The sequence below is a fragment of the Saccopteryx bilineata genome, chromosome 4 (genome assembly GCF_036850765.1).
Source record: "Saccopteryx bilineata isolate mSacBil1 chromosome 4, mSacBil1_pri_phased_curated, whole genome shotgun sequence".
Classification (NCBI taxonomy): Eukaryota; Metazoa; Chordata; class Mammalia; order Chiroptera; family Emballonuridae; genus Saccopteryx; species Saccopteryx bilineata.
The window spans coordinates 248,942,875-249,087,053 of record NC_089493.1 but is presented as its reverse complement, the minus strand read 5'-3'; the positions used below and the strand labels follow the sequence as shown (position 1 = coordinate 249,087,053).

The window sequence follows — 144,179 nt, the reverse complement described above, 5'->3', positions numbered from 1 at the left end:
AAATGGATTGAATGGAACTGGCCATCTTAAAAACAGTTTTCCATGACCAGTTAAGACAATGGCTTAACGAAAAGCAACTGAAAAAACAAACAAATGACATGTGAATTTGGAAAACGGGTAACATGAGCGTATAGAAAGAATGGCAGAAAATGGCAAACAGGCACAGAATCACATTGGGATTTCTATGTGCACAATGGCTGCTGCCTTGAAAGGAGCTAATGTTCTCAAAGAAGCCCTCGGTACAGATGTTTGGGACATAGGCAGCTGGTCTCCATAGTGAGGAGTGCCTTCAGCTAGGAGACATACAAGACAGATACACATATGTGAAAAAGAAAAACTGTCACAGCTTTTGTTTCTATATAATTTTATCCTTCCAAAATATATTATTTGAGTATATGAGTTGTAGCCTATAAATTAGTACATGATATAATAAGTTAATATGCGTAGGAAGAAGCCTACGGGCTCTAAATGTACGTAGGCCTCTTGAAGACATTTCTTGATGCTGACTGAGATCTAGCAAACAGTGAAATCAATAAAAACATTGGGTTATTGAAATTATTGAAACGCATGTAACTGGGAGAATTATGGTTGTAAACAAAAAGTATTATTTATAACCTTGAGAAAGAAAATCTTTACCATACAGTCAGCATAATTGGAATGTGGGAAGAATCATAGTTACCATATTGCACAGCTCCAAGGAGAGTCATTCCTAGACAATGGAATGCGAGTGGTGTTCCCTCTGGTTAGACCCAGTGGGAGTGTGAGGAAGGGCTGGGGGAGGAGAGCAGAAGAGCGGAGTCCTGGCGAGGTTTCTTGTCAGGTAGTCAGCAGAGACTGTTTATAATTGAAACATGAAGTTGAAAGTGCATAATGAATTTACACTCAATAATTTTTGTGTTTTTGTCTCAAAAATGAATTTTTATGTATTACTATCACTTTGGTAGAAAAAATTGAAATTTACTTATATTTTTTTATTTTAATTTCATTTCCTTTCTTCTATTGAATTTGAGCAAAAAGAAACTAATATACTTAATAACATGTATTATAAAATTCCACATTTAGATAGTTGATCGGTGAGTAATTTCTTGTGTTTTTTCTAATTTGACTGGAAGTTTTAATAATAATCATTTACAAAAAAAGTAATTATTTTTAAAAATTCAAAGACTATGCTCTTTAGTATTGTGACCTGTCACTCACATGGCCCCGTGTCTTCACTTTCAGAGTAAAGACAATTTAGTTTTATTTTACCAGTCGATGAATACTTTGTTATAAAGCCGTGAAGTTATTCTTGTGCTTGGTTATAAACATTAACTCTTTTTCTCAACACTTCACTCCATTTTAAGCTTACAGAACTTCACATAATAAAAATCAAATGAGAAGTTAAAACACTCCTTGGAGCCCTCTTTCTAATGGGCCTCATTGAAGGAAGAGGTTTTATGTTACGCCGTCACGTTAATACTTCTCTGTCAGACCAGTGAAGAAGTAACAGCCCCCTACACACACACATTTTTGACTGCTAATATATTTGGAAAACATTTTATAATAGAAATATATGAGTAAAAGTAGTTTGAATATTTATGGGGGGAAGTGAATATTAGCTTTTAATTTCTCAATTCTTAGTAAATGCCATGCTCCCTTGAGAAAAAAAGACTCTAACTGTCTTCATGTATACATAGTATATAAACAAGCTTGATTAAAGGTATGCGCACTGATGTGATGACAGACAGGCCACACTGGAATGGTTTTCTAGGGGAAAAAGGCCACCTCAGAGCATCAAAGAACACGGGAACTTTCCTTGTGCAGTCTGGTGTGCCAGGCCAGCACTTTTATTAGAATTTTGTAACAAAGTATATTTTTCACCAATTCAGAAAGTAATAAAATATTTATTGTGGAAATTTATAGGGAGAAAGCCCACTAAAAGAAGAAAGAAAATAATTGATATGATTATTTTATCTTTTGCATTAAGGAAATTATGTATCGATTATGTATAAGGTGACCCAAGAAGTAGAGACATGAGGGAATTGAAAGGTATTAAACACTTAATATGAGACATAATGATTAGTTACTTAATCTATTTTAATCTTTACATAACTGTATATATCCTATCTTCTTTTTTAAGATGAATAAACTGAGGCTCAGAGACAGATGACATGACTTGTCTAGGATCTCAGGGCTAGTCAGGCGTAGAGTTGGGAATAAAACTCTGACTTGGCATTTTCTAAAGCCCACCTTGAAATCTCCATAATGGTGGTCCTCAACCCAAGCTGTACATTATATTCTCATGAGAAACTTTTTAAAAGTCTTGCTGCTCATGGCATGCACACAAAGATTACAATGTGATTGTTCTGGAGTGTGGCTTAGGTGTTACTCATTTTTAACAAATCTTCCAGGATATCTAATATATAGTTAGATAAGAAGTAGTCCTGCTTGGCCAGGTGGTGGTGCACTGGGTGGAACATCACCCTGGGACACAAAGGAACCAAGTTCAAAACTGCGAGGTCACTTGCTAGAGCGCGGCTTCATCCGGCTTGAACGCAGACTCTCCAGCCTGAGTGCGGGAGCTCTGGCTTGAGTGTGGGATTGTGGACATGAACCCCTGGTCGATGGCTTGAGCCCAGAGGTTGCTGGCTTGAAGTCCAAGGTCTCTGACTTGAGCCCAAGGTCACTGTCTTGAGCAAGGGGTCACTCGCTCTGCTGTACCCCTCCCTCCCCTGTCAAGGCACATGTGAGAAAGCAATCAATGAACATCAAAGATGCCACAACAAAGAATTGATGCTTCTTGTCTCTCTCCCTTCCAATCTCTCTGTCCCTTTCTTTGTCTCTGTCTCTCACTAAAATAAAATAAATAAAATAAAATAAAATAAAATAAGAAAGCAGTCCTTGTGCCCAGCTCCCTTGCCCTTTGATGAAAAGTCTAGTAGCTCACCAGACCCCAGCTCTTTGCCGGGGGTCCAGATTATAAGTAGTGTGCCCTTGGTTAGTATTTTCAGTTACCAATAAAGATACTGGATGTTTTCATCCCTCATGTCAAACATTAATTTCCCTGACAAATTTTAGTACAAATAATAAGGTCAAAAGAAAACCTATTAATCTCTAGCTGTTGGATTTCCTGACAGTACTGCTCTAAAGATGACCCATAGTCAGAACAGACCGTTGACCTCGGCACTACAAGACATAGTTTGAGGTAGAAAGAGGGTGCTGAGACAACAGTTTTTTATTTGCATTTTACTGAGATTTTTATGAAGTTCCAGGTTTAAGCAGTCATATGAAAAAAGACTACTAGATCAATTCAGCTGGAAAGGTTTTCACTGAAATGAGAGTCAGAGGGAATAAAGTGAAGGGAAGCATCTGCTGGGGCACGGAACAGCTGGTGGGTTGAGTTTTGCTAGAAGAGCAGAACCTGTGGTTAATAAGCTCTGCCCTCACCAACAGATGTCACTGCAGGCAAGAACTAAGTGATGAGGCTATCATGCTGTGGGCAATGGAACGAGATCAAGGAGCCAAAATTTAGTAATGCAAAAACATCAATGTTAATGTGGTTTTTTTCCCTTATGCACACACTCATGTGTGTGTGTATATAAGTATGCATGTAATTATACCAAGTTTTACTGGTTATCTTTTATTTGCCACTTCTCCCAACATTCTACTGTTTTCCCTTGAGGTATTGCGGAAGAGCAAACTTTGGTATAAAAGAGTGCTAGCAGGTAAAGGATGCTAGGGTTCTAGCTAACTTGGACTTACTATGGGATCCATGTTTTGGGTTTTTATCTTCTATATTGATAATTATCAGTGATGTGAATTTTTATAGGTGAAAAAATTTATACTATCTCAAAAACATTAGCACTGTAACATGTTTTCACCCATGATGTTGTAATTTCATGACTTTTGACCTTTCTGTTACATACTGAACAATACAACATTGTACAATACTATACTGAGGGTCTGACATTTGAGAAATGCATGCATGTTTATCATAACATTCATACAACCCCATCCCTTATGGATGCTTACTATATACATTCATATATGTTTTATTGAATAAGACCTATTTGAGGGAAAGAGCAGAGCCTTAGCCATCTTTCAATTGGCCACAGAGTCTTGTAGGGTGTTGCAAATTTAAGATTTAGTGTTTGGGAGGTTTTCTCAACCACATATAGCAGTATAGTCTAGAGAAAACCAAATTTAATTGACTTCAAAGCAAAAGGAAGCAAATTCACATGACTCAGCAGAGCAGAAGAGGTGTTACTCTGTGGCTATCACTTCATGCACTCCTGAATTGAATTTCTTCTGGGAATAGGTAACCCACAATATATTCAACCAGTTCTCTCTTTGGAAATGATAGCACATGACAGGTGAGGATGAAATAGATCATTTCAGGACATTTAGAAAAATATATTTGCATTGCATGTAAAAGTTTCCTTAGAGAGGAAGCTCATACCACGTGAAAGCCTACTTTTAAAACTTTCAGAAATCTGAGTTCGTGTGGTGAAAACACAATATAATATACAGATGATGTATTATAGAATTGTGCACCTGAAACCTTCCCAATTTTATTAACCCATGTCACATCAATAAATTCAATAAAAAATTGAAATAACAAAAATGACAAAAATAAGTAATATAAAACTTCTAGAAAGTCAAAGTCCTGAATGCACGATTTGGGCAAAGAGAGGCTGAGAAAACAAGAGAGGGAAGAGGGAAAAGTGCCAGCTTGACATGAAAATTCACCCCTAAATTGGGAGAGGTCTGCTTTCGAGACTTGTAAGCAGTGAGGCGTCTTTCACTAGATCTGGGAACCCTGTGTGGAAAAGGGACTGAAACAGAAAAGAGAGTGAGCCAAGAATGAGACTTAAAGAAAATGAAAGTAAGAAAAGGAAATGAAGATGAGACTGGTCTGACAGCACGGAACAGAACCTTGTGCACCAATATCTGTACTAGTTGGACCTGACAACCGTGAGAGAACAGGAAGTATCCCAGGCTGAGGAGTGGGAGGGCTGCTGCTGCAGAGGCACATGTGGCAGGGAGGTGTCAGCCCAGAGGAGGGCCATTGTCCTGCTTCCTGACAGTCCCCAACCTATTCCAGGAGGACTTACGCCTGGTAAAACCACAAAGGTCTGTGGATATGAATCATATCTAGAAAAGGTTTTATTTCTTCATCTCTCAAGATATGAACTAATTATTTCTGAAAGAATGAATTTCTTGAAATTCAAACCCTTTGGTTTCATAGCAGCAATAAAATGTTGAAAAGTTCTTCTCAAAGACTCCAGATCTGATTGGAAACCAGTTACAAACAAACAAATCTTTGGTCTGTCTCTCCCTTATTACTATTTTTCAGCAAAAGCAACAATATAAACTATCTGTGGCAAGTTGTGAAGTGCCTAAAGAAATAGTCCCACATTAGAGTTATCAAACACTTGAAACATTTACTAAAACGTAATATTTGTTTCTTTTGGTAAGCAGAAGACAAATGACCTCGTATCAAAGTAATCTGTTTAAGGGCTGAGTGGTACAGGCTAGAGTGCCCTTGCCACTTAGGAGACTTTTGTCCATCACAACAGGGATATCCATCTTTGTTTTTACAAATTTTCTAAGAAAAAAACAAACAAATAATGTTCATTGGCCTCAGAATGCCTATTTTGACAGAAAACATTCTACAGATGATTCTGAAATAATGCTACTCTGACAATTATTGGGAGTGACATTAAAGGGACATTACTAGGCTAATTCAATCTCTACTTGTAACTGGTATTCAGTGAAGATAACTCATCATTGTTATAAAGTCGGGTGTTTTAGCCTGAACTGTGGTGGTGCAGTGGGATAAAGCATCGACCTGGAAGTGCTGAGGTCGCCGGTTCGAAACCCTTGGCTTGCCAGGTCAAGGCACATATGGGAGTTGATGCCTCCAGCTCCTCCCCCTTCTCTCTTTCTGTCTCTCCTCTCTGTCTCTCCCTCTCCTCTCTAAAAAAATGAATGAATGAATAAATAAATAAAGTCAGATGAGGTGTTTTAATAGTACTCACAGGGCATTGGGGCATAGTGGCGTTTTCTTACCACATACAGCACACATTTTTAACTTCAGAGATATGCTGAAAAATACTTTCCAGAGCTTTAGAAGCTTCAGTATCTGAATGTGCAAACATGCAAGGGTACACACAGACAGTTGACTAAAGTAATGATAATCCAAAAGTCACAGATAAAATTCCATTCATCTATTATTGCTGTTTAGTGCGGTCAAATTATTTTCAAGCTGTCACACTATTTTTGAGAAAGAAGAACAGTAGGGAATTCACACAGAAATAGGAGACGGTGGTGATGGTCAAAATACTGGAGATGAGAAAGTGAATAAACTAAAAAGGAGTAATTGATTTACAATACATTTATTTGTGTAAAACTGGGAGGAATAACATCATATTTCAATGGATGAGTTAAGAGATTACTGAACTGTATAAATCTCATATATGGATTTCGGGAAGCTCACTATAAGCAAGAAGAGGTCAAAGGCCTTAACGAAATGAACTAATAACTGAAATGCCATAGCATCATGTAATTAAACAATGACTATCAGTCATGCAATAAACACAAATATACCCTTAAGCAAGTTATGCAGTTGTATCCTGCCCCTTTTCTTTTAATTCCTTCTGAATTAGGGCCTGGTAGTACTGATGCACATAATAGACCACTATATAATTTTGCCGGCTTTAGAGAGAGAACCATAAGTGACATAGATATTAAAGTGTAAGTAGAAAAGAACAAGCAAACCAAACAAAAACTATAAATGTTGGAGTTTCTAGACCTGGGTTTGAGTCGCTGCTTTACTCCTTCCTGACTGTGTAAGCGAGGTGAGTCACTTGTGTTCTCTCTATTGTGGAGATGAGAATATTTAACTCTGAATAGTTACAAGAAATGAATAAAACTATACATATGTATGAATGTATGTGTTTGCTATATAAGCTCTTTATAAATTTTTCATAATATTAACTAAAGTATCTGTTGGTCAAATAATTTTGTAAATATATATGTTTGCTCACTTACAATTTGCATTGGGTGTGGTAGAAAGGTTGTAAGCAGGCAGGGTCATTATAGCCTAAGGCAGGGGAACTTTTTGGCTGAGAGAGCCATGAATGCCACATATTTTAAAATGTAATTCCGTGAGAGCCATACAATGACCTGTGTACCTTACACATTATCCAATAAAAATTTGGTGTTGTCCCGGAAGACAGCTGTGATTGGTTCCAGCCACCCACAACCATGAACATGAGCGATAGGAAATGAATGGATTGTAATACATAACGTTATATTTTTAACGTTATTATTTTTTTTATTAAAGATTTATCTGCAAGCCAGATGCAGCCATCAAAAGAGCCACATCTGGCTCGCGAGCCATAGGTTCCTGACCCCTGACCTAAGGCTTAGTTTTAAGCCTCAGATAAGTGATTTGTATCAGAGATTTCCTTGTTTGTATATTGGATTAAAGGTTTTGATTTCTACACTATAAAAGGAGGCAGAGGAGCCCATGCTGGAGGAAAGCAGAGAAAGGCCACATGGAGGAGAGGAGAAGCTGCCAAGATGGTGGAGTGCTGAAGGAGATGCCAGTTTGTGCAGAGAGAAGGAGATAGGGAACAGAGAGAGGTGAATAAGGCTGGTGACATAGAAATCTTTGATTCTAAGAAACTTGGATAAGTCAGTAGCTTTGTGAGCACTGAATGAGTGGGTTTTGGAGCCCAGTGTGTGTTTTTACTTGCCTGCCAGGTGCAAGCTAGGATTAGAAGTAATGGCCCACCAGTTCTTGGCTTCATATTTTCATTACCGTCTGTCCGAATCAAATGCGAACCTGCATGGGCCAGGCGGTTGTGATGGTGGCCGTGGCTACTGGCTTTACAGTATCCTTTATTTACTTTTAAAATGAGTTATTAGAATATAACCAAGTAAATGACTTGGAGATTTGGCTGCCTGCCGTGACAGGAAAAGCCAACATTCTGATACAGGTGCTGGTGAAAAGGAAAGAAGTTTTTTCAATTCCTGGCCACCTGAGAAGATGGGGCAACTCCCATCCTCAAAAACCCATCTCAACAGCTCAGACACCTTAGCCAAGGGATTGAAGGAATTGGGAGGGGGCCAACTCCTAGAGGGAGGGTGGATGTGCAGTTTCTTTAAAGAAAGGGACTTTATTTTTTCTTTTAAGAAAGGGACTTTATTTTTATGGCTGGCTAGACTTCCCTGGTCTTCTTGGCCTTGTAACCAGAACTGAAGTTAACAAGTAATTCATAAACTAGAGTTATTGTTCTATCCACATTCCTGTAGTCAAGTTGTCCTCTTGGTCTTGTCCAGTAATTAAAACTGCAACCCTCAGCATGCTGGGAGTGAGGGGAGGGGACTGAGGTGGAGTCATGTAGTTTATGCTTACATCCATTTTTCTCACATTGATGTCATTCCTTAATGTGCATCAGCCGGAGGGCAACAAGCCATTTAACTGTCATGAGAAAGAACATAGCCAGAGGGGAAAACATAGCGATAATTAGATATATACTTCTGTTTTGTTACAGAACACATAAATTTGATTCTTAAATTGATTTGATTATTAAGTTCATTATTACTAATATTTATTAAGATTAACATGGGTGGCCTTAATAAATGATTTTATATAAATTATTTTATAAGCTTATTTTTTTAGTATATTTTTATTTTAATTCTATTCTATGGTCAGTCAGACTAATATAAGTAGTATAGTATTTCCTTTCTGTATTATACGGAGCAAATTTAAATTCTCAACATAGAGTATTGATCTGTTTTAGTTTTGTTTTTATTTCAGAGATCTTGTAAGAATTCAGCTCTTCTCTTGTCTGCATTGTATTGAATGACTTCTATAGCTGATTTTTAATGAGAGTCAGTGATACAAAGACAGGTTTGAACACCACTGACTTATTGTATACCTAGAATGTGTTGGTTATGAAAAGTTGTAGGAGACACAAATATGTTTAAAACTCAGTTCATTTATCCAGGATGCATAATAGAAAGAAAGACATAATAAACAAAATAATAATAATAATAATAATAATAATAGTAGCACTTCTATATTAAGATAGATGCATAAAATTTTGTGAAAACTCAGAACAAAATCTAACTAATTTTTGTGTTGTAGAAGAGGAAACATTAAATACACTGTAAATATTAAATAATAGGTAAGGAAGAATTTTTTTAAGCAGGTTTTGGGAAAGGGAATATCTTCCAATCATAAAATGTATCCGGGAGGTATGGAGCCAGGCAAACTGATAACCGATTCAAGTAGTATGAAATAGTAAAGCATACTAGAGAGGGGTGTCTGTGTGTGTATAACAGCATAACGCACGTTAATCATTTATGATGAATGACACAGTCATAGAGAAAACTGTCTACAGGATGGATAATGAATTCAACTGGGGAAAGAGTAGAGCAGAAAGTCATTTAAGAAGCTGTTAAAATAGCCTAGGTAATATCTGATTAAGTACTAACCTGAAATACAGCAATGAAAACAATGATGAGAAAGCAGATTTAAGGGATATTAGAAATGGTGTGGCCTGATGACAGTGAGGGTGTAATGTTGAAACAGAAAGGAAAATTGAGTAGTTTTATTAAGAAAGAGGATACATGATATGCCAAATTCTGACAATATTTTTAAAAGGTCATCAGTTTTAGAAATATGTTTGGATTTATCTCAAGTGTGAAGAGCCTATTATCAGAACAAACTTCATCAACCAGACGATAGCTTCATCACCTTAGGTCCAGGTAATTTGGGGGGAGGCAGCGATAGGTTGTCCAAAAGAGCTATTTAGAAACTTTATAGACCACGATCCCATATAGGTCTGGCAAAGCTCTGATACACACCTGGTCAAAGAGAAGGAATCTTTCAGAAATAATATATTAGACTGCATATTATAATAAATGTATTTAAATTCTGCAGATTCTACCTAAGACTTACTCATAATACCCTAATACCAATGCTGAAGTTTTAAAGATCTACAGTACATTCAGAGATAGAAGATTAATGAAAGAATCAACATGCATAATTTTGGAGAGAAAAATATATATGGTATTATTATATATTGAATAATTTACAGTCCTATAGTTATCTGGAGCTTACAGTTAAAAAGTTCCTGTTCAGGCCCAATTCACCTTAATTTTATTTGCAAATCAGGAAAGTCGAAGTTTCTCTAAGAAGGCCATGAAACAAAGTACAAAAAAAATATGAGGTTAAAAATAAAACCATTCTAAGTCAATTAGCTGGTTCAAAATAAGGGAAAGCAAGAAATGTCATTAGAGAACGATTGAATCATGCAGCCTCTTTCATCACAGGTAGAATACCAGCTTTGGAAAGTGTTTCTGCCTTCCTATAAATTTTAAGGCAGTTCTATTTGAATATAGTCTTCTTATGATTGAAATGAGAACTTTGAGACATCTACTACTTTAACCTAATTCATTAATAATCTCTAAGTACAGTAAATTTGAAATATTTAGAGGCATAATTTTGGTCTTTGAGGTCATATGAATAGATGAGACTGTCCAGGAAGATGGTATTGAAAGAATTGATGGCTTAAAACCCTGAAGAAAAGCAGTTATTTGCTAGTGATACAAAAATACACTGCAAATGACCATTCCAAAATGAAGAAAGAAAGCAGAGAGGCTAAGATCTTAGGTAATAGTAGTAAAAAGTGCTTGGAATTAATGCTTTTACTGGAGAGATCAAAATTAAATCAAAGGGTGGTACTCTGCATATGAGAAGCTGTTATCAAATTAAAGAATTTCAGAAGTTTTGAAGTACTAGCTTCGCATTACCCTATTAAATATTCCCCCTTCCCCACATTCTGCACATTCTAGGATTAAGAGGCCTCCAAAGGATTACTTTTATATTTATTTATGAATTTTCAATTATAATTTACATTAAATATTATTTTATATTAGTTTCAGGTGTATAGCATGGTAGTTAGCCAACCATGTAATATATAAAGTGTCCCCACGATATTTTCAGTTCCACCAGGTGCCATGAATATTATTGCAATGTTACTGACTGTATGCCCCATGCCGTACTTTACTACCCTGTGAGTATTTGTAACGACCAATTTGTACTCTTTATTCCTTCACCTTTTTTACCTATCTCCCAACCCCCCACCCCTCTGGCAACCATCGGTTTGTTCCTTATATCGATGAGTCCATTTTGGTTTTGTTTATTCATTTATTTTGTTCTTTAGATTTCACACGTAAGTAAAACCATATGATATTTGTCTTTCTTTGTTTGACTTACTTCCCTTACCATTATGCTCTCTAGGTTCATACATGTTGTCACAAATGACAAGATTTTATTCCTTTGTTATGGCTGAATAATATTCCATTGTATATATGTACCACACATTTTTTCTTTTCTTTTTTTTTAAAGATAAGAAGATGTTGTTTTTTATTTATTTTTTTAATTTATTCATTTTTTAGAAAGGAGAGAGAGAGGGAGAGAGAAAGAGCAGAGAGACAGAGAGAGAATGGGGGGAGGAGCAGGAAGCATAAACTCCCATATGTGCCTTGACCAGGCAAGTCCAGGGTTTCAAACTGGTGACCTCAGCATTTCCAGGTCGACGCTTTATCCACTACGCTACCACAGGTCAGCCACCCATTTTTTCCCACATGTCTATTGATGGACACTTGGGTTGCTTCCATACCTTGATTATTATAAATAATGCAGCATTGAACATAGGGGTGCATATAGTCTTTTCAAACTAGTGTTTTGGGTTACTTTGCATAGAAGTTGAATTGTTGGTTCCTAAGGAAGTTCCATTTTTAATTTTTTGAGAAGTCCCCGTACCAGTTTCTACAGTGGCTGTACCAATCTGCATTCCCACCAACAGTGCATGAGGATTCTCTTTTCTTAACATTGTCATCAGCATAATCTTTCTATACCATTTCCAACAATAATTTCATCCTTTTGCCCTAACCTCCTTCCCTTTCTTTAAGGAAGGAAGAGATGGCTTGGTCTAAGGGAAAATACTAGCTATAGTGAGTAGACTGGATTTAGGACCTCCACTCTAACAGAACAAAAAGTGGGACAGGTAGAACATGAGGGCTATTGCAGCTGTAAGGGTAAGAGGGAACAAGATTGCTCAAATACTAGCTGGACATCCAAGGAAACATTCTGGCCCAACATGAACTGTGTCCATTAATGATCATGTTAAATTCTAATCTCTGGTGATAATTGCAATATGGCTGCTGAACACTCTTGCCCTGCCAGACTGGTTCCAGAGTTTGGTGGAGACTGAGTCATAATTGGGTGGGGTAGTTCAGGGACTTTTGCTGTGAGTGATAAGTAAAGCAAACACCAACAGAGTCATGGAAATATGTATAGAATTAAAATCACAGAGTAGAAAAGAAGTCCATTTCAGTGAAGTATCTGGTCTAGCTCTTTCCTCCAAGTAAATTTCTCTGCCATCCAGGAGCAGTGAAAAGTATTTACCCAAACACAAAGGCAGGACTTGACACTCTCTTACCTCCCCTCCCTCAAGTTTAATAAGAAAAAAATATATAAGTAGATTTTTCTCTATTCTAATATAAGCACTTAACTCTATCAATTCCCAACAAACACTGCTTTAAATGCATCTCACAACTTGTGATATGATTTTTTAATTATCATTCAGTTTTAAATATTTTCTAATTTCCCTTGGGCTTTTTCTTTGATCCATTTGTTATTTAGACGTGTGATGCTCAATATTCAAGTATTGCAGGTTTTTTAATATATCTTATTGGTATTGAACTCTAGTTTAATTTTCTTGATTTCAGAGACTGTATTCTATAAGATTTGTCATTTGTATTTTGTAATTATTGGACAGTCTATTTTTAATGAAAATTCAATGAATACTTGAAAAGACTATATCCAGCAGTTCTATGTAGTGATATGTAAATTTAATTAGGTAAGGTCAAAATAGATTTTAATGTTTTTCCCAAATTTATATCCTTTTTTATTTTTTTTGTAGGGGTTTGACTCTTTGTTTACAATATCAGATGTGTTTCTTGTCAATCATTTTTCTTCCTGTTTCCTTACAACTCTATTTTGGGCACCCAAATTTCAAGAGAAGTATTCTTAGGAGAAGTAATCTTTAGAGAAATAACTGGAACCATTATAAAGTTGGAACTGAGGATACAAGCATTATCTGTCCAACTTTGTTACATTAACTTGCAGGATATTTCTGATCAAGTCACATTGCTTTGTTTAACCTCAGTAGCATGAATAAAACAATTGGAATTTGAGCTGATGAAAAATAGTCCTCATGTATTTTTGGCCTAATGAATGTCATATACATTATATAGTTTATATTTAATCTCTGCAATAAAATTCTAAGAGGTATTTTTTTAGCAGGTGAAAAAAACTGAGGTTGAAACAGCCTGAGATGTATGCTTAAGTTCACTCAACACTAAATAGTGAAGCAAGATTTTGAAGCTAGTGCACTCTGGCTCTGCAAACTAAGGCACTTTTACTAGACTGCAGTTATTAGCCCTTAGATGGTAGAGGAGATAGCTATACAGCCCTAAGATTCTATCGCTATATTCAGGTAAAGTTTCTTGTCTCTGAAAAGAACAGTCCCTAAACTTACAAAATGAGCATTTATTGAATGCCTCTTTTATGCCAATTAAAGGAACTGAATAAATGATAATCTATTTGTAAAGGCCCTGAATAGGAACATAGAACAGGGACAAGTTCAGAGCCCTGAGGCAAAGACCACAGTAGCTTTACTGACAAAAATACTGAACTCAGTACTGTGCTAAACACAGCACAATAGGAATAGAATTAGCAATTCTGATTAATCAATAAGTGAGGACATTTGAGCTACTCCCTTGCCCTTTTGTCTTCTCTAAAGAAGTTCCCCTTCCTGACTTCTTTACTCTTGTCCCTGCTTCTATTTGTGCTTATCAATAAATACCTGTAGGATTAGGGGTTGGGGCTGGCTCCTGAAACCTGTATAGGGGATTGTAGTCTCCCCTAGGTCCCTCACTGCACACCATGTGGTCTCCAAAGAGTTATTGTCTCTGTGACAAGTGGTGCCCCGTGTGAGGAATGGGAACCAAAAGACATCTATGCGTTTTTAAAGAGGAAGAAAAGGTAACATTTCATTGTATTTGAGGGACATAGTGCATCTAATGAAAAAGGTAAAAATAAATGTAAAGATAATTATAATGCAACATGTTGAATAATTGGGTATTGGAAGGACACGTCACTCTGTCTTCGTAGTAATTAGCATCAAAAGCAACTTGAGCACAGAGAATCTCTTCTGCTCAAATGTTGTATTTCTCATAGAGCCTAGTATTTCTATGAACATTTCTCATGTTGTTAAAAAAAGTCATATTGTTATGCAATTGACATCATCATCCATATTGCAAAGATATAAAAATATTTATTCTTAAAAACATTTACACTAGATAGTATAAGTGATACAAAGCAAGAATCTCTGTGGAAAAACATATCTGGTACACCAACTTTGTAGAGAATCAAGGAGTGAGTATTCAAAGCCATGGTGGATGGTCTGTTTATTTTAGAATTAGCAAAGAACCAGAGAAATTTGGAAGAAGTAGAAAGTGGCCTGTAGAATACTCAAATAAGGTATACAGGTGCTAGATAAAATGTAATTTAGGCAAAGGTCAAAAAGGAAGATATTTTTATTATAATTAACAAGGATCAATAGAATATTAGAAGCTAGAATTGGCCATTGTAAATTAAGGTAAAAATTCAAAACCTAAGAGATACTTGGGAATAATTTTTTATTGATACACCAAAATATTGTCTGCAAGAGAATATTCATGTTAAGCTAAGTTGTTTAGAACAATTCATTCCTTAAATGGAAGAGGATGAAGCTGTCAGGTCTCATTGAGATGGTCCTCATGTAGATTGCTTAGGGAGAAGCAGGAGTCTGAGAGGACAAATGAAAGAGAAGTCTATTTCTGGAAAGGACAAGAGTGATCTTTTTATAAAGTGCTACACACACCATCTATATTAAAGGACTATTTTTTTAAATTTTCTAATATATTATTGATCAATATTTTGTAAAAATAAAAATTTAAAAATACAAAAGACATAGGAGATATAAGCATATGTTTAAAAAATAATATTCAATAGACATAAAAAGTACTTTAACCAGATATTATACATTTCCTAAATTTTTACTCTCAATTCCTATTCATAAATTTTCATGACCCAGTAAGAGTTTGCAGACTCTACTAGACCATTCTTTGAATAATTCTGGTTTAGTCCATCAACATTGCATTAGTCAGGAAAATGTTAACTTTTTTAACAAATAAATTCCTAAAGCTCAAACATGAAAGGAGTTTATTTCTTGTTCACAACAGTCCTGGGTGGTGAACCTCCATGCAATAATGCCAGGAATAAGATTCTTCCATCTTGCCACTTTACCATGCCTAATGTGCCCAACATGATGTCTTATATCAGGCATGGAAAAAGAAAGAAAGCATGTAGAGGCACCGGCCTCTTAAAAAGCCTCAGCTCAAAAGAAGCACACATTGTTTCTCCACTCATATTGGTGAGAATTAGACATGTGATCACATAGAGACAACTCAAGGGAGTCTCTGGACAATATATGGACTGAACAGCCACTTCCCAACCGCATTATATTATATATTCTGGGAGAGATTTGATGGGCAGCCAGCTCCCTCTGTCTTGCTTGCTTCACCAAAAACCAATCTTTCTTTTGGCTTTAATCTATCTTTTGATATAAGAGTAATGATAACAGAAATAAATATAATAATGACAGAATAGTTACATATTGAGAACATCCTGTATTACCAAACATAAAGCTAAGAACTTTTAGTCATGATTTTATTTTAAATAAATTAATTTGCATTTTGTAATTAGTAAGGATTTGTCAAATGTCTCAGGATCTGATTGCTTCTAGGTGAGCTTAAAAATTAGGAATTTCTAGACTTTTAGAGCCAAAGGCTTGATTTTAATGGAAGTGTGTGTGTGTGTGTGTGTAAGTCTTTCCCTTGTTTATTGTTTCCTACTGTGAATATATCAGTAGAGATACAGGGTTTTAAACATACCTCAGAGGCTATAGGAGGAGATTATTTCTGACTTGTATAGTATTGGGATTTATTTTAAAAAAAGAGTTAAAACTGTACTATTTTTCTTCCCACTTTGGCTGGGAAATTTATAAGACAATGAGAAATCCCTTCATAGGTTTAGGCATACTTTTGTTATGATTATTTATCAAAATTCCAGACCAGAAGGGGCACAAGGAAAATTTCCTTGGCTAACAGGTCAAAAACTCATTTGATCTGACCTGGAAAATATTATAACATAGTTTCCAAGGAGAATTTTAAAACGTCTTTCCAGGCCCTGGCCTGTTGGCTCAGTGGTAGAGTGTCGGCCTGGCGTGCAGAAGTCCCGGGTTCGATTCCCGGCCAAGGCAAACAGGAGAAGTGCCCATCTGCTTCTCCACCCCTTTCCCTCTCCTTCCTCTCTGCCTCTCTCTTCCCCTCCTGCAGCCCAGGCTCCATTGGAGCAAAGATGGCCCGGGTGCTGGGGATGGCTCCTTGGCCTCGGCCTTCAGCGCTAGAGTGGCTATGGTCGCAACAGAGCGACGCCCTGAGGGGCAGAGCATCGCCCCCTGGTGGGCATGCTGGGTGGATCCCGGTAGGGCACATGCGGGAGTCTGTCTGTCTCTCCCCATTTCCAGCTTCAGAAAAATACAAAAAAATTAAAAAAAAATCTTTTCAAATATTGTGATTTTCCTTTTCCTTCTTAAAAATTTGGTTTAACTTGCAGTATTCTTGATTTGACATCAGAAAAAGAAAACAAACGTGTCTGAGATGAAATAGGAGATGAAAAAGAAAAAATAAAATGAGTGAACTTACTTTTTACTACACTATCTTATTATTCTATCCCTGCATGGAGTCAAAGCCTACAGCTATATTTTTAGCAGCATTGAAGTGTCAACAAAATTATTTGAGGAGGTATTCTGCTGCTATGTTGTTTGTTACATCGGCAAAAAATAAATAAATAAATTCAAATAATCTACAAAATTGTAACTTTTCCTGCGACTACCAGAGAGTGGAGGTTATATAGGAACAGGATGAACTGAATGTTAAAGAGTATGAAACCCTCCTGGAGAAACAGAAAACGTGAGCTGTTTCACCTTAGACAGAGCATAGGATGTTAGACCTCTATGAAACAGAAAAAGGTGAATACCACCAAACCTGTTTAAAGGCTTAGTGATGACTAATGTGACTAATTTAATCCCTGATAGCCCCAGATTTAAGGGAGTCTGCACATGCTCCCCAGCTCTTCTCTACAGGCCTCTATATGGGTTCCCAGTGAAGATTGGGGGCAGCAGAGGATATAACAGACTCCGTGGTGGCACACAGGCAGAAAATCCTGTTGTCTTTCCAAAACCATTCCCTATGCAGAGCAAAATGTTTAAACTGCTGAGAAAGGACTAGAAAAGATTTTCACACCATGGGCTGTGGCATCCAGGGCCTCCTGAAAGCTGAAGGTAAAATAAGAATTCTGAGACAGCTTGACCTGGCGGTGGCGCAGTGGATAGACAGAGCGTCAAACTGGGATGCAGAGGACCCAAGTTCGAGATCCCGAGGTCGCCAGCTTGAGTGCGGGCTCATCTAGTTTGAGCAAAAGCTCACCAGCTTGGACCCAAGGCTCAAGCAATGGGTTACTTGGTCTGCTGAAGGCCTGTGGTCAAGACACATATGAAAAAGCAATCAATGAACAACTAAGGTGTTGCAACGTGCAACGAAAAACTAATGATTGATGCTTCTCATCTCTCCATTCCTGTCTGTCTGTCCCTGTCTATCCCCTGTCTATACCTCTCTCTGACTCTCTCTCTCTGTCTCTGTAAAAAAAAAAGGAATTCTGAGACAGATGTAGGGACAATCCAGAAAGCAAACTTAATGAGGTACCATCAGGGCACTGCTGAAGTGTGATGCACGGGGGGTAAAAAGAGCAGCCAAAGACACAAACTCAGTTGAGCTACTAACCAGATTGATTGATTCATTTAATCCCCAAACACTTTCTAAGAACGTGACAGAAGAGGCAAGCCCATTTTTAGGTTTAAATCTTATTAATTTAAGTCTCTGCTGTCCTTTTATATACAATGGAGAAAGTTTAAATTTTTAAAAAATTGAGAGCCACAAGAAAAGTAGGGGGAAATACCCACTATTCAATGATCAAGAAGTTAACAAAAACAGACCCAAAGAAAACCACTTTGTTGGAATTATTCAAAAGGGACTTTAAAGCAACCAGTGGGTAAGATATACAAAATAGTGAAAAACCTAAAAAAAAATGCATGAACAAATGGAGAATTTCAGCATTGATATGAAAATTATAAAAATTAGTCAAATAGAAATATCAGAAGTGGAGAGAAAGAGAAGAGACAGAGAGACAGAGGATTCTTTCAATGAGCTTATCAGGAGACTGAGTACGAAAGGGGAAGGAATCAGTGACCTTGAAGATCAGTCAATTAAAATTATCCAGACGAAAAAGAATGAGGCATCAAAGAGTGAAAATATAAAACAAAATGGGAGTAACTAATACTTGTAGGCAATATCAAATATTCCAACATAAGAATAATTTGAGTCCTAAAGGGAGAACAAAGATAGAACTAGGCAGAATAAATGTTTAAAGAAATAATGACAGAGAATTTTTATATTTTCTTATAAATTTAAATAACACTCTCTACAGATTCAGCTTTCTCACACTTAGATATACCTAAGGCAGATCAAAAAGTATGTCCACCCACAAATACTTTAATACTTATGATAGTTTATTCACAACATCTACAAAGTAGAAACAGCCAAAATGTAAATTAGCTAGTAAATTGGTACACAGATTGTGTTATATTCATAGAATAGTTGTTAGCAATTAAAAAGGAACAAACTACTGAGGCATATAACAAACTGTTTGAATTTCAAAAGCATCATGCTGAGTGAAAAAAGCTAGATACAAAAGCCTGCATGATTCCGTTCACAGGATATTCTGGAAGAGGCAATTCTATACTGTCAGAAATCAGATTACTGATTGCCAGATGATGAGTGGGAGGAGCAAAAATTGTCCATAAAGTGTTATAAGGGAACATTCTGGGTTGATTGAAATATTTTAAAACTCCTGTAGGGTGGAAGATACGTGACTAATAGTCAAATTTCATTTTACTATACACTAAAAAAAGGATGAATTTTATTATCAACAAATGATAGCTCAGTAAACCTGAGTTAAATAATTTTGTAGAAATCATGGAAAATGTGGAAGTCCTAGATGGAAATATTTTGATAGAATAACGTCTCCCCAGCACAAGTCTTCTCCTAGAATTATGAGGAAATTATTCTCTGTTTGTTAATAAATGGAATTTCCTAGAATATCAGGAAGTTCCTTATATCTTTGAAAATAGTCAAAGCAGAATTCTAGCTACAACTAACTCCAGGAAGAGCTGTCACCAAAGCAGAAATCATAAAGTGACAGACTTGTAGGAAGAACACACACACACAAAAGTGTGGTAACACTTTTTACTGGCAATGCTATGTCTTTAAAATGGTTCTGAGACCTTTAACAATTTTTTAAACGGTCCCCTAGGAATCTTTTGAAACACATGATCTTTTAAGTTACATTGAGTTGCTCAACTAAGAAGAAAAAAGGAAGTTAAAGTTAAAGGGGACGTGGGTTACTTTACCTCTTAAGACCATGTTTTTGGGTAAAAGTTATTAAAAGAAAATTTGTACCTTTTGACCTAGATTTTCACTTTATAAATATAAAATAAACAAGAAATAAAGGGAACAAAAAAGGCATCAGGAAGTTAATAACTATTACTAATTTTAATAGTAAAGTGCTTGAAATATCTGAAATTTTTTATAACATCAGAAGAGAAATTATTATGAAAATTGTAACAGCAATACATTGTGTTGTTCTCTGTGACATCGGGTGAAAAAGGAGAAGGGCGTTGAGAAGTACTGATTGGTAGTTACAAAATAGTCATGTCATGGGGATGTCAAGTACAGTGTAGGAAATAAGTCAGTGACATTGCAATAGCAATGTACGGTGCCAGGTGGGTATTTGAAATATTGGGGGCGGGAACTTTGTAAAGCATGTGATTGTCTAAATGCTGCCTACCAGAAACCAATACAAAATATTGAACGTAAACTCTAATTGGAAAAAGTTTTTTAAAAATTTAAAGAGTGAGAAAAACTATTCTCTTTAAAAATCATTTAAGAGACTGTATTTTAAAATGGAAAGACTTAAGACTATCATGTTAAATAGTCAGCAAAACCCAAACTTAGATGTGAAGTGTGATTATCATTATGTCAAAACAAAACATGCAGATATATTCAATAATATGAAAGAATTATTTTTAATTTTAATTTATTGTTGACATGGTTTCAAGTGTCTCACTCAATATATAATGCCCTCTACACATTGCATTGTGCCCCCATGCCCCGTGCAAAGTCTCTTTACACGCCTATTTTTTCCTCCTCCCCCTACCTCCACCCCCCTTTTCTTCTAGCTATTGCCACCCTGTTGTCTGTATATATGTGTTATGTATAAATGATTTTGGCTAATTCCTTCACCTTCTTTGATTCTGTCTCCTCTCCCCCTTCCCTCTGACAGCTGTCTAGCTGTTCCCTGTGACCCTGCCTCTGTCAGCTTATTTGTGTTCATTAGATTCTACATATAACTGAAATCATGTGGTATTTGTCTTTCTCTGTCTGGCTTATTTCACTTAGCATAATGCTCTACAAGTCCATTTATGCTGTCACAAAAGGTAATATTACCTTCCTTTTTATGGCCACACAGTATTCCATAGCTTTTTTATCCACTCGTCCACTGACGGACACTTGAGCTGTTTCCAGAATTTCACTATTGTGAACAATGCTGCTATAAACATGTGAGTGCATTTCTCCTTTTGAAACAGTGTATGGTGTTCTTGGGGTATATTCCTAAAAGTGGGAGAGCTGGGTCAAAAGGCAGTTCAATTTTTAATTTTTTGAAGAATCTCCATACTGTTTTCAATAGTGGCTGCACCAGTCTGCATTAACACCAGCAGTGCAGGAACGTTCCCTTTTCTCCACATCCTCACCAGCACTTGCTCTGTGTTGTTTTGTTGATGAGCGTCATTCTGACTGGTGTGAGGTGATATCTCATTATGGTTTTAATTTGAATTTCTCTGATGATTAGTGATGTTGAGCATTTTTTCATACACCTATTGGCCATTAGTATGTCTTTTTTGGAAGTGTCTATTCAGGTCCTTTGCCCATTTTTTAATTGGATTGTTTGTCTTCCTGGTTTGAGTTTTATAAGTACTTCATAAATTTTGGTTATTAACCTCTTATCAGATGTATCAACAAATATGTTCTCCCATAGAGTAAGCTGTCTTTTTATTTTGTTAATGTCTTGTTGTGCAAAAGCGTTTTTAGTTTGATATAGTCCCATTTGTTTATTTTTTCTTTTATTTCACTTGCCTGAGCAGATATATTGGCAAAAATATTGTACCTAGAGATGCCTGAGAGTCTACTGCCTATGTTCTCTAAGATTCTTATGGTTTTGTGACTTATGTTTAAGTCTTTTATACATTTTGAGTTTGTGAATGGTGTAAATTGGTAGTTTCCTTTTTGGCAAGTACCTGTCCAATTTTCCCAACATCATTTATTAAAGAAACTGTCTTTACTCCATTGTATACTCTTGCCTCCTCTGTCAAATATTAATTGACTATAAAGGCATGGGTTTATTTCTGGGTTCTCCGTTCTGTTCCATTAATCCTTATGCTTTCTTATGCCGCTACCAGGCTGTTTTGAATACAGTGGCCTTGTAGTGTAAATTGATATTAGGAATTGTGATACCTCCCATTTTATAATTTATTTTGAAGATTGCTGAGGCTATTGGGGTTATTTTTGGTTCCATATACATTTTTGAAATATTTGTTTTAGATCTGTGAAGTACGCCATTGGTGTTTTAATAGAAATTGCATTCAATCTATAAATTACTTTGGGTAGTATGGACATTTTTTTTTTATATAATTTTATTTTTTTAATGGGGTGACATCAATAAATCAGGATACATATATTCAAAGATAACAAGTCCAGGTTATCTTGTCGTTCAATTATGTTGCATACCCACCACCCAAAGTCAGATTGTCCTCTGTCACCTTCTATCTTGTTTTCTTTGTGCCCCTCCCACCCCCTATCCCTCTCCCATTCCCCCCTCCCCCCCGTAACCACCACACTCTTATCAATGTCTCTTAGTTTCACTATTATGTCCCACCTACGTATGGAATAATACAGTTCCTGTTTTTTTCTGATTTACTTATTTCGCTTCGTATCATGTTATCAAGATCCCACCATTTTGCTGTAAATGTTCCGATGTCATCATTTCTTATGGCTGAGTAGTATTCCATAGTGTATATGTGCCACATCTTCTTTATCCAGTCATCTATTGATGGGCTTTTTGGTTGTTTCCATGTCCTGGCCACTGTGAACAATGCTGCAATAAACATGGGGCTGCATGTGTCTTTACGTATCAATGTTTCTGAGTTTTGGGGATATATACCCAGTAGAGGGATTGCTGGGTCATAAGGTAGTTCTATTTGCAGTTTTTTGAGGAACCACCATACTTTCTTCCATAATGGTTGTACTACTTTACATTCCCACCAACAGTGGATGAGGGTTCCTTTTTCTCCACAGCCTCTCCAACATTTGCTATTACCTGACTTGCTAATAACAGCTAATCGAACAGGTGTGAGGTGGTATCTCATTGCCGTTTTGATTTGCATTTCTCTAATAGCTAAAGAAGATGAGCATCTTTTCATATATCTGTTGGCCATTTGTATTTCTTCCTGTGAGAAGTGTCTATTCATATCCTCTTCCCATTTTTTTATTGGATTGTTTGTTTGTTTGTTGTTGAGTTTTATGAGTTCTTTGTATATTTTGGATATTAGGCCCTTATCTGAGCTGTTGTTTGAAAATATCATTTCCCATTTAGTTGGCTTTCTGTTTATTTTGTTATTAGTTTCCCTTGCTGAGCAAAAACTTCTTAGTCTGATGTAGTCCCATTCATTAATTTTTGCCTTCACTTCTCTTGCCATTGGAGTCAAATTCATAAAATGCTCTTTAAAACCCAGGTCCAGTATGGACATTTTAATGATGTGAATTCTTCCTATCCATGAACACAGTATATTCTTCCACTTGTTTGTATATACCTTGATTTCTTTTTTAAATGTCTTATAATATTTCCAAGTACTAGTCTTTTACCTTCTTGGTTAAATTTATTTCTATGTACTATTATTTTTTGTTGCAACAGTTAATGAAATTTTTCTTTCTTTCTTTCTTTCTTTCTTTCTTTCTTTCTTTCTTTCTTTCTTTCTTCCTTCCTTCCTTCCTTCCTTCCTTCCTTCCTTCCTTCCTTCCTTCTTCCTTCCTTCCTTCCTTTTTCCTTCCATTTTCTTTTCTTTTCTTTTTTAAGTGAGTGGAGGGGCAATAGAGAGACAGACTCCCACATGCGCCCAACAGGATCCACCCAGCAGCCCCCATCTGGGGGTGACAGTTGAAGTAGTTGAGCTATCCTCAGTGCCCAAGGCCAATGATCAAACCAGTCGACACTGGCTGCAAGAGGGGAAAAGAGAGAGAAGCAGAAGAAGGAGGGGGAGAGAAGCAGATGGTTGCTTTTCATGGTGCCCTTACTAGGGATCAAACCTGGGTCATCCGCAGGCCTGGCCAATGCTCTATCTACTGAGCAAATGAGTCAAGGCCTTTAATTTCTCTTTCTGACAGTTCCTTTTTGGTGTATAAAAATGGCACTGATTTCTAAATATTAATTTTATGTCCAGTCACATTATTGAATCCATTTATCAGATCTAGTGTTTTTTTGGTGGAGACTTGAGGGTTTTCTATAAACAATCTAACGTCTTCAGTAAATAATGACAGTTTTATTTCTTCCTTTCCAATTTGGATGCCTTTTATTTCTTCTTGTCTGATTGCTGTGGCTATGACTCCAGAACTATGTTGAATAAGAGTGGTGAAAGGGGACACCCCTGTCTTGTTCCTGATCTTAAGGGGATTGCTTTTAATTTTTGTCCATTGTGTATGATGCTGGCTGTTGGTTTGTCATATATAGCCATTATTATGTTGAGGTATGTTCCCTCTACTCCCACTTTACTGAGAGTTTTGATCATAAAATGGGTGCTGGAGTTTTATCAAATGCTTTTACTGCATCTATTGATATGATCATGTGATTTTTATCCTCCATTTTGTTTATATAATGAATCATGTTTATTGATTCATGAATATTTTACCTACCTTGCTCCCTGGAATAAATCCCAATTGATCACGATGTATGATTTTTTTGTGGGGTGGGGGGTTGTGACAGAGACAGAAAGAGACAGAGAGGGACAGATTGGGACAGACAGACAGGAAGAGAGAGAGAAGGGAAGCATCCACTCTTCATTGCAGCATCTTAGTTGTTCATTGATTGCTTTCTCATATGTGGCTTGACCAAGGGCTATGGTAGACTGAGTGACCCCTTGCTCAAGCCAGTGACCTTGGGCTCAAGCTGATTAGCCTTGGTCAAACCAGATGAGCCAGTGCTCCAGCTGGTGACCTCAGGGTTTCAAACCTGGGTCCTTCACATCCCAGTCTGACACTCTATCCACTGCGCCACTGCCTGGTCAGGTACAATGTATGATCTTTTTAATGTATTGCTGGATCTGGTTGCTAATATTTTGTTGAGAATTTTAGCATCTATCTTCATTAGTGATATTGGCTTATATTTTTCTTTTTTCATAGTGACTTTACCTGGTTTTAGAATTAGGATAAGGCATACCTTATAACATGAGCCTGTGAAGCCATCTGTTCTAGGACTTTTGTTTGCTGGGAGTTTTTTGATAATTCTTTTATTTCATTTGTCATAATTGGTCTGCTCAGCTTTTCTGATTTTTTCAGATTCAGTTTTGGAAGATTCTATGTTTCAAAGAATTCATCATTTTACACAGGTTGTCCAATTTTTTGGCATATAGTTCTTTGTAGTATATTCTTACAATCCTTTGTATTTCTGTGATGTCAGTTGTTATTTCTTCTCTCTTCTTTCTAATTTTATTTCTTTGGGTCCTCTTTTTTTCTTGATGAGTCTTGTTAAAGGTTCATCAATATTGTATATCTTTTGAAAGAACTAGCTCTTAGTTTTATTGATTTTATTTTTTTAGCCTCTGTCATTTATTTCCTCTCTGATCTTTATTATTTCCTTCCTTCTACTTCCTCTGGGCTTTGCTTGTTGTTCTTTTTCTAGTTCTTTTAGGTACATGGGTTAGATTGTTTCTCTGAGATGTTTCTTGAGGTATGCTTGTAATGCCATGACATTCCCTGTCTGGACTGCTTTCATTGTGTATCATAGATTTTGGATTGTTGTATGTTCACTAACATTTCTGTCAAGAAAAATTTTTATTTCTTCCTTAATTTCATTGTTAACCCATTTGTTATTTAATTACATGCTATTTTGGCACTAAGTATTTGAATACTTTTTCATTTTCCTGTTGTACTTGATTTCTAGTTTCATGTCATTTTGATCAGAGAAGATGCTTGATATTATTTCAGTCCTCTTAAATATATTGAGATATGTTTTGTGTGCTAACATGTGGCCTATCTTGGAAAATGTACCAGGAGCACTTGAAAAGAATGTATATTCTGTTGCTTTGGGATGAAATGTTCTGAAGATACCACTTGATCTAGTATGTCATTTAAGGCCCTGTTTCTTTTTGGTTTTCTGTCTGGAGGATCTATCCATTGATGTCAGTGGGGTGTTAAAATATCCTACTATTACTGTATTGCTGTCAATCTCTCCCTTTATGTCCATCAAAATCTGCTTTATATATTAAGGTGCTCCTATATTCGCTGCATAAATATTTACAATGGTTATATCCTCCTATTGGATTGCTTCCTTTATCATTATGTGGTGACATTTATCCCCAGCCTTTGTTTTGAAGGCTATTTTTTCAGATATAAGGAGGTTATATCCTCCTATTGGATTGCTTCCCTTATCATAATGTGGTGACCTTTATCCCCAGCCTTTGTTTTGAAGGCTATTTTTTCAGATATAAGTATAGTTACTCCAGTTGTGTTCTTCATTTCCATTTCCATTGATTTTTTTTTATCTCTTTACTTTCATCCTATGTGTATCTTTTGTTCTAAAGTGGGTCTCTTATAGACAATATATAAATGGGTCATGTTTTCTCATCCATTCTGGTTCAGGTACAGGTTGATGTCAGACATTGTTTGTAACTTACTATGACCAACCTGTCTGGAACTACCACCCTGTTTATTGTTTGTGTCTGTGTTTTCTGTGCCTGAGTGTGTATGGGAGGGGCCAGTCTGTGTATAAAGATCAACTTCCTCCTGCTTAGAGCTGACAGCAGCTCCATAAAAGGGCCCATGTTCCTTAAGATTTGCCTCCACCTTTCAGCTGCTCCTCCTCCTCTTGCAGCTGCCTGGTGTTCCCACAGAGTCTTCTGTAGAATGACTGTGCTGTGAGCTCAGACTGACTTCACCCCACCAACCCCTCCACAGGTTGCATGATTGGTGGGTACAACATTAGTATGACTCCTACTTGAGGGTGGTCTCTTGGTTAGAAGCTCAGTATGGGGAAAGTGGCCCCCACTCCAGAGCACAATCCCTTAGCTACTGCTGGATCCTCCAATTCTGTTTCTCTTTACAGAGTTGAGCATCAGGTTGAGGTGGTGTGGGGCCAACAGCTTCCTTTGCAGAAGTTCTTTCAGCTGAGGAGCCCCTCATCTCAGGGAGGAAGATTGAGAGAGTCTTCCCACTGTTGCCGTTTGGGACCCTTTCTGCAGATGGTGGCGGTAGGGAAAACAGCTGTGGTTAGGCTTTCCAGGGGAAAGCAATTTGCATAGTCTGTGTGTGAGCTCGTGGCAGAGGGTCATGTGTATGTAGCCTTATATAGCATTTTCCTCTGTTTGTTTGCTCCTGCCATTTGCAAAAGTCCAATAAACGAGAATGCCTCAATGCTTTCAGCTCCGTGGTTCTTCTGTGGTCTGCCCGAATCCAGTGTGAACCTGCTTGTCCTCCATCACTGGCATTACAGTGGCTAAGCCCCTCGACCAGTCCTAACAATAGGCTCCAAGGAACTCACTCTTTGAATGCGGTGCTCTAAGATGATCTCCCTTCCTCCTGTGGAGCTTAGCCCAGAGGGGAAGGGTTTCTAGGACTTGGGACGAATGACTGTGAAGCTCTACCTCATCCAATGTGTGTGAGCTGCTGTGCAGGTACTGACCACAGAAAGCAGAATTAGCCTCAGCTGGGTGTGGTGCCTGGCAAGCTCTCCTTTTTGATATGCTGCTAGTGATGTGAGTTGGATCCTTCTCTGATGTCTGTAGCTAGCCATTGGATGTACCTGCCTCTTATGAGGGAACTTGTGCAGAACCTGTGATGGCCCTCTGCAACATTTTTGGAGCTATAAACAAGTCAGAGTTTCTTGCTGCATCTGCTGGGCTCAGGTGCACATGGAAGGACCAAGCTGCACACCTAGGCTGGCTTTTACCATTACTGGACCTGGGCGCAACTCAGCAAAAGACCTAAGGTTCCCTGACAGCTGCCTCCTGCTGCATCTATCTGCTGGCTGCTCATTAGGTTTGGTCCCTGAAACCTCTGGTAGAGTCTAAGAGCCTGGGGATAATAAGACATCAGGAGAGAAGGTGGGTGTAGCTCCCACCCCACAGCCTAGGTCCTTACTTTTTTCACAGACCTCACTAGGGAATGGCACCAGGAGTCCAGTATGTGTAACCTCTGTGACCCAGAGATGTGGTATTCTCACAATCTGGACAGTTTTTCGTGAAGCTGAAGTACCAGTCACAGTCTTGAGAGCCTGTGGGGATCGGGGGGTAGGGGTGATCAGTGGGAAGCTCAGCCTCAATGTCAGACAACTATGTCTTTTCAGCTCCCTGCTTTCTGGCCAAGGCCACTTCTCAGCAGGGTACCATCTCCATAGGGTGGGGCAGGAGAGAGCCCTGAGGGTGGGGTAGTTGCTTTTCCCCAGGCTGATGCTGCTCAGAGGGGATGCTCCACCCAAGAAAGATGGTGACTGTAGTACTGGAGAATGACTCAGCACAGGGGTTCCAGTGCCCATTTCCCAAAGTGCCTCTCCCTGGGCCTCCAACTTCACACTCTCCTCATGCAACTCTAGTCCTCTCAGCTCTCCCTGCTAGAGCCCTGAATAAGTGGCTGTGAACAAGATTTTCTGCACTGGTCCTTTAAGATAGAACCTGCATCTCCAAGAGCTCCTGTCTCTTTCTTGCAGACAGAAACCTGGCTCTTTTCACCTCTAAATGCTGTGTGGGTGCCTCTTCTAGGCTCTGGGGATCTAGGCTGAGGCACCTGGTCTACGGATGAGGACCTTCACCTCTCAAGGTGAACCTCCCCCAATGAGAGTCCTTCCAGACCCTCAGCCGCCACTCGCTTCTGGAAGCAGGACATCCCTGTCTGCATCTCCGCCCTTCCTACCAGTCTCGGTGTGGCTTCTTCTGTGATCTTTGGTTATAAATTCATCTTTGTTTAGTCCAAAGTTGGTTTTTCAGGATGATTGTTCTTAAACTTAGTTATAACTCCAGTTTGGTACTGGGAGGAGGTGAGGAGAACATCTTTCTATCTACTCCATCACCATCTTGGATCTAATCTCAAAATGTATAAAAGAAAATATTAAACAGGCCCTGGCCAGTTGGCTCAGCAGTAGAACGTCAGCCAGACATGTGGAAATCCCAGCTTTGATTCCTGGTCAGGGCACACAGAAGAGGCGACCATCTACTTCTCCACCCCTCCCTCCCATCTCTCTTTCTCTCTCTTACCCTCCACAGCTATGGGTCAAATATTTTAAGTAAAGTTGGCCCTAGGCGCTGAGGATGACTTCGTGGCCTCACCCTAAGGTGCTAAAATAGCTCAGTTGCTGGGCAATGGAGCAATGGCCCAGATGGGCAGAGCATTGCCCCCTAGTGGGCTTGCTGGGTGGATCCCAATTGGGGCACATGCAGGAGTCTGTCTCTGCTTCCCCGCCTCTCAATTAAAAAAAAGAAAAGAAACTTTTTTTTTCATTTTTCTGAAGCTGGAAACAGGGAGAGACAGTCAGACAGACTCCCGCATGTGCCTGACCGGGATCCACCCGGCACGCCCACCAGGGGCGAAGCTCTGCCCACCAGGGGGTGATGCTCTGCCCCTCCAGGGCATTGCCATGTTGCACCCAGAGCCACTCTAGCGCCTGAGGCAGAGGCCACAGAACCATCCCCAGTGCCCGGGCCATCTTTGCTCCAATGGAGCCTTGGCTGCGGGAGGGGAAGAAAGAGACAAAGAGGAAAGTGTGGCGGAGGGGTGGAGAAGCAAATGTGCGTTTCTCCTGTGTGCCCTAGCCGGGAATCGAACCTGGGTCCTCTGCATGATAGGCCGACGCTCTACCACTGAACCAACCAGCCAGGGCCAAGAAAAGAAACTTTTAAACAAAATAATGGTTGTTCTAAGACTGATTGTATTTTTTTATTTCACTTATTTTTTTTTATATTTTTCTGAAGCTGGAAACAGGGAGAGACATTCAGACAGACTCCCGCATGCGCCTGACCGGGATCCACCCAGCACGGCCACCAGGGGTGATGCCCTGCCCACCAGGGGGCGATGCTCTGCCCCTCTGGGGCGTCACTCTGCCACAACCAGAGCCACTCCAGCACCTGGGGCAGAAGCCAAGGAGCTATCCCCAGCACCCGGGCCATCTCTGCCCCAATGGAGCCTTGGCTGTGGGAGGGGAAGAGAGAGACAGAGAGGAAGGAAGGGATGGGGATGGAGAAGCAAATGGGCGCCTCTCCTATGTGCCCTGGCCAGGAACCAAACCCGGGTCCCCCTCACGCCAGGCCGATGCTCTATCGCTGAGCCAACCGGCCAGGGCCTCACTTAATTTTTTATGGTGTGAATTAATATTAATTTTGCATGAAAAATGTTTTTTAAAATTTTATACTTTTAGCATTTTGTTGCCAAAGTAGTCAAAGGAACTATGATTACATGTTAAGTCATAGCTGTAGCCTAACGGCTTTATTCTTGTCTGAGCAACAAGGATGGTTCTCAATGAGAAGAGATAACTGTGGTAGAAAGGGCAGTTCAAAGAGAAAGATCCCTAACTTTGCTTTAATCAGTAAGCCTTTGTTATTGTGATTTTTCCTCTGTGGCAGGCTGTAGTCAAGACATATTAGACAATCAGAATTTCCACTGCTGTTATTATATTGGTTATCTTTTGCTGCATACAAAGTATCTCAAAACTTACCAGTTTAAAACAACAAATAGCTATTGTGATTCAAGAATCTTGAGTGTGATTAGCTGAAAGCCTCTGGCTCAAGCCCTATCATGAAGCTACAGTCAAGCTGTTGGCAGGAGAAGCAGCCACATTTGAAGGTTCAAATGACTGGGAGATCTGTTTTCAAACATGTGGTTGCTTCTAGGCCTTGGTTTCTAACATGAGGGTCCCATCATAGGCTGCTTGAAGATCATGGAAGCTTGTGAGGATAGATGAGCAAGACCAAGAAACAGAGACAGAGAGACCAAGACAGAGAGACAGAGAGAAGTAATCCGCACTGGAAGTCAGTTTTTTTATAACCTAATTTAAGAAGTGGCATCATATATTTTCTGCCAAATTCTATTATTGAGAAGTGAACCAAATCAGTAATCTTGCTCAGTCAGAGGAGGAATTACACATAGGCATCAATACCAGAAGTCCAGGATGACTAGAGGCAGTGGTGGGATTTAGCTGGTTCTCACCAGTTAGGCAGAACAAATACCTAATTTTTTGTTGGGTTTCATGAACCAGGTATTAAAATGGCACTTGTAATCAGAGTTCTCTCTAAGGTGGGCATCTGGGCAGCTGCCCAATGTGGAAATCACAAATTTACATTCCTTACTCTTTTTTATCAGTCATCTGTGCAACAGCATATTATAAGCACCTGTAAGAATATTCATTCTATCCACAGGTGAAAAAACTTGCAAGTGAGGATGCCAATCAAGAAGCAACATGGAAATATTTAAATAACAGTTTTATTGTTTTTTTATCAGATTCTATTTAATATTTTTTCACTAATATTTTAAAACTCTTTCTTATAACAATCTAGTTTGTGTACCTCTTTTATTGTTCTTATTTAAGTATTAAACCCATGAAATAATAAACTACCTTCCGGTATTTCTTTTTTTATACTTAAAACGGTCATCAGGGAAGAGAACCAGTTGTTAAATTATTTGAATCCCACCACTGACTAGGGGCCATATTTGGGGCTGCCTACCACTGGTCTCTTCAGTATTTGCATTACCAAGCTTCACTTCTCCAAACTCTTGGCCCTTCCATCTGGCTTATAATATACAGTGTGTCCATAAAGTCATGGTGCACTTTTGACCGGTCACAGGAAAGCAACAAAAGATGATAGAAATGTGAAATCTGCACCAAATAAAAGAAAAAGCCTCCCAGTTTCTGTAGGATGATGTGGCAGTATGTGCACATGTGCATATGATGACGTAACACCATGTATACAGTGGAGCAGCCCTCGGCCATGCCAGTCAAGTTGTGGACAGTACAGAGGAAAGTTCAGTGTGTTCTGTGGCTCACTAAATTCCAATCCATGACCAAAGTACAACATGAATATCAGCGTGTTTATAATGAAGCACCACCACATAGGAATAACATTACTCGGTGGGATAAGCAGTTGAAGGAAACCGGCAGTTTGGTGGAGAAACCCCATTCTGGTAGGCCATCAGTCAGTGACCAGTCTATAGCAGGGGTCCCCAAACTTTTTACACAGGGGACAAGTTCACTGTCCCACAGACCGTTGGAGGGCCGCCACATACAGTGCTCCTCTCACTGACCACCAATGACAGAGGTGCCCCTTCCGGAAGTGCGGTGGGGGCACGGATAAATGGCCTCAGGGGGCTGCATGTGGCCCGCGGGCCATAGATTGGGGATGCCTGCAGGCTATACGGGATAGCTACCTAAGGAGCCCTAAAAAATCTGTGCGTGAGCCCACATCGAACTGCACTGAATAGGTATGAAACTGGGAGAGTTTTCCTTGTATTTGGTGCAGATTTCACATCTCTGTCATCTTTTGTTGCTTTCCTGTGACCGGTCAAAAGTGCAGCATGACTTTACGGACACACTGTATATATTGGCTGACACATATCTAAACTTTTTAATCTTAATTAATGGCATTAACACATTGATAATTAAAGTCTGATTTCTTCTTAAATGTGTTAAATAGCCCTCTTTTTAACCACAATTTTTTTCCTAGTGATGAATAATAAATGTCACTTGCTTGAACACCTCTAAGAAAATCTTAATTCTAACTGTATTAGGTAATTGATCTAAAATGAGAAGAATACTTAGCTGATTTGTGTTAAAAGTAGGATAAAAGCAATCATTTTATAATAGATTGACATCATACATCTTGTGACTAAATGCCTAGAAATGTAAAGCATATTCATAAATATAATTTACTTTGTAAGCAGTAGATGCTATAGGTGATCTTACCATTTCTAGATATGTATTGTTACTGAAATAGAAATAAAGCAACATGATCTAGAACCCAAGCTTTGAACTCTTTGGGACTAAAAAATGACCTACAGTCCAATTACTTAGGTTAATTATAGAATGAGAGTGACATAAACTTATTACTCAAATTAGACTCTCCTGTATTATCTGTGTGCTCTAACAAACTTGAGTTCTGCAAATCTGCTCTGATTGATGTGGTTTAGATTATAATTGACTCATGGATATTCACTGTTTTGCTTTTTCCCCTTTAATCTCCCACAACTTATTCTGAAACTGTATATTCTTTATTCTCTAAAATTTGTTCTCTCCTTCTTCCACTATAATACATACTTCCCAAGAAAATTGCCATCTTCTTAGATAACCTCTTTTCCCAGCCTAATCGAGTCATGGCATCTGACTACATTGAGATATTCATTGGGGTCCATTACATGGGTCAATAATCTCTCTCTCTCTTTTTTGAAAGAACATTTAAATTAGGTTAATTATACCAAATATTATCATACATTAGCTCATGCAGAAATATTTATACTTGCACCTGATCAGGCGGTGGAGCAGTGGATACAGCATCGGATTGGAATGCAGAGAATTCAGGTTCAAAACCCTAAGGTCACCGGCTTGAGCATGGGCTCACCAGCTTGAGTGCGGGGTTGCTGGCTTGAGCGTGGGATCATAGACATGACCCCAAAGTCACTGGCTTGAGTCCAAGGTTGCTGGCTTGAGCATGGAGTCACATCCTATGCTAATTCTAATATAAAAAAATTTATAAAATAACAAAATATGTGAATAACCTTTAAAGAAGCATAAGTCTAGCACAGATAAAATTCTTGTAAACTAAATAATTATGTATCAAAATAGTGATGAAAAATTTCGTGGAAAGAATAACTCTTAAGATTCTAACTAGATCCTGGCTGGTTGGCCCAGTGGTAGAGCGTGGGCTTGGCATATGGAAGTCCCAGGTTCAATACCCAGTTATGGCACACAGGAGAATCAACCATCTGCTTCTCTACACCTGCCCTGTCCCCTTTCCCTCCTTTAGTTATAGTTAGATTGGTTCATGTGAACTAGCCTCAGGTGCTGAGGATGGCTCCATGGTGTCTACCTCAGGTGCTAAAAAAATGGCTTGGTTGCTGAGTAACGGAGCAAAGATCCCAGATGGGTAAAGCATCACCCCCTAGTGGGTTTTCCAGGTAGATCCTGGTGGGGGCAAATGTGTGAGTCTGTCTCTCTGCCTCCACTTCTCTCACTAAGAAAAGTAAAAAAGATTCTAAATAGAATTTGAAGAAGGACAAAAAAGTAAATTGGAGACAAGAAGTTGTACCAAACTGGAGGTGAATTTTGGGAAATGGTATGGATGGAATTTCAAGAGTATGCTAAAATACCCAACATATATGAGAAAGATATGAAATGTAATCACCATTTCTATTTTCAGCAGTATACAAATATTTGAAGTGTGTGATTGGCAAACAGATTTAGACAAATCTAAGCTTCATAGGTTTCTGGATAAAGATGATAGTGCTTTTCAGGAAAAGTGTTCATGGATCTGCTGAACTCTGTTGGAGCACTATAGTAACTTCCCTGAGAAGGCCAAGCACAGTGAGATTAGCTAAGTGCAATTTTACTTCTATGCCAGAGATTTCACTGAGCTCTAACTAGAAGACTTATTCAAAGGTGCTGCTTTTATGTATCTGAAAACAAGACATTTTATAATAACTCAAAACAATTTTTTCCCTTTGGTAATCACTATATTTTATATTACTTTCTTCATCAATAAATGAATTCATGGAATATTTTCTTTCTTTGTATGGCAGAGTTTGTCTGACGTATTTCTTCTGTCTGACAATGAGAAATTGGTGGTGCCTCTTAAACTTGGATTTGCATCCTGCTGATAAGCAATTGGCCTTGTACATTTCAACTGTGTAAACTTCTTCCCATTAATTACAGTTTAACTATCAATTTTCTCAGAACGAGGAAGGCAGAGCATAGGGAAAGAAGTACTGGGCTGACATATATACCTTTTAACAAGTTTCTCTTTTAAAAGTCCAAACTTTGTAACAGTTGTGACTTAGAATAAGATAAAGTGACAGCAATCCCTTTCATCAAGAAAATAATGAGGATCTGCTAATTTTTGAACAAGTCTTATAATATATGAAAGGATTCCATTCCAGCAAGTAGTCACATCTGACTTCCAGTTGATTATAAGACAGGGAGAGCTCATCCTGGATAGAGACAATCTTGGCAACCACTGCAGCCAAATCCTTAAAATGACCGCCAAGCTTCCATCTCTTAGTGACTTAATTCTTGCACAGATTTCTGCTTAAATATAGCATCATGAATGCACAAATGCAGAGGATGTGCAAACAGCCAAACTTGTACATATTACATTCTGTGAGTGATTCTTTATTTTTATGTCTGGGGTGTTGTTTCAAATAATCATGTGGATGCATCTTTGGCAACCTGCCATTTCTAGAGCACATTCATAAAACAATTGGAATGGCAGTACCTGGATGCTGTTCACAGAGAGGCATATAATGTGAAACAGCTGCTCTTCCATTGAAATCATTATTGAGTGTCAGTCTGAGAGATGAGCGGGCATTGGTTTAAGGATCATCAATTAATAATGGCAATGTGGGTTTTAAACATGTGATTTGAGGTTCCTTTTGCATTTTTGCACAGAAGCTGCCTGTGGAAAAGCTCAAGAACTTTTAAGTGTCAATTGGAAATGGCATCCCATTGACTTTTGCACAGAATATAAGAACCACGTCCTTGTTAAGCAGAATATTCTACAGTGAGTTTGGAGAAATCCTAAGACACAGTAAAGGTTATAAATTGTGTATGACTGAAAAAGAGAAACCAAGGATTTCCAAAGATCAATGGCCATGGGAAGTAATTGCTTACTTTTGTGAAGATAAAAATCATTAACCACACAACTTGGTGACTGTGTGTGTGTATGTGTGTATGTGTGGTGGGACATACCATTCTGTGGCATATTTAGCAAATATTTTCAGGAACATTAATGACATGCTATATATATTAAACTGTGAAGAAGTAAAGGAGCTATGAAAAAAATGAAGCATGGGCATGCCTGCCCATATGGAGTTTATTTTTAATGAGGGAAACCGTGTCACATAACATTGTGATAAAGTTATGAGTGGTATGACACAGTTTATGCTTCCTCTTACACTCCCCAAGTACCCACATTGCTCAGGAGATAGAAGAATGAATGAGTTTCAGAGAAAATAACATTAAAGCTGTTTCTTAAAGAATCAGTAGGTCACTAAATCGAGTAGATTGAGTAGAAGGAGAAGTACAGTAGAAGATTTGGAGAGAGGCCAATGCTATTACCTGCAGTGGAGGGACTCAACTATAAAGGATGTTAACTGAGGACAGTAGGCTTGGGACACAGAGTGAGTATGAAGCAAAGAGGGGCTGAGGTTGAAGAAAGGATTGCCAACAGGTATTTTTGTATTTGTGCTGAGCAGTTTGGACTGAACACTGTAGACTAGCCCTGCCTGTGTGGTCTTGTATAATAATTTCCTAAAAATGTTCTGTTAAAAGTTTTTGGTGGGAAAATGCTTTAGTAAAACTGTGAAATCTGTTCTCATCTTTGGGATTCATGATTCATGTTAGGAAATAAGAGGCGTGGAGAAGACTTACAATAAGTAAAGCAGTTTAACTAAGCAATAGGGAGCCAATCAAAAGATTTCATGCAAGAAAGTATGCTAACAGGGCTTACATTTAGGAGCAAATTCTGCCGGCACTGTAGAAAATGAACTAAAGGAAGGGAAGCCTGGGAGAAGGAACCGGTATTACATGAGTCCATGGGACAGTGATGAGACTCAGAGAAAGAAGTGCCGATAGAAGTGGCAAGACTCAGAATGTTTCTCAGGAAGAGGTAGGATCTGCTCAATGAAAATAATGAATACCATAGCTTGTTTTCCATTGGATTAGCAGTAGCTTTGTGGGAGCAGTAGATTGCCATGGATGGTGGTAAAACTACCTTTCAAAGATTGAATATCTACTCTCCGTTTCAAAGAGAGTTAGACACTGGAGGCATGTCATTTTCTCTTCACAACGGTTTATCTAACTTGGAGTTTCTAAGGGTAGTGATCCTCATAAAGCTTAGGTAAACTAACCCATAGTCATTACTTAGCAGCTACAGAGATGTAACATGGTACAGATTTTCCAGCTCCAGAGACTCTAATTACAGTGTAGGGACCAAGAGCACGCTCTGGACAAGAATGTGTATTGGGAAGGGTCATCTCAGTGCTGCTGCAGATGGTGGTAAATTGATGTTCCCAAGACCAGCACTCTGTTTGGGAAAGAGGGTCTTTGAACCTCTACATGGTCCTGCTTTACACATGAGAAAGTTTTCTGTAGCAATGAGGGAAAGGTGGATGTTATAAAATGCCATTGTGGCCAAATTTGTACAATGCTGCCCTATTTTCAAAGAGGCCATTCAGCCAGTAAACTCACTCTTCACAAGTTTAGTTTTATAAGAAAACTGCCAAACTGTCTTCCACTGTGACTGTATCATTCTGCATTTTCACTAGCAATGAATAAGATTTCCTGTTGCTCCACATCCTTGTCAGAATTCAGTGTTCCAGATTTTGGCCATTCTGATAGATGTGTAGTAGTATCTCATTGTCGTTTTAATTTGCATTTCTTGGATAATATATCATGTGAGCATTTCCTCATATACTATTTTCCACCTGTATATCTTCTTTAGTAAGGTATCCATTAATGTCTTTGGCCCATTTCTGAACCAGATAGTTGTTTTATAGTTCTTTGTATACTTTAGATAAGTCCTTTACCAGATGTGTCTTTTGCAAATACTTTCTCCCAGTCTATGGTTGTCTTCTCATTCCCTGACATTGTCTTTCACAGAGCAGAAGTTTTTTACTTAAATGAAGTCCAGCTCATCCACTGTTTCTTTAGTGAATCATGCCTTTGCTGTTGTATCTGTCACCTTCAAACCCAAGGTCATCTAGTTTCTCCTATGTTATCCTCTAGGAGTTTTATAGTTTTGTATTTTATATTCAGGTCTATGATCCATTTTGAGTTAGTTTTGTGAAGGAGGTAAGGTCTGTGTCTAGTTTTTTTAACATGTGGCTGCCCGATTTTTCCAGCTCTATTTCTTGAAAAGACTATCTCTGCGCCACCATTGCTATTTTGCCACAGATCAGTTGACTATATTTATGTGGGTCTATTTCTAGGCTATTCTGTCCCATTGTCTAGCCTTTTACCAACACTGCACTGTCTTGATGACAGTAGCTTTAAAATAAGTCTTGAAATTGGGTAGTGTCAGTTCTCCAACTTCGTTCCTTTCTTTCAATATTGTGTCGGCTATTTGGGGGGTTTTGCCTTCTTCATAAAACACTAGAATAAATTTGTCAATATGCATAAAATAATTCTCTGAGGTTTTGATTGGGATAGTCTCTGTTCTTCATTCCTGCCCCAGAGTCCACTGCCCAGAAGTTGCTCCTGACTAAACAAAATTCCTTGCTGTTGTCTTTCCTATGGCCTCTCCTTTCCCTTTCAAAATTACTTTATTTTTTAAAACAAAAGTTCTCATATTTATTATTGAACCAACCTACTTGTGAAGAAGCAAAGAAACAAAGAGAAAAATCAGTTTCCCAATAAAACAAGTTCAACTGTCCAGACAGTAAGGTGTAGGTGACCTTGAAATAGTCTAAATTTGTGCGCCATCTCACGTGTGATTCCTTATTGACACAGGTTGGTTCTTCCCCGATGTCTCTGTTTGGAGTTGTATCTTATTTTATTAGCAGATTTCATCTGAATCTATTGGAGAATGGGACAATTCTGCTATTGTTTCCTGGCCAGTAATTACTCTTTTCCCCTTACCTGATTTCAATAAGATGACATAAAAATCCTAAACTTGACATACTGTCATGAAAAACACATACATGAATATTGTCTTCTTTTAAAAATATAAAATAGCCTGACCTGTGGTGGCGCAGTGGATAAAGCGTCGACCTGGAAATGCTGAGGTCGCCGGTTCAAAACCCTGGGCTTGCCTGGTCAAGGCACATATGGGAGTTGATGCTTCCAGCTCCTCCCCCTTCTCTCTCTCTGTTTCTCTCTCCTCTCTCTTCCTCTCTGTCTCTCTCTCTCCTCTCTAAAAATGAATAAAATAAAATAAAATAAAAACCTGTCCCTAAAAAAAAAAGAAATTTAAAAAAACTGTGTATTATATAAAAATATAAAATAAATAAGCAAAATGTGCAAATAGGCAAGTGTCCATTAAATAAATAAAAAAGATTTTTAAGTTTTGCTTTTCATATCATTTGAAGGGAAATGATCATTTAAACAATATTAAAATGTATTAAAAATTTTTTAAAGTAGTATTAAAAAATGCTTAACTTTCATCAGCTTCAAGGTTTGTGTTACTCCCAAATTTTACAAATAATTGAACTTTCAAATCTGCTAACACCTGAATTGACTCCACTCTGGATTCTAAGGCATCAATTTCTTCTTGTAAATATTTCTTTGCTTCTTCTAATATTTCTTGTGTTTCCTCTTGAGAATGGCTAATGGAAACATCACCAATTTGATAAGGTACCATTAGGCAGTCGTCATCTGCAAGCATATCCTCACGGGATCTTCTAAAATTTGGGCTTGTTTCTTTCTTACATTTTTCTTTATTCAGGTCTATGATTCTACTTGTATTCCTAGTCAATCTGTTTATTTTTTTGTTGATCTTCAAAAGTGACATTGACTTCTGCAGCCACTTTCTTCATCATGGCCCCCATCTTCACGGCCAGTAATTATTTGATCCTGAAAGTTTTTGTGACAAGACATGGAAAGGAACAAAGTCAACTGTACATACCACAATGGTGGAGAAAGAGAGGGAAAGCAAAATAACATCTCTTGACTTCTGCTTCCTCCTAATGAAAACTCCAGTAGGCACAAGAGAGCCACACCTGGTAAAGACAAACTAATGTGTGTGATTTATTGGTGGTTCAAAAACTTCCCCAGAAGTATTTGCCTTTAACCACGTGAATATTTACCTGATTGGCTGAGTGTCAGGGAGTTTTTTGGAGTTGTTTATTTTACCTTATAACAAAGGCTGGCCTTTATAGTTTAGAACTGGGTCAAGGTAAGGAAATGAGCTTCCCTTCATTGTGAAAAAGGAGAAAACTTTTAAAAGATTTTATTTTTTCACCAGAGAATCCTGAAGACCCACTTTAAATAAATCAACTCACCTTTCCTGTCTCTTCTTCCCTTTCCAGGTAGAGGATAAGAGGTAGACTCTGATTGTATTCACCTTGGGGTTCAGAGGTCTTTAAAGAACACTTAGCATTTGCAGCCCAAGAGATCCCAGTTGAAATCCTTGGATGGTGATTTGATACAAATTTAATGTGACTTTGCCAAGTTATTTAATCTCTTTGAGTTTAGGTTTTTTCATTTGTAAAACAGAGATATTACCCTTACACAGTGGTAGGATTCAGCCAGTTCACACATGTTTGGCAAAACCAATACCTAATTTTTTGTTGAGTTCAGCAAACGAGTTGTTAAAATGGCACTTGTAATCAGGGTTCTCTCTAAGGTGGATGCCTGGGCAGCTGACCAATGTGAAAATCACAAATTTACATCCCTTACTCTTTCTTAATGTTCATCTGTGCAACAGCGTATTCTAAGCTGTTCATAGGTAAAGAGATGGGATCCAACTCCTACAGTGAAAACCTGGTTAAGGATAAATCACACAGCTGATGATACTCAGATAAAAGCAAAGAAAATTGCAAGTGAGGACGCCAATCAAGAAGTAATATGGAAATATCTTAAATAACAATTTTACTGTTTTTTTGTAAGGTACTATTTAATATTTTTTCATTAATATTTTAAAACTCTTATAACATATTTTCATGTACTCTTATTGTTCCTATTTAAGTATTAAATGTATGAAATAATAAACTACCTTTTGGTATATTGTTTTCTTGTACTTAAAATGGTCATTAGGGCAGAGAACTGGTTGTTAAATTATTTGAATTCAAGCACTGCCCTTCTAGGTTGCTGCAATTTAAATAAGGTAACAAAATACCTATTACAGTGTAGAGTAGTTGTTTAATAAACAGTGGTTTTTTATAAATAACTGCCCTTTAAATGCTTAAAGGTAGACAGCCCTCCAGCCGAGCAATAGTGAGCCAAGAGCATTTATTTAATGGCAATCTCCAAATTTTAGAGGTATTGGAATTAACTTTTCTATAATAACATTATAAATGATGACTAGGGTCCTGTATCATTGCTCAAATATCTATTTAACCTATAATATTCCTGGTTGATTTTGCTATAGCAAGGTTACTATTGGCAGTATAGGCAAGTTCCTGGGGGAGTCAGTGTCTTATTTGCACAGAGACCTCATATATTATTTTTATGAGATGAGTTTGAAATACTTGTGTGAAATTCCAGCAGCACAGTCCCCCTGATTTAGCCTTAGTTATGAGATTAGGGATTCATTCCCTTTACTTATAACCTCCCTCATTGATTGGGTGTTGGCAGTGGGGACTGAAGTTTGTATTGTTGGCACCTGTGGCACAGGCCCTGGGAGGACAGGGATTTATACTGATGAGTTTAGGATGAGGGCAACAGGAAGAGAGGAATCACAAGGATATCAGGCAGTCAAATCTGAGCTGGCTTCCTATATGCTTCTTCTTCCTCATGAGGACCTTAGAGTTTAGCCTGTTGCCTTTCTCGTTACTGTCATCATGTTGCATCTGTAATAAAAGTGTCCCTTCCCCCTTTAAGATTGGCACTGAAGAAAGCATAGCTTCTCTTTGGCCTGGCAGTCCCAGAAACTGCAGCACTTTGGTTTTCTAAGAGATTTTACTGCTAGTAATAATGCAAAATATACAGAAGTTTACTTTTTTAAAACGACTTCCTTTTTTTGCCATTGTTCCCCTTTCAGTTCTTAGGAATAAAACTAAATAAAGTAAAAAAAACAAAACCCTAAAGAATAATACACAAAAGCACACAGCCTTTGAGCACTCAAGGGAAAGAATAATAAAATCTAATTACAGTTCAGGAAATAATTAGATTCAAGAATTCCGTGTGTGTGTGTGTGTGTTTGTGTGTGTGTGTGTGTGTGTGTGTGTGTTAGAAAGTGCATTTGTGTCTCTGGGCAGTAGGGTCCAGGGAGGGGAAGATGAAAGGCAGACAGGTATAAGTTACCTTCTCCTCCATTTCCTTGCCTTACTAGTTTTGCCACAAGGTCATAATGACACTCAAGTTGTATAAGTAAGGACTTGATTTAGAAATGGACCCTTGTGAAGAAGAGGCGAAGGACATTAGGGTGTGATCTAGGAGGAGCAGCAGCTTGGAAGTAAGGGGATTATCTATAGCCATCTCTCTGGGATAGTTCTTCCAAGGAAATTTTTATATATATGGGAGTCAGATTTTGTTTATATTCATCTTTGCATTCAACTATTAGTGAGTATTTAGTTTGCACTATAACAAATATTGGGGAATCAGAGATACACACAATAGATATATTTAAAGATACTTGTGTAATCATTAACATTCAATGTTTTGCAAATTAAGCTGCCATGCAGTACAACAACACTTCTGCAAAGCAAAGCCTATTTCATAGCTCATAGAGCAGGTCCTTCTTACAGGTTGGTAGTCAGCCAATGTTTCTCTACAATGCCCAATAGTAAATATCAGGTCTACCGGGAAGTTCTGTCCGTCTCTATCACAAGTTTCGACACGTAAGCACATGTTTATTTGGCACATGTGTGCCTCTCTATTTTTATCACTTAATGTATCCATACTGATGTAGCAAATTAACCACAACAAAGTTGATTCACGTTAGTCTTATGTGTGAAGCGATAGTGTACCCATGGCTACTGATAAAGTTCATTTACACCACTGTATTTTTACGAATTTCAACAAGGAAGAAATGCTACAGAAGCATGCAGAAATTTATTGAAAGTGTTTGGTGAAGATACAGTTTCTAATAGGACATGCAGAAGATGGTTTGAAAAATTCAAAACAGGTGATTTCGACCTTTCTGATAAGTCACGTTCTGGGCAACCATCTTTGATTGATGATGATGTTGTTAAGACCATGTTGGAGCAACATTTTTTTCCAACAACATCAGAGATTGCAGAAAGGCTTAATTCAGCTCAGCAAACCATTTCAGACCATATTCGGAAGATAGGATTGGTGTGAAAATATTCAAGATGGGTGCCACATGAATTAAGTCAGAAGAATTTGTATTTTGTTTTATTCCAAAAATGGACAGAACTTTCCGGTACACCTTTGGCTTTGCTGGCTATATAGTCTCTGTTAAACTATTGTCCTGCAGTTGTAGTGTGAAAGCAGCCATAGACATTTTACATGTCTGTGTTCCAATAAAATTTTATTAATGGATATACAAATTTCACATAGTTTTCATCTATCATCAATATTCCTTGTTTAATTAAAATATTAAAATTTTTTTATTGAGTTTAGAGAGAGGAGAGTGAGAAAGGTTGGGTAGGGAAGAATGGGAGCATCAACTCATAGTTGCTTCTCATATGTGCCTTGCTGGGCAAGCCCAGGGTCTCGATGCTGTGACCTCAGTGCTCCAGGTTGATGCCTTATCCATTGCACCCCCACAAGTCAGGTTCATTAAGTATAATTGTTATATTGATTTCTTTCAACCATTTATTTATTTATTTTATATTTTTCCAAGTGAGAGTAGGGGAGATGGAGAGACAGACTCCTGGATGCATCCAACTGGGATCCACCCACTCAGCAACTTATCTGGGGTTGTTGGCCAGTGCTCTGCCAAACTGGGGCCATGCTCGCAACGAAGCTATTTTTAGCTTCTGAGGCAGAGGCTACATGGAGCTATCCTCAGTACCCAGAGCTGATGCGCTGAAACCAACTGAGCCACTGGCTGCAGGAAGGGAAGAAGGAAGAAAGGGGGTGCAGGAGAGGGAGAGAAGCAGATGGCCACTTCTGTGTCCTCTGACCGGTAACTGAACCCAGGACATCCACACACAGGGCTGACGTTCTACACTTGAGCCACTGGCCTGGGCCTCAGCCATTTAAAAATGTAAAAACTATTTTTAACTCAAAGGCTATATAAAATCAGACAGCAGGCCAGAGTTTCAGTAGAGGAAATAGATAAATTACAAACAGTTGTTTCATTGAAATAGTTCATTCTGCTGTCTACCAAAGATAGGTGGATTAATGGGCAATTTAATAAAGTAGTAGAGTATTTCTGATAAATAAGAGTTGTCAAAATTTATGACAGATTCCTTAATTCTAGGAATCAGGCCTGACTGGTGGTGGCACAGTGGCCCGAGCTCACACTTGCCAGTTTGAGTAGTGTGGGGTCGCCAACTTGAGAATGGGATAATCAAAATGCTCCCAAGGTTGCTGGCTTGAAGCCCAAGGTCTCTGACTTCAGACTTGAGCAAGGGGTAGGCTCTGCTTGAGCCTACCTCTCCCCTACCCCCACCCCTGGTCAAGGCGTGTTTGAGAAGCAATCAATAAAAACTAAAAAAAAAAAAGAACAGGAATCAGGAGGGGCCGTGGAAGAGTTTTCAGAACCTTAGTCCCTATGAATTTCCCGTAATGTTTTTTTTTTTCCTCTCTAACTTCCTGTTAGAGAACTTGCTCTCTTCCTGTGAGTGATTCACCATTGCTATATGTACTGGATTACTATCCTTTCCTTTTCCTGCATAAATACTTTTTGCTAATGGAATATGTAGTCAACTCTGTTGACAGCAAACAGAGGCAAAAGAATGTCCTTGCTTTTCATTAGCTTTTGTAGTCCCACAGTTTTGGGTACAGACTGGGTTGGCCTCAAAAGCATTTGTGGAAATCTTAAACATCCCTGGAAAGTTTAGATTTGGACTGAGGTTTGACACTATTTGTAAAACCTTAGAAAGAGTAAATATATGTTAAAATGTCAGGTTTAAAAATAATAATAAAATAGCTAACATCCAATGAATTCTGTGAATGTGCCAAACACTGTTCTCGCTTATTCTTCATGATAATTCCATAAAAATAAAAAAAATCTACTACGTACTGTCCTCACTTTATATAGAAGTAAAGCACAGAGAGGTTAGGTAATTTTTCTGAGTAGTTAGGCCAGAATTTTTTTTTTAATTTTTATTTTTTACAGAGACAGAGTCTGAGTCAGAGAGAGGGATAAACAGGAATGGAGAGAGATGAGAAGCATCAATCATTAGTTTTTCATTGTGCATTGCAACGCCTTAGTTGTTCATTGATTGCTTTCTCATATGTGCCTTGACCGTGGGCCTTCAGCAGACCGAGTAACCCCTTGCTGGAGCCAGCGACCTTGGGTTCAAGCTGGTGGGCTTTTCCTCAAACCAGATGAGCTGCACTCAAGCTGGGGACCTCGGGGTCTCAAACCTGGGTCTTCTGTATCCCAGTCCGATGCTCTATTCACTGCACACTGCCTGGTCAGGCAGTAGTTAGGCCAGAATTTAAACTCAGGTAGTCTATTTCAAGGAGTTTAATAAAGAGATGACCTTAGAAGTGCAGGGATGAGAAAGCCAAGCAAAATGTTGTTGATAATCAGGTTAAACTTAATTTTACAAATAAGAAAAACGAGTCTCAAAGTTATTAAGATTTTCCAAGGTCGCACAGCAAGATCAGAAGAAATAAATCTCAGATTTCTTAATTACCAGGCCATGTCATTTCTTTTGTTCTGCTACACTGCATGCCCTTCAAAACCTAACTGAGTAGAATGAAATGAATAAACATGTTAAGTTTCAGAGCCAGATACACAATTTATGTAGAACAGTGAAAAATCTTGATTTAGGGTCAAAAATACAAAATTAACTTAAAGCCACTTTGAGTAAAATTTGAATTAACATTAAAATGCAAATTAAACTCTAAGAATGCTAATACTCAATAAGATAGTTTTATTAAATGACAAATTAAGTTTTTTTTTAATATTAATATTTTTTATTAAATTTAATGCAGTGATATTGATAAATCAGGGTACATATGTTGAGAGAAAATATCTCTAGATTATTTTGACATTTGATTGTGCTGTATACCCCTCCCGCAAAGTTAAATTGTCTTCTGTCACCTTTTATCTGGTTTTCTTTGTGCCCCTCCCCTCCCCTAACCCCTCTCTCCTTCTTCACCCCCTCCCCCCTCCCCCAACCCCCCCGCCCCTGTTGCCATCACATTCTTGTTCATGTCTCTGAGTCTCATTTTTATGTCTCTTCTATGTATTGATTCATCTCAGTTTTTTTTCTGATTTACTTATTTCACTCCGTATAATGTTATCAAGGTCCATCCATGTTATTGTAAATGATCCGATGTCATCATTTCTTATGGCTGAGTAGTATTCCATAGTATATATGTACCAAAGTTTTTTAATCCACTCGTCCTCTGACGGACACTTGGGCTGTTTCCAGATCTTCGCTATTGTGAACAATGCTGCCACAAACATGCGGGTGCATTTCTCCTTTTCGAGCCGTTCTATGGTGTCCTTGGGGTATATTCCTAAAAGTGGGATAGCTGGGTCAAAAGGTGGTTCGATTTTCAGTTTTTTGAGGAATCTCCATACTGTTTTCCACAGTGACTGCACCAGTCTGCATTCCCACCAGCAGTGCAGGAGGGTCCCCTTTTCTCCACATCCTCGCCAGCACTTATTCTGTGTTGTTTTGTTGATAAGCGCCATTCTGACTGGTGTGAGGTGATATCTCATTGCGGTTTTATTTTGCATTTCTCTAATGATTAGTGATGTTGAGCATTTTTTCATATGCCTATCGGCCATCTGTATGTCCTCTTTGGAGAAGTGTCTATTCATCTCTTTTGCCCATTTTTGGATTGGGTTGTTTGTCTTCCTGGTGTTGAGTTTTACAAGTTCTTTATAAATTTTGGTTATTAACACCTTATCAGACGTATTGTCAAATATGTTCTCCCATTGTGTAGTTTGTCTTTTTATTCTGTTCTTGTTGTCTTTAGCTGTGCAAAAGCTTTTTAGTTTGATATAGTCCCATTTGTTTATCCTGTCTTTTATTTCACTTCCCCGTGGATATAAATCAGCAAATATATTGCTCCGAGAGATGTCGGAGAGCTTACTGCCTATGTTTTCTTCTAAGATGCTTATGGTTTCACGGCCTACATTCAAGTCTTTTATCCATTTTGAGTTTATTTTTGTGAGTGGTGTAAGCTGGTGATCTAGTTTCATTTTTTTGCAGGTAGCTGTCCAATTTTCCCAACACCATTTGTTAAAGAAGCTGTCTTTACTCCATTGTATTTCCTTACCTCCTTTGTCAAATATCAGTTGTCCATAGAACTGTGGGTTTATTTCTGGGTTCTCTGTTCTATTCCATTGATCTATATGCCTGTTCTTATGCCAGTACCAGGCTGTTTTGAGTGCAATGGCCTTGTAGTATAACTTGATATCAGGAAGTGTGATACCTCCCACTTTATTCTTCTTTTTTAAGATTGCTGAGGCTATTCGTGTCCTTTTTTGGTTCCATATAAATTTTTGGAATATGTGTTCTATATCTTTGAAGTATGTCATTGGTATTTTAATTGGTATTGCATTAAATTTATAAATTGCTTTGGGTAATATAGACATTTTAATGATGTTTATTCTTCCTAACCATGAGCACGGTATATGCTTCCACTTGTTAGTATCTTCCTTGATTTCTTTTATCAATGTTTTGTAATTTTCCGAGTACAAGTCTTTAGTCTCCTTGGTTAAGTTTACTCCTAGGTACTTTATTTTTTTGGTTGTAATTGTGAAGGGGATTGTTTCCTTAATTTCTCTTTCTGACTGTTCATTGTTGGTGTATAAAAATGCTTCTGATTTCTGAGTATTGATTTTATATCCTGCCACTTTGCTGAATTTATTTATCAGGTCCAGTAGTTTTTTGACTGAGACTTTAGGGTTTTCTATATACAATATCATATGATCTGCAAATAATGATAGTTTTACTTCTTCTTTTCCAACTTGAATGCCTTTTATTTCTTCTTCTTGTCTGATTGCTGTGGCTAGGACTTCCAGGACTATGTTAAATAAGAGTGTTGAAAGGGGGCACCCTTGCCTTGTTCCTGATCTTAAGGGTATTGCTTTTAATTTTTGCCCATTGAGTATGATGTTGGCTGTGGGTTTCTCATAGATGGCTTTTATCATGTTGAGGTATGTTCCCTGTATTCCCACTTTGCTGAGAGTTTTGATCATGAATGGGTGCTGGATTTTATCAAATGCTTTTTCTGCATCTATTGAAATTATCATATGGTTTTTCTCCTTCTTTTTGTTTATGTGATGAATCACATTGATTGATTTACGAATATTGTACCAGCCTTGCCTCCCCAAAATAAATCCCACTTGATCATGGTGTATGATTTTTTCCATATATTGTTGTATCCGGTTTGCTAATATTTTGTTGAGGATTTTAGCATCTATATTCATCGGAGATATTGGCCTATAATTTTCTTTCTTTGTGTGGTCTTTGCCTGGTTTTGGAATCAGAATTATGCTCGCCTCATAAAAGGAGTTTGGAAGTCTTCCTTCCTCTTGAATTTTTTGAAATAGTTTGAGAAGGATAGGAGTTAGTTCTTCTTTGAATATTTGGTAGAATTCCATTGTGAAGCCATCGGGCCCCGGACTTTTCTTTGTTGGGAGTTTTTTGATAACTGTTTCGATCTCCTTTGGTGTAATTGGTCTGTTTAAGTTTTCTGATTCTTCCAGATTGATTTTTGGAAGATTGTACGTTTCAAGGAATTTGTCCATTTCATCTAGGTTGTCTAGTTTTTTGGCATACAGTTCTTCATAGTATTTTCTTACAATATTTTGTATTTCTGTTGTGTCAGTTGTTATTTCTCCTCTCTCATTTCTAATTTTATTTATTTGAGTCCTCTCTCTCTTTTTCTTGTTGATTCTACTTAAAGGTGCATCAATCTTGTTTACCTTTTCAAGGAACCAGCTCCTAGTTTCATTGATCCTCTGTATTGTTTCTTTAGCCTCTATGTCATTTATTTCTGCTCTGATCTTTATTATTTCCTTCCTTCTACTACATTTGGGCTTTACTTGCTGTTCTTTTTCTAATTCTTTTAGATGCAGGGTTAAGTTGTTTATTTGAGCTTTTTCTAGCTTCTGAAAGTGTGCCTGTAGTGCTATGAACTTCCCTCTCAGCACTGCTTTCGCTGTGTCCCATAAATTTTGAGTTGTTGTATGCTCATTGTCGTTTGTTTCTAGGAATTTCTTTATTTCTTCTTTGATCTCATTCTTAATCCATTCATTATTTAACACCCTGCTATTTAGTTTCCATGTGTTTGAGAATTTTTGAGCTTTTCTGCTGTGATTCATTTCTAGTTTCATGCCGTTGTGATCGGAGAAAGTGCTTGATATGATTTCAGTCTTCTTAAATTTGTTGAGAGCACTTTTGTGCCCTAACATGTGGTCTATCCTAGAGAATGTACCATGAGCACTTGAAAAGAATGTATATTCTGCTGCTTTAGGGTGAAAGGTTCTGAAGATATCCATTAAATCGAGTTGATCTAGTGTTTCCAATAAGTCTGCTGTTTCTTTGTTAATTTTCTTTCTTGAGGATCTATCTAGTGATGTTAGTGGGGTATTGAAATCCCCTACTATTATAGTATTGCTGTTGATCTCGCCCTTTAAATCCATCAAAGTCTGTTTTATATATTTGGGTGCTCCTATATTAGGTGCATAGATATTTATAATAGTTATATCTTCCTGTTGGATTACTCCCTTTATCATTATGTAGTGGCCTTCTTTATCTCTTACTATATCCTTTGTTTTAAAGTCCAATTTGTCTGATATAAGTATTGCTACCCCAGCTTTTTTTTCATTTCCGTTTGCATGAAACATTTTTTTCCATCCTTTTACCTTCAATCTGTGTGTGTCTTTTGTTCTAAGGTGTGTCTCTTGTAGACAACATATGTATGGGTCCTGTTTTCTTATCCACGCAGCTACCCTATGTCTTTTGATTGGATCATTTAATCCATTTACATTTAAGGTTATTATTGATATGTAGTTGTTTATTGCCATTTTCTTCTTTAAAGGTGTATTCCTTTTTCTTTTTTTTTTTTCTGTATTCTTTTCCCACTTTATCTGTTTACACCAGGCCCCTTAATATTTCCTGCAGCATTGGTTTTGTTGTAATGAATTCCTTGAGTTGTTTTTTGTCTGGGAAGCTTTTTATTTCTCCTTCAATTTTAAACGATAGCCTTGCTGGATAAAGTAGTCTTGGTTGTAGGTTCTTGTTCTGCATTACTTTGAATATTTCTTGCCATTCCCTTCTGGCCTCAAGTGTTTCTGTTGAGAAGTCAGATGTCATCCTTATGGGGGCTCCTTTGTAGGTGATAACTTTTTTTTCTCTTGCAGCTTTTAATATTTTCTCTTTATCGCTTAGCTTTGGTATTTTAATTATGATGTGTCTTGGTGTAGGTTTCTTTGGGTTTCTCTTTAATGGAGTCCTCTGTGCTTCTTGGATTTGTGAGAGTTTCTCTTGCATTAATTTAGGGAAGTTTTCAGCTATGATATGATTGAACAAAGTCTCTATCCCTTGTTCTTTTTCTTCTTTTTCAGGAACCCCTATGATGCGGATGTTATTTCTCTTCATGTTGTCACAGAGCTCTCTAAGATTTTCATCTGACTTTTTGAGTCTTTTTTCTCTTTTCTTCTCTGCTTTCATGCCTTCATTCCAGTTGTCTTCTAACTCTCTGATTCGATCCTCTGCTCTATCTATCCTGTTTTTAATTCCTTCCATTGTGGTCTTTATTTCTGATATTGTATTTGTCGTCTCCAACTGATTCTTTTTTATACTTGCTATTTCTTTATTTAGGTTTTCAAACTCCCCCTCCATTGTTGTTCTAAGATCCCTAAGCATCCTTACAATCATTATTTTGAACTCCGCATCTGGAAGTTTGATTATTTCCATATCACTCAGTTCATCTCTCGAAAGTGTCTCTTGTGGTTTCATTTGGATTGCACTCCTTTGTTTTCTCATCTTCTTCTTCTTCTTCTTTTTTTTTTATTTGTAGAGTTGATTGAGTCTAGGCTTGGTGTTGTCTGCCTCCAGTTTTCAGTTGTGTTATTTTTAGGTCTTCGTGGGTTGGTATCAGCTATTATTTGTAATCCACTTTTGGATTTGGGCAGCTTTGAAGTCTTGATTTGTTTGTTTTCTTAACAGGTGATAGTCTTGTTAACTGATCTCAGCAGGGGGCTTCCTTGAAACTGTATCCAGGAATGCTGTGGGTGTAACCTGAGACGCTGAAGGTCTCTTCCTCCAACTAATCTCACTGGGGGCAGGGTTTTTTCTCTCAGCTTCAGTAGGGGGAGGTGTATCTCAGATCTCCATGGAGACCTGAGTTACTGCCCCTCCTCCCCACTTCTTGTTTTCAGCTGTGTCTTGTTGTGCTGATTTGAGCTGGATAGATGTCCGGAGATCTTTGATCTGGAAGCACTTCAGCTCTGTTTTGTGAAAGGTTCAGTCCCTCCCCCAGCTATGGCTGCCTCCAGCACGAATGAGTCAGCTTTTTTATTTTGTTTCTTGCATACCTTAGCCCCTCACAGTCTGTCCCTCTCCCTGTCTTTTCCACTTGGGAGATAAGCTGATCTTTTCAACCCACCTTGCTCCCTGGTCGCCAGGTAAGTGGCTGTGAGCAGTAGTTTCTGCTCTTTTTCCTCTGTGAAATCCTCTCTGGGCTCTCAGCCTCACCCCCCCTCCTTCCCTTCCTGTAAGCAGAGGAGATTCAGGCACTCCTTACCAGGATTATTGTGGCTTCCTCTTTGCTCCTTGGTTTTTGAGAGCTGTTCTTGCAGTTCAGTGTTGGTTTTTCATGCTGATTTTTTCTAAATTGATTTTTGTTCCAGTTTGGTGTTGAGAGCTGGGTGTCTGTGCATCCGCCTACTCCGCTACCATCTTCCACAAATTAAGTTTTAAATTCCTCATTTTTATGAAGAGACTGGAATAAATAATGGAATTCATTTACATCTTTCAAATTAAAAGAAATTGTTCTTAAACTTGTTTTTTAAAGTAATTTTTTACTTCTTCAGAACAAAGTAAATGTACATTGCAAAAAAACTTAGGTAAAGCAAAATGAAATAAAATTATTAGTACTCCTTCCATCCAAGTACTAGTATGAAGGATTTTTTTTTACCACAACAAAAATATTTTAAAATAAATTGAATAAATTAAAAAAACTACTCTTTTTAAGTGTAGAGTTCCTGTTTACATGGATTCATTTAACATTTACTGAACTAAAAATTTTAAATTGAAACTGGCACTGCACCAGATACTTGGGACTACAAAGATAAGCAGGACAGTTTGTCCCTAAAAGACTTACAGTATATGGGAGGAGATATATAAACAAGTGTTTATCATAAATAATGCAAAACGTGTCAAAATACAAGGAAAGTTGTAAGCTCACAATTGTAGCTGAGACACTATAATCATTTTGGAATTAGGTTTTTCCAAAGCAAATGTTCAACACAAGACTGGGTCAGGATTATTACAGCACGACAGGATAAACTTAGGTGAAAACATTTAGGTAGTTGTCAAGTTAAGTTTAAACCTTTCAAACTCAGTGTTCAGCGAGCTGGACCCGCACGTACTGATGATACTCCGGGACAGAGACACTTCCAGAGTCACATTCACTGGGAGTACTCTTGAGATGCCTAAGGGAGCGGTGCATCCTGGGACTTGTAGTTTCTATCAGGACACTGCAACTCCATTTCTAAGGCACTTCTCCGTTTAAAACTCTGGTACAACAGTCAGATTAAGCCCTAGCAGGGGTCGTCAAACTTTTTATAAAAACCGCCCACTTTTGCTGTGCTGGTCACCCTGGTCCCTACTGTGCAACCAAACATCTCCGCAATTGGCCCATCATGAAAGCTAGAACGCCCACTAGTGGGCGGTAGGGACCAGGTCTACCAGCACTGCAAAAGTGGGCGGTTTTTATAAAAAGTTTGAGGACTCCTGGAGGCGGAGAGGGCGAACGGGTGCTGCTTACACCACACGGGCTCAGAAGTGTGTAGACAGCGCAGCCTTCCCGGCTGGTGAGTCGGCAGGAGCTGTGGACGCTGAGTCGACCGGAGTTTCACCTGGGTCTGCGCGGGCTGTGACAGGTACACAGTGCACGGCACTCAGCCCCTCGCCGGCCTGCCCCCTCCAGGCCTCGCCTGCCCGGGCTTGCGATGAGCTGCTGGCCCCAGCCAAGCGGCTCTGGCTCTCGTTGCCCATTGATGTTGCAGTTGCCGCTGCTGAGGGAAGGAGGGAAGGAAGCCGCTGCCGATCCCGGGCATGAGCCAGCCGTATTGCGTTGCGCTGCGTTTTGTCTGAGCTGGAAGGACTGAGTTGAGTGTGAGAGAGACAAGAGTGTTCCCTGTGTTAATAGTGTGTGTTGCCTGTATCCTACCCTTTCTCATGATTCCTGAGTCATCTGGGATGGGACAACAGGAGTCTGTGCCGGGATTCCACTCGAGTGCCTGTTGAAGAATTTTTCTAATTTCCAGAAGAGGGCTCAGGGGTACGGAGGTCCGCAGCCGAGTCCAGGTTTCCTCCGGACCTTGAGCCAGCTGGAATGGCCTGCATTTAATGTGGGACGGCCCACAGAGGGCACTTCTGACCTTCCAATTTTGTTTTCTGTCAGAGCCATGGTCTATAGGGCTCCCCACCCAGACCAATACCTCTGTATAGATGTGTGGGTAGATGCAGACATTTTGCCTCCTCCTCCGGGAGGGCAGCCATTTTGCCTCCTTCTCCAAGAGGGCAGCCATTTTGCCTCCTCCTCCTCCTCCAGGAGGGCAGCCATTTTGCCTCCTCCTCCTCCTCCGGGAGGAGCAGCCATTTTGCCTCCTTCTCTGGGAGGAGCAGCCATTTTGCCTCTCTAGGAGGTGCGGGCGGCACCAGATGCTGGCCCACGGGCACCTCGCCTCATCTATGTACCTTTTCCACTAGTGATTTATACTATTGGAAACATCAGAATCCCCCATTTTCCGAGAAACCTCAGGAACTAATATCTCTCCTTGAGACCATTTTTAGGACCCATCAGCCCACATGGGAAGATTGTCAGCAGGTTGTACAAACCCTCTTCACTTCTGAAGAAAGGGACAGAATAATAAGAGAAGCTGCTAAGGCGGTATTAGGAGAAGAAAGGGAAACTCGGGAGGGAAGAAGGGAAATAGAAGATAATCTCCTGTCTCAACCTCCTACCTAGGACCCTAATACCGCTAGGGGAAGGGACGCGCTCCTCCAGTATCGCCGGGCTCTGTTGAGGGGGCTCAAGGCAGCAGCTAGAAAGCCAACCAACTTTAGCAAGGTTAGTGAAGTCATCCAGGGAAGAGAGGAATCCCCAGCAGCCTTTCTAGAGAGACTCATAGAGGCTTATAGAGTATATACCCCTCTAGATCCTGAGGCAGAAGAGAACAGGAGACTACTAAATATAGGCTTTGTGACTCAGGCTGCTTCAGATATTAGGAAAAAGCTTCAGAAGATAGAGGGATTTAAAGGAGAAAATAGGAGTAATCTATTAGAAATAGCCCAGAAAGTATATATATTAACAAGGATGATCTGGAGGTTGGCAGAGCAAAGGAGGTAGCCAAGATCCTGATTGCTGATCAGAAGACTCCCCCCAAAGGAAAAGGGGGACAGAGGAAGGACCAAGGACAGCAAATAGAGAAGGATCACTGCGCCTGTTACAAGGAGAAAGGACACTAGAAGAGAGAGTGCCCAAAGTTGAGGGCCGACAGCCAGAGGCCAAAACAAGCCCCAGAGGTCTTACTCCAAACCTTAGACTGACGGGGCCAGGGCTCCATTCCCGTCAGCTCCCAGGAGCCCATAGTCACCTTAACAGTCGAAGGAAAGCTAATATACTTCCTTGTCGACACGGGAGCCACCTACTCAGTCCTAAAGAAACAACAGGGCCAGATACAGAAGGCAACTACTAAGAGAATAGGGGGAATGGGCAAAGCAGAAGCGTACCCATGGGCCACCGCAAGAATTACTGACTTAGGTCGAGGCACCATCACCCACTCTTTCCTAGTCATTCCAGACCTCCCTTAACCACTGCTTAGATGGGACTTATTGCAGAAAGTTCAGGCCACCATAACCTTCCGACGGGAGGAAAGCCCTATAGGGAACAAAGAGGCAGAGGTCAGCATAGAAGTAACTGTCCCACTGTCTGAAGAACACTTACTTGCCACCGTCCTAGAAGGTAAGGATGCCGAGGAAAGGGTTCCAGACGCCCTGTGTGCCCCGGTACCTGAGGTTTGGGCGGAAACCAACCCCCCAGGTTTGGCTGCTCACCAACTGCCTGTCCTGGTACAACTGCTTAGCACTGCTAGACCGGTTAAGATCAGGCAGTACCCGGTCCCAGCCCGAGCTAGACAGGGAATCGCCCGGCACTTGCAATGCCTGCTGGAGGCAGGCATCCTTCGAAAGTGCCAATCAGCCTAGAACACCCCGCTGCTTCCCGTCCAGAAACCGGGGAGCCAAGACTATGGTCCGGTCCAGGACTTGCGGGAGGTGAATGCGCAGGTAGAGTCTATTCATCCCAGGTGCCCAAACCGTATACCTTACTGAGCTCATTGCCCCCAACCCATACCTATTATTCTGTCCTAGATTTAAAAGATGCCTTCTTTTGTATTCCCCTGGTGCTTCAGAGCCAAGAGATCTTTGCCTTTGAAAGGAATGACCCAGATAATAAACTGGTGGGGCAGTTCACTTAGACCAGAGTACCACAAGGGTTTAAGAATTCCCCCACCATTTTTAATGAAGCCCTCAGCAAAGATCTGCAGGCTTTCCGCTCCTCCCATCCGTCGATCGTACTGCTCCAGTATGTGGATGACATCCTCATAGCTACCAAGGACGAAGGAGAGTGTAAAGAAGCCACCTCCAACCTGCTCTAAGATCTCGGGCGAATAGGGTATCAAGTCTCCGCCAAGAAGGCCCAGATTGTGACGCAAACTGTAAGTTACTTGGGGTATAACTTACAGGGAGGGCAAAGGACATTGTCCAGCCAGCGAATTCAGACGGTCTTGCAGATCCCCGAGCCTACTAACAAGAGACAGGTACGAGAAGTCCTAGGTGCAGTAGGATGCTGCCGACTGTGGATATTAGGCTTTGCAGAACTAGCTAAACCCGTGCATGAACTAACCAGGGGTAAGGAAGAGCAGTTCACATGGCCAGATAAGAAGAAGCAAGCATTCCAAGCGCTGAAAGAGGCCCTGTCGGCTGCCCCAGCTTTGGCCCTGCCAGATCTGGCCAAACCCTTTCAGCTATTTATAGCAGAAAGGGGTGGATTAGCCTTGTGAGTACTGAGCCAGGAACTTGGGCCGTGGAAGAGGCCCGTCGCCTATCTGTCCAAGAAACTTGATCCTATAGTCTCGGGATAGCCAACATGTCTAAGGGCACTTACTGCCACCTCCATACTAGTCAAGGAGGCTAGTAAATTAACTTTAGGGCAGGACATCAAAGTCATTGAGGAACACTACTTAGATCAAGTACTGCCAGCACCTCCTGACAGGTGGCTATCTAATGTGCGGCTAACGCAGTATCAGGCTCAGCTGCTGAACCCTCCATCAGTTCCTCAAAACTGCTGCCCTGAACCCAGCGACTCCACTTTGGTCCACAGTTGCAAACAAATCCTTGACACAGTGACTGGCTCCCGCCTGGACTTAAGGGATCAAGCATACGGGAAGGCAGACCTGACCCTCTTTACTGACGGGAGCAGTTTTATTAAGGATAGCGACATGCAGGGGCAGCAGTGACCATAGAAAATAAGGTCCTGTAGCAGAAAGCACTGCCCGCAGGAACATCTGCACAAAGGGCAGAGCTAATAGGACTAACCCGAGCCTTTCAGATAGCAGAGGGAAAAGTTGCCAACATCTACACTGACAGCCGGTATGCATTCGCCACTGCCCATGTCCACGGAGCCATATACAAGGAGAGAGGCTTACTGACAACAGGGGGGAAAGACATTAAAAATCACAATGAAATTCTTGCCCTCCTAAATGCCATTTGGCTACCTACCAAAGTTGCCATTCACTGCAAAGGACACCAGAGAGGGGACTCGCCTATTGTAAAGGGTAACAACCTAGCAGACTCAGCTGCAAGAGAGGCAGCCACTGGGCCACAAGAAAGCCTTCTGCCATTGCTGCCTAAGCCAACGCTACCTCCGGATCCTAGATATTCCCCAGAAGAAGAGCAGGAAGGGATACAGTTGAAAGGGAAGAAAATCAGCAGGGATAGATAGAGCTTCCTGACTCCCGGCTCTATTTACTCCAGGGAATAGTAAGAGAAATAGTAAGAGATATTCATACTAGTACCCATCTAGGACAAAACAAGCTAGAACATCTTATCAGGAAGTATTATGTAGGGCCCAACATCAGGGATATTGTCCACTCCATTGTCTCGAGGTGCAGCATCTGTGCCAGAGTAAATGCGCAGAATAAGAAGCTACCCCCCTTTGTGAGGTATCGGGGGAAAGCTCTGGGAGAACTGTAGGAAATAGATTTCACAGAGATGACCCCTAGGAAGTCAGGTTATAAGTATCTATTAGTATTAGTAGACACCTTCTCAGGATAGGTGGAAGCATTCCCCACACGAGGAGAGGCTGCTTCCACAGTCTGTAAAGTCTTATTAAGGGAAATCACACCTAGATATGGCATTCCCCTAGCCCTAGGATCAGACAATAGACCTGCATTCATATCCAGGATATCTCAGGAATTAGCCACTAAGTTAGGTATCAATTGGAAACTGCATTACATTTATAGGCCCCAAAGTTCAGGACAGGTTGAAAGAATGAACAGGACTCTGAAGGAAACTAAAATTAAGCTGAGAGGGGAGACCGGCAAAAACTGGGTGGAGCTCCTCCCTTTTGCCCTTTTTAGAACCAGATGTAACCCCTATCTCAATAAATAGACTCCTTATGAAATCTTATTTGGGCAACCTGTGCCCTTTATACCTCGATTGACCAGAGGGGAACTAGAGATTTCTAATCATAATTTCCTCAAGTCCTTACAGGCCCTGCAACACATCAGAAGCGAGGTGCAGGCCCTCCAGAGATCATCCCAATCGAATGCGGAACACAGCTCCCGACTACCGGAGCCACCGGAGCCTAGACAGTAGGTGTAGATTCTCAACCACCGACGAGGCAACCTTGAGCCGTGGTAGAATAGACTGTTCCGGGTGATTCTGAGTACACCCACAGCTATTAAGGTAGCTGAAAAGCCCTACTGGATCCACCTCTCCCACGTGAAGCTGGCCCAACCACCTGACGAAGGATCTCAGAGATGGCAAGTCATGCGGACCCCTGGAGAGCCTCTAAAGCTCACCTTCTCCTCCACTTAGGACTAATAACTTTTTATTGTTTACCCAGCAAGGGACTAGAGTTACAGGAATACGTTTTAATCAGGACAGCAGATGGCACAGTTATAGCACAGAATAACACCTAGGATAATAACAACCCCATAACTCTCCAAGCTGACTTATCAAAGTTCTTTGAAGACAAGTTCTGTGATTCACCAGCAGCTTGGAGACATTCTGATTCAGCCAGGAGCCCTCTCGCTGATGATTTGCCTAGCTCATACACCTTAGGGAATAGGTGTGACCCCAATGTAAAAAAATAGGGCTTTATAGTATACTCCACAGTACACTTGCCCTGAACCCCCTTTCGGATGGCGTCGCATATACGGGTCTCACTCAGATTATTTTTGTAAAAAGTAGGGTTGTGAGACCCTAGTCAGTAAATTTCAGTAGAGACCACCTAAACCAGGTAATATACCTCGAGAAGCAAATAGACTCCCTAGCCGAGGTAGCCCTTCAGCATAGGAGAGGGCTAGACCTCCTCCTCCTTGAGCAAGGAGGACTGTGTGCTGTTTTAAAAGAAGAATGCTGTTTTTACGCTAACCACTCTAGAGTAATTAGAGAGAATATCAAGATACTTGCAAACAGTTTAAAGAATAGGAACCTAGAAGAAGACAGCCCTAGCTGGTATACCTCTATGTTAAAGACTTCTCCTTGATTAACTACCCTCGTATCCGCAATTGCTAGACCCCTCCTATTATTATTATTGGCTCTTACCTTTAGACCAATAATCCTTAATAAGCTCCTTGCGTTTGTAACGGAGAGGATAGATGCAGTAAAGTTAATAGTTCTGTCCCAACCTTACACCAGTCTCCCCACTAATGAAGAATCAAGGGTTTGATTTATGCCCAGAAGAGATGGGGAAATGTTAGATTCAGGGAGTACTGATATGCTGGGGCTGCCAAGAGTGTAACTATTGCAGGAACAGGGAGTGCTGATAGGGCCCCTGTGAGGCTGAGAACAAAGAAGGTCAGTGACCCTTATCAGAAGTTTATGTTTGAAATTTGCCACTAATCTAAAACCGGCCCCTGTTGCTATGCTGCGTGCGACCTCCCTAGCCAATAGCTAAACTGCCACATCTGCTTCTGTACAATGCTTGCTCACTTAGGATATATAAGGACCTGGCTGTAAACGCCAGGCACAGCTTCCGTTTGCAGCTCCTCATGAGCACGGTGTCTCCGGACATCTTTGGAGTTCGCCCCTGCGCAGGTTAAACTGGCCAATAAAGTAACATCTAAACTCCTGAAAGTCTCTGACGTTTGTTCTCGTACCCGGTGGATGCAACAGCCGGGAGCCCGTCGTCGCCCCCACCAAGCTCCCCAGGTCCTCATAGAGGTCTCGCCCCCTAGGGCTGGGCGCACCTGGCCTTGGAGAGAGGAGGGGGCAGAGACCTTTCCCTATTGAGGTCCTTACTGTACCGAGCTTGAGGTCGGAAGTGAGAATGTTTTGTAGGACGTTTCAGATGTTTAGTCTGAGGTCCTTGGGACGGGATGGTTTGCCAAAGTCATTTAAACAAAAATCCTTGTTGTGTAATTGGGGAAGGGGTGGAGTGGGATGGGAGGGACTTTTTATTACCCCACTGCGTGGGCTGAAATTGTCAAGTTTAGAAATAGTTGGGATTGATTTCATTCTTTAGTTAAGGTCCAGTATCCTTGTAGTTAGAAAGAGTGGGTGTCTTCAGACAGTTACTCATTGTTAACAACTAGTGCTGCTTAAAAATATGTGAAAATAGTGCTTTTCATTCAAATTCATTGAGGAATAAGTTTAGAAAGTAAAAACTTATTTCTCATGAATAATTTACTCCTGCTGTTCTTCAAATGCCATATGTATCACTTTAGTAATCCTGGAAAACTTATTCATTTTAGATTGCTCACATTAATTACTAAAAGTTGTATTACTGTTTTTCAGTAGAACTCCTTTTTGCGATGTAGTGGTAATTGAACATTAAGGCTTACTGAAAGTGATTTGTTTTTTTATTAGTCTTACCAGATATTGGAAGGAAGAGGGCCCCAAATTTTTGCCTACTTATTAGTATAGTGGAATTTTCTGCCTTAATTTTTATAATAACTTCAAACTATAAGTCAGTATTCCCGTGGCACCCTATATCTCAACACATTTATTTATAATGCTGATGATTTGTGCTACAACTTATGTAGCTACAGCTTAGTTGTGATTAAAAGTAAAACTAAAGTTTACCTAAATAAATGAAACAAAGTAAACATCTTGACAGATATCCAGGTTTTCTTTTTGTCTACTATTGACTTTTTTTTGTGGTCTTTGCCAGTGGAATAAATAATAGTTATTATTTAACATGGTGCATGCATTTAATTCCTGAATTGTTTTTAGATCTATGCCAACCAGATACTTTGCTTTAAAAGAGTCTGTACCTCTTCTGTAGAGGAACACGTACACGTCTTAGCTTGCACTTGAACCTAGCTGTTTTAGAGATTCTAATTCTGTTAACCTGTCCAGAATACTCAGAAGAGTAAATCTGAAGGTTTCAGTGAGCAGCTGTAGTGGACATTGCTCTCTGCTCTTGCTATTAAGAAGGAGGGAATGAACAGCATTTCATTCAAGGAGGTTTCACTACTGCAAGATTATAGGATGGTTAACATGGTATTTATTCTCTGTCATCTCCTAAAGTTATATGGGTTCTTTGTACTATGTAAATCCTAAGATCTTTTTCTAAGAAGGCATTAAAAATCTCTGTAAGCAGTCGTGTGAAAGTCAAAGCATATACAATATGTTAGCCTATGTATATACCTAAGTGACTCATTTATATTTTATATAAGTGTATATAAAACCTGGATGAATGCCTCTATGTTAATTTAAAGGAAACGTGAGTTAATGTGCCAAAGCTTACATAGCCATTCTTACACCATCATGCAGCTTGTTGCTCCCTCCTGCTGAATTTTAAAGTCCATTTCCATAAGCCAGGCTTTAATCTTCTCCCACCAAGCCTACTGCAGATTTCTTCCAGATCTCGGGAAGCATGGCAGTAAATACAGTGAAAAACTATATATGTATATATACTTATTTAATGTAAAGAGGCCCAGTTCCCTCTAGTTTTGTGGTAGTTTAAGGATTAACAATTGATCACCTTTTTCTTCTGCAGCCAGTTCATCCCTGATTCTTTAACATTAAGTTGATAGTTTTATTATAAACTAAATTTTGTGCCCTCAGTTTTTTAGACACTATATGCATCTTAATTTTACCTCTCTTGAAAGTTCATTTTTCTTTCATGTTAAAAGCAGAATCCATTTATTATTTACTCATTGAATTTTTTTTTACCTTTATGTTTTTTTGTGATAGAGAGCGCGTGCGCAGGGGACAGATAGGGACAGACAGAGAGATGAGAAGTATCAGTTCTTCATTGTGGCATCTTAATTGTTCATTGATTGCTTTCTCATATGTGCCTTGACTGGGAAGGGGGCTACAGCAGAGTGAATGACCCCTTGCTCAAGCCAGTGACCTTGGGCTTCAAGCCAACAACCTTTGGGCTCAAGCCAGTGTACATGGGGTCACGTTTATGATCCCACGCTCAGGCTGGTGAGCCTGCACTCAAGCCGGCAACCTTGAGGTCTCGAACCTGGGTCCTCTGAGTCCCAGTTCGATGCTCTATCCACTGCACTACTGCCTGGTCAGCCTATTTTTAACCTCTTTTGATTTTGAGTTCTTTTTTATTGATAGGATAATAGCAAACAGTAATGGTACATGGTATATGCAGACTAAAAGATCTCTCTAAATTTCAGTTTTACTTGAGGTATGGACATGAGATCTTCCTCTTACAGGCTGCCTTTGAAGAATTCTTTTATTCCTCCGGTACATTATGCTCTCTCTAAAGACAGTCCTATGTTTGTAGTTCCTCCCTTTGCATGTTTGCAGATAACTTACCTGTTCTTGTTTCAAAAGATTTCAAGACATGAGATCCTGTGACAGGTTTAAATTGAAAGGAAATTAAATGCTAGTTTTTATGGGGTCTAGATTTTAAAATAAGCAATTATTAACATAGTATATCCAATAATTAGATACTTTTTTTTTTTTTTACTACTTAAACTGAAATCAAACTATTTGACTTTGCTCTTGGTATGAAAGCTTCTGGTAGGCAGTGGCCCTATCTGATACTTTCTAAGTACTTTATTTGCACTTTCATTATACTATTAACCAGTCTTGCATTGTGTATGTACTCCATGGTTTCATTGTCAGCATCTAGGACAGCAGTTGGAGAACTAATGAGACATAATAGTAGAGTCATTATTTGGATTTGAAACTTAGTGTTTTATGTGGCTAATAATAAAGATTTTTACTTGTCAATTTAATTTTCATTGGTTGGTCATAGATTATCCTCATTACAATCAGAAGCAGCTTGTGTACCAGTTGTAATATATGCATATTAATTTTAAAGAGCAAGTAGCATAGCAGTTTATTTGATAAAGCAGTGCTCTTCTTATAGTTTTGATAACCTTCCACAATATAGTTTGAGCACCTTGACGTGAGTTTGTGAGAATAATTTATTTCAGAAAAATCTGTAAAACTAGTTTTAGATTTTGTTCTAGAAATAATATGTATTGTGTTACATCTTAGGTTTTTATTTAAATCCAGGTAGATAGATTATTATTAAAGAATTTAGTGGCAGAATATTTTAAAATCACACACAGCCTGTTTTATGTATTTTTTCCTCCTTATTGAATTTATTGGTTTGACACGGGTTAACAAATTTATACCAGTTTTAGGTGCACAATTCTAAAACACATTGTACACTGTAACATGTGTTCCCCACCCCAAGGTATCTCTGCCTGTCACCACTTATCCCCCCACAACCTTCTCCCCGACCCCCAGCAATCACCACACTACGCACAGCCCACTTTAAATTGAAGGTTGTTTTCCCTATTTTGTGAGTGTGTGTGTGTATACTTCCTCATTACCTTAGCATGTTGTATAAACACTAGAGAATTAAATTTAATAATTATTATTGCTATCCATAAAAAGATATGCCTATTCCAAGTGATTTTGTATGATACCCAGTTTGGATTATCTATACAGATTCATTTAACTTTTTCCTCCCATTTTATTGAGTTATAATTGACATAAATCACTATATAAGTTTAAGGTATACAATGTGATGATTTTAAATATGTATGTAATGAAATGCTTACCACAGAAAGGTCAGTTAACATATCTTTTACCTTGCAGAATTACCATTTTGTTGTTTCGGTGACAATATTAAAGCTTTACTCTCAACAGTTTTTAAGTGTACAATACAGTATTGTTAACTGTAGTCACTGTGCTGTCCATGAGATCCCTGGAACTTACTCATCTTATAACGTAAAGTCTGTACCCTTTGACCAGCATCTCCTGTTTTCCCCACCCATCACCCTGTACTCTGTTCCTGATAGTACAATCCTTTTATTTTTTAAATTAAATTTAATTTTTTAAAGATTTTATTTATTTATTTTAGAGAGGAGAGAGAGAGAAGTGGGGGGAGGAGCAGGAAGCAAGCAGGGTTTCAAACTGGCAATCTGAGCGTTCTAGGTCTATGCTTTATCTACTGCGCCACCACAGGTCAGGCCAGTACAAATTTTTTAGATTCCACATGTAAGTGGAATAACATCTACACAGTTTTTGTCTCTAACTTACTTTGAGTAGCACAGTACCCTCAAGGTTGTCAAAGATGACAGGGTTTCCTTTTTTATAGCTAAATAGTATTCCACTGTATACATCCATTCATGTGTTGATGGACACTTAGATTGTTTTTATGTTTTTATGTCTTGGCTGTTAGGAGTAATACTGCAATGAATATGGGAATGTAGATATCTTTTCTAGATAGTGATATCATTTTTGACTATATACCCAGAAGTAGGATTGCTGGATCATATAATTGTTTTATTTTTTACTTTTTGAAGGACATTTATACTGTGTTTCATAGTGGCTATCCCAATTTACATTTCCACCAAGAGTGCAGAGGGGGGTTCCATATATATATATATATATATATATATATATATATATATATATATATATATGCTATTAACTCCTTATCAAATATGGTTTAGAAATATTTTCTCCCATTCCATAGGTTACTTTTTCATTTTGTTGAATATTTCTTTTGCTGTGCAGAAGCTGTTTAGTTTGATGTAGTCCCACTTTTTTACTTTTGCTTGTGCTTTTGTTGTCAAATTAAAGAAGAAAAAATATCCCTAAGACCAATGTCAGGAAGGGCATTCCTATGTTTTCTTCTAGAGAGTTTTATGGTTGTAGTTCTTCCATTCAAGTCTTTATTTTTACTTGATTTTTATGTATGCTGTAAGATAGGGGTCTGATTTCATTCTTTTGCATGTGACTGTCCAGTTTTCCCAACACCATTTATTGAAGAAACTATCCTTTCCCCATTATGTATTCTTGGTGCCTTCTTTGAAGATTAGTTGGTCCTATATGCTTGGGTTTATGTACGGGTTTATGATTCTGTTTCTCTGTTCTGTGTGTCTTGTTTTTATACCAGTACTGTACTGTTTTGATTTTTACAGTTTTGTAAAGTAGTTTGAAATCGAGAAGTGTGATGACTCCAGCTCAAGATTGCTTTGGTAATTTGGGCTGTTTTGTGGTTCCATATGAATTTTAGGATTTTTCAGTGAAAGTTGCATTGCTTTGATCTGAAGATTGCTTTGAGTAACATAGACATTTTGACAAGATTAATTCTTCAAGTCCATGAGCATGAAATCTCTTTCTATTTATGTCATCTTCAGTTTCTTTACTCCGTGTCTTCCAGTTTTCAGTGTATATGATCTACCTTGGTTAGATTTTTTCTTTAGTACTTTATTCTTTTTGATGCTATAATAAATTGGATTGCTTAAAAATTTTTTGAGTAGTTTGTTAATATTAATATAATGCAACTGATTATTATATGTTGATTTTTTATCTTGCAACTTTGCTGAATTCATTTATTAGTTTTAACAGTTTATGAATAGATATGTATGTTCTTGTACATGTCTCTTAGTGTACATTTGGATGTGTTTCTGTTGAGTATAAATTTAGGGTGGAATTGCTAGATCATTGGGTTTGCGTGTGTTTAGCTTCCCATAGTAGTTGTGCCATTTTATTTTACATTCCCACCACCAGTTATAGGAGTTCTGTTTGCTTTACATCCAAATTAGGCATTTTTATTTATTTATTTATTTATTTATTTATTTTTCTGAAGCTAGAAACGGGGAGAGAGTCAGACAGACTCCCGCGTGCGCCCGACTGGGATCCACCCCGCACGCCCACCAGGGGGCGACACTTCCCACAGGGGGCGATGCTCTGTCCTTCCCTGGCGTCGCTCTGTTGTGACCAGAGCCACTCTAGCACCTGGGGCAGAGGCCAAGGAGCCATCCCCAGCGCCCAGGCCATCTTTGCTCCAATGGAGCCTCGGCTGCGGGAGGGGAAGAGAGAGACAGAGAGGAAGGAGAGGGGGAGGGGTGGAGAAGCAGATGGGTGCTTCTCTTGTGTGTCCTGGCCGGGAATCGAACCCGGGACCACTTGCATGCCAGGCCGACGCTCTACCACTTAGTCAACCAGCCAGGGCCTTAGGCATTTTTATTTATGGGAAGAAATTAGAGAACAATTATTAACTCATACCAGTGTGTGTTTATAAGGCATTTTATGACAGCACAGCAAAGGGAGTAAGAGCATGTTTATTCCCATTTGTTATATCTTGGTTTCAGGCTTAGTTGCGCCTTATACTAGCTCTGAAACCTGAGCCAATTACTCAGTCTCTCTTAAGCTTGAGTTTCCTTATCAGTCAAATGAAGATGGTAAATACCTCATAGGATTTGTCATGATGGTTAAGTGGGATACCAGTGGAAAGCATTGGCCCAGCAGCATAATGCCGACGAGAAAAAAAATAGGCTCCTATTACTGTGGTTTGTGAAAGATGGAAGTACATTTTAATTTTTTTGGAAAAAGTTATTTAGATTTTAGATGTCTTCATGACTACATGGAAAATAACTATTTAGAAATAATTTCATACCTAGAAAATAAAATAATATAAATTTAATAAAATTTAAAAAAACAACACTAGGAACAGCATATTCTCATACCTAGATTGGTATTAGTAATAATTTAACCCTATTTTCTTTATCATTTGTGCACACAGTATGTGTATGTTTCCACAAAATTTTTTTCTGAACCACTTGAGGGTAAATTACATATACATTCATGACTCTTTACCCTTAAACAATTTAGTTTGTATTTTATAGTATGAATGTTATTTTATACAACCACAGTACAGTTATCAACTTTATAAATTTATATTGATATACTATTTTTACTTAATGTATTATCCATGTTCTACTTTTGTTAGTTGATGTAACAGTAGCATTTTTACTCCTTTCAGTTCAGGATTCAGTCCATGAGCAGGTATTACAGTTAATTAAGTATCATGTCTATTTAGCATCATTTTTCAGTTCCCTTTTTTAAAAAAATTCATTTTGACATTGACATTTGAAGAATATGGTACGTCCCTCCCCCTTTTAAAGAACAAACCTTTTCTTATTTTGCATTTGTCTGATGTTTCCTCTTAGATTGAGGTTAATGCATTTTGGGGCAAAATTATGTATAAATGATGTTGTGTCCTTCTCTGGGTATCACATTTGGAGGCACATGTTATCTGTCATTAGCGATAGTGATTTTGATGACCCATCAAGGTGTTGGCCAATGTCTTCACTGTAAAACTGGTTTGGTTTTCCTCCCTCCCCCTGCCACTTGCAACAACAAGCAGTGTGTGAAAGCCACATTATGCCATGCAGAAGATATCCTCACCCTCCTCCAAATTTCCTTCTTGGATCTAGTATCCATTGATGATGATTCTTACCTGGTCTTCTTTTCTCTTTTCTTTTCCTTTTTCTTTCTTTTTCTCTTCTTCACTATCTTTCTGGCATAACAAGGTGTTCTGGCCTCTCATAGTTACCCTACCTCAACTCTGTAATTGGACATTTTTTTGAGGAGCCCTGATTTCTTTTAGCAGGAAAAGGTATTAGAGACCAAGATCAAGATGCTTGATGATCTCATTGCTACTAGAATGTCTGCCTCTTGACCCTTTCATTGGACAGAACTATCAAATATATACATGTATATGCATATAGCATACACATATACATGTACAAACATGTTTACATGTATACATGAAAACACAGGTCCCTGAATAACATCATTCCATTCAATGTTATGTGGTTATAACGTTGATAAAATGCCACAGAAATATAATTTTTGATTGTATCATTTAACCCAGGAGTCCCCAAACTTTTTACGTGGTGGGCCAGTTCACTGTCCCTCAGACCGTTGGAGGGCCGGACTATAAAAAAAACTATGAACAAATTCCTATGCACACTGCACATATCTTATTTTAAAGTGAAAAAACAAAACGGGAACAAATACAATATTTAAAATAAAGAACAAGTAAATTTAAATCAACAAACTGACCAGTATTTCAATGGGAACTATGGGCCTGCTTTTGGCTAATGAGATGGTCAATGTCCAGTTCCATATTTGTCACTGCTAGCCTAACAAGTGGTATGACATATGACGGGCTTCCCAAGCTGTGACGCTTCTGTCCTGCGTCACCGGAAGTAGTACTGTAGTGAGCGATGCTGCGTTTTGTAGTGCTGCCACATATAGTACTCCTCTCACTGACCAGCAGTGAAAGAGGTGCCCCTTCCTGAAGTGCAGCGGGGGCTGGATAAATGGCCTCAGGGGCCGCAGTTTGGGGACGCCTGATTTAACCTGTGGCAAAACTGGTTTCAATGTACATAGTTTCACATCAAGTCACAGAGCCTATCAACAATGTTATGTGAGAATTTACTATATGTACATTTTGGAAACCATGATTGTATATCAGTATATTTTTTGTAATTTTGAAGGGTTTTATTAAAAGGAGATTTATTAATATGCCAGCTGCATATGACTGACATGGAGCATATCTGACCCCAAATGTATCTCAGAGGCTGGTTATATACCCTTTGACCACATACAGGTTGGGGGGGCATAACAGTATGACACAATCATTAACAACATTATAACATTTGTCTAGGGGATTTTAAAAAAACATTAAAAGTTTCAAGGTAACACAATGATGTATATCAATATTTTTAATAAGTCCAGCCTTACATGACTGTATTGTGTCTTCCCCCATTTCATAAATTTGTTCTTTCTTATATAATAAGAACTATGGCTCATTTTTATAATATGTATAAAATAGTTTTAGAATTGCATTGTTTTTACCACTGCAATTAAAAAACTGACAAAAATACTTTAACATTTGTTTGTTTCTTCACCTTACTCTGCCTTAGAGGTAATAAAAAATATATGTATTGATCTCTGTGCCACTGTCCACCCCCTCACCTCCTATTTCTGGCACAGAGCTAAAACCTTTGTAAATTGGATGATGAGAAGACTAGGACCATCTTTTGTTCTAATGAGGCAACTGGATGAGCTCCTGGTGGTGGCTAGTCATCAGAAAGACCAAACCATGATTAGATGCTTGGAATTTTCAACCCCACCCTCCATTTTCTAGAGAGGAGAGAGGGGTTGACATGGAGTTAATAATTGATTATGCCTACATAAGGAAACCTCCATAAAACTGCAACAATATAGGGTTCAGAGAGCTTTCTGCGTGGTAAACACATACATGTACCGGGTGACGCACCCCAGCTGCACAGGGACTGTGGAGCTCCTGCACTAGGCACGTTCCCAGACCTCACCCTGTGTATCTGTTCACATGGCTGTTCATCTGTATCTTTTAACTTATGGCTAATAAACTGGTAAATGTAACTGTTTCTCTGAGTTCTGTGAACTGTTTTAACAAGTAATCAAATCCAAGGAGGAGATCATGGGAATCGCTGATTTTTGTAGCCAAGTCAGAAAGATATTATGGGTATTCTAGGGTCCTAATACTTGTGATTAACATCTGAAGTGGAGGGCAGTCTCAGTTAAGACTGAGCCCTTCTTAACCTGTGGGATCTGATGCTATCTCTAGGTAGTGGCAGAATTGAGTTCAATTGTAGGACACCCAGTTGGTGTTACAGAATTGCTTGATTTGGTTCAAATCTCACAATAGTCAGAGGTTTGTGAATTTGATATTAGTGTGAGAGTAAAGAAACATCAGAGAAAGGCTAATATTTTTCTTTCAGCTTCCCCAAACAAAATATATGTTCAAATTCTGTGTTCATAAGTTACTTAGTTTGTTCATGCTTCTTTCTCTAGGTGTAGCTGTGGTATTCATTTGAAATGCATTAGTTCATTTGTTTCACCTTCCCTTTTCCCCCATTCTGATTTATTTAATTTAATTTTTGAATATGTATGATGTTAATATGTTTTCAAAAGTCATAACTGTATAATAAGTTATACTCAGAAATGTTATTCTTTCCTTTATCCCTTCCACTCCATCCTTCCCCTCCTATCTTTGTTAGTTAACAAACTCTATTGTTTCCTAATTTTATCCTTTCTTTGTTTCTTTTTGTAATAAGCAGAAGCATGTATGTTTTCTTATTGAACTTCTTCCTTACATGCAAAGTAACATACTGGTATATATACCCTTTTGTACATTGGTTTTATTTTCCCCACTTAATATCCCCGTTTTCAGTTCATAGATATCTTCCTCATTCTTTTTTCTTTCCTTTTCTTTTTTTCTTCCTCCTTTTTACAGCTGTATAATATTCTATTGTGGGTATATATCATAGCTATTCAACTGTGCACAGCAGGATTTTTTAGGTCATAGTTAAAAGTTTTTGAAAGTGATTAAGAAATGAAACAAAATGCAAATATGGTTTGAGTTTTTTCATGCATCCTACATCTAATTATATAATCAAATACACTGTAAGCATTTAAATCCTATCGTCAAGCTAACCAGAAGATCTTTATTTTAAGCCCCAAGCATAATAGTTAACTTGTAAAATGTGGAGTGCAGCTGGTTATATCCGTTTTTCCACTATCTACTAGTTTATTGCCATTGAGAAAAGAAAGTGAGGACTGAATGAGAGATATTCCAGTTGAATTTCAATAATATCTTTGGATTTAAAGTTTAGCAAAACTAGAGAGAGACAGCTTTGCACTTTGTAATACTGTCACTAAGGAAAAGACATATGAAAATATAAATGACAAAAGTCATGTGATAATATAATACAGCAACTGCAAAAGAACATGGGTAATCCAAAATGGATAAGTCTTTGAATGATTGAGAGTTAATTGTATTATAAATTGGCACCTTCCTCTTTAGAACTATTTCTGAGATAATTTTGCATTTTTTAACTCTGCTAATATATAATATTTGCTGTATTAAACAGTAATTTTGGGAGGTACTTCAGGATTAATGTAGAGACTTAATTCTGGAAAATTTAGAGTCATGGTTGACAAAAATAGTTGCAACACAATATCTGAAAGTAAGTAGATAATTTCAGTTATAACAAAAGAAAGCAAAATAATGAAGACCTTTAATATATAATGAGGAGGAAATCTAAGTTGTAAACATTCAAAATTTAAAACAATATTGGGGAAATAGTAAAAATCAGTATTTTATAAAAATTTAATATTGAAAAGTTAGTTTTGACAATATTAAGGTATTTAGAGTATTATGAATGAAAAATTTTCTTGAAATGAATTAGTTTTTTAGAATATATTTTCTATAATTTTTTAAATTTATTGTTTTTGGAGAGGAAGAGAGAGTGAGAGAGAGAGAAACTTTGTTCTACTTATTTATGTATTCATTGATTAATTCTTTATATGCCCTGCTTAGGGATCAAACCCACAACCTTGGCATAATGAGATGATGCTATAACCAACTAAGCTACCTAGCCAGAGCTAAAATATTAAGGCATTTAGAGTATTGTGAATGAAAAATTTTCTTGAAGTAAATGAAGTTTTTTGGAGCTTATTCTGGCTAATAGTCATATGACAAACCTTATGATCGTGTTGTGTATATTTGAATAGGTGAGCTGACCATCATAAGATTTTTTTATTTGTTTCCTGTGCCATTTTTTCCACAATATGACGCTAGTGGAACAAGACTTGATTATTTTTAATTTCTTCGAGGAAAATTTCAAGCAAGTATGATTAATTAGGGAAGTTCTGGTGGTGCCATGGAAATAACACTAGCTCAAAAATCAAGAGACCAGGGTTCTCATGCCCTCTTCGCCACTAAGAAGTTATGTCAGCCTATTAGGCATCTTTTTCTTGTCTGTAATATGAGCAGATTAATTTTTGTATGCTCTCTCAAGTCCCTTTCCTAATAGTTTTTGGTAAATTGTATACAGGACTATTTTAGGTTTGGTAGCAATTAAAGTCATAAAGTATATATTAAGTACAATATATATATTTTTTACATTAAGTAAGGATATATGCGTGTGCAAAAGTGATGAGAAAAAATTATTAAAACTTGAAGAACTAGCCTGACCAGGTGGTGGTGCAGAGGCTAGAGTGTCAACCTGGGATGCTGAGGACCCAGGTTCAAAACCCCAAGGTTGCCGTCTTGGCACAGACTCCTCCAGCTTAAGTGCTGGCTCACCAGCTTGAGCGCTGGATTGCTGGCTTGAACTTGGGATCATAGACATGACCCCAGGGTCGCTGGCTTGAGCTCAGAGGTCTCTGGCTTGAGCAAGGGGTCACTAGCTCTGTGGGAGCCCCCAGTCAAGGCACGTATGAGAATGCAATCAATGAACAATTGAAGTGCCACAACTATGAGTTGATGCTTCTCATCTCTCTCCCTTCCTGTCTGTCTGTCCATCTCTGTCTTTAAAATAAATAAATAAATAAACCAAAATACAAAAACAAGAACTTTAAGAACTTATCAGGAGAAAAAATAGTTTGTGATAGATGTTTTATTATCAGTGTTATACTGTATGTTGACCTATAATACATGCATTTTAGGATGGCCATGTACCCTGTAATGCAGGGGTTGGGAACCTTTTTGCCTAAGAGAGCTATGAATACCACATATTTTAAAATGTAATTCCGTGAGAGCCATACAACGACCTATGTACGTTATGCATTATCCAATAAAAATTTGGTGGTGTCCCGGAGGACAGCTGTGATTGGTTCCAGCCACCCGCAACCATGAACATGAGCGGTAGGAAATGAATGGATTGTAATATATGAGAATGTTTTATATTTTTAACGTTATTATTATTTTTATTAAAGATTTGTGTGTGAGCCAGATGCAGCCATCAAAAGAGCCACATCTGGCTCACCAGCCATAGGTTCCCGACCCCTGCTGTAATGGAAGGAACTCCTGTAAGCTAGGAGGGTATGGAATATAAAAAGAATTCTAGTTGGAAGAATTCTGCTCATTGGAAAATTTCTGAAGGAGCTATAAAATACTTTCCAACAAGCCTTTTATTTTGTTTGGTTATGATGGCTGCCTTTATAAAATTAAATACTTCATTTATTTCATAAGGTATTTCTAAAGCAGGCCTTTCAATTAAAATTGAGTGCTAGAGCATAGAACAATATAAACTCAAACCCTACAATTTTGTCTGGAACTTTATGTCTAATAATTGAAATGGATAAGAAGAAATATATTTACAAATTATAATATACGTATACTACAAAGAAAAATAGTAATGTGGTGGAAAGGAATTAGAGAGAAGTGGGTGGGGCAGGTGGGGAGGTAGGTGAGGGACTTAGACCTAAATGTTGAAAAGAAGCTGGCTAGAGAAAGACCAGGCAGATAAAAGGTAGATAAACACCTTGAGGTGGAAAAGATTGATATACCTAAGGAACAGAAGGAAGGGCAGTTAGGGACAGGAACTAATTAGGGGAAAGAAAGACAACCTTGAGATGGTTTTGAAGAATCAAAACAATCATTTAGGGGATTTGATCATGGTAAGGAGTTGGAATTTTATTCCAAGAAACTATTAAAGGGGTTTAACCAGGGAAAAGTACTTGGTATAATAAGCATTTTAAAAATATCACTGTAATTTTTGTGTGGAAAGAAATTCGAGGTGAGAAAGGAAACGGTCAAGCTATTAACAATAGTGCAAGAGAAAGATGACTTAGATAAGGGCGGTAGTGTTCAGTGGAGAAGGAAGAAATGAACTAATTTATACTTTTTGCTGATAGGACTGATTAAATTTGCCGATGGGACTTGTATATGGGAGGTAAAGGAAGTATTCTCAAATAATACAAAATTTAAAAAACTTTAAATGAGTCTGTTAAAGTGTAATATTCAATGCTAGTATTTTACATGCTAGATCTTGGCAATTTTATCATTTTTATTTTTTTTCCTTTTTTTTAGGCTTATGCATCTGGGTGTGACATTGTTATATTGGGAAGTGATTTTGAAAGGTTACAAATAATCCCAGGAGCTAAACATGGAAATATTCAAGTAGGATGTGTAGACTGTTCAATGCAACAAGGCAAGGTTTGTAATCTTGTGATAATATAAGACATTTTTGAATATGGTTTATGCCAGGATAGTCTATGAAGTATATACTTTCAAAATAAAGCATAATCTTCTCTATGAGTTGACAGAGAACTTTAATACTACTTATTACCTGTATTTAATACTTATTACCTGCACCAGTCTAAAGCTTATTTAAAAATTGATTGACTCAAAGGACAAGATGACAGTCTTCCATCTATTTAAAAATAAACTACTGAAGAGAAATCATTTTGTTAGAGATACGTGTCTGCCGACAGATAATTACGTCTTTGTAATTTCTGGATAAACTTTGTACTAAAATGAAGATAAAGTCTTCTAAAGTCTATAATTTTTTCTTAATTTATTACATGTATATGAAAAGTAAAAAGTAATCTTGAAAGTAAAACAGCAACAACAAAAGAAACAGCATGTGATGCTGTATCAGGTTAAATACGGTTCTATAAAATACAAGTATTGGGAGAGTCCTAACTAATAGGCTGTGTAGTATATAGCTTAATAAAGCACCTGTCATAGGGAGCCAGGCCTAGGTATGGTTTCCTGTGGACTACACTGGGGTGAACTTTACAACTTTATTTAACCCTTTATGTAGTGAGTTTTTTTCATGTTCATTGACCCCTGCGAGTGAGTTTTCTTTCAATATATGAAATTAGTTCCAGTTCCAGTTTTATTAACTTAAAATCATGTTTGTTTGATAACCAATTTATGGAAACAAGCACATACATTTGCCTTTTTTTAATGTTGCCTTACACATTTTTAAAACATATCGATCGAACTCTGTATGGTCAGAAGGCACAAGGATGTACATGAATGTTCGTACTACTCAAACAGTTAATATTTTTGCTAGATAATTAAATACGTAATTTTATTTTAACTATATGATGCCACCAGAACATTTTGTGTGAGGAACCAAAGTGGGCCCAATCCTTTTTTTAAAAAATCTATCATTTCTAATAGACCTGCCAAGTCTGAACATTACTTCAGGGACCTAGTTTAAAGATACTGATGGTAAAAGGAGTTTTGCCTCTTGCAGTCTTTACTTATTTGTTGAACTACTCTTCCTTTTGCTACTCTTGTGCCCCCTTCTCTTTAATACAGTTACAAGTGTCTCGTCTTTCTTTGGTTTACTCATTTCAGTCTCACTGTACTGCAAAATGATCTATCTTATACAATACTAAAACTTGAGATTTTTTTCTTTTTTTTTTCATGTTTGTTTGAGCTCCTAGCTCTAGTTGCTATAATCTTATTATTGTGTAAAAACTCACTTATACCATCTAGACACAGATAGGGTTGGTTAATATTGGAAATGTAATTTTAATAATTTTCAGTATGAATTATCTTTTTGTGATAAGCTAGATTACATGACAGTTCAGGTTAGAATGAAGAGGTCATTTGGTTTTATAATCATTCTGATAAACGGCTTTTTTTTTAACTAGTATCAGTATAAGCAAATGATTCCTTAAGATATCAAGAAGAACATTTTATAAGTTTTGATACATAGGTACTACTATTTGCCTTTAAGAAGGAAATGGTACTTGGTACCACAGGCATCAGTATTTCATCATTAATATTTTTCTTTATAGTACTACCAGATTAATTTTCTTGAGGAAATTCACCTGCATTTATCTTTTTATTCATTTGTTGAAAACATTCTTTGTTTTATTATTCATTGTTTAAAAACATTCTTAGCTTACTATTACCTTAGCTAACTGTTCACCTTATCATGGGGCCTTGAACAACTGGCTCAAACCTGCCTTTTTGGCCTCATGTTCGTTGTTCTATTTAAGGAATCCTCTCTTCTAGCTTGGCTGGTGGTCAGTCACCTCCAACATACCACATTGCCTCTTTTAGTCTTTACATTTGTGTTCATATTATGCCTTATTTCTAAAATTGAATATTTACTGTCCTTTGAAGAAATACTACCTACACTTTAAAGGCCCAAACTAAATACTCCCTCCCAGACCAACTCCATAGATGATTTCTATATCCTAAGGTTCCTCAGAACACTTAAAAATATCCATTGAAAGATTTCTTTCCCCATATGTATGTTACATCTTCATTCCTTACCCCTTCCCTAGATTATATATAATTATTTTTATCATTTATTTATTTAATAATTAATTCATTTAATCTTATTCATTGAATCTGTCTTTCTGTAGGTCTATCTTATCTGTTTTCTGATATTTCAGTGTTCTTCATTTGTGACTCACTCAAACATTAGTAATAACTACCTAATAAAACAGAGCCAGGAAGGGTTATACTCCATTGATTTAAAGGGTCAATTTTAAACATACACAAATAAAATAGAATATTTTAAAAAATACATGCCTTAGAGAGTACACAAAGGAACATATCTAAGTTTTATTTTTAAAAAGTTGAATATATACTCACAGAATTGTGAACTTTGAGGCTAAAAACTGATTTTAAGTCCTATCAAATGTTCTACTTGACAAGGAATACATCATTATATATTCTTCTGTGAGGAATGGAATTAACATTTACTATGTATCTTATAATACTATATAAGATGTTTTACAAATGTTCTTTCAATCCTAAAAATAATTCTATTAGGAAGATAGTACTATACATTTTTATAAACATAGATAGAGAAACTAAGGTTCAGAGAGATTCACTTGCTAGTTACACAGGAAGTGACAGACAGTATGCACTGGGATTCTGATCCAGATACGATGGTCTCTAAAACGGACATTCTCAAGTATTGGTGAATGAAATTGCACATGTGGGCATATTTTTTAAGTTACACTATTAATTTCCTTTGCTCTTTTGATTTATAAGTAAGTTAACTTAGCCATAATTTTTTTTCATTTTTTTTTTGAAGATTGCAGCATGCTATGGAAATGTTCTCTCTGTTTTTGGACCAGTTAACCTACCGAAGCAAAAGAAAAATTTGGTCAGTAACTTATCATTTTTCTTTTAGGAATCGAAATGTCTTGAGTATTAAAAGATGTTATTTTTTAGAGTACAAAGTCAGAATGATCATCAAATAAATTAGTATAAACTGTCCACTATAGTTAACAATAAATGTTAAATGCCACTTTCATGTTAAAAATGTTTAAATCTTTCATTGAAATAGAATTTAACTAAACTGTGCTAATGAATTGTCTTGCAATATTTTTATTTATTTTTGCTCCTGACATTTTTTTTCTGTATTTAAAGAGTCCACAACTTTCTTTGGCAGTTATGATAAAGTTACTGCTGGTACAGACACCATTGTCCAGTCTTAGGTGGCACTTTATTCTTTGCTTTTATGATTTACTTTCACATAGTTTTACTGCCTTATGTATTTTGTTCTTAAAGTTACATGTTTTAACTGCAGAGTCTTACCATACCTCTAGGACTATTTTCTTGAACTTATTATATCATGTAATATTATGGTTAACAGGCCAGTGAACTGTCTTAAGAAATTATAATCAGGAATAGTTCTGAAAGCTGGTTAAATGGTAGTTTATAATTATTGAGGTTATATAGTAGATTTCTTGAGCAGTTTAAATGTCTTTAAATATGACAGACAAACCAGGTTATTTTACCCATCTCCACATCTGCACTGAAGATTAAGTGGGTAATTTAGCACTAGCCAGGCAGCTCAGTTGCTTGGAGCATTGTCCCAATACGCCAGGGTTGCAGGTTTGTTTCCCGGTCAGGGCACATACAAGGATCAACTAGTGAATGCATAAATAAGTGGAACATATCATCAGTGTTTCTGTCTTTCTAAAAAAAAAAAGAATAACAAAATTAAAAACTAGTGATTTAAGCCACGTGACAAAAGATCAGTATAGTGTGGTGCAAAGAGACTTTATTAGGGGTCAGAGGATTGGGGATTTTCTGCTGCGGCTTAGCTGTTTGAGCTAATAAGCAAGGAGCTTTAGAAGACTCTTAACTGAATTCTGAGATTGGTCACTTTCATATTTTTCATGAGCTATTGTAAGGATGACATGATGTCAGAGATTGTGTAGAATATGTTAAAGAACAAAGCAGTGTTTTAATAATAGACATACTTTTATGTATCTTTCATAGTTTTCACTCATTAGTGTCTTACATATTTTCTTTGACTTAGTTTTGTAGCTGTATTTTTTTCTTTTATAATTAAGACCTCAGAGGTCCAAAAAGAAATGTGACTTGACCAATGTGCCACAGAACTAAGAATAAAACCAGCTTTATTGATCCCTAAGTGTGAGCCTTCTTTTCTGTACCTTATATTAATGAAAAATATTTTTCTCTGGATTTATACCCATTTTAAAATTTTATAGATGGGGAATTAACAATTCTCCCCTGTTTTTTATTTGTGTTTAGACATTACTTAATGAATTCAATATTAGAAGCTCTTACAGCATTGTGAATTAGTAATTGACAGTACTGAAACAAAATTTTAAAGGTAGTTGCTCCACTCACAACAATATATTTCAAATAATACTCACTATGTTTATTAAATGAACTAAACTGATTTTTAACAAATCTGTGCATTATGTTAAACTGCCTGTATTAATATGAGTAGAATTGAGATTTTCAGTTTTTGCCCCTTCACTCTTGTTATATGATTGTTTAATATAACAGTGTCAACAACTCATTAAAAAGAGCCTGATGTATTGGTAGGTAGCACTAACTTTGCAGAGAGGGTAAAAGAAAGCCTGACGGCTGAAGAGAAAGCCTGTTCAGATGGAGAAACTGTAGACTTGGAAGGCACACGAAATCTCCTATTCCAGGGTCTACTCAGAGAATCTTTAGATCCTCATAAAAATATATATATATATAAAAAAGATATTTCCATTTCTTTGTACATTCTGGCATATTTTTTTAGGATGGTGGTTCTTTATAAGAGGTACTCTTCAGAATCACTAGTTGATGCATGTGTCCAGATCCTGCCCCAGGAACTTCTAAATCTGTAGTGTGGGGTTGTGTCTAGGCACTGTATATCTAGTTGTAGAGAGGGTTTTGATGGACACTGTGATTGAGAGCCATTTCTTCAAGGCAGTGTTATAAAAAATCATGTGCTGCAGCCACCAGTATCAAATTATCTGGGATATTGTTTAAAGTGCAGAATCTGGTGCCTTGTCTTGAACCTTCTGAGCCTGAACCTTTAGACATACAGTAGTAGGTCTTGGAAATTTGAATTTTTAAAAACATATTTACTGATTTTAGAGAAAGAGGGAGAGAGAGAAAATAAAACCCACTTGTTGCTCCACTTATTTATGCATTCATTGGTTGCTCCTTGCATGTGCCCTGATTGAGGATCAAACCCATACCAGTGGTGTGTCAGAACAATGCTCCAACCAATGGAGCTATTCGGCTGGGGAGGAAATTTGAATTTTTAATAAACATTAAGGTTATTCTTGTACTAAAATATGAGAACCACTACATTAAGAAAGTGTTATGGGCCTCAATCTATTAGAGGTCAGTGAAATCAACCTAGTAGGCCACAACCTGAATATAAAGGAGAATTAAATAGAGTAGAAATGTTAAGAGTACATCACTTATAATAAGGGTAGATTACTTCTGATTGGATTTGTATATTATATATATACTGGTTCACAATACAACATATATTTCTTACTGGCTTTCAGATAAAAAAGTTGAAAACTATTCCTTTAAGGAATGAAAAGACTTAAATTATACATTACAATGGAAGTATTCCATCTCTTCTGAGTTTTCACACATAAGTCTGAGGTCAATAAGAATATTGCCTAAGGTGGAGTGTACTATTATTAGTTGTTTAAATATACTAACAATAGACTTTTGGACCTCCAGGGGTGGATAGTCTCTCAGTAATCTCCTCTACCACATATTCTTATTTTTCTTGACAGAATTAAATGTTTTGTTCTTCTTAAACATGACTGCATGGTCAGTTATACCTAAAGAAAATGCATGTAGTATTAATTATAATGAATATATACATTTGTTTGACAAAAGGTATCAATAATAATTTGATAAATAACCTTTTATTTTATTTTAATTTTAAGAAGTATACAGTCAATGGCAGAAAAGTGGTCAGTTTTTTTCTGGAATCAATAGCACACAATATCACTTGGCATCCCGCCGGTAAGAACAGAAGCAGAATTAACTGAAATGAAATATCACTTTCCTAGCTATTGTTTTTTTACTGTTATGTTTTACAGTTCTACTTTGTGTGAGATTGTGGGGAACAAAAAAGTAATAAAATTGTACTTTTTTCGAACTTATGGTAAAATGAAGATACACTGCAATAGTTTCCAACTATAGGAGGGATACCTATTGTTTTGAGAAGGTGGCATTAATTTCTTTTGGACAAAGTTTGATTGAAGAGGAGGCTTTTAACCTCAGAGAGATAGATTTAACAGTGAAGGTGGGGATAGTGAGAAGGGAAAAAGAGGAATTGTAGGAAGAGTTAATGTGTATTATGTACCAGTTATCTATTTCTGTATTTAAAAACCTTCCAAAGCCATTTTCACCAATTTACCACAATGAGCAGAGCCACAAAGAAAGTGTAAGATAGATTATAATAGATTTTAGTAATTCATTAAGACAGAAGTGAATCTGGTGATGAGATAAGATTGCATCATATTGTAGGAAGCCTTAAAGCAGGGGTCCCCAAACTATGGCCCACGGGCCACATGCAGCCCCCTGAGACCATTTATCCAGCCCCCGCCGCACTTCTGGAAGGGGCACCTCTTTCATAGGTGGTCAGTGGAGGACCATAGTTCCCATTGAAATACTGGTCAGTTTGTTGATTTAAATTTACTTGTTTGTTATTTTAAATATTGTATTTCTTCCTGTTTTGTTTTTTTTTTTACTTTAAAATAAGATATGTGCAGTGTGCACAGGGATTTGTTCATAGTTTTTTTTATAGTCCCGCCCTCCAATGGTCTGAGGGACGGTGAACTGGCCCCCTGTGTAAAAAGTTTGGGGACCCCTGCCTGAAGTCATGGTAAGGGATTTGAATTTAATTCTTTCTAGTTGTCTAATAATATAATTGGTTTTTGAAAGTGGCTAGTGACAAGTGTTCTACAAGAGTTTTCTGTTAGCAGTGAATTAGAAGAATTAGAGACAAGAGGAATGGGAGGGTAAATATATTATTTATAGTTACAATTACCTTTGGAAAGTATGTCTTTACAGTAGTCTGAATGAGAAATAACTTATTTCAGTACCTTTAACATAGTAGGAATATTAACATTAAATGAATAATGAAAGGAAGGAGTGCACAAATATGAAATGCATTTAGCAATAAAATTGACATTACTTGACAACTGGATTTCACATGAGTTTGAAGATATCTATGACCACCAGAAGAAGGAGAGTAAATATGCAACAGTTAGAGTAGAACACAGGTTTTGTTTGCATGTGTGGAATTTGAAGTGCTTTCATATCATATAGCAATGTCCAGTAGAGAGTTAGAAACTGGAGTCTACAACAGTGATTTTCAATCTTTTTCATCTCTCAGCACACATAAACTAGTTACTAAAATCCAGTGGCACACCAAAATATATTTTTTTGCCAGTCAGACAAAAAAAAAAGATATAATTTTGATTCATTCACACCAGACCACTCCTGTGGTATGGGCTATTGTCATGTTTTTATTTGACAATTTAAAAGGATAAGGTCAGTACCCCTACCTAGTCAGGTATTACATGGTTTACAATTTCTTGTGGCATACCATTTGAAAATAGCTAATCTATAATATGAGAAAGAAGTTATCTTTGGAACATAACCAGGTCATCAGTTTAGGTAGAAAAAATAGTTTAAATTTTAATACGGTAGATGAAATATCTGAGGAAAGTTAAGTTATAACACAAATTTTAGAACCTTTGAAAATTTATTATTATTATTATTATTATTATTATTATTAAAGTGTGAGGAGGGGAAATAAACTCCCCTATGCACCCTGATTAGGATACATCTGGTGATCCCCATCGGGGGCCAATGCTCTTCCCATCTGAGGCTGATGTTTTGCCCATCTGGGGCCGATGCTTGCAACTCAGCCATTTTTAGCTCCTGAGGTGGAGGCTTCATGAAGCCATTCTCAGAGCCTGGGGCCAACATGCTTATATCAGTTGAGCCATGGCTGTGGGAGGGGAAGAGAGAGAGGGAGAGAAAAGGTGAAGGGGAAAAGGAAGGGAGAGAAGCAGATGATCGCCTGTCCTGTGTGCCCTGACTGGGAATGGAACCTGGGACTTCCATATACCAGGTCAATGTTCTACCTCTGAGCCAACCGGCCAGGGCCAGAAATTTTATAAGAGAAGACTATCACCTGGCTGGTGGTGGCACAGTGGATAGAGGGATACTGAGGTTCCAAGTTTGAAACCATGAGGTCTCCGGCTTGAGCATGGGCTCATCTGGCTTGAGTGAGGGCTCTCCAGCTTGAGTGTGGTTTCTCTGGCTTGAGTGTGGGATTACCAACATGATCCCATGGTCGCTGGTTTGAGCCCAAAGGTTGCTGGCTGGAAGCTCAAGGTCACTGGCTCGAGCCCAAAGTTGCTGGCTTAAACAAAGGGTCAAGGCACATATGAGAAGCAGTCAGTGAATAGCGAAAGTGATGCAACTATGAGTTGATGCTTCTCATCTCTCTCCCTTCTTCTTTCTCTCTCTCTCTCTCCCCACCCCACTGGGCAAAAAAAGAGATTATCTTTGAGATTTTTATTTAAAAATCATACATTGTCTTAAAATGTTTCTTCTCATGAGATTTTAAGATTTATGTATAATAGCTGGTAACCTGCATGTATATTTTATACATAGAAAGAAAAGAGGTCAGAGCTGGGTTCGAATTCAAAATTTAGTACAAGATTTTGGCATAGCGTGATTGTAGGTCCTAGTTTATGCCTGTTATTCTCATTTAATTATTAAATGTGTTACCTTCTACTCTCACAAGTGTTCTATTTGGATGATAATTTACAGTTGCTAAGTTATGGCACTATAGTCTGTTGTAATTCTTTGTTTACATGGTTCGTTTTATTTTATTTTATTAGACAAGGAATGAAATTTATTTGTTTCAGTATTTTAGTTATTTTTAGGGACCCAGGATATATTAAGCTCTCAATAAATGTTACATATTTGACTACAGTTTTGTGATCATAAACAGATTACTTAATAGGTCAAGAATGGTTAATTCATAAATTAAGATAATATGTAGTTCACAAAATAGTTTTTCAGTGATCAAATAAGGCATTACATAGGGAAGTATTTGGTAATTGATAAAATCTTATAGAAATATTGTTAGCAAGTAAACTGGTTACTTGAAGTATCATATTAACTGCAATAAAATCCCTTAATATTTGAATTGAGTGATAATTTTTGTACCCTTGGTCTGTTGGTACTAAGGTTTTAGAGGATAGCATGAATGTTAAATTCCTCTAAAATCGGCATTACAGAGTAGTATTAAAAGGTAGTTACTTCTTTTTAATATATCTACTAGTGACTTGACAATAGCTCATGACCATTTGCTTTTTGAACTATGATTGAGTTAAAATTCACATAAAAGTTTATTATTTTTCTTTTTAATATACAGAAGTTTAAAATTTAGAATTTGTTGAGGAATATCTTATAGCTGAAATAAATATTTGGGAGCTATTAGTAAACTTTGTAGTTATTTATAAATATGATTTTAAATATCTTACCTGAAATATTTGTATTTTGGTTTTGATCAGTATTTACATATTTATGTGCCAGGTACTGGGATATAAAGAAATTTTTTTTCAAATGATGATACTAATCTGACTATAATGCTTTTTGCATTGTCTCAGAAACCACTATTGTATTTTGCTGAAATCATAACTTTCTGTTCTAGGTTTTTATGTTTTTTCTTCCTTTTATAATATCCACACCTCTGCCCTTTGTGTTCAAATCAATATATTTTATACCATACCTTACGTACTTTTGTTTCATTCTATACCAGGTATTAATTATTTTGTATTCTGTAGTAAATTCTTAATCTTTCATGGAATGATTTTATTTTCTGTTTATGTTAAAGAAAACTTGTAAAAACTGAACTCAGAAATACACAGAACAGATTGGTAGTTTTCAGAGATAGGAAGTAGATAGTGGCCAAACTACGATAGAGTGGTCAAAAGGCATTAATGTCCAGTTATAAAAGAAATAAGTCCTGGGGATATAATATCCAGCACAGTGACTATAATTAATAATATTGTATTGTTTATTTGCAAGTTACTAGGAGAGTAGATCTCAAAAGTTGTTATAAGGAAAAAAGTCGTAACCATGTGTAGTGATGGATGTAAGCTAGATTTATTGTGATCATTTCACAATATATATAACTATTTAATCATTATGTTACATACCTGAAACTAATATAATGTTATTGCCAACTATATCTCAAAAAGAAAACTTATGTCTGTTGGTAAGCTAAACAGTGGAATAGTAATCATATTTAAATGGAAAGTCTCATTAATACTTTCTGTGCTATTTTTATCTGCCTGAGAGACTTTTCCCCTAGTTGTTACTATTTATTGAGCTTCTGCTAAGTGTCAAGCCTGTGCTAAATACATTATACATTTTATAGGTAATCCTTACCACAACTCTACAGATTTTTAATTTTATAGATGAGAAAATTGAAACTCAAAAGCTGCCCAACTAGATTCAGTTCACATGCTAATTAAGTGATTTATTTGAGAATTAGACACAAGGGTTTTTGACCTAACATCTATGTTTTGCCAGAGACCCACTTTCCTTTTGAAATAAAATGTATTTCCAGAGAGACACCAATGTATAGGCCGTAATTGCCAAGATGAATGCTTTATTTATTATCAGCATTTTGGCCAAAATTGCATCTCTTTCTTTATCTTTTTTGTTTGTTTGTTTGTTTGGATGATAGCACAGCATTCTACTCAGTTACCTAAGTCATAAAGCTGAAATATGTCCTTGAAACCTATTGTCTATTCCTGTTTTTTAGTTGGTGTTAAGCTTTGAAAATTCTGCTTTTGAAATGGCTTTCAAATCCTTGCTTAGTACTTTAATGTTTGATTTAGATTCTCATGAATTTCTATCAGTATTATTACAATTAACCACGTTTCTCTGTCTTATGTTTCCTCTAATCTTGTCTCTCACTAGAGTTACTTTCTAAAATGGATCTTTACCCTTCTTTGTGTACTGGAATCTTTGAAAGTATGGTGAAAATTATGGACTGTCTCTCTAGAAAAATGCACATACTCTACATGTAACTTTTGCATATCTTATTGAAGGGAGGTTCACAGGCCTTGTTAAGTATCTCTGTTGATACCCCTCACCCCAGTTGAGACCCCTTGTTCTAAAATACAGATCCACTTATGTAAACTCCCTCCCCCCACTTAAAAACCTTTAATTCCACGTACCTACAACAAACTCCAAACTACTTATGAGCATCAGAAATGTTTCATAATCTGTCTTCAGATTTCTTTTTCCAACCTTATTTATTTTTCCAGTCAAGCCATTCTTGGGCATATATTTGAATTTGCATGTCTTCATGCCTCTGTTCATAGTATTTCTTTACATAAGGTAAACTCATTATGAAAAGAACAGTGTTACATTTGTCATGGCATCCTTTGTGCCTGGCAGTGTCTGGTACAGAGAAAATGTTCATTAAATATTTGTTGAATAAGAGATTATAAAATCTTGTTTTTTCCCAAGTTGTTTCAACAAAGTTAAAATACAACTTTACTCCCCCTTCCCCCTAATCTTGTTATTTGACTTTTTAGAAGTTGTTTTTATCTTTATAGTATTATATGAAACTGTTGAGTGCGTAACTCACTAAATATTTAAATAATAAGTGGTGAATAACATATTTTTAGGCAATCGTCTTTTAACTGGTTCTAGCTGTTTGCAACTCTGGTCTGATTCCACCTTGGAGAAGCCGACTGAAGATGGAAATCTGGATAAAGCAGATCTTCACTGTGGAGACTGGAGCTGCATTTGGCATTGCAAGTAAGCAGTTAATCAGGGGATAAAACCAACAAGCCTGTTCCATGTGGTTTTATTATAAATGCATTTTAGTTTTGTAAAACCACACTGACGTAAAAAGTATTATTTTTTATTCTGTGACATGACTTTTCCTATATACAGAGGATTTACCATTGCCTGTGTTCTACAGATTTATTTGTTTTTACTTGTTGAATAAAACAATTACAAAGAAACGAAAGAAATGTGTAAGGCCTATATGAAGATTATTAAATAGAACTTGCTAATTTATACAAAAGGAGAGAGACACTTATGCTTTTGAATGAAAGTTTTTCTATTGTGAAGAGGTATATTTTTCCCTAAGTAATCTGTATATTAAACATAATTTTAGTCAAAATCCCATTGTAATTTCTCTTTTAACCAAAGTTCTAAACAATTTTTAATTGATATGAGTAGACAGATTGAGCAAAGGAAAAAAAAAAACTCAGACCCAGACAGCAGTGTGATGATTACAAGAGTGAAGGAGGGAGAGGTAGAGAGGGTGAGGGGAGATCAGTGGTGATGGAAGGAGACATGACGTGGGGTGATGAGGACACAACAGAATATAGATCATGTAGTATAGAATTGTACACCTGTATAATTTTATTAACCACTGTCACCCTCATTCAATTAAAAAGAATTTAAAATATTTATAGATAAAAAAATAAATATGAGGAGAGGAAAAAAATGAACAGACAGTTTGAGGTTCAGGGTTAGACCCGGTTATATACATGGAGATTCGGCATATACGGTGGTATTTTACGTCAGTGGGCAAACTTACTAGCTCTATGGATGTGAAAATGAAGTTAGAGTCTGTGTTATATCTGGCACCAAAATAAATTTCAAAGGAAGGACAAATTGAATTTCTATACAATGAAACAAATATTATAAATATAGGTGAATATCCAGTATTGATAGCAACTAGCCATACATCACTGTTGAATACTTGAAATGCAGCTTACCCAAAATTGAGATGTGCTATAAGTATGAAATACACACTGGATTTCAAAAACTTAGCACAAAGCGTGTAAAATATTCTATTATTTATTGACTACATGTTGAAATGGTAATATTTTTGACATCTATTTTAGCTTAAAAAATTAATTTCACACCTGTTTCTTTTTATATTAAAATGTGACTACTAGGAAGTTTACATATATGGCTAACGTTTGTCATTTATGTTCTATTGTAACGGAATAAAAAGTGCTGCTTTAGAGTCAGGGAAAGACTTAGGTATGACACCAAAACTAGAAACTGAAAGGAAAGGAAAGGAAAAACTTGATCATTTTTCTGTATTAATAAAAAGTTTCTGTAAATCAAAATGACCATAAAGAAAAAAAACAAAAAATTGAGAGGAAATATTTTTTAAACCAAAGTCTTAGAAAAGAAACAGATATCTCAATAGTGAACAACAATGGACAATGAAGAGAAATATTTTTTTATTTTTTTTTGCATTTTTCTGAAGCTGGAAACAGGGAGAGACAGTCAGAAAGACTCCCGCATGCGCCCAACCGGGATCCATCCGGCTCTGCCCACCAGGGGGCGATGCTCTGCCCCTCCGGGGCATCGCCATGTTGAGACCAGAGCCACTCTAGCGCCTGACGTAGAGGCCACAGAGCCATTCCCAGTGCCCGGGCCATCTTTGCTCCAATAGAGCCTTGGCTGCGGGAGGGGAAGAGAGAGACAGAGAGGAAGGCACGGTGGAGGGGTGGGGTGGAGAAGCAAATGGGCGCCTCTCCTGTGTGCCCTGGCCTGGAATCGAACTTGGGTCCTCCGCATGCTAGGCCGACGCTCTACCACTGAGCCAACCGGCCAGGGCTTTGAAGAGAAATATTTTAAATGGTAATACATATGAATCATAAGCATATTAAGTGTTGATCTCACTTTATATCAAGAAATGAAGCCTGACCAGTGGTACCACAGTAGATAAAGCATTGGCCTGGAACACTGAAGTTGCTGGTTCGAAACCCCAAGGTTATTGGCTCTGAGCGTGGGTCAATAAAATAATGGAGGTCTACACGTATTGATACATAAAACTTCATAATATATCTTTTGTGTGTCTGTGTGTGACAGAGAGAGAGAGAGAGATACAGAGAGAGGGACAGATAGGGACAGACAGGCAGGAAGGAGAGATGAGAAGCATCAATTCTTCGTTGCGACTCCTTGCTTTCTCATATGTGCCTTGATGGGTGGCTACAGCAAAACAAGTGACCCCTTGCTCAAGCCAGCAACCTTGGGCTCAAGCTAGTGACCTTAGGCTTCAAGCCAGTGACATTTGGGCACAAGTCAGTGACCATGGGGTCATGTCTGTGATTCCACACTCAAGCCAGCAACCCTGAGCTACAGCTGGTGAGCCCATGCTCAAGCCAGTGACCTTGGGGTCTCAAATCTGGGTCCTCTGTGTCCCAGTCTGATGCTCTATCCACTGCGACACCACCTGGTCAGGCCATAATGTATCTTTAAATAAGTAAATGTTGCAAAGCAAACTGTTGATGTGGCCTCAGTTTCTATACCCTCTTCCCCCACACCCTCCCATAGGAAATAGAGAGGAAGAGCAGACAGATGAATCTGGAAATCTTTATATTAAAATATTAAGTGTGGTTTTGCCTGAGAATTGGTGTCATGGTATCGGTGAAACTAAAGATGGTTTTATTTTTTTCTTATTCATCTGTATCAATATTTTATAGTATGTATTTGTTACATTTAAAATCAGGAAAAATATATTTGTATTTGGAATGAACTGTGACTGAATTAATCTCTGGCCTGCTTTACAAATAATTTTAGGATGCATCTAAGCATGAACTTGGATAAGGAAAGGAAGGCAAAGATAGTGAGAGTCTTGGGATCAACATTTATGAGTAGCCAAAGGGAAAGGCTGTGAACAGAAATGAGCCAAAACTCCTTGGAGAAGAAGAGCAAGTACTCACCAAGTATATAGGTGAAGCTGGAAGGCTCAGTCCCTGACGGTCACTAACCCACACGTAATCTGTATTTAGTCACATGCTACCATAAAGCAGAATGCTTTTTAAAATATTAGTTTGTCCATGAAAATGTATTTTGGAATACAGATTATTTATGGTTCTGGAAATCAGATATCCAGATTAAAAATATAACCATTCTTTCACATTCTGAGGGAATGAGAGCTATGACTCTTAAATTTTAAGGACTGATAAGTTATTCTTTGCATGATTCTTATACATGAATATTTTTACATAAAAATAATCTTTATATTTAATTTAGTTATATTTTTTAATTTTATAATTATGAGCTATACTTAAAAGTAAGTGTAAAACTTGTGTTATCAAAAATTTTATTATTTGAAGAAATTGCTGAATATTGTTTAATGGAGTAATATTGCTTTCTCATTGAATTTTTCTTAATAATTATTCCTTATATCTTTAATTTACAGAACTGCTTCCCAAATTTATTTAATGAAATTTTCACCAGATGGGGAATTTTTGCCACTGCTGGGAAGGTAATTTATGAAAATGCTATTGACAGATTGTGTTTATGGTTATTTGAAACTTCAAAAAACTTAGAGTTTTATTGTTTTATTTAAGTTGAAAATATTTTGTTTAAAATGTGAAATAGTAAAATTTGGTTCAATATGACTTTATTAAAAGGCAGTATGGTATAATTGAAATAGCATAGACTTAAAGGTAATCTGTCATTATTAAAACTGCCATTTACCAGCTTTTTGATATTGGGTAAATATACTGCTCAAAAAATTAGGGGATATTTTATAGCTTCATATTCATTTTGAAATATCCTGTAACTTTTGTGAGCAGTATAGTTAATTTCTTTGTGCTTTGGGATTCTCATTTGTAAACTGAGGATAAAAAAACCCTACTTCAGATCATTCATCATAGGGTTAATTTAGACAGTAGAAGTAAAGTGATTGGCATGGTGTCTTGCATGTAGAATACTATCAATGAACTATTGCACTATTTATATTATCTTTTTTTTTCTGAAGCTGGAAATGGGGAGAGACAGTCAGACAGACTCCCGCATGCGCCAGACCGGGATCCACCTGGCACGCCCACCAGGGGCAAAGCTCTGCCCACCAGGGGGCGATGCTCTACCCCTCAGGGGCATCGCTCTGTTGCGACCAGAGCCACTCCAGCACCTGGAGCAGAGGCCAAGGAGCCATCCCCAGTGCCCAGGCCATCCTTGCTCCAATGGAGCCTCGGCTGCGGCAGGGGAAGAGAGAGACAGAATGGAAGGTGGGGCTGGGGGTGGAGAAGCAAATGGGCGCTTCTCTTATGTGCCCTGGCCGGGAATCGAACCCAGGTCCCCCGCACGCCAGGCCGACGCTCTACTGCTGAGCCAACCGGCCAGGGCCATATTTATATTATCTTTAAGCTGACATATATTAAGGATTAAGATATAAGAAATTACAGACTTTCTAGAGCAGTGGTTCTCAACCTTTCTAATGCCATGACCCCGCAATACAGTTCCTCATGTTGCGGTGACCCCAAACCAAAAAATAATTTTGGTGACTACTTCATAACTGTAATTTTGCTACAGTTAGATTCGGAATGTATTCTCATTGCTTTAGGCGACCCCTGTGTTTTGGTCGTTCGACCCCCGCCAGGGTCACGACCCACAGGTTGAGAACCACTGTTCTAGAAGGACATTTGTAATAATTTTCTTTGTCATTACCTATTGATTTTAGAATAATGTATTTCTTTGAAAATATTTTATTTTTAATTATTGGTTCACAGAGCAGTTAATGCACAACTGAAGTTACTGTTCTCATTGCTCAAAGCCTTCTGCAGGTTAAGAATGTGAGATACGTACTCTAAATCCTCAGTGAGGTTTTTTTAGGAGAGAAGTGGAGCTGTTATTCTGATTGACTTTAAAGGTGGGAATGCAATTATGGCTTAAGAGTAAAACCTGGTACATTTTAGTCTCTCTTGTTCCCTTATTTCCCAGATTAGGAGGTGCAATTTTTATTTTACTTAGGTTATTTTATATAGTAGTAGTTTTTAAATGCTTATTATCATCTTAAATATTTTCTTTGTACATCATGTGATAATTCATGAAAACTGCCCTTTTCAGACATTATTAGTCTTTGTAAGTCTGTTAGTGGTAATGCTTTCTTATTTGATATTTGGGTAAGTGGAAAAAGAACCCGTAACTTATCTTTCAGTCTTTTCTGAATGACTCCATTTTCCATACTGTATGGTAACTAGAATTTTCCTTGAACCAACCCTTGCATAATGTACACATTCACACATTTTAATTCTCAGAGCACAATAAGGAATGCTAATAGAAAAGTATCAGAATCAGTGGTTTTCTTCTCAGTTCCTCCATGCTCAACCCCTTTTCCCATCCCTGTTTCTGCAATTGGAGAGAAAAATCTTACATTTGCTATTTAACTTAATCATTAAATCTGATGTGGATGTTTTTCCACGTTTGTTTGTTTTTTTTCTCTTAGGATGACTGTCTTTTAAAGGTATGGTACAATGTAGAAAACTGGCGGACAGCTGTTACCTCTCCAGATAAAAGTTCAGAAAAACAATCCCAAGGAGAAATTGACTTTTCTTTTGTATATCTGGCCCATCCTCGAGCTGTAAATGGATTTTCCTGGCGTAAAACCAGCAAATATATGCCTAGGTCAGTGGATTAGTAATTTTTCTCAGTATTAAGAAAACATCATCTTTGGGACTTTGACTACTTTTCTTACTTTGAAAATTCATAGGTATAGGACTTTTACCTATGAATATTCAAGTAATATTAGATAGTCCCTGACTTTCAAACTTCTGGTCACAGGTCAGCTGTGACTGACATTCAAGAGGAAAGCCATGTGAAAGAATAATTTACTTCTACAGAGTTGTGCATCTTTTTCTTCTCTATGTTATGATTCCAATTCTTGTATCCCTTACTTATTCTCCATATTGTTGTTTGCATGGACTTTTTCATATTTCATTACTTTATCTAGTACTGTCTATGTGTATCTCCTCCAGTTAAAAAAAAGCAAGAACAAACAACCCCTAGCTTTATTGAGAGGACATAGCAAGAGACTTCAAACATTTATTTAATTATATCCAACATCTTTGAGAAAAAGGGAGTGGGTTATACATTAAGATGCCCTGAACTAGGTATTAGTTTAACCTATATGTGCATATACAAGCACTTCCTTTCTTCCCTGTAGCACTTACAAGACTTGATATCCCATTGAATTGTTGCCTGTACTTAGTAAGTTATAAAGATTACTTACGTATAGATAGAAATCCCTTTTTTATTTCACATGGCCATTTTCAACTTGACCATACCGTGAAGCAGTACAGTTTTTCCCTTTATGATTTGTAGTGTCCTAAACTGATCTGTGGTAGTGTGCCTGGACCATTTGTTGACTTCAGTTTTGTTCTTCTGAGGCAGCAGAATATACCTAGATTTACAATATACATATAATAATACAATATATATATATTAAGACTTCTTTAGATCTGTTTAAGGTCCATAGCAAAATGGAGGGGAGGGTATAGAGATTTCCTATATATCCTTTGCTCTCAGACATGCATAGCTTCCCCTCATGTCAACATTCTCCACATTTCTTAGAATTCATGTTTCTTACATGCTCTGCCTATATATTACCTGCCAACTGTTTACACTGACTGTCTGTAAGGTTAGCTATCCTGTAAGTTGAGTAAAATCACATGGGGTCACCCATTCAGGGTCAAACCCCTCTTCTTGCTTCTGTGTTGTGTACCTTTCTTGCTTAATTTGCTGCCCTTCCCTAAGTTCTTATGCCTTTTCTGACTGCTGTCTATTTAGCCCTTTAGTCTCCTACATTCTGCTTTTCCTTGGTAAGCCTTTCCATTCTGCCAGTTGGCACTACCGACTGGCACTATGAACTGTGAACTTTCCATATTTTCTTTTGATATATTTTCTTCTGTTTCTGTTTGTTTACTCTTGATCACATTGCCACTGCCTGTGTGTGAATGTATTACAGAGAAACAGAGAAGTAAGGGGGATAAAAGAAGGGCATAGGGGACTAGAGGGGAAAAAAAGAGGGAGAAAAAAATGAAGGGGGAGAGAGAGGAAGGAGGAAGGAGAAAGAAGAAATAGTTTGAAAAGGAAGGAAGGAGTAGGAAGGGGGGAGAGGTAAAGGGAAAGAAGGCAGAGAGATAGCAAGGAAGGTTAGTCTGGAGAGGAGAAGCTGAGAATTGAAGGAGAGAAGCCCAGGGAGTGGGTGGCAAGGGAGAAAGAAGAGTAGACAGAGAAGGGAAGGAAGAGGGCAGGAAGGACACAAATGAGAGAATAGAGGAAAGCTGAAGGGAAGAGCAACCAAGACAAAACATGCTGTCTCCCTTTTCTTCCCCTTTGCTATGGTTCTTTCATGACCAGGTAGACATATTTAACAAAGCAATTGCTACAGAATATTTTTATTTCTTTTTATTTAGTTTAACGTACTGAGTTACTTGATAGAAGTCTTCTACTGATTGTTTTTAAACAAAGATGTTTGAAAGAGTGTCTATTACAGAATATTGGGACTCTTTTTTTTCTAAAGTTTCAGAGTGTCCCAATAGGAGGTAGTTTTTGTTGATGGGGTTTCAACCTTATATTTTGATGCTTCCATAAGCATCAAATGCTTATTAATATATGTGCAGTTAGTTTTGCTTTTATTTTGTGGGGTGGCGAGACAGTAAATTCACTGACAATCAGGAATGATTCAGGGAGGAGGTGGCTGTATGTCTTTCATCATTAATTTTCTGTTCTTACACTTGACTGCTTTCAGCATGTATGTTACGCAAGGAGAGAATAAGTGTACTAGTTAATGTAGCCTGTCAATCACCAATGTGCATGTGCCTGTACAGGAAGTAAAAATGAATCATTATGAAGTATTTGAAATAACCATTCACTGAATAGATCAGAAAATTAAAAAATTTTAATAGATGTAATTGGGTGTTTTTCTTTTTAAGAGGGATTATGACACGATTTCAGTCTTTATTCTTTAGCAATAAGGAAAATCTTAGATTATTGAAAAAAGAACTACCAAATTCTAGGCAAAAAAAGAAATAGGTTAGGCCCTGGCCGGTTGGCTCAGCGGTAGAGCGTCGACCTGGAGTGCGGGGGACCCGGGTTCGATTCCCAGCCAGAGCACATAGGAGAAGCGCCCATTTGCTTCTCCACCCCCCCCTCCTTCCTCTCTGTCTCTCTCTTCCCCTCCCGCAGCCAAGGCTCCATTGGAGCAAAGATGGCCCGGGCGCTGGGGATGGCTCCTTGGCCTCTGCCCAGGCGCTAGAGTGGCTCTGGTTACGGCAGAGCGATGCCCTGGAGGGGCAGAGCATCGCCCCCTGGTGGGCAGAGCGTTGCCCTGGTGGGCATGCTGGGTGGATCCCGGTTGGATGCATGCGGGAGTCTGTCTGACTGTCTCTCCCCGTTTCCAGCTTCAGAAAAATACAAATAAATAAATAAATAAATAAATAAATAGGTTAGCAAGCATTTTTTGTGATGAAATTAAATACCCACTCAGTTGTAATTTTGACTAAATATATTGCATACATGTGCATTGATATTTTCTTCATTGGTACTTTAGCTGTGTGTGTGCATTATAATAGAAACATTGTAGAATGTGATACTATGTGAATTTATATTTTTGCCTCTAAAATATTTTTATTCCTTAGGGCTTCTGTATGTAATGTACTGTTGACTTGCTGCAAAGATAATGTGTGTCGTCTTTGGGTAGAGACATTTTTACCAAATGATTGTTTACTACATGGAGGTGACATCAACCATTGGACCAAACCAATTAATTTAACAAATAACTTGGAGAGAAACGCTTCCAGTAAAGAACGAGTTCAAAATACTTTAGATGTGAGTGTTCTCGCTAGATCTTATTTCCTACAAATTTTAAAACATTTTGTAATGGAATTGCCTGTAATATCGGTCATAATATTCAAAGTCATATGGATAGTTATAAAAAATATGTCTTAGGAAAATCTCAGAAAATTTTCAGTTTTATTTTGTTTAAAATATGTCCTTAAAGATTTTGTCTATAATAAACAACCATTATAATTATGAAGTTAATCTTAGTTTAACTGATTATAAGAAAAGGATGCTTATACTTATCTTAGCTAAAATAACAAAGTCTGAGGAAGCAAAGGTGTGACTTCAAAATTATTTATTTTCTTTAGAATTTGGGGTGTTTTGTCCTGTCTTAATTACATGAATGATTAGAGTAGCTTTGTCAGATTCTATTCTACGATTATCTTTAGAACCTCTCAAAACTGGAAGTATTTATTTTACTAAGTAGTGTAGAAAGTAAAAGTCAATTTTTGATGTTTGTACTAATTGAACATAGACTAGTAATGCAGATTCTTTTTATTCTTAATACTAAAAACAGGAAGTGATCTAAAAATGATTTATCTTTGAATGCTATGATTATGGAACAACTTTTTGAATTATAATAGTGTTCTAATGACTCAGAATATTATTAACTATATAATACATGGAGACTCAACAGTTAGGAATCTGTCTACTTTTAGACCTTGAATTCTGTATAAACTATTTTATCTGAAGGATGAGAGTAACAATATTTGCGATGTCTGCCTGGACCCTTATGCAGTGGATCAAATGAGATGATCTGAAAATGCTTTGTAAATTATGAAATACCACCCTAATTTATTATGGTAATATTATCCAGTGCTTTGTGGTCATAGGGAGTAAGCCATGGATACAAAGAAAACAGTATACATAGAGACGTCATTGTCCACAGACACATTATTGTAAAACCAAACTTTAAGTTCAGAAAATTAATTATCAGGAAATAAAACCAAATAAAATTGTAATGTATTGTGCGATATTTCAGAGTTGGTCAGTTTAAGTTCTAAACTTCTTTAGGTTTCATATTTGCTATACAAAACTACTGAAAGCTATTTGTACATATAAACTCATCTGAAATAGAATATGTGTAATGTCTAACAATACTGTATAGCTTATGCATATGTCCTTATGACAGTATAGGCATTAGTTTTACTTTGTTATTCACACAGGTCAATCTGATACATTTCCGAAGAGGTCGGAGGAGATCTCTGGCCTCTGTAGCACACACCGGACACCTGCCGCATCAGCAGGACCCACATCACGTCCACAGGAACGCTCCGCTGCATGCTAATGCACTTTGCCACTTGCATATCGCAGCCAGCATCAACCCTGCCACGGGTAATGAGCATTGTTCAAAAAAGGTTTTTGGAATTGAGTAGATTGATTTGATAATAAGTTATTTTTTTAGTTTTAAATAGGTAAAAAAAATTGGAGGTGACTTTCTTTGTTAATTTTTCATTATAGCCAACTCACTAGCTACACAAAATGAGACTTTTGTTTATTTCTTTGTTCCTTAAGGCTATATATGGTTTGTGATTTAAGATCTTGATAAGCCATTGAGATACTTTATTAATGTATTCACAAATTAAGATTAGAGTTAATACTTATCACAGATTAGGATTTTATAATTATTGTGTAGTTGTTAAAACCAATGTGGTAGAGCCCTGGCTGGTTGGCTCAGCGGTAGAGCATTGGCCTGGCGTGTGGAAGTCCCCGGTTCCATTCCTAATCAGGGCACACAGGAGAAGCGCCCATCTCCATCTTCCCCCTTCTCCCTCTCCTTTCTTTCTATTTCTCTCTTTCCCTCCCACAGCCAAGGCTTCATGAGAGCAAACTTGGCCCGGGTGCTGAGGACGGCTCCATAGCCTCTGCCTCAGGCACTAGAATGGCACCAGCTGCAACGGAGCAATGCCCCAGATGGGCAGAGCATCGCCCCCTGGTGGGCATGCCGGGTGGATCCCGGTCGGGCGCATGCGGGAGTCTCTCTGACAGCCTCCCCGCTTCTAACTTCAGAAAAATACAGAAAAAAAAAGAAAGAAAGAAAGAAAGAAACAAAAAAAACCCAATGTGGTAGTACTTGATCTTTGGAGCCATTTCAGAAATAGAGCAGAGATATATAGAAGTTATAACTGGAAGAATTAAGAATCTCATTTCTGTAGTCAAATATGTACAATTAGATTGACAGATCTAGAATATCTGGATCTGTCTATAAATTTGATGAAAATAACTGCTCATTTTAGGAAATATTTTCTGTGAGTTTAAAAACCAACTGATCACAGGCCTGACCTGTGGTGGTGAAGTGGATAAAGCTTCCATCTGAAACACTGAGGTTGCTGGTTCAAAACCCTGCACTTGTCTGGTCAAGGCACATATGGGAGTTGATGCTTCCTACTCCTCCACCCTCTCTCTCTCTCTCTCCCTCTCTCATTCTCACTCTCCTCTCTAAAATGAATGAATAAATAAATAAGTAAGCCCCAACTGATCACAGCTGGGACATTTAAAGTAGAACCATAGAATATTACTGGGAAAAAAATTAAAACAGTATTTGCCTATCATTAATGCCATCTATATAGAAAATGGATAGTAAAAGCCTTTTTCATCTTTCTTGCACCCTAGCTCTTCTCCCCAGAAGATAAGCATTAATCTGAAGTTTTTATGTATTTGGGATATTCTTTTTTTTGTTGTTGTTGGGATATTCTTAAGCATAAATTTAACATCACCTATTTTCCTATAGCACACTGGATTTGCTATATTGTATTCTTCAAAGACACAGTGATAAATATGATCCATTAGTTATTTGAATAAAAGTGACAAGTGCTTTGATAAATTCAAGTGTAAAGATACTTGTGGTAGGAATAAAGAATACTTGATGATTCTCTTTTATTTGGTTGACAACAATCCCAGCTCTAAAAGAATTCACGAGCCAAGAAACTATAAAGGGGAGTGCTATTATTTTTGTTAAAAAGGTATACAGGCTTGGAAAAAATCATTACCTTTATCAAAATATATACATTGACAATAAGGTGTATATAAGATGTGTTGCACCTGAAACCTATATAGTTTTGTTAACCAGTGTCACTGCAATAATTTCAATGTAAAAATAATTTAAAAATAAGGACCAGTGGAAAAAATGTATCTACACACAGACACACACACACATACACACACACACACACACACACACACACTGACAGTTTATAATACCCAAAGGTAACTTTAAGATTTGTGAAATAATTTTGAGTCTCTCTGAGTAAAAGACAATATTTTTAGATTATAGAAAGCTTGAATTCTCACTTGGAAAAGGCTAAGGGCCTTATTTCCAGTGGAGCATCTCTTTGACTTCCTTTCAATAAGGAAAGGTCTATAATGTTCCTTAGCTTGTAGGTCCCTAAGGAAAATCCCTACATACAGAGCAAATCAAAGCAAAATATTATTAGCAGGTAGACAGACAAAATTTTTTCCTGAAATTATAGATCTTTTGTAATGACCTTTCTGGATGCTCTATTTCTTATTTAAAACCCCTCTCTCAGATTTGGCTTTATTTATTTGCTAAATAGAAAGAGGAGAGGAGCTCGTAAGAGCCTATTCTCTTAGTTCTGTTTTTGATATTTTTTCCACGAACGTTCCTCATAAAAAAATGACTTAAATCAAATTATTTAAGTGAGATCAGGACAAAGAAATGTGTTTTTTGTTTTGTTTTGTTTTTAAAACCAGAATGCTTCTGCTAAAAGCCAGCATTAGTCCTTCCTTGTGTATCTTAACAACTAAGTCTGTCATCTACCAGAGGCATTCCTGATTTTTTGGGGGTTGATTATAAATCAAAAATCAGAAAACTCTACCGATTAGGATTCTTGCAGGCCACTGTCTTAATCCCTGCATTAGTGTTTATCACCTAGAAACAATGGAATGGGCAGTTAAGTCCCTCACTGCTTTTATTGAATGTTTAGTCTGTGCCAGTATAGGGACTGAAGACAGTGACAGGAAGTGGAGAAAGAAGGGTGATAAAAACATGTGATCCTTGCTCTCATGAAGTATAGAATTAGACTACATTCCCTGAATCTACTTCAGCCTTTACTCTTCAGCAGATACCAGCATGAGCTACACTTAGATGTAATTTAACATGATAGACAAATTTTTTTCTTCACCTCTATTAATTAGGGATTGTCATAACTTACTTTGAATTTGTACTTCAAAATGTTTAATTTAGCAATTATATCAAAAGTAATACCAGGGGACAACATTTTTATAGCTGATTTGGTTCTTCTTGAATGCCTTTCTTGAATATAAGAAGGGAACATCAATTTTTCACTTTCCAACATCGATCTTGATGTTAATAAATAAGCAGTGTCTTAGAGTTGTATTGATGGGCGGGGTCATTAAAAAAGTTGAAATTTCAGTCTGTTCAGTAAGAAGGAAAGTTGTTGTGCAGTTAAATCACAGGTTCCTTTGATGTCATAATGATGAGTTTTGCCTGGTAGATCAGGTTAAAATATGTTTCTTAACACAGTGTATATATAAATTAAGACTTATTAAAATGTCTACAAATTACAAATGTTTCTCAATGAGAATTTTTTAGAATTAAGGAAAATATATGAATATAAAAATAAGTTATTATACATGACGTAGAATATATAATTTTATCTCCTTTATAATAGGTATGTTAAATTTAGCATTAAGTCTGTTATCAATAATAAGTGGCAGACTTTATATTGAGTGTCTTATTTATAGATTAAATAAAATATATTGCAGAGGTTTAAGATAAATGGAACAGTCAATAAAAAAATGAGACCTGGATGTTTTGTTAGAAATTTTAATTGTGTTTCTGTTTTTCTTTATAGACATTCCACTTCTTCCTTCTATTACATCTCTAACTCTAAGTGAACATGAAGAGAAGAGTGGACCTTTTGTGGTACACTGGCTAAACAATAAAGAGTTACATTTTACTTTGTCCATGGAAGTCTTCTTACAGCAACTTAGAAAAAGTTTTGAAGAGTCATCTTCTGAGGCCAGTGTAGAAGACTTGAATCAGGCAGATGTAAAATCTGATGAAGGTAAAGCTTATGAAGGATAAAAAATGTAAATTTTGTTCAAAATAGCAAACATTTTTATATTAGGGAAACACTAGCCACTGTCAGAAATAAACTTCAAAATTCCCATTGCATTAATACAAACATGGACTAGCTCATTTAATATTTTAGGGCAGGGGTCCCCAAACTACGGCCTATGGTCCGCATGCGGCCCCCGCCGCACTTCCGAAAGGGGCACCTGTTTCATTGTTGGTCAGTGAGAGGAGCACAGGATGGCTCCTGGAGTACTGTATGTGGCAGCGCCACAAAGCGCTGGGCGCTCACGTACAGTACTACTTTCGGTAATGCGGGACGCACGTGTCACGGCTCCGGAAGTGCATCATATCACTTGTTACGGCTAGCAGTGATAAATATGGAACCGGATATTGACCATCTCATTAGCCAAAAGCAAGTCCATAGTTCCCATTGAAATACTGGTCAGTTTGTTGATTTAAATTTACTTGTTCTTTATTTTAAATATTGTATTTGTTCCCGTTTTGTTTTTTTACTTTAAAATAAGATATGTGCAGTGTGAATAGGGATTGTTCATAGTTTTTTTTTATAGTCTGGCCCTCCAACAGTCTGAGGGACAGTGAACTGGCCCCCTGTGTAAAAGTTTGGGGACCCCTGATTTAGGGTATATGTTCCTGTTCTAGGTTCCTGTTTCTTCTACTAGTGATGTAGTGATTCACACATCTCCATACATAGGCTTAGTCACCCCCTAGGGCCTTGCCACTTAAAGGACGGTCTGTGGACTAGCAGCATTGGCAGTACCTGGAAACATGTTAGAAATGCACAATCTTGGCCCAAGCCCATTAACTCAGTTGGTTAAGAGCACTGTCCAGAAACAGCAGGGTTGTGGGTTTGATCCTTGGTCAGGGCACACATAGTAAGCAACCCAAAATAAAATAAATAATACACAACTAAGTGAAACAACAGGTGCTTCCCTTCTCCCTCCATCCACTCTCTCTCCCTTCCTCTCTCTGTCTCTAAAAATCAATAAAAGAAAATAAAAAATTAAGCCTGACTTGTGGTGGCACAGTGGATAAAGCATCGACCTGGAACCCTGAGGTTACTCGTTTGAAACCCTGGCCTTACCTGGTCAAGGCGCATATGGAAGTTGATGCTTCCTGCTCCTCCCCCACTTCTCTCTCTCTCCCCTCTATCTCTAAAAATGAATAAATAAAATCTAATGAATAAATAAATAAATAAGCCCTGGCCAGATAGCTTGGTTGCTCAGAATGTCCTCCTGGAGTGTGGAGGTTGCTGGTTTGATTCCCCGGTCAGGGCACATACAAGAGCAGCTCGATGTTCCTGTTTCTCTCTCTTCCTGCTGCTCTAAAAAAAAAAAAAAGCACAAGCTCAGGTTCTACCCAGAACTACTAAGTAAGAGCCCATACTTTGAGGAAATCTCCAGGTGATTGTTATGTACATTAAAGTTTGAGAAGCTTTACACTAGGACCTAAAACTCTTCTGCTTTTAGCTTTAATCAGTTGGTAAAGAGAGGAGACAGTATGGCTGTTTCTCAATTTTGATTCAGAATTGGCACATAATCATTTTCTTATTTCATTGGAAAGCGCTAGTTACAGGCTCCATGCGGTCCCTGACTGGATAACCAGCCATTCTATCCTGACTGGATAACCAGCCATTCTGTGTTAAGAAGTAGGAAGCACAAATTTGTGGAGGCCACTTAGCCATCTCTGCCATAGGTTGTGGTTCATACATCTTTTTGTTTTTAAAAAGTTTTAATTATGAGATTGTACATGCTCATTAGGAAAATAAATCAAATGGTGTAGATAGGTTTAAAGTTTCCATATTATTGAGTGTCCTACATTTATTCTTTTCTATCTTCCTACACACGTATTCATATAGACAGTTTTTTTAAAATTCTACTATGAGAGTTCATTTTTAAACCAAAAATAGTGTTTTGCAACTTGCTTTTTAAATTCAAAATGAGAACTTTTCCATCTTTTTTAATAGCGCCTGAGTATTCAATGATAAGAGAAAACTTTAGCATTTCTCTATTGATGGTATTTAAATTGATTTAAATTGTTTTTCACTGTATTGATAATGGTACAATGACACATCTTTTCATCATTGTGTTAAATTTGTATAGCATAGATTCCTAAGTATGGAATTGCCAGGTATAAACATTTTAAATTTCAATAAGTTTCGATAATTTCTGCCATATAGTATTTTTCTTTCTTTTTTATTTTATTTTTATTTTTTCAAGAAAGAGACAGATGGACAGACAGGAAGGGAAAGAGATGAGAAGCATCAGCTTGTAGTTGCAGCACTTTACTTGTTTATTGATTGCTTCTTGTACATGCCTTTACTGTCAGGCTCCAGCTGAGACAGCGACCCCTTGCTCAAGTCAGTGACCCTGGGCTCAAACCAGTGACCCTGGGCTTCAAGCTAGCTACCTTTGAGCTCAAGCCAGCAATCATGGGATTGCTGTGATTCCATGAACATGGGAAGTCTGTGATTCCATGTTCAAGCCAGCAACCCCGCACTTAAGCTGGAACCCTGCTGTCAAGCTGGATGAAAATATACTCAAGCCAGCAACCTTAGTGTTTTGAACCTGGGACCTCTGAGCCCCAGGTTGATGTTTTATCCACTGTGCCACCACTGGGCAGGCTCTGTTATATTTTTTTAATTTAACCTTTTAAATCTTATTTTCAGATTAATTTCAGATGTACACAGCATAGTAACTTCTGCCAAATTGACCTCGAGAAATGTTTACCAGTTTATACTTCCTCTACGTACATTCAAATATCTTTTTTTCACGTCCTTGCTATTATACTATACTATGTTACGTTTTGCCAGCCAATATGAGGAAAATGCCAACTTTTTTTACTTGGCATTTTCTTGAATGCAAATAGAACAGAATTATTTTATCCCTTTCGTAGTTTGCTGCTTCTTCCTCTTTTCCTGATTTTCTATTGAATTATTATTTTCTTAAAGATTTGTATGTCTTGACCAATTTTTAAAATCTGGTAAACAGTCTTAACATTTTTGAGAGTCTCTTTTAAGAAAGTCTCTCTAGGCCCTGGCTGGTTGGCTCAGTGGTAGAGCGTCGGCCTGGCGTTCAGGGGACCCGGGTTCGATTCCCGGCCAGGGCACATAGGAGAAGCGCCCATTTGCTTCTCCACCCCCACTCCTTCCTCTCTGTCTCTCTCTTCCCCTCCCGCAGCGGAGGCTCCATTGGAGCAAAGATGGCCCTGGCGCTGGGGATGGCTCCTTGGCCACTGCCCCAGGCGCTAGAGTGGTTCTGGTCACAGCAGAGCGACGCCCCGGAGGGGCAGAGCATCGCCCCCTGGTGGACAGAGCGTAGCCCCTGGTGGGCGTGCCAGGTGGATCCCGGTCGGGCGCATGTGGGAGTCTGTCTGACTGTCTCTCCCCGTTTCCAGCTTCAGAAAAACACACACACACACACACACACACACACACAAAGAAGGTCTCTCTAGCCTGACCAGGTGGTGGCGCAGTGGATAGAGTGTCGGACTGGGATGTGGAGGACCCAGATTCAAAACCCTGAGGTCACCAGCTTAAGCATGGGCTCATCTGGTTTGAGCAAAGCTCACCAGCTTGGACTCAAGGTCACTGGCTCGAGCAAAGGGTCACTCGGTCTGCTGTAGCCCCATGGTCAAGGCACATATGAGAAAGCAGTCAATGAACAACTAAGGTGTCGCAACGAAAAACTAATGATTAATGCTTCTCATCTCTCTCCGTTCCTGTCTGTCTGTCCCTGTCTATCCCTTTCTCTGACTCTCGCTCTGTCTCTGTAAAAAAAATAAATTAATAAAGTCTCTCTATTCCTAAACAGGAAGAGGGATCAGGGTATTTCAATAGAGGCTAGAATATACATATTTACCTTTGTTAAGTTGTTATACCAGTTTATTTTTAATTACCTATGTGTTGAAGAAAATCTGAAAATTGGGCACCATAAATGTATTTGTTTAAAATGTCCTATCAGTTATAAGTGCATATACCTAGAGAATAGGTGGTGTAATAGACTCGGGTTTTGGTAAATCTTAGTTATGAAAAAAGTGAAAATTACATTCCAATAATGTATTTTTAAAATGCAGCCCACAATTATAGCACTGGCTCCAACTACCTCATTTTACCATAAGCAAAACTAAGGTCCTGAGAATTAGTGGGTCTCACTGCTAAGTAGTTAATTGTAGTATACATCTGGTTTAGAAACCAGTTTACCTATTTTCCTGTTTAATAATAACCCTTCTACCAGTACTCCACTGACTCAGGCCTAAAGCCCTTCTGATTACTCCATTAACTACAGTGGCCTTATATTCCTGGAGCAAGGTTACTTTTAAAGGGGAGCCCATTTCTTATTTATGAAAACTAGTATGTTTTTCATCTTGAATGCATTTTTAAAGATATATCTCTATAGTAATAGCTTGATTATATTTACTTGATTCATGAACCTTTTTGCTTATAGAAATGGATGATGATGTTGATGATCTGAAAATAAATCATGAAAAGAATGAATTGAGTGGTGATAAAATGGTACCGAACTCAAGTTTTATATCATTACCATCAGCTGCCATTGATCATCAGATTGAACTACTTCTGTCTGAATGGAGTAAAAATGTAGACATGCTATTCAGTATACATCCCATAGATGGCTCTTTGCTGGTTTGGCATGTGGATTGGCTGGATGAATACCAGCCTGGTATGTTTCATCAAGTACAGGTACTATTATTAAGATCTCTGAAGAGCTACTTCCTTTTAAATGTGGGTACAGTTTTGTAATACTGCTTTATAAAATTTCATGTGTTCTAATGCTCACTTTCTTAATTCTAGGTGTCCTTTATTTCCAGAATTCCTGTAGCTTTCCCCACAGGTGATGCAAACTCTCTCTGTAAAAGCATAGTGATGTATGCCTGTACCGAGAATGTTGACTTGGCTATTCAGCAAGGGAAACAAAAGCCTCCTAGCCTCACACGTTCCGCATCAATGCTTATCTCTTCTGGCCGCAGTAAATCAACTAATAGCTTAAAATTAAGTATTTTTACGCCCAATGTTATGATGATTTCAGAGCATGCTGATGGCTCTCTCAATCAGTGGCTAGTCAGTTTTGCCGAGGAATCTGCTTTTTCTACGGTTCTCAGTATTTCCCACAAATCCAGATATTGTGGTCATCGCTTTCATCTTAATGATTTAGCTTACCATTCAGTATTACCATTATTATTGACAACATCACACCGTAATGCATTAAGGACACCAGATCTTGATAACCAAAAACAACACAATGATGCTGTAAATACCGAAGATTTGGCACAGCAGAAGAAAAGCCCCGTTGATATTGCAATTCAGGACCCCAGTGCAGTTTATAGTGAACTAATTCTTTGGAGGGTTGATCCAGTTGGGCCATTGTCTTTTTCTGGAGCTGTTTCAGAGCTTGCCTGGATTAATTCTCTTCATGTTTCTGCATTTTCCAATGTGGCATGGCTGCCCACTCTTATACCCAGTTATTGTTTAGGTAAGCATTCTGATTTTGTTTTAATAAATTTAAATTTTGGACATTATTGTTTAAGAGTTGACTTTTAACTGTTTGTAATTGCTTTGTAGGTGCATACTGCAACTGTCCTAGTGCGAGTTTTGTAGCCAGTGACCGACAATACCTGAGATTATATGAAGCAGTTACTGATGCCAGGAAACTTCTATGTGAGCTTTCCAATCCTGAAATTTCTGTAAGTAAATAGCTTTCAAAACTAAGCATATTATATGATTTTTAGACACTTAATTCATACTCATTGGGCCTGTTCAAAAATTATGACATAATTTATAACACTGGGGAAAAAAATTTTGTTGCATCCACAAAAACACTTGTTCTTACTTAATTCGAGTGTGCTGATCTCAAGTCTGACATTAGTTTTTCTCTGTAAGCTACAGTTTTTTGCAATTCAAGATTTAAGGTTTTTATCTTTTTGTAAAATTTTCAACATTTAGTTTAACATAATGAAGTAGAATGTCTTCTTGGGCATCATGTTTGTGAAAATATAGTAATTTATATAATACATTAAATACACTAATACACTAAAAATTATGATTGCATCAGAATTTGTCTACAACAGTGGTAATCAACCTGGTCCCTACTGCCCACTAGTGGGCATTCCAGCTTTCATGGTGGGTGGTAGCAGAGCAACCAAAGTATAAATAAAAAGATAGATTTAACTATAGTAAGTTGTTATATAAAGATTTATTCTGCCAAACAGCAAAAATCTGACATAAAGTACTTGGTAAGCAATTATTATTATATGCTTTAACTTGCTGTATTTCTGCTTTATAAATTTTATAAAGCAAAGTTAATTTCCTACTTTATAAATCACCATTACTGTGGAATTGGTGGGTGGTTAGAAAACTTTACTACTAACAGACATACAAAAGTGGGTGGTAGGTATAAAAAGGTTGACTACCCCTGGTCTACAATTTCAAAATAGAACATATTAAAACACTTATTTTAATCATAAAATTTGCACAAAACTTATTTAAATTCTATTCAGGCAAGTTTCTGTTTGTGTACTTGTTGAGGATAATCTCGTTGGATGCTCCAGCACTAACAGCTCCAAGATTTTCGGGACTTTTATCAAGGTGACTGTTCAAGAAGTGAATCTTAATGCTCATGTTCCATCCAATGTTGCAGAAAGCCAACAGCATCCTTTGAACCAGAAGTTCATAGTTTTCTGCTTTTTTGTTGCCAAAGAAGTTTTTTGTAACTGCCACAAAAGACTGCCATGCTGCTTTCTCCTCCTTATTCATCTTCCTGGCAAATTCTTTGTCACGTATGAGGGTTCAAATTTGAGGTCCATCGAATACACCTGCTTTTATCTTCTCAAAAGACAAGGCAGGAAAAGCAGAAATAATATGTTGAAAGCATTCACTTTCTCTATTCAAAGCCTGAACAAACTGCTTCATTAAGCCAAGTTTGATGTGAAGTGGGGGGAAATTGATCCTGTCTTGATTAACTACAGGTTCATTCAAAATATTTTGCATCCCTACTTCCAGAGGCTCACGTTTAAGCCACTCCTTCTGTGTCCAGTGTTTCTCCAGAGCTCAGCTGTCCCACAAACACAGAAAGCAAGGATACTTCGTGAAACCTCTCTGTTGTCCTAGCAGGAAATTTACCATTTCAAGATCCACACAAATGATCCAGTTATGCTCCTCATACTTCTGAAAGTTGAGGACAATTTTTATGTCATTCTTACTAAGTCATTCAATTCGGGTTGGCTAAACTGCTGAGGGGTTAATGACTGCTTGGCATCAGAAGAAGTCCCTTCAGATTCTACAACCATTTCTTCATGCATCTTATCAAAATACACTTGATCACCATGTTCACTTTCTTCATCCTTAGAAGAAATAAAACCATTGAAAACTGGAACCAGGAGTGTCTCAGAGTGTGGGATAGGTCCTATTGCTGAAGGAGTATTAGGACATGTGATCATATGCTGTTTTTTTCTTGCCGATGTCCTTTGTATGGATCAGACTGAAATAACAGTCACTGCTGTGGTCCTAACACGCCAAACCATGAGAATACCAAAAGGCATTCCTTTGCGTTTTCTTTTTGTCCAGTCATGAAGCATTTCCTCATAATTATGACACAATATGAGGAGCCCAATTCTTGTCTTGATCGCCAAGGGGAACTTGAAAATAAGCAATATATGCATGTGTCACAAATGATGAAATATTGCGCCTTTGATGTTGAAGTATGTAACAGCCACATATATAACAGAAGGTGTCAGGACTATTCTTACATTTACGCCTACTTGAAGAAGCCATGATTCAATCTTAAAACAAAATAAGAGGGTGTTTTTATCAGATAATAACTTTTACATTAAAAACAACTACAATTATGTTAAAGTGATGTTTGTAAAACATGAATTGCCTTGTGGTTATGGTTATGTTCAATCCAAGAGTCATTGCCCTTTAACTCCAATTTATTTTTTTTTGTATTTTTCTGAAGCTGGAAACGGGGAGAGACAGTCAGACAGACTCCCGCATGCGCCCGACCGGGATCCACCCAGCACGCCCACCAGGGGCGACGCTCTGCCCACCAGGGGGCGATGCTCTGCCCCTTCGGGGCGTCGCTCTGCCGCAACCAGAGCCACTCTAGCGCCTGGGGCAGCGGCCAGGGAGCCATCCCCAGCGCCCAGGCCATCTTTACTCCAATGGAGCCTTGGCTGCGGGAGGGGAAGAGAGAGACAGAGAGGAAGGAGGGGTGGGGGTGGAGAAGCAAATGGGTGCTTCTCCTATGTGCCCTCGCCAGGAATTGAACCCGGATCCCCCGCACGCCAGGCCGACGCTCTACCGCTGAGCCAACCGGCCAGGGCCACTCCAATTTAAAAACCAATGCATGCCATTAACTGTAATAAAAAAAATTGCATAAAAACTAGAGCATGCACCAAAAAACGGATTTCAGATTTGGAATCAGCGATGCAGAAATATATAGAAACAGTTCTAAAACCTCATGCAACAGAAAATGAAAAAAAAAAATTGTTCCCCAGTAATACATGTGTATGTTTTTTAGTTATTTTATTTTTTTCACAATTGCATTGTACCATTACAGTGATTCTAAGTTCCTTTAAAAGGAAGTCATGTCTTTTATTCAGAAAGAAAGTCTAGTGTCCTATAATATGAGTTTCTGTAATACTGTACTTTTTGCTCAGAGATAAATTAGAACTAATGGCAGTATAATGTGATAGTTATATTGGTTTATCTGCAATTTTTCTCCCGTCAAGGGGAGCTGAAATAACAGGAGTGGAATTTTAATCTTAATCAAGAAAGAAAAAAGCTCTCATTTCGGTTGTGTACAAGCAGCAATCTTTTAAACACCATTGCAAAGCTTTTGTCTTATAATATAGGTTGCATTTCTTCCTGTGCCAAACTAATAGTACCCACCATCTGCATTGTTTCAGCACCTCCAGCAAGCCAGTGTTTTCACATTTTTGGTTTTGGTATTTTAAAATATTCCCTGAGATAACTACTGAGCTTTCTGTTTAGAAGATTGGAGCTGTCTCCTCAACTATCAATTAATGTTTTTGTTAATGCCCTGGTTACATAATTGCATAGGTGCCAGTGGTCTGTTCTAGTCCTGTTTTATTCCTAAATTATGTTTATTTTTAATGCGTGGTTTTGCAGAACAAACTTTTTTTTCAAACCACATGTATACCTTTTGGGGTTTTTTTTTGTGGGTTTGTTTTTTTTTTAGCGAGAGAAAAAGAGACAGACAGGGACAGACAGACAGGAAGGAGATGAGAAGCATCAATTCATAGTTGCAGCACCTTAGTTGTTCATTGATTGCTTTCCCATATGTGCCTTGACCGGGGGACTCCAGCTGAGCCAGAGACCCCTTGCTCAAGCTAACGACCTTGAGCTTCAAGCCAGTGACCATAGGATCATGTCTATGATCCTACGCTCAAGCCGGCCACTCCGAACTCAGGCTGGTGAGCCTGCACTCAAGCTGGATGAGCCTGTACTCAAGCTGATGACCTCAGGGTTCCGAACCTGGGTCCTCTGCCTCTGAGGCTGACACTCTGTCTACTGCGCCACCACCTAGTCAGGCTCAGGAATTATTTTAAATGCTGGAAATTTAGATGTGTGTAAAATGGATAAAAAAATCTGAGCTTATATTCTAATGAAGGGGTATAGGGGAAAACGGTAAAATTATATCATATTAACAAATACCATGGAGAGCAACAGTGTAGCTAAAGCAGTAAGGAGCACCAAGTAAGGTACTGGTCAGAGAGCCTCATTACAAAGATTCCATTTGAGTAAAGACTTGAAGGAGATGACAAAGCTAACTATAGGGATATTTCGAGGAAGAGTATTACAGGAAAAAAAGAGCAGCCAGGGCAAAGATCCTGAGTCCAGGACATGTTTGGTATGTAAAGGAGCAGGAAGGAGACCATGTGGCTGGAGCAGAGCAAGTGAGGCAGCCAGAGAATAGTCTGGTACGAGTCTGAGAGTTAGGCCGGCCATACCATATGAGGCCTCATCAGCAATTATGGTTAACTTTGGCTTTTACTCTGAATAACATAGAAGCCATTGAAGAAAATGTCAGTGATATGTTCTCACTTAGGTTTTAAAAGGATTACTCTGATTGCTGTATAGATTAGACAAGGGAAGCAGAAGTGGAATCAGATCAATCAGGAAGCTATTACAGTAATCCAGGAGAGAGTCAAAGGGATTTAGAATTGTAGCAATTCTTATCTTTATATAGATTAGAATTGATCCAATCTGGGTGGATTTTGAACATTGAATAGTTAGGATTGGACTGAATATGGGGTTTGTGTGAGAAAAAGAGGATGCCTTTCAAGATTTGTAACTGAGCACTAGGAAAAATAGAATTGCCGTAAATTAAAATGAGAGGTTTGTATAAATTGCAGATTTTGAGGAGCAGGGGTATTCAAGACCCTGACTTTAGACATGTTAATTTTGAGATGCCTGTTGGACATCTAAGATCCAGTAGGGCTAGTCTGGAATTTAGAGGGAGGCTGGTCTGAAGATAAAATAAGTAGTTGTCAGAATCTAAATTTAAAATTGTGGAGCTGGAGATCACCTGAGGAAGAAAATATAGTTGGAAACTAGTGATAGGATTGAACCCTGGGGCATTCCATTGTTAAAAGTGGAATGAGTGTGGTGTAGAAGGGAAGACAAGTGGGGAAAATTATTTCAAGGAGGAGGGAGTGATCTCCAGGATCAGATGGTGCTGATAGATCAAGTATGATGAAGATTCAATTTAACAATACGACCTTGACTGTAGCAGTCAGGAATAAGTGGCTGAAGAAGTCAGCATACGTGTATAACCATGTATAAACAGTCTATCAACATGTTTCTTTAGCTCTGTCCTTCTCATCTCAAAATTAATGCTTAAAAAGCATCGATTCTTAGAACAGTTCCATGAGATGAAAGTCAATCTTTCACATTTATGGATATAAAATACTTTTTTTCCCCTTAAAATCACCAAGCATTTCTTTTGTTTATCTGTGTACCAGCTGAGTTGTAATTCTTACTCATTTCTACGTAATTCCCTAGTAAGGTAAAGTCCTAGAATGTTTATAGTGAGACTTGTGAACTTATTTAGCCACACTCAAACATATTTATTATGCCTGAAATTTGACATTTTATGTTATTATTTTTTAATTTAATTGCTTAATAAAGGAGATATCCCTTTTTTCCCCCCCAAAAAAAACAAACAGAAATATGTTGGTGAAGTGTTTAACATCATAAGTCAACAATCAACAGCCAGGCCAGGATGCATTATCGCATTAGATCCCATTACAAAACTTGTAAGTATTATTTTTCTGGCCACTTAGCATTAGGTAAATAACATGTATGTCAACTCATGTTGCTATTTATTTACATTCAGCAAGGCCGAAAAACCCAGCTGCTTCATGTTTTTCAAGAAGACTTCATTTTGAATAAATAACCTTGAGAAGAAAAGTATGGGAAAAGGCAGAATATTATCTGATGAAGGTAAAGACAAAATTCTTATGTGATGAGAAATATTCTGTAGGGTATGTTAGGAAGAAATTGATGTTTCATACCATCTATTTGAAGCTAAAATTTTTCCTGAGTGAGTTTGTGGCATTATTTATCATAAATAACAGTATCTTTTTATTCTGAACCAGGAACTATGGAAAAACTGAAGGAGGTTTGTCAATTATGTTTTATAAAAGCTTAATAGAAATGTTTTTGTTGTTAATGTATGAATGCTCTTTGATGGATGAGGTCCTGCCCTAACAATTTGGATAATGTGGACACCTATAATTTTAACTAGTAGCTTAAAACTTCAAGTTATAGTTTAAAAGCTATGTGTCTTAATACTTTTATAATTAAAGTTTTAAAAATTTATTTAAATGCTTCCACTCAATATAACTGTATATTTTTCATAAAGGAAAACAGCAAATAAAGCTACAATCTCTTGGTCATCAGTTTCAATTACAGAGGCAAACCAAACACAAAAATGACTTTTCTTATAAAGCAACCATATAGTGTGTAACTGTTATTTTATTTATTTATTTATTTATTTATTTATTTATTTATTTATTTATTTATTTATTTTGTATTTTTCTGAAGCTGGAAACGGGGAGAGACAGTCAGACAGACTCCCGCATGCGCCCGACAGGGATCTACCCGGCACGCCCACAGGGGCGATGCTCTGCCCACCAGGGGGCGATGCTCTGCCCCTCCGGGGTGTCACTCTGCTGTGACCAGAGCCACTCTAGCTCCTGGGGCAGAGGCCAAGGAGCCATCTCCAGCGCCTGGGCCATCTTTGCTCCAATGGAGCCTTGGCTGCGGGAGGGGAAGAGAGAGACAGAGAGGAAGGAGGGGGGTAGTGGAGAAGCAAATGGGCGCTTCTCCTATGTGCCCTGGCCGGGAATCGAACCCGGGTCCCCTGCATGCCAGGCCGATGCTTTACCGCTGAGCCAACCGGCCAGGGCCTCTTTTTATAATTTTGTATGTAATGAATATAAGAGAAGCTTGGATTAAATCTAGAGTTTAAATTTTTTTTTTCCTCAGGCTATAATGAACTACTGATTTTATGATATATTATATATATATATATAATTTAGATAGATGGATTTTTTAGTTTATTTTGAGCAACTTATGTGCTGCTTAAATTATGCAGTTTAGACTAAGAAAGATTTTCCTAAATTACTTGTTGGATGATGAATACTTTTATATCGGTCCTTAGATATACATTGTTAATAAGTCACTTCATTATTTCAAAATATATTTGGCAACACTATTTTTGTCATCATATCTTCACTTAAAGTGCCTATCACATAGTTTTTATGTTCAGAAAATTCCTACTTAATATGATCTATGTGAACATTGTATTACTGATGGCTGTATATGTGACTTTTTTAAGCTTGTCAATTCAAAAAATGAAATTTAAGCATAGCATGCTTGTTAAAATTTTAAGTTAATACAAACTCATGTGGTAAAGGCGATTCCATTCTGTAATTCTACTTTATATTTAGAACTAGAGATAAGAATTTTGATTTTTTAAAAATTTCAAGTTATTTTAACTTAGTATATTTAATAAGTTGTCTCATTAATCCTTGTTGATAGTGAAAAATATCATTAATACCAACAGGCAGTTCACCTAATGAATTTTCTGAAAAATTCTACCTAATTGTAATAGAGTGTACTCAAGACAACCATTCATTGTTACATATGTGGAATTTACATTTAAAGTCCACTCCTGCCTCATTGGGTGAGTCTTTTTTGTTTTTTAACTTTAGGTAGGCTTAACTTAACAAATTATATAATATAATTAATATAGTATAATATATAATATAGAAAATTGTATTGGGCAGTTCAGTGTATATTTTTAAAGTTATTCTTATTGAGTGATGATAATAGTTTATTCCCTTAATTAAAAAAGCAAAATGATTTTCTGATTTTTTTTGTTTTAAAGTGGCATATTAATTACTTTCTAAATCTTTTATTAGGCAGTTTTAGATTATGAAATACAGAAATTTAATATTTATAGGGTTCCCCCACAACCCTTGATGTTGGTTCTTTTCTTATGTTTTATAGATGAAAGAGTAGATACAAAAATATCAGAAACAGTTTGGCATCCAGAAGAATATTATTCTTCTTCGCCAGAGAGGATCCTAGCTCCTTTTCTACAGAAGTATCAGGCTTGCAGAGCAAATCTCCAGAGTACCAGCAAGTTGACTCTGTCTTCAGAAATGGTGTATAGCCAAGAGTTGCATTTGCCAGAAGGAGTTGAGATAATAAGTGTTAAGCCATCAGCAGGTTAGTATATTTTGTGAAAAAAGACTAATCAAATTTTGTAATCTATAAGTGTTTAGGTATTTAAAAATAGGTATAACTACGTCTTTTTAAATCCATGTAGAAACAGAAATTAGTATCTTCAAGTACCCTAAATTGAACACTTAAATTTCTCATTGTTTTCAGATTACTTTGACATTTGTTAGCCAGTTGTAATCTTAGATATTGATTTCAAAAACAAATTTATTGTCCTTTTGTGAAGACAAAATGAAAGTTTCTAGAGTGAAGGTAATAACATGGTTGCACCTTATTTGCCAACTTTGATAATTATGGTAGTGCTGCCTGGAGCTGTGTGCTGTGAAAGATTGTGAGTGTGTGGTTCCTGATTATATACTATATATATATTTCTTTCTTTTTTTCTTAAGGCAGTGGTTCTTAGAATGTGGTATCCAGAATAGCAGCATCAGCATTACCTGGGAAATTGTTAGAAATAAAAATTCTTGGGCTGTACCCTAGACTTACTGAGTCACAAACTCTGGGGTCTGTTTTAATAAGCCTTCCAGGTGATTCTAATGAACACAAAAGATAAAGAACCACTATATCAAGAAAACCAAGGCAAAAAAACCCCATCTTATCACTCAGTTCTTTCATTTTCATAGTCAAAGTATGGGTTTGGTCTTTTCTACTACTCTCTTATTTTTTTTATTATTTTGACTGATTACTTTGAATGCTTTTCAGTTGCCATGTTATCAGGTACTTAATCTTCAAATCACTGAAGTTCACAGGCAGGATATTAAAAGTTTTCTGATAGCATTTGCATTCTAGTTATTTGTGTATTTTAAAAAAAGAGGTATTAGTGCAAGGAAAGTTAAAATTTGAAAAAGGATGACTCTTGCCACACTTTTAAGAGCTATTATATCTTTAGCCAGACAGTATGATCTTCACTACTGAATTCCTATTAAAATATTAGGGCAAGTATAAGAGAAACTGAAGGTATTTCTAAAAGCAGTCCTCTTACTTACCTCTGACTCCAGATGAGTTTGGAAAAAGAAAAGAAGTTCTAAGAAGAAAAAAGAAATTTGTTTTGTTTGGCACAACGGTACCATATGCTACAGTAGTCTCCCCTTAGCCTAAAGGGTAAGTTTCAAATCTCCTGGCAGATGCATTAAACCAAGGATAGTACTGAATCCTACATTGTTTGTTCCTGTATATACATACCTTTTCACAGAAAGGAAGCACTTGATGGCTTCTCTTTGGATTATCCTAATTGCCAACATTACTACTCTTGTGCTTTGGGGTCATTAAGTAAAATAAGGGTTACTTGAACACAAGTACTGCAATACTGCAACAGTTGATCTGACAACCGGGATGGCTACTAAATCACTAACAGCCTGGTAGGATACAGTGTAAGTGGTCAAAGGGATGCTTCTTGTTCTAGGCAGAGTTGAGCTGGTCAGCATGAGGTTTCGTTATGCTACTCAGAATGGTGTGTAATTTAAAACTTAGTAATTGTTTATTTGTAGAGTTTTCAGTTTAATATTTTCAGATTTCATTTGATCTCTGATAATTTAAACCACAGAATGCGAACTAGAGATGAGCAAGACTACTATAAAAGTCTTTTCCTAGTCTTAAGGATTTTTTTAGTTAAAACTATTAGGAAGGGTTAGCTCTTTATTCTCTGTACAGTGCAGAGAAATGGACAATGTTAATTGTGTCCTCTTGCAATATTACTATATTCCTTGAGGACTTTTTAAAAAAACATATTACAATGATGTTGAAATGGGCTTTTAAAATATGTGTTCTAGCCGTGCCTGGATAGCTCGGTTGGCTGGAGCATCATGCTGAAGCACAGAGGTTGTCAGTTTGAGTCCCAGTCAGGAACAGATCAGTGTTCCTGTCATCTCTGTCTCTCTCTCCTTTCCTCTCTCTCTAAAATCAATAAAATAAATTATTTTAATTAGAATTCAATAGTGAAGACCATACTGTCTGGCTAAAGATAATAGCTCTTAAAGTGTGTCAATGCAAGAGTCATTCTTTTTCAAATTTTAACTTTCCTTGCAATAAAATAAACATTAAAAAATAATAACTATGTGTTCTATCTAGCATTTATATTCTACATAATTAGTAGTTTATGTTGAATAGCTTAGGACAGGGGTTGGCAAACTATGGGCCACCTACCTGTTTTGTAAATAAGTTTGAGTGGAACATAGCCACACCTCCCTTTTTTACCTTTGTGTGTGGCCACTTGTTCTACAATGGCAGAGTTGAGTAGCTGCAAAGAAAACCTTATGGCTAGCAAAGCCCAAATTAGTTATTACTATCTGGTCCTTTAAGTAAAAGGTTTAGGAAATTAAGAGTATTTGATTACATGAATCTCAAGAAAACATTATTTCCCACTTAAGAATCTTCTTAGCATCAGTTGTATCAAATAGTCGTTAATCATTGAGGGCCCATTTAGTATTTAGCTAAGCATGGCCCATTCACAAAATTGTATTGGAAAATATTAAAAAGAAGGAACCAATGAATGTTGACAGGTTTTTAAAACTGTGTTGATATCTCTGAAATTAGATTTACAATATGTAAAAGTAGCAAAGAAGTGTAGAAAGAATATTGAGTCAAAAAGCAGGACTGGAATGCAGGTTCTAATTCTGCCGTAGTCTGTCTGATTTAGGCATTAGATACCTACCACATTTAGTCAAGGGTCTTTACTTGTAAAATGCAGGAATTGAACTAAATTCTCTCAGAGTTCTAGATTTTTATAATAATGCCCTTTTTATATACCTTTTGATGTCATTAAAACTTTTTCCTCATCTGTTGACCCTTAAACTAAATATAGAATATTATGTTGTTAACAGTAGTTCATACAAAAGATGAATACCTTTAGTACACGAAATAGAAATATTTAACCAAATTTGACATTTTGTTAATGGTATTTTTATTTTAGGTCATCTCAGTTCTTCTTCCATATATCCCATATGCAGTGCTCCTTATTTATTGGTAACTTCATGCTCAGATGATAAAGTAAGATTCTGGAGGTGCAGAGTAACAGAAGGAGAATCTACCACATCAACTGATGGAAAAATGGATCTTCTATACATTTGGGAGGAATGGCCATTACTTATTGAAGATGGACTTCAGAGCAACAGTAGTATAACTGCACCTGGTAGGCCTGTGGAAGTTAGCTGTGCACACACTAACCGTTTAGCAGTAGCATATAAGCAGCCTGCATCTAATAGATCTTCCCAGGATTTTGTGATGCATGTAAGTATTTTTGAATGTGAACCTACAGGAGGTTCAGGTTGGGTCTTTGAACAGACAATTTATTTAGATGAGTTAAACACAGTGTGGGATTGTGGCATTAGTATTGATAGCAATTTAGTGGCTTATAATAAACAAGAGGTGTATTTATCCAGTAAAGAGAGTATAACATCAAACATAAAGCATTTAGTTCACCTAGATTGGATGTCGAGAGAAGATGGATCTCATATCTTGACTGTCGGAATTGGATCAAAACTTTTTATGTATGGACCCTTGGCTGGCAAGGTACAAGAACAGACTGGTAAGGAAAACTTGGCATTTCTTCTCTGGGAGAGTACTAAAGTTGTGCCTCTTTCTAAATTTGTACTGTTATGAAGTGTGGATTTGGTATATTCCGTAGAAGGCTTCTCACCTCTTCCTGTTTCTTTATCATGGGTCTGGATGGCATCCTGGTGGTAGGAATGGATTGTGAGATGCACGTCTATTCCCAGTGGCAGCCATCTTCTAAGCAAGAACCTGTTATAACAGATTCGTGCAACGGGAACACTCCATCGGTAATAAGTTTAATAAAACAGAGTAACTCATCAAGTTCTGGATTACATCCTCCAAAGAAACCTCTGACTCGATCCATGACCAGTCTTGCACAGAAAATCTGTGGAAAGAAAACTGCATTTGATCCTTTTGTGGACATGGAAGATTCAGGTCTCTTTGAAGCAGCTCATGTTCTTTCCCCGACTTTACCTCAGTACCATCTGTTGCAGCTTTTGGAACTCATGGATCTTGGCACAGTTCGAAGAGCAAAGGCCATCTTGCCACATCTTGTCAAGTGCATTGCGGGAGAAGTTGTGGCTCTGAATGAAGTTGAATGCAATCATGAGCGCCGCCTTCGGTCTCTCACCATCAGTGCCAGTGGCAGCACCACCAGAGACCCACAGGCATTCAACAAGAGTGAAAATACAGATTACACAGAAATAGATTCTGTGCCTCCACTTCCTTTATATGCCTTACTTGCGGCAGATGATGATAGCTATTACTCATCTTTGGAGAAATCTAGTAACCAGAGTACCTTAAATAACTCAAATCAGTTATCAAAAGAAAGTTATGATGAGCTTTTTCAGACCTCAACTTTAATAACAGATAGTACTGTTTTAGAGACTGATGAAGAAAATGCAAAGCCCAGAGTTATTGACCTTTCACAGTACAGTCCAACTGACTTTGGTCCTGAGCATGCTCTGGTTCTTTCTGGCCACTTACTTCATTCTAGTTTACCAGGACTCAGCAGGATGGAGCAGATGTCTTTGATGGCCTTAGCAGATACAATTGCAACTACCAGCACTGATATCGGAGAAAGCAGAGACAGAAGCCAAGGTAAAACTAAGTTGGGTACAGGATCAGAGAAAAAACTAATGATATTTTGACTTATTTTCATAGAAAATCTATAATAATTTTTATAAAAGTGATGCTTATGAAGGGTTTTCATCATAACTGCTGATACACATTAGTTTTAACTTAAATCATAGTATTCTGAAATAGAATTTGAAATAGAAATTATACAAAAATTCATTGTGCCAGTCATTGTAAATTTTTACCTAATTGCTTAATGATATTAAAGATTCACCTGAATCTTTGAGTTTAGCAAAAGTTACATTCTTATTAAACACTTACTTTAGATACCTAATAATGTGCTTTATGCTTTATTTTTCTCATGTTTTCATTACTAGTACTTGGTTTTTATAATATTGAGGTTTCTTATAAAAATTAGCATTAATATATATTCCTACTTAGAATAACAAAAATAAGCATAATAAAATTAGCTCTTTTCCTTGCGTAGAGAACAGATTTTCTTCTTAATCTTCTGAGTTATGAACAAACGTGAATGTAGAATTTCCTTCAAATCTCAAATGACAAGTGAAACCAGGTGCGCCAGATAGAGATCAGTAGTCTGCTATACCTTTGAATTGTACTCGAAACAAAAATATGGGGTAAATTTAAGAAAATAATAATTAAAATTTAATTTAAAAGTTGGTCATGAATTGTAACACTTTTACTTTAAGAAGTATTACTTGTAGATATAATTTTTGATGTATCTATATTATAGGCATTTTATGTTTTTAATTGTTCAAGTAAAAATCAGGCCTTCCCGCAGTGGAGCTATTTCTTTCAGTGTTAGCAGCAGATTATTGGGATGGGTATGTGACTTGAATCAATATGGAAACTTCTATAACATATACCACAAAGAAAGTTAAACTATTTTAAAATTTAGTCACATTAATTGAAGAAAGATTCAGACAGAGGAGGTCCAATTACAAAAATATCACAGACCCTGAGTCGATTTATTCTCTATTATTTTTCAAAATATTTAATAACTACTTTTTGTAATGTATAAGTATAGAGAAAAAAGAAATATTAGAAATATTTAGACCAATAACTTTTTCAGTTTCAGAATGTTTGTCCCTGTTTGTTGCTGTGTCATACACTGCTTGCCGGAATTAGCATTTACTTGTGTTTTGCTGATGAAATATTGTTCTACAAATAAAAACGACTAAGTACTTTCTTGTTTTTTTATAGGTGGAGAAACTCTTGATGAATGTGGATTAAAAGTTCTTTTGGCTGTTCGACTTCATACTTTTCTTACAACTTCTCTCCCAGCTTATCGAGCTCAACTTCTTCACCAAGGTAATTTTGGTAGTAATATTTTAAAAGGATGTAAGGCTAGAAGAGAAGAAGAAAGGCTTGAGAATGTTTAAGTTTGCTTTAGCTCAGATATGATAATGATGACAAATTTAACACATTCTAAGTTTTCTTAATTTATTTTTAGAAATGTTCACTTGTACTTAAAAAGATAGTGGAATATTTTGGGTAGATGGAAGGAGTTAATGAATAAAGAAATATGTAGCAATTGGTCAATTGGATATTCTATGTTATATTTCAAGGGCATCATACATTAAATCCCAATTAGTGTCACTTTATTCTCTTTAATTTTTTTTTCCACAGAGACAGAGAGAGGGAGTCAGATAGGGATAGACACACAGGAAGGGAGAAAGATGAGAAGCCTCAATTCCTCGTCACAGCTCCTTAGTTGTTCATTGATTGCTTTCCTCATATGTGCTTTGACCAAGGGGCTACAGCAGAGCAAGTGACCCCTTGCTCCAGCCAGCTACCTTGGGCTTCAAGCCAGTGACCTTTGGGCTCAAGCCAGCAACCATAGGGGTTATGTCTATGATCCCACGCTGAAACCAGCAACCCCTCGCCCAAGCTGGTGGGCCTGTGCTAAAGCCAGCAACCTTGGGGTTTCAGACCTGGGTCTTCCGCATCCCAGTTCAATGCTCTATCCACTGTGCCACCCACTGCCTGGTCAGGCTATTCTCTTTAATTTTTTTGTACATTTTCTTTTTTCTCTCTTTTGACATTTATCTAAATTCAAATCTTTCTTCAAAATTTGAATAACATTTTTGTTACAGAAAATGATACATTTTTAATTTTTACAAAAAATGAGTACTCCCAAAACTACTGTTAACATTAATGTGTATTTTAGATATAGTTTAATAACATTTCACTTACTGTTAGATACTGTTAATCAGGACTTTTAAAGTAACAGAAATACTTAAGTTTCAGGTAACTTAAATAAAACAGTATATTTAATGGCTCAGTGCCCTAGAAGTACAAGAGTAGAGCTTGCTTCCAGCAGTATTGGTTCTACAGGTTTAAATGGTGTTATTAGGACTCTACTTGTTAGTCTTTTTTAACTGGTCTCTGTGTCCTGCTTTCTTTTCCTTTCTGTCTGTTTCTCTTTTTGCTTCCTCCTTTTCCCTTTTCTTCCATTTAGGTTTATTTATGAAAATATTGAACGTGGTTGAGAGATAATAGGAATTTTAAAATAATATAGCATAATAGTCCATTCACAACATATATTTTATTTAAAATTTTTATTTATTTCCATTGACTTGGGTATAGTGAAAATTTCAGGTTCTTTGGCACTGGATAATTAAAAATTTCAGTCCATTTACATCAAAACCATATCTTATAATTAATCTTTGACTTCACCCAGTAATACTAAACAAAATGTACTGTGAAGAGAAAATAGAAGCTGCACAATAAACATCCCATTTAGTGCCAGTAGGTTGAAAGAATTGTTGAAAGCCCTGGCCAGTTGTTCCAGTGGTAGAGTGTTGGCCCTGCATATGGACATTCCAGGTTTGATTCCCAGTTAGGGCACACAGGAGAAGCGACCATCTGCTTCTCCACCCCTCCCCTGCCCCCTCTTTCTTCTCTCTCTTTATTCCCTTCCCACAGCCATGGTTCCATGTGAGCAAGTTGGCCCCAGGCACTGAGGATTATTCAGTGGTGGCCTCACCTCAGGTGCTAAAATAACTTGGTTGCTAAGCAATGAAGCAACAGTTCCAGATTGGCAGAGCATCACCCAATAGGGGGCTTGCCAGGTGGATCCTGGTCGAGGTGTCTCTCTGCCTTCCTGCTTCTCATTAAAAAAAAAGAAAACAAATTAAAAAAATGGAAAGAATACTTGATACAAATGATGCTTTTTAAATAAAATAAGTACCTTACTAATACGGTGATTATAGGGGTAATAATACTTATTATGTGCCAGGTATTGTTCTAAATGCTTTAACAATATTATTTCTTTTTAATCCTCACAACAATATAATAAGGTAGGTTCTGTGATTATTCACACTTTATAAATGAGAAAATTGATGAAACAAGAGACTAAGAAACTTGTCCAAAGTTACACAGTTAGGGATGGAGCTGGAATTTAATATATACATTCTAATTCTAGAATCTTCAGGGTTTTTTTAAATATAAAATAAAGTTTGTTATCTGTAATATATAAGGGGCTCATAATAATGAAAGATCAGTATCCTTTTATGGGCAGATAAATGGCCAATATAAATGACAAAAAAATTACAAATAGTAATAAATGCTAGGATAAATTCTGTGTTTTACTAATTAAGGAAACTGAATTAAAAATAATAATAAGGTGACAATTTACTCTACTATCAAAAGTAAAAGAAAAAATCCAATGTAAGGTTAATAATGGGTAAAAAGGTACTTGAACATTGGTTATAGTACTGAAAACTGAGTAACCTTTCTAAAAAGCAAAATGGGAATATATCTGTTAATCCCACCTTATGGATGAAAAGAAAGTTTTTTTAAAAAACCTCTTTTTTGGAGACAGGAGGGGAAAGAAATGACAAGTATCAACTCAGGCTTGTGTATCACTTTAGTTGTTCATTGCTTTTCATATGTGCCTTGACCTGGGGCTCTAGCTGATCCCGTGACCCCTTGCTCAATCCAGCCACCTTGGGCTTCAAGCCAGTGACCTTTGGGCTAAGTCAACCACCATGGGATCATGTCGATGATCCCACGCTCAAGTTGGCAAGCCTACACTCAAGTGGGATGAGCCCATACTCAAGCTGGCAACCTCAGAGTTTCAAACCTGGGACCTCAGTGTCCCAGGTTGATGCTCTATCCACTGAACTACCACTGGTCAGGCTAAAGCTACTTTTTATATTTGTACTACTTATTTTTAAAAATCTAGATATAAGTCAAATGTCCCAAATAGAGAGAATAAGTTATTGTGAAAACACTGATATTTTAATGTGGTAGAATGTTGAATTGCTAATAAAAATAAATTTATGAACAATGTATATTAATGGAAAAGAAAAAGCAAATTAAAATAGTATAAAAAGCCCTGGCTGGTTGGCTCAGTGGTAGAGCATCGCCTGGCGTGCAGGAGTTCCGGGTTCGATTCCCGGCCAGGGCACACAGGAGAAGCGCCCATCTGCTTCTGCACCCCTCCCTCTCTCCTTCCCCTCTGTCTCTCTCTTCCCCTCCCCCAGCCGAGGCTCCATTGGAGCAAAGTTGGCCTGGGCGCTGAGGATGGCTCTGTGGCCTCTGCCTCAGGCGTTAGAATGGCTCTGGTTGCAACAGAGCAATGCCCCAGATGGGAAGAGCATTGCCCCCTGGTGGGTGTGCTGGTTGGATCCTGGTCGGGTGCATGCGGGAGTCTGACTGCCTCCCTGTTTCCAACTTCAGAAAAAAATAAAATAAAAAATAAAATAAAATAAACATTAAAATAGTATGAAAAAATTTTGATATGAATCATTATAGTCTTAAGTTCTCACCAAGCTATTAAATCTAGTTGGTGTTTTTTTTTTAATTCATAGAACTAAATCTTCAGTACAAATGTTGGCCAAAGGAAGATGAGAATCAGCTTTAAAGAAGAGTCATACCATTATAGAATAATACCTTGTTTCATGTTTTCTAAGAAAAAGTCATGCGTAATAGCTAGAGAACAAAACTACCCAGCACAGTGGCATTTGCCATAGCATTTTTTTAAAATCTTTTTAAGAATATACATTTTAATTATAGAAAATATATGGTCATTGTAAAAAAATATTGAAGTGAAAGAATTTTTTAGAGAAGCAAGCAAAAAACCCATATTTCCTCCAGCCCTAAACAGTTAATTGTAACTTTCTGAGTCTCATAAAGTTTAGACATTTTTATTGCAAATATGGAGCAAACATTTCTGATAATCATTATTTTTTATATTTCTTCAGGCCTGTCTACTAGTCATTTTGCCTGGGCATTTCATTCAGTAGCAGAAGAACTGCTGAACACGTTGCCAACAATGCAGAAAGACAATCCCACTTGGTCTGAACTGAAAGCCATGGATGTGGGATGGTGGGTTCGGAATACCCGAGTCTTACGCAAATGCGTAGAAAAGGTAAGTACGTATGTTATGTTAGTGTCAAAAATATGTATTTAGGATGTTTCTTTCAGTGACATTTCATATTTTCTCTCCTTCTATTCTTTTAATTTGAAGCAGTAATATAATTTTAAATAGTCTTTATATTTGAAAATATGTTAATATAATATTTTAAACTTTATATTCTAATTCTTAAATTGCTAGTTGATGCATTTATTTAATATTATATGTCTGAAATTTACAAAATAATGTGTATACATGTTTAGAAAAAATAAAATGGTACAGAAGAGCTTGTAATGAAAAATAAAGTCCTATTCTCACCTCTCTGTCTCATTGGAGGCCACCACTATAAATTATCCTACTCAAAAGAATTAGGGGATATCTCAAAATGAATATGAAGCGATAAAACATCCCCTAATTTTTGTGAGCAGTATATTTTTGTAATTGTTAAATATACATATTTGTAATATACAGGTGCATGCATTTATATACATATTTTTTAATGTTATTGAAAATTTATACAGATAATGTGTGCCAGTTTTATATATGAGGAAAACTATATATTTGTTCACTTAAAAATGGTTTCTGTGAAAAAAAATGGTTTCTGTGAAATTTTGACTTATATTTTCTAATTACAGGTAGCCAAGGCATCCTTTTATAGAAAGAACGACCCTTTAGATGCTGCCATTTTTTACCTTGCAATGAAAAAGAAGGCTGTGATTTGGGGATTATATAGGTAGGTGAGAAAACTGTACTTCAAAATGGAAAGTTTTTCCTAAGGAGTAAATGTATGAAGTAAAGATTTGTTTTTCTGGTTAGTGTGATTCATGTAGATTCTTTGTTATTTTTGTATTTAAGGAGAGATTTCATAGGGAAGAAGCCCAGGTGTTATCCAGAACAGAAGATTTTGATGAGGCTATTTTATCAATAGTTTGTTCTTAGGTTTTATCAGTCCAGAAAAGATTTTTTTTTTTTTTGCTAATTTTTAAGAATTTCTTGTGACACTCCTACAGAACAAAGAACTAAACCAGATATTTGCATCTGGGGCATGGAAGATAAATTGATGGAGTCTGGAACAGGCATCTACCCTGTGCCCTATAAAAGCTCATGCGCCAAGCTGTCCTCCTAAACTGCCCTCTGCCCGTGGGCCCAGATCCCATAATTGAACTTGAGTCATTTAGGATTTTTTCTTTCTCGTTTGTCCTCAGCAAGACTTGGTGAACATGATTACCATTTGTTTTGGGTTTTGTTCCAGATAAATCCATATGAACAGCAGCCTTTGGAGAAAAATCATGGTACTAGCCAGTTTTACAAGAGACTAGATCTCTTAGGATTCTTTTCAATCAGTACAGATTCTTTAGAGTTTGATCATCAAAGTGTTATCCTTAGGTTCCAGTGGAGGTTAAGGTGATTAATGAGATGTAAATGGTGAAGTCACACAGAAGTTAATATAAATTATACATTTCACATGGATTCAAAAATAATTTCTCATAGTGCTGCTAATGCAATTTTTATAGTTTTTTGAAAGATTTTTTTTAATTAATGAGAGCAGGGAAGGCAGAGAGATAGAATCCCACATGCGTCCCATCTGAATCCACCTGGCAAGGCCCCAATAGGGCTATACTCTGCCCATCTCTGTTGCTCTGCAGCCAAGCTATTTTTAGCGCCTATGGTAGAGGCCATGGAGCTATCTTGGGGGGGGCAACTCACTCCAGCCAGTCGAGCCATGGATATGGGAGGGGGGGAGAGAGAGAGAGTAGGAGAGAGAGAGAAGGGAGGAGGAGGGTTGAAGAAGTAGATGGTCATTTCTCCTGTGTGCCCTGACCAGGATTTGAACCCAGGACATCCACATGCCAGGCTGATGCTTTTCTACTCACTGAGCCAACTTGCCAGGGCTTTGAAAGAATTTTTTAAATAATCTCAGATATACATGAGAAACTAAATGTATATCATAAATATTCTTTGCTCAGAAAAGAAGATATGTAGTAACTTTTGAACTGTCAAATGTTTCCTTCGAGTCATACAAACTTTTAAGTGGCTGACTTCATAAAATCATTTCTGATATAGAAACATTATCTTTCAAATTTTTCATACTGTTTTCTTTCTTATAGATCCCAAAAAGATACCAAGATGACACAGTTTTTTGGACACAATTTTGAAGAGGAGAGGTGGCGTAAAGCAGCTTTAAAGAATGCATTTTCTTTGTTAGGCAAACAGAGATTTGAACATTCTGCAGCATTTTTTCTTTTAGCTGGTTGCCTGAGAGATGCAGTTGAGGTAATGAATGAACCCTTTTTAAAAATAGCACTGTCATCCTCTTATTCAGGGCTTAAATTTTCATTTTTTAATTTTAACTTAAATCTGGTGGAAATAACACAAGACTAAAATAATTGATAAAATTTAATAATGACTTAAAATTTTGTCATATAACTTGAATGATACTATTTACACAGAATTAAGATTAACCAGGTCTTGTTGGTTGCTAGAGATAGGTAATTTATTTGACTCTAGAGTATTTAAGAACAGATTTTTAAAAAGTTTGTCCTATCAATTTAAACATGTATTTGAATCTATATTTATTTTGTTCTGTCTCGGTTGATAAACGTTAGCAAATTTTAACAGATTATTTCTCAGTGAACCTTAAAAAATTATGAGCTTTTAAGATACAACATGTCTATCTTAAATTGCCCTTTTGCTCAGAGTTTTATACAAGCAAACAACTTTTTAAATTTGGAAACACTAGTCTGCTAAGGTGGATGGGAAGAGTAAAACTTCCAAGAATAAAACAAATATGTCATTTGAATTGATGCTATTAATAATGATTCAGTATATCCTCATTAGGCCAATTCTTTTTGCAAACATATTTTGTACTGGCAGGTAGATTTATAAGTTATTAACATAAATGCTATCAAGTAGATGTGCTAAAAGCAAGCAGTTTGTTTTGGGTTTTTTAAATCATCCTTGTTGACTATTTTCAAATAGTAATAAAACATTGTGTTCATATAATTATTAGTGAGTCCATTGAATTTATCTTAAATAAAAGATACTCCTGCCTTGACCAGGTAGCTCAGTTAGAGCATCGCCCTGATATGTCAAAGTTGCGGGTTTGATCTTCCATCTGGGCACATACAAGAAGCAACCAATGAATGCACTGCTAAGTGGAACAACAAATCAATGTCTCTTTCTCTCAAATCAATAGATAAAAAAAAATTTTTAAAGGAAGATATTCCTGCTTATTTGTAAACATTTCTTTTTCTTTTTGAAGGTATGTCTTGAGAAACTGAACGACATTCAGTTGGCTCTTGTAATAGCAAGACTCTATGATTCTGAATTTGATAAATCTGCAACATATAAGACTATTTTACGTAAAAAAATTTTGGGAATTGTTTCTCCTGTCAGTGAACTCGATACATTGAATATCAGTATGCATTATGATCCTTTTCTTCGGAGTATGGCATATTGGATTTTGGAAGATTATAGTAGTGCTTTGGAAACATTAATAAAGCAACCTATCAGAGAGGATGATGGTAAGCTGCGTTTTTAAGATGTTAATGAGTTTTATTAATGTTTGCTGGGTACAGACACACTGTTGTGTAGTAAGGATAATACAAAGCAAGTGAAGATATGGTCTAAAACTTTATGGTTTGGTTGGGGACACAGAGTAATGTATACTTTTGTTTTATTTTGTTTTGTTTTCCAGAAAAATAAGTTTTTTGAAAAGCAAGGATTTTGGATTTTCTGTTTTTATGAAATCAATATATTCAACATAAATATATAAACATTTGAATATAAATGTTTTGAAGAAAATACTGGTATAAATTCAGTTTATTGTAGGTGGAAGCATATTAATCAGTTTTTACAATTTTTGGGTTTTGTTTGTGTGCGTGTGTGTGTGTGTGTGTGTGTTTGTGACAGACAGAGAGAGGGACAGATAGACTGGAAGGAAGAGAGATGAGAAGCATCAATTCTTTGTTGCGGCAACTTAGTTTCTTATTGATTGCTTTCTCATATGTGCCTTGACCAGGGGGCTACAGCAGACCGAGTGACCCCTTGCTCAAGCCAGCAACCTTGGGCTCAAGGTGGTGAGCCTTGCTCAAACCAGATGAGCCCGCGATCAAACTGGTGGCCTCGGGGTTTCGAACCTGGGTCCTTCACGTCCCAGTCCAACACTTTATCCACTGCACCACCACCTGGTCAGGCAGTTTTACAATTTTTTTAGTAAAAAAATGTATTTGTTAAAAAGAAAGTTGATATATGTGGTGTGATTAAAAATCACTTAATTAAATTCTTGACTTGAGCATGAGATGCGTAAGGTAGAGAATTTTTTTAATGTTCTCTTTTGAGTCTACTTCTGTTTTTTGTTTTAGAAATTCATTCTGTTAAAGCTTTTCTAGAGGTTAGTATAAAATGGAATTTTTTATATAACTTTATATAAAATAATGAAATATGCTTTTCAAATATTTTTCCATAGGTAGAACCAAATTGCCTGATAGCTAGTATAGTAGGTATCACATCATTTGGAGTACTAATTGGAATAGGTTCTACTTTGTAGCTTTTGGTATAGCCTCATTTAATTAGGAACTATCATATGTCTTTTTATATGAAAGCCATGTACTCAGTTGTTCTAGTCTCCTAGCCATCTGAGTTGTATGTAGATTTCCAAACAAGCCTCTATTTAATGAAGGGGGAGAAATAAAAGGCCTTTTTAGTCACTTTTTTTTATACCTACACATATTCATGTCAACATGTATTTTGATTTGGGATTAATATATGACCACATGCTTTAGAGCCAAATTAGCCTGTATTTTAGAAAAAAAACTAAAAAGATAATAGTGGCTTGTGCCTGGATGATAGGAGGGAGGCAGAGAGAAGTGGTTGGATTTGGAATATAGTGCTGAGGTTGACTAGATGGAACAGAATTGGATATGAAGTGTGAGGGAGTAAGAATCAAGGATAATTCCTGGGCTTTTAGCTTGAGCAAATAGATAAATGATGTGGGGAAGGCTGGGAGCAGATTTGAGGGAGTGTTGCTTTAGATAAAGAAAACTTCTCTGATAAGGTCACCTTTGAGCAGAGACCTAACTGAAATGAGTGAGTAGTCACCTGTAGGTATCTGGGTAAAGAGTGGTTTAGGCCATAGGCTCCCTAAATAAAAAGGGCATGAGGCAAGAGTATGTAATACTCTGTATTCAAAGGTAAAGAAGTTGAGGAGTAGCAAAGCAGACTGGGCAGGGAGTGTCCAGGAAAGTAAGAGAAAAAGGACTGTGTATAAGTGGATGTTTTAAATGATCTTAGATTGTTACCGGAAAGATGTGAAATCAGTATAACCTTTGTTTTCATACTCTTAGAATACCTTGATTACAAATGTGTTTTTGTCTGTTCAGTGCTATGTATTATTGTGGTCTGTCAATAAAATTATGTCAGAGGAATAGGTAGATGAAGGTGCCATAGTAGAGAAAAAGGACTGTAATATAACCCTTGAAGAATTCTCCTTGGTTCATAAAATGAATTTCCTTTCAGATCAAGTCATGATGTCAGCCTGTAATCCTGCAGTTTTTAATTTCTACAATTATCTAAGAACACATCCTCTTTTGCTGAGACATCATTTTGGATCATCTGTTGCATTTTCCACACATGTGAGTTTAACAGGAAAAAGTGGACTGGCAGGAACAATTAATCTAAGTGAAAGAAGATTATTTTTTACTACGGCCTGTGCTCATTTAAAAGCTGGCTGCCCTATGTTGGCTTTGGAAGTATTATCAAAGATACCAAAAGTCATCAAGAAAACAAAACCTTTTTGTAGAACATCTAGTTTTCTGAATACTAGTAAAGACTGTTCTCCTACTTCTCCATTCAAACTGGGTGCAAGGGAGGATAAGTCTTCTGCTATTGATTGGTCACAGTCACTCATTAATGGCTTTGGATCTTCTTCAGAGGGTTCTTCAGAGAAACAGTCAAACTCTACTCTTTCTTTTGACTGGAGCCAACCAAGTGTTGTATTTCAGGATGACTCTTTAGAATTAAAATGGGACAGTGATAATTATGATGAAAATGAGGATCTCCCTAGCTCAACAAAAGAACTAAAACCTTTAAAGAAAAAAATAGGAAAAAAAATAGATGAAACGAGTTCTAATTATACAGAATCTCTCAGCACACTGGATGAAAATGACATTTTAAGTCCATCAGAAGATATAATTGCAGTCCAGTTAAAATTTAGAGCATGTTTAAAGATTCTCACAGGAGAACTGCGTACTTTATCTACTGGCTATGAAATAGATGGTGGAAAATTGCGTTACCAACTGTACCACTGGCTTGAAAAAGAGGTGATCGCTCTTCAAAAGACTTGTGACTATTGTTCAAATGCCAAAGAATTACAATCTACATTTGGTGCAAATGAAGATGAATTAGGAATAAATGAAGATGCTGAAGATTTGCTCCACCAAACAAAGGTGAAACAACTGAAAGAAAATTTTCAAGGAAAAAGACTGTGGCTTTTGAAATATCAATCACTCTTGAGAATGTTTCTTAGTTACTGCATACTTCATGGATCCCATGGTGAGGGTCTTGCATCTGTGAGAATGGAATTGATTTTGCTTTTACAAGAATCTCAGCAGGTATGTAACATATGATAGCCAGTCAAAATAGTTCATGTATAACAAAGTTTTTGATAATTGCTTTTTTTGTTTTTAAATAATAAAATTGTTTATTTTCTTCATTATGATAGCTTTAAGAAATACTCCTTTCTTAAAAAGGTGTGTGGTGTGTCACATTGTGTATTTGTAGAGTTGTGCATGTATTGCAGTTTAAGTACAGTTTGGTGTTATGCTGAATTCATACTCCACATTCTTGTAGGAATGCCTTATGAAGGTGATGACCTTCTTTTGTTAAAAGGGTAATGTCCCATCGGTTTTTCAATATAATTGCTGGAATGTTGACCTCATCAAGTCCCTTCTAACTATAAAAAGTTTCCATTAGGCTTTTAATTATTAGTTGTTTTGAAGTTTTTCAAAGAAACCCTTGAATTACATGATTAATGGGTTATAACTATGAATGGCTGGTTAACCTTTTTTTCCTTTGTTTTTAAGGAAACATCAGAACCAGTATTTTCTAATCCTCTGTCAGAGCAAACCTCAGTACCTCTCCTCTTTGCTTGTACAGCCAGTGCCAAAACAGTAGTTGCCAATCCGTTATTGCACCTTAGTAATATAACACACGATGTTCTACATGCCATAATAGACTTGGATTCACCACCCCATCCTGATATCCAAAGCAATAAAGTAAGTATGCTTGGTTTCAGTCTTTTAATTTACCTATATACTACAGTAAGACTAAAATATAAGGGTTAAGGTTTTTAAAAACAATTTTAAACATCAGACCATACAATAGTGATTGTTACATTACCAAGTTTATATTGATTTTGTTTAAAGAAAACTTCTGGTTGTAGGCCAGGCTCATCTTACTTGTGTTACTTATATGCAATATGGTGCTTCTGTTTTTAATCCAGTGCTAATTATTAAGTCTTACTTAGCCATTTTATTAAGATAAGAGTAATTGGTATATATGCAGTACATGAGTAATTTCTTTAGCAGTACGCTTAGCCAGAAGGCTGTATTTTAGAGATAGAAACTTAATATTTTGATGTAAAGTTTATAATATGTACGTTATTTCTTTGTTAGTATTTAAAGTTACATATTTTCAGGATAATACGAGGTATCTTGTCTGTCATTCCTTTGGGCTAGGTAGTGACTCATGACTCTGACTACAGCAGAATCACCTTAAGTGCTTGTTAAATGTTTGGCCTGTTCATGTCACTCCAAACTTACTGAATTTGTCTGTGAGAGTGAGTCTCAAGAATATATATTTTTAAGAATTTCCTTAGGCCTGACCAGGTGTTGGCACAGTGGATAGAGTGTTAGACTGTCATGTGGAGGACCCAAGTTTGAGACCCCAAGGTTACCAGCTTGAGCGCGGGCTCATCTGGTTTGAGGAAAGCTCACCAGCTTGGACCCAGGGTTACTGGCTTGAGCAAGGGATTACTTGGTCTGCTGTAGCCGCCCCCCCCCCAATCAAGGCACATATGAGAAAGCAGTCAATGAACTACTAAGGTGGTGCAACAAAAAACTGATGATTGATGCTTCTCATCTCTCTTTGTTCCTGTCTGTCTGTCTCTATCTATCCCTCTCTGACTCTCTCTCTGTCTCTGTAAAAAAAAAGAAAAAGAATTTCCTTTGGTGACTTATGCAAAACTAATCATATACATAGTTACCATCCATTCATCTTCCCATCCATCACCACTCCACTTTATCTACCATTAATATCACATTTCATATATCATTTTTACTTTCCAAACATAGTGAGATACTTTAATATATGACCAAGTTTGACTATTTTTGAATCTATATTTTTTTCCCCTTATAGTCTGTCATCTGGTTCTCAAATTCCTCACAGGCGGTGATATCACACTAGTTTGATTTTCTGCTTTACCTAATGGTGGCCTCTCCTAGAGTTTTCCCCTCTTGAATAACCTTAACCCTTGTAATTTCATTTTACCACTTCTTTTCCTATACTGCTCCGTTAGTATAAATGTCCCCATTGCGTATACTACAGTTAGGAATTAATTTCCTCCAAATTGTGCTCATTTTGGCCAAACTCTATTCCATATATAACTTTAATAGTAAGTATACCACTGGTATATCGGTTAGCTTTTGTTGCTTAAGAACCATTCTGAAACATTAGTAGCCTAAAATAGCCATCATTTGTTTTTGCCCATGTTTCTGTGGGTTAGCTCATCAGTTCTGGTTTGGACCAGCTGGGCTGATCTCTGGATACTTTCATTTATCTTTGGGGAACTGGTAGGTTGACTGGATTCTGAATGATCTAGGATGACTTCACTTATATTTCAGATGGTCAGCAGACTCTTGCAGAGCTGACCAAAGAATCTGGGTCCTATGTGTCTCATCTTCCAACAGGGAAGCTAGCACATTAGTCTGGATTCTCTAGAGAAACAGAACCAATAAGGGGGGTGTGTGTATGTAAAAAGCGTTATTATAAGCTGTTGACTCACATGATATGGAGGCTGAGAGGTCCCTAGATCTGCAGTTGGCAAGCTGGGGACACAGTAGCGCTGACCACATAGTTTCAGTTTAACTCTGAAGTCCTGAGAACCAGTTGAAAGCCAGCAGCAGGCTTGAGACCCAAGAAGAGCCAGTGTTTCAGTTCTAGTTCAGTGGCAGGAAAGACTCATGTCCAAGCTCGATGCAGCCAGACAGAAGTTCGCTCATGCTCAACCTTTCTGTTCTATTAAGGTCTTCAGTTGATTGGATGAAGCATACTCATATCTTCTTTGCTTAGTGATCCAATTCAAATGTTAATCTCCAAAATCACCCTAACAGATGCACCCAGAATAATGCTTGACCAAATGTCTGGGCACCTCGAGGTCAGTCAAGTTGACACATAAAATTAACAACCACAACTAGATTATTTCACATTATGGTTGCAGGATTTTAAAAAGCAGCAAGAGTAGAAATTTCAAGACCTTTTAAGGACTAGGTTCAGAATTCATATATGACTTCTGTTGTATCCTCTTAGACAAAGCAAGTTACAAGGGCAGCCCAGATTCAATAAGTGGTGAAATGTGCTCCACCTTTTGATTGGACAATATTCTGATCACTTGTGCAATATTCCATATGTGGTCTCTGCTGTCTTCATTCTACATGGTGATATTCTTGGTTTTAATTCATACTGCATGTCTTACTGATCATTGAAGTAGAAATAGCAACGAGATTTTACTCTGTTATTCACTGTTTTTATCAACATAAAAGACTGTCATGCTTCATAATTAGATGAAGAGCTTAGTCTTTTAATAGTCTAGTTTCTTATCTAGGTTACACTTCTCTTTCATTCTCAGATCTGCTTCTGTTATTTCTCATCATGCTGTATTTAAAACCTCTTCCCCAAGATAAATGTTTGCCTTTAATTGCTATCTTCTTCTTTCTCTAAAATTTAACCCTCTTTAAATTGTTTTTTACTATAGTACCTAGAATATGTGGTAGCATATTTTTCAATGTCCTGTCCATCGGTGAACTGTCCTTTGTCAGTCTGTGCTTTTTTATATTTTGGTTGAGGAAGAAGCAGGTTGAACCTTAAAGGGTTTGCTTTTTTTTTTTTAACTTTTTATTTATTCATTTTAGAGAGGAGAGGGAGAGACAGAGAGAGAGAGAGGAGAGACAGAGAGAGATGAGGGAGAAGCTGGAAGCATCAACTCCCATATGCGCCTTGACCAGGCAAGCCCAGGGTTTCGAACCGGCAACCTCAGCATTTCCAGGTGGACGCTTTATCCACTGCGCCACCACAGGTCAGGGTTTGCTTTTAATACATGGTTCATGCACTACTGAATAGCTAACATCTGTTCCCATTTGTTCTTGAAATTGAAATTAGGTAGCAGATATGTGCTTTATAATTTCTGCCAAAGGCTTGGTATTTTTTCTTTGTCTCTAGTGAGACCTTAAAAGTTAGAAATGAGTGTTAAGGAAAAAAAAAGAAGTAGTTTATAAGGGCAAAATTATTTTTTCATCTTTTTTAAAATGCTGATTATATTAGGTCTTACAAAAAGTTACCTTACATAATTAATTTTGTTTTTGGGTTTTTTCCAGGGATATGTAATGCATACTTTAGCAGCCTCACTTTCTGCTTGTATATATCAGTGCCTTTGTGGGAGTCATAACTACAGGTAAATATTTTTGTGAAATTTTTTTGTTTTGTTTTTGTGGGTTGGTTTTTTTTTGTTTGGTTTTTGCAGAGACAAAGGGAGAGTCAGACAGAGTGTAGACAGGGACAGACAGACAGGAAGGGAGAGAGATGAGAAGCATCAATTCTTCGTTGTGGCATTTTAGTTGTTCATTGATTGCTTTCTCATATATGCCTTGATGGGGCGGGGGGGGGGTGGCTACAGCAGATCAAGTGAGCCTTGCTCAAACCAGATGAGCCCTCACTCAAGCTGGCAAGCTTGGGGTTTTGAACCTGGGTCCTCCGTGTCCCAGTCTGATGCTCTATTCAATGTGCCACCACCTGGTCAGACCATATATCTTTGTGAAATTTAAGAATGCTTGCAGTAAACTGATGAGGTTACAGAGTATGAATGTTTTTTCTTTAGAAAAACTATATACAACAATGCATTTTAATGCAAAAAACATGTAGCTATTGTGTTGAGTACTGGTTCTTTTTCCACCTTTCAGATTTTAACTTAAGACTTTATGGCAAATGAATCTCAAGTAAAACCCTTGTCAATACAACTTATTTAGCAGCCTTTTGTTGGTCAGTGCCTAATGCCAGACATTGTGATATGCACGCAGTTTCTCCTTCCTTACAATCAATCTTGTTAGAAACAAATGTGAACTGATAAATGATACATCACATGATGTAGTACTTAAATAATAAGTATTACAATATGATGGATAGTAAAAGGCTCAGGGAATGCAAAGGAGGGAGTGACTGACTTAGAATTGAGAAAAATTTTACAGAAGAGTTGATTATTATTTTTTTTAATGATTATTTTGATGAAGATTTTTCTCTTTAGATCCTAAGGTTTCATTATAATTTATCTAGGCTTTTAAAAAATACTGTTTAAGACTCTGGAGTTTTTCTGTATCTTTCATTAGTTCTTTGAAATTCTCTAACTTTATTTCTTCAAATATTTTGTCTTCTCCTATTTTCTTTCCTATTAGACAGATAGTAGAACTTCTGAGTCCTTCTTATTTTTTTAACTTTCTTTTCATATATTCCTAATCTTCATTTCTTTTTGTTTCATTTCAGAAGAAAGCCTAGCTTCATTTTCTAGACACTAATGCATTCTTCAGCAATGTCCTATCTTTTATTAAGCCTATCTAAGTTTCTTTTAGAAAATCTGTTTTTCATTTTTTTAGATCTCTGTTGATTTTAATAGCCACATTTATTTTTATATCTTATTTCATTTCGTGGTTTTTTAAACCTGTCTGAATATAAGCACTTTTCTTATTGTTCAGATAAATCTGCTTCCTCAGGTGCAAGTTTTTCACTGAGTTTGTCAGCTTCTTTGGTGTTGATTTTTCACTGTCTGTTTATCTGTGTGTTTGAAATTTCCCATGAGTAACCTAAGCTTACTACTCTGGTTGTGTATCCTATGTTTACTTCAACTTGATTTTTTGACACAGGTCCACCAAGAGTTCATTTTCTTGTTATTGAGTGTGACTTTACTTTCATCAGAGTGTTTTTATCTTTCTTATCATTACCATTTATTGTAATGGGATTTTTTTATTGTTACTCTGCCATCTTGAAATTGGAAAGTAAAGCAATAGAAAGTATTTACAAATGCATCAAAATGTTATCACTAATAAGATTTTCTAACAGAAGAAGTGTAACCCATTAAATGTGCTGTATTTAAATACTATATTCCTTTACTTAACATATGATATAGAAGTTTCTGACAGGTTAACAAAATCTTGAGTACCATTTTCCGTTAATATTTCACACTTCATGTTTAGTTGAAAGACAAAATCTATCTCCTTAGTCTTAGCATGCTCCAGGGGGAAAAAAAGACATAAATGAGAAAGAACTGAACAAGTATTTAGATCTCCAACTGTTACAAAAACAGGTAATAAAAAAGGTGTTAGCTACACTGAGGAGATACTGCCTTAGTATCATGTACCATGTTATAATTCACTCTGAAGAGATAGGAAGACTCTCAGGAAAAGCAGGTCATCCTGCTTTTACATAGATAAGGTAGATGGATGGGTGGGTGGGTGGATGGATGGATGGATGGATGAATGGATAGATAGATAAAGAGATAGATGAGAAAGAGTGGAGGGGAGAGAAAGGCTTTATACAGGGGTCCCCAAACTAAGGCTAGCGGGCCACATGCAGCCCTCTGAGGCCATTTATCCGGCCCCTGCCGACTTCTGGAAGGGGCACCTCTTTCATTGGTGGTCAGTGAGAGGAGCATAGTTCCCATTTAAATACTGGTCAGTTTGTTGATTTAAATTTACTTGTTCTTTATTTTAAATATTGTATTTGTTCCCATTTTGTTTTTGTTTTTTTTACTTTAAAATAAGATATGTGCAGTGTGCATAGGGATTTGTTCATAGTTTTTTTTATAGTCCAGCCCTCCAATGGTCTGAGGGACAGTGAACTGGCCCCCTGTGTAAAAAGTTTGGTGACCCCTGGCTTTATGTATGATTGATTAAACTCTATATTCAGCTAATTGCAACTACTTTAGCATTCTTTCTGAAAACTGATGCTGAATTGCTAGCGCTTTAAAATTCCCCAGTGATGCAACTCTTTATAAAAAATCAGTAGATATGTTTTAGGCATACTCTAAAAACTAGGCAAAGAAAGAAATTTTTAAAAAATCTCAACTTGTCTAATTTTAAAAAGATCAGGAATTACTAGTATATTGAACATAGAAATTCAAACTTCTAACTAAAATGAATTAACTTTTATGGTGAAGTCTGGTAGATATGTACCTATCACATCATCAATAATTTGAAACATACATTTGAAAGAAAATAATTTTAATCTAATTTAACTTCACTAGCACTTCCTTTGTACAAATGATGGAATTGTATTTGCAATGAGCAATAGTTCTTTTTTTCTTTTTTAATGGGCCATTTCCCCTAAGTTTTGAATTCTGTCCTTTGCCTTAAAGAACTTGTTCAACACGAATGGCTAGCATTTTCTACATTAAAAAAAAAATCAAGCAATTTAAATCTCAGGATTTTGCCAGCAGACAAAAATGAATTAAAACAACAAAGAATAGCAAATTTGAAATACTTAAAACATACTTTTCCTGAAGCAACTAGTACAAACATGCATTGAATCAGATCAAAGGTTTGATTGTGAGGGAATATCGATTTAAAAACAACCTGTTAGGAGGCAAAATTAGAATATTTGCAGTTATATGGTGTCTTTTTAAAACAATACCTCAAACCCATATTTTCAATATATGTATACAGCTTGACTAAAATTCACCCATGTGATAAGAGGAGAAAAGATGAATATTAACACATTAATTATCCTCTTACTTCAATTAAAAATACATGTTAATTAAGATGGCCTATTTCATTATCACCTCAAGACAGTTATGAAATATCTGAATTTCACAAGTTGTTTTTTTCCCTAAATTTTGTCTTTACTGATACAAAATTGAACAATGTATTAATGTATTAATAATTAAAATTAAGGTACAAGGTATTTTAAGGTACAAGGTATTTACAAGATTTTAAATGGCTATCCCTCTACATGTATACCTATATAACTATGCTGCTTTTATCTAATGAAATAAAATGTTACTCATATAACATTACTCCATAGTGCTGTTTCAAAGAAACCTTTATCAAAAGGGTAGTGGCTTTGAGAAACAGGGAGATAAGAAACACAGCAAGCCTCTGAGCTCTACAAGCCTTATCTTGATTTGTGGCCAGATCAAAGCAGTGCCTGTTCAGTATAGGCACTGCTATACTGTATAGGCACTGTATAGCTCAAGAAATCCATCCCTAGGCACAAGGATCTCTATACCCCCATTTCTCCAGAAAATGCCAAGTCTAGGGACAATACGGACATGGAGAACAGATGTCTCAGACAGAACTGCAGAGCAGTGACCCCAGGAACGTCCGTCCGTCATGCATGCAGGTCGCATCACATCAACTACTATCCTTTCCTGTCAGTGAACCTTTTGTATTCTATTGAGAACTCTTAGTATGCTACCCTTTTTATTTTCTTTCCTTTTCCTCCTTTTCTTTGTTTTTTTTATTTGGGAAAAATAAAGTTTCCCATTTCCAGGGAGGTCAGAAAAAGGGATCAATAGCACCAATGTGCCTAAGATTTTGTAAGCTCAATTAGGAGAATTTGCAGTGGGTTCCTTCTAATTCTCTGGAGACTATTTCATAATTGTGATGTCCAAATATCTGTAAATGTTCACTTTTAGAGACTTTGTGTCTTGTACAACTTCTATTTGTTCATCGTTGATTTTCTATTCTCTCTTTTATTGCCAAGTAAGCAGTCCTAAAAGGCAGCAGTCCTTACTAATGGAAGCACTTTTGGATATCAGATCAAGAACGTTCCCCTTGAGGTGCCAACTAGCATAATTAATTTGAACTTTATATACCTCTCTCCCCAGGAGAGAAGTGTGGCCTTGCTTCTGAAGCCCCAGGTGAACCAAGCTACTTGTGAATTAAAATATCTATTCTGATTTTGTATAATGTTGGATGTTTTGTCTTAAAGTGTCAGCGGTTTAAAAATTTAAAGTCACAGTACCAAATATAATTCTGAGTTAGTAAAAGTGTAGCTCGGCATCATCTCTTTTCCCTGTCACTTCCGACTCCAGGATCTGGTGGTGGATGCCTCTTCTTGCTCCTTGCCTGTGCATCTGGTCAGAATCCTCCTGAAGAGCCCAGCTAATGTTTCACTTCCCAGGATTCCCTCTGATCTGGATGGAGAAAATGTGGACAGTGTGGTAGGCCTATGACTCAGTCAGGCCTCAGTTTGAATCTGTATTCTGCCAGCTTTGGGATTTAAACAAGTCTTTTTGGCTTGTGAAAGTTCAATGAGCAAAAGTTAAATCACACATTAGGTACTCAATGTCTGGCATACAATAGGTACTCAACATCTAATTAAATTTTCTACTTTTTCTACCTGGCAATCAAACACATCTCTCTTGAATATAAAAATACAGGAGATGACGTCAGAGTAATGGCGGGGTAGGAAGCGATACCGATAAATCTCCCCCAAAACTCAACAAGATCTTCAACCAGAAACAGAAAAACCTATACTTGGAGCTTCCAGATGCTTCGCAATACACCCAAAGGTATGATTGAGTGAAAAATTGGCTAAATATATAACCAAACCCTGAAGGAAATAGGGAGTAAGAAATGCTCCGCCTTCCTCACTAACCTAAACAGGGCGGCTTTCTCTGGTAACTGTGAATATAGAAACTGAGGCGGGCAAAGGGGGTGAATAGATCCAGGCCGCCGCGGCACAAACGGCCGAACCAGGCTGTGGCACGGAGATCCAAGCCGAGGAAAATCTGATCCTGTGGCAACCCGGGCAATACAAGCTAACACTCGCGCCAAACCCAAACAAAGAAAGATAAGCAGAGCAGCCATTTTACCCGGTCTCCTGTTCGGTGCGCAGTTAGTGGGCGAGAATTTCTTCCTAGACCCCGAGAGTGGGTGCCCGTGTTGCCCCACGGAGAGGCAGGGTCAGAGGCCTTTCTGTGGGCCGAAGGCAGAGTCTCTGGGCAGCCCCAGCGCCCTGGGAAAGCCACGCACGGGAGGGAGTGAGAACTAATTCCAACGGTGGAGATTTTCCGTGCTGGTGAGGGTTTCACTCAGAGGGAACCGCGGCCGGCCTCATATCCTGGTGTGCGCGCGCAGATAAGGAGTGAGCGATTCCTCCGAGTGCCTCGCAGTGCGCGCCCGTGTTATCGCACAGAGGGGCAGAGTCAGGGGCCTTTGTGTGGGCCAAAGCGGAATCTCGAGCCGCCCCAGCGCCTTGCAAAAGCCGCGCACGGGGACGGAGCGAGACTCAATTCCAACGCTGCAACTTTTCCCTGCGGTTGGGGGTTTCACTCAGAGCGTGAGACTGCTGGCTGGATATCCTGGTCGCAGACAGTGAGTGAGAGTTTCCTCCAAGCACCCCGGAAGTGGGCGCCCGCTTGTGTTACCGGACAGAGTGGCAGAGCCAGAGGTCTTTGAGTGGGCGGAAAGCCCGCCTGATTATGCTAGCAGCTCTGACTGACTGAGCCTTACCCAGAGCCCTGTGCTGAGTGGAAATAGAGTGGGGAGTTGCCAGCTCTTTGAGCCTCTTACTATCCAGGCAGAGGCAGCAGCAACCCCATAGCTGGATTATCAGGCTACTAATTGAGGAAGGAAAGACTAGGAGAAAGGCTCCAGGAACACGGACTCTCTCACTGTCGGAGCCTATAAATGCTAATGAGCCTTCGACTCCCAACGAGACTAAAGCACAATACATGACATTGCCATAGAGACTTATCAACTGCAAACCTCTACCTGAGCGTGCCAAAGGGGCAGAACCCGGGGTACAGAGTCACCGACCAGGAAGAGGGAGAGAAAAGAAAAAGCAAGAAGATAACCTCTCAAAATCAAGAATAATCTGCAGACTTTATAACCTATCCCATTTTATTATATTTGTTCGTTTGTTTCTCTTATCTTCATTCTTGATACTTTTTTTTCCTCCTCCAATTTGGCCGATTAACTCTCTACCGGTCTTACTCTCTCCTCTCCTTGAACTACACTACCCATAAGTGTTACATCTCCCATTATCTTTTCTCTTCTCTTCCTTTCTCTCTATGAGGGTTGCACTCCAAAACCCTTAACTCTCTCTCTCTCCTTTCTTTTTTCTTCTTTTAGTGGTTCCCTCTTTTTTTCTCTCTCTCTCTTTCTTTTCTCCCTCTATATTAGTTTCTTCCTTTCTCCTTTACATCTCCTCTCATTCAAACCTCAATAACAAACAAATTATCTTATCTGGGACTCAAACCTATGTTTGTGGCATTTTGGGGGTTTTTTACTTCACCTTTTTAACTCACTAGCAGTGCTCCCATCCCTGGCTCTCCATTTTATCTAGTTCTTGTTCCACTAAATACAATAGTAATTTTTTAATTTGTCCCCCCATTTTTCCGTTTTCCTCTTATTCCTCTCATCATAACTCTTAGACAACCAACACCTAAAAGCAAATCATTTTATTCTTGACCCAAATTTTTTCCTTATTTGCTTTTTGTGGGTCCATTCGCTTTTTTTTTTTTTTTTTTTCTTTCTTTTCTTTTTTTGCCCCTTTATTACTTTTCCCCAATTCAGGCCCTCCATCACAGGCATTGTTTGTTATAATTCACAGTCCACCACAAGATTTTCTCAAGAAAGAGGGGAGAGGAGAGGAGAGGAAAAAAGGAGGGGGGGAATAATTTCCTTTTTTTAAAATTTTTATTTTATTTTATTTTTCTTTATTTCATTATTAATTTTTTTTAAAAAAAACAACTCTTTTCGATTTTTATTTATTTTATTTTTTTAACTTTTTATTCTTTATTAAATCTCATTAATACTATCAACAAAACCACCCTCAGATGCCATTAAGGAAGAGAAAATCGAATATCATGGATACAAAAGAAAGAGAGGTAACACAGCTAGATGAGGAAAAATCTATGGAGAAAAAATTTAATATATTGGAAACCTTGGAGCTAAATGACAGAGAATTCAAGATAGAAATCCTAAAAATCCTCCGAGATATACAAGAAAACACAGAAAGGCAATTTAGGGAGCTCAGAAAACAACTCAATGAACACAAAGAATATATGTCCAAGGAAATTGAAACTATAAAAATAAATCAAACAGAGATGAAAAACTCAATTCACGAGCTGAAAAACGAAGTAACAAGCTTAGCTAATAGAACAGGTCAGATAGAAGAGAGGATTAGTGAAATAGAAGACAAGCAACTTGAGGCACAACAGAGAGAAGAAGAAAGAGACTCAAAAATTAAAAAAAATGAGATAGCCCTACAAGAATTATCTGACTCCATCAAAAAGAATAACATAAGAATAATAGGTATATCAGAGGGAGAAGAGAGAGAAAATGGAATGGAGAACATACTCAAACAAATAATAGATGAGAACTTCCCAAGCCTGTGGAAAGAACTAAAGCCTCAAGTTCAAGAAGCAAACAGAACTCCAAGTTTTCTTAACCCCAACAAACCTACTCCAAGGCATATCATAATGAAATTGACACAAACCAACAGCAAAGAAAAAATTCTCAAGGCAGCCAGGGAAAAGAAGAATACAACATATAAAGGAAGGCCCATTAGATTATCATCAGATTTCTCAGCAGAAACTCTACAAGCTAGAAGAGAGTGGACCCCAATATTTAAAGTCCTGAAAGAGAGGAACTTTCAGCCACGAATACTATACCCATCAAAGCTATCCTTCAAATACGAAGGAGAAATAAAAACATTCACAGATACAGAAAAGATGAGGGAATTTATCATCAGAAAACCCCCACTCCAGGAATTACTAAAGGGGGTTCTCCAATCAGATACAAAGAACAAAAAAAAAACAGAGCCACAAGTAAAAGCTCCAAGAAGAACACAATAAAACCAAATTTAAACTGTGACAACAACAAAAAGAAAGAGGGGGAGAAGATGGAGATTAACAGTAGCAAAGGACGATGGAGTGCAAAAGTACTCACAAAATAGTTCGCTACAATGAACAGGGTAGGGACCCTTTTCATTACTCAAAGGTAACCACCATTGAAAAAACCACCACAGAAGCACATGAGATAAAAAAGATAGCAACAGAGGAAAGATGTATGGAATACAACCAAATAAAAACAAAAGATAGAAAAACGAAAGAGAAGGATCAAACAAGACACAAAACTAACAGAAAGCAAGATATAAAATGGCAATAGGGAACTCACAAGTATCAATAATTACACTAAATGTAAACGGATTAAACTCACCAATAAAAAGGCACAGAGTAGCAGAATGGATTAAAAAAGAAAATCCAACTGTATGCTGCCTACAGGAAACTCATCTAAGTAACAAGGATAAAAACAAATTCAAAGTGAAAGGCTGGAAAACAATACTCCAAGCAAATAACATCCAAAAAAAAGCAGGTGTAGCAATACTCATATCGGATAATGCTGACTACAAGACAGGAAAAGTACTCAGAGACAAAAATGGCCATTTCATAATGGCTAAGGGGACACTGAATCAAGAAGACATAACAATTCTTAATATATATGCACCAAACCAAGGAGCACCAAAATATATAAGACAGCTACTTATTGATCTTAAAACAAAAACTGACAAAAATACAATCATACTTGGAGACCTCAATACACCGCTGACGGCTCTAGATCGGTCATCCAAACAGAGAATCAACAAAGACATAGTGGCCTTAAACAAAACACTAGAGCACCTGGATATGATAGACATCTACAGGACATTTCATCCCAAAGTGACTGAGTATACATTTTTCTCCAGTGTACATGGATCATTCTCAAGAATTGACCATATGTTGGGCCACAAAAACAACATCAGCAAATTCAGAAAAATTGAAGTTGTACCAAGCATATTTTCTGATCATAAAGCCTTGAAACTAGAATTCAACTGCAAAAAAGAGGAAAAAAATCCCACAAAAATGTGGAAACTAAACAACATACTTTTAAAAAATGAATGGGTCAAAGAAGAAATAAGTGCAGAGATCAAAAGATATATACAGACTAATGAAAATGACAATACGACATATCAGAATCTATGGGATGCAGCAAAAGCAGTGATAAGAGGGAAGTTCATATCGCTTCAGGCATATATGAACAAACAAGAGAGAGCCCAAGTGAACCACTTAACTTCCCACCTTAAGGAACTAGAAAAAGAAGAACAAAGACAACCCAAAACCAGCCGAAGAAAGGAAATAATAAAAATCAGAGCAGAAATAAATGAATTAGAGAACAGAAAAACTATAGAAAAAATTAATAGAACAAGGAGCTGGTTCTTTGAAAAGATCAACAAAATTGACAAACCCTTGGCAAGACTTACCAAGGAAAAAAGAGAAAGAACTCATATAAACAAAATCCAAAATGAAAGAGGAGAAATCACCACGGACACTGTAGATATACAAAGAATTATTGTAGAATACTATGAAAAACTTTATGCCACTAAATTCAACAACCTAGAAGAAATGGATAAATTCCTAGAAAAATACAACCTTCCTAGACTGAGTCAAGAAGAAGCAGAAAGCCTAAACAGACCTATCAGTAGAGAAGAAATAGAAAAAACCATTAAAAACCTCCCCAAAAATAAAAGTCCAGGCCCTGACGGCTATACCAGCGAATTTTATCAAACATTCAAAGAAGACTTGGTTCCTATTCTACTCAAAGTCTTCCAAAAAATTGAAGAAGAAGCAATACTTCCAAACACATTTTATGAGGCCAACATAACCCTCATACCAAAACCAGGCAAGGATGGCACAAAAAAAGAAAACTACAGACCAATATCTCTAATGAATACAGATGCTAAAATACTAAACAAAATACTAGCAAATCGAATACAACAACATATTAAAAAAATAATACATCATGATCAAGTGGGATTCATCCCAGAATCTCAAGGATGGTTCAACATACGTAAAACGGTTAATGTAATACACCATATCAACAAAACAAAGAACAAAAACCACATGATCTTATCAATAGATGCAGAAAAGGCTTTCGATAAAATACAACACAATTTTATGTTTAAGACTCTCAACAAAATGGGTATAGAAGGAAAATAT

The 144,179-nt window shown here is 37.4% G+C and overlaps 1 protein-coding gene, 1 non-coding gene and 1 pseudogene across 2 annotated transcripts; 1 reads left to right on the top strand and 2 right to left on the bottom strand.

Annotated features, from left to right (window-relative positions):
- Window positions 1-29,406: 29,406 nt before the first annotated feature.
- Window positions 29,407-29,482, bottom strand: TRNAD-AUC (transfer RNA aspartic acid (anticodon AUC)). The gene has a single exon. It is a non-coding gene; the product is annotated as a tRNA-Asp (tRNA).
- A 9,460-nt stretch (window positions 29,483-38,942) lies between these two features.
- On the bottom strand, window positions 38,943-39,345 carry LOC136336324 (prefoldin subunit 4 pseudogene; annotated as a pseudogene).
- Window positions 39,346-73,175: 33,830 nt separating this feature from the next.
- Window positions 73,176-134,896, top strand: LOC136335669 (dmX-like protein 1). The gene is given in 30 exon segments (XM_066276815.1): window positions 73,176-73,297; window positions 76,155-76,230; window positions 79,294-79,322; window positions 79,324-79,369; window positions 85,081-85,213; window positions 88,635-88,678; window positions 88,681-88,700; window positions 90,666-90,844; window positions 93,859-94,048; window positions 95,227-95,395; window positions 98,896-99,108; window positions 103,583-103,836; window positions 103,948-104,626; window positions 104,716-104,837; window positions 110,343-110,432; window positions 110,513-110,566; window positions 110,568-110,619; window positions 112,247-112,366; window positions 112,693-112,914; window positions 115,835-116,584; window positions 116,587-117,516; window positions 118,717-118,824; window positions 122,724-122,890; window positions 123,511-123,608; window positions 124,984-125,149; window positions 126,138-126,399; window positions 128,393-129,486; window positions 129,958-130,149; window positions 133,525-133,601; window positions 134,893-134,896. Coding segments are annotated over 30 exon segments (6,555 nt in total). The 5' UTR covers window positions 73,176-73,282.
- The last annotated feature ends 9,283 nt before the right edge of the window (window positions 134,897-144,179 follow it).